Genomic DNA, 144,179 nt, shown 5'->3' on the forward strand with positions numbered 1-144,179 from the left:
ACTCCCAGACTGGATTAAATTCAAGAACCAAGGTACCACTGTACACACATTTCATATTGCAGTGTAAGGCTGATATTGTTGTGTGCGCATAATTGCCTGGGAGTGCCATTGAATTCCTTGGGATTTCTGAGTCAACATGCATAGGATCATGGTTGCTAATCAACAAATCCTTGGCCGCCCACCCCCCGAACCCTGGTGGATTTTCCACCAGGGCTTATTTGGAGATGAAAATCTGCTAGCCGTTCTTGGTGGGTGGCCAATTTCTGAATTCTCAGGGCTTCTCTGATGGTTGTCCTGGCCTGGAAGTGTATTGCAAATACACCCCTTATTCCCTGTTAGATATAAAGCTGCTACTTGTCAATGAGGGTTTGACAGTTAATGGAGCGCATGTTCTCTGCATTTATCCATGCCTGGAGAATGACTCACAAAATGCGAAGACAGCAAATGTGGAATCTTTTGTCTGCCCATCTCACTCTCTCAGCTTGGAAGACATTTTCCTGCTTTTTCACAAGTGATATAGGTTATCATGTCTTTGTACCAAGGCTCTCAGTCTAGGCCGGCAAGGCTTCCACGGGCAAGAGCATGGGCTAGATTGTGTTCACAGGCTGCTAGCTGACCATTCCTGCTTTAAATTCCTCTTTACCCCGTCAGATGTTTCTTCACTGGCCTGCAGATGGGAGCAGGTTAAACAGCATTTGGGGCTGAGGACTCCAGATGTTGGCCTGGGCCCCTCCAGATGATATTGGACTCCCATCAGTCCCAGCCAGCATGGCGAAAGGCCAGGGGTGATGGAAAATGTTGTAGCAACATCTGACCAGCCACAAGTTCCCCATTCCTGCCATAAGAAATCCCTCTTTCCCTGATGTTGACAAAACCTAATTGTATAACTGGCCTCATCTTGGTTTTCTGTTTCTTGGTTACATTAGAGCAGCAGTCTTCAGTTCTTCAAAAGACACAGAATCCGCCTTTAACTCAAACATGAATTTGAGACCTGTTCCATATAAAACCATATATAATTGTATGCTATGTTCGAAACTCAGACATTTAATCTAATAGCCAAATGGCACCTTAAACCAAGGTTGCAGTTGCCAAAATGGAATGCCGAGTTGCCGTTTTGGGAAATACTTATTTTTCAAAGGATTGACTGGCTGTGATTTATCAGTTAAACATCTGGCTAGTTCAGATGATGACCTTGAGCCAGGTTAAGAGCTTTGACATCTTAAATAAGAAAAGTCACTTGATCCAGGGACAGTCCACATACAATATATATTGGCCTATTCTGACTTCTTTTTCTCAATTGGTGACACAGACCATTCATAATGTAGGAATATTTTTCACAACGGTGAGCAAGGCAGTTGGTTGGGGTAAGTGACGACAAGCTACAACAATTCACTATAACACTGTTCACCGCTTCTACTCAGGCTGCACAGAAAAAGCATTTTGGTTCCTGAAATTCATTCCAGTTGTGCGGATAAAGTATAACTGATAGAATTCTGAAAAATGTGGTGTTAGTGGGTAAAAACAGTCCAGAACCAATGACCACCAGGCATGCACCTCCTGATGGTGGAGATGCCAGGTGCCATCCTGACACCCAAGCATCTTCACTTTGTCGCAAGTGGCCGATAGTCAGGTGCAAAAATACACCCAGAGCCTGGCTAATTTTGAACACTGTTTGTATGCTGGTAGTGTTGGTGTTCTGACTCACCTTAGATCAGGCTGCAACTTGGTAGAGTAGCTGAGGAAACCCAGCCAGATGGGTGGGGTATAATTAATTATTAGTAAAGTAAAGGGACCGCTGACCATTAGGTCCAGTCGTGACCGACTCTGGGGTTGCGGCGCTCATCTCGCTTTATTGGCCGAGGGAGCCGGCATACAGCTTCCGGGTCATGTGGCCAGCATGACTAAGCCACTTCTGGCAAACCAGAGCAGCGCACAGAAACGCTGTTTACCTTCCTGCTGGAGCGGTACCTATTTATCTACTTGCACTTTGACGTGCTTTCGAACTCCTAGGTTGACAGGAGCAGGGACCGAGCAACGGGAGCTCACCCCATTGCGGGGATTTGAACCGCTGACCTTCTGATCGGCAAGTCCTAGGCTCTGTGGTTTAACCCACAGCGCCACCCGCGTCCCAATAACCTGCATCATTATTGGTAGTGGGTCCCAAAGCCAGCAGCTAAAGATCAATGCGCTAGAGTATAATGGCATGCTAGGAAACAACTTTTGTCTGTTGTCTATATCTGTTGATATAGATATAGCAGAAAGCTCACATTCCTGGCTACGTTTATTGCCTTGCTGTTAAGAAGAATGCTTTAAATAGCCCAAATAGCCTTTAAGCCTAGTGGCCAACTCTTGCTAAATTATATTAAATAAATAAAGGTGTTTAGGTAAGAGACCTGGAAGATTCCCCAAGTAAATGGCTTTGGCGCTGAGTCTTAGAGGGTCCATTGGTTATCATCTCTTGCTTGTACATAAATGTCACCAGTGACCAAACATGCTCTCCCATCCAGAGCAAGTAATGCCTGGATGGTTATGTTGGTTTAATCATGAACATGTTTTAAATGAAAGACTCTGGTCTGATTTGATATACATTAGCTTCTTATTTTCCCATGTGTTATTTTCCTCTTGTGTTAATTCTGGTGGTAGAGAGATGCACTGTTTCATCACTGAGCAGTTAAAAAATCTTTTTAGTTTATCCGAAAGCTGGAACATGCTCACTTCATTGGGTGCCCTCTGCTTCTAGGTGAACGAGTAAGAATTTTTACTGTTTGCAGGAAATAAAAAATGGACTTTTTGGAGCAGAATGAGGAATGTGCTAGATAGAAAGATGGATCTATTGTCCTTCGTACTACATGTCTAGAACTTCTCCCTCTCTCTCCATTGCCATTCACTTCAAAGGAGGGACAATTCTCAACATGCAGCCTGAGAAAAAGGCTAAAATTTCTCACCATCTCTGATAACTGGCCGTGCTGGCTGGGGGCTGATGGGAGACAAAGAGTTATCTCTGTCTTAACAGGCCTGGAGCTGACATCTCAGTGCAGAAGGGAAGCCTCATACCTGTGTCTCTAAGGGCCATCTTAAGGTCTTGGTGATTCAAGGCTTGTAAGTAGCACTTTTCTAGCAAAATATGGCTTTTCTCCCCCTCCGAGGGAAAAGAAACTGTAGCAAGCGCTTCCGTGGGAGAATCAACAAACCTATTTCGAGGCTTGCACATAGAATCTCAGAATTGTAGATTCTGTGTTATAGTTAAACTATTCGGAACCCAACAGGGTCAGTGGAGCCGATGGTGTCTTTATAATATATGGTTTATTTACACATATCTACAACCTGAGCCTACGAGGGAGGAGCTCACAGCATTAACACCCGAGAAGGTCTTGCTTCTCCCAGAGTCACAGCCTTGGATTCAAGCAGAAATCAGGCATGGCTCTCTCTCTGGCTTCTGTCCGCTTCTAGGTCAAGCACACCAACTCTGGCCTTTGTCTTTCTAACTAACAGATAGAGCCACTTCTTCTGTTATCTTAATGACCCATACTTGGCCCATTACCCAGAAACACCCCTGGCTATTCCAGCAATTGAATCCCTGTTGGATCCAGGAATTAGAAGGAACTCAGGAATGCAGTCTATTCCCCAAATCACAAGACCTGGTGTGTGTGTCTGTCATAGAACTGTAGAGTTGGAAAGGGCCACAATGGACATCTAGGGTTGCCATTTTGAAGAGCAAAAAAAGAGGAAATGTCCTGGAAAAAGAGGACATATGGCAACCCTAATATTCCAACTTCCTGCGGTGTAGGAATCTTTTGCCCAATGTGGGGCTCAAACCCACGACCCTGAGTTTAAGAATCTCACGCTCTACTGCCTGAGCAGGGTCATTGCGATACCTGCTATTCAGGTTGCAACCTGGCACCACGGCAAGCGCAACTTGAACAGGTGAAGCTTATTCCATCACTGCATCTCCTTCCCAGGAAAAGCAGCAATTTTCACCAACCCAGATGCATTTTTCAGGAGCAGAAACATAACAATCACCTTCAGAATTTTATCTGGGCTGGCCCACTTCTAACTTTTCCTGACAGTAATCCGAAACTGGATTACAAAATCGAACCCACCTAAATTGATTAATGTAGAGAAGCAAGCCCTGACGTATGCTTATTTGCATGTGTGTCCCTGTTTTGATGCACATTCCCTCACCTGCCTCAGATCAGGGCAGGGCCGGCCCAAGACATTTTGGCACCTGAGGCCAACCACAAAATGGTGCCTCCTTCCCACCAGGGAAGAAAAGGTGAGTGAAGACTTGCATCAGGAACAAGGAGGGAGTAATGGTCTACATCAGGATCCCTACAGGATCTGCTGCCCCCTGAAGCGGTCACCTCACCTTGCCTCATGGGCTGATGTGTGGACGCTTTTCTTGCATGCATGTTCTTCTTTTCACTCCAGGCCTGCATGGAAGTTTTTTTGTTCTTGCCAAACCCTTACATAGCAAAGAATTCTGAATGGAGAATAAGGATGCTAACATGGCCGTTCATTACTTGCATCTCGGAAATTCGCCAGACGCATTTTGCACCTGGCTATTAGCTACTTGTGACCGAGTGAAGATGCTTGGGTGTCAGAATGGTGCCTGGTATCTCCACCATCTGGAGATGCATGCTTGCGGATCCTTGGATCTTGACTGTTTTCACACACTAGCAACAGATCCTGCAGAATTCTATCCGCTATATTTTATCTGCACAATCAGAACGAATTCCAGGAACCAAAACGTTGTACAGTAGTACCTTGGGATACATACACTTCAGGTTACATACGCTTCAGGTTACAGACTCCACTAGCCCAGAAATAGTGCTTCAGGTTAAGAACTTTGCTTCAGGATAAGAACAGAAATCGTGCTCTGGCGGTGCAGCGGCAGCAGGAGGCCCCATTAGCTAAAGTGGTGCTTCAGGTTAAGAACAGTTTCAGGTTAAGAACGGACCTCCGGAACGAATTAAGTACTTAACCCGAGGTACCACTGTATTGAAAAATGCAACTTTTGAGCCGTCTGGCCCAGAAACAGCAACTAGGCTTTCCTTTTTGGTGACTGTAACCTTGGTTTAAGAGGCCATTCAGTGCCTAGATTATATGTCTGAGTTTCTAAACACTGTCATAGCTGTCAACTTTCAGATTTGAAAATAAGGGATCAGCAGCCTCACCTGTCCCGGGGACAGTCTATGGGATATCTAACAATCTGGGACAGCAGCGGGAAATGGCGCTGGAATAAGCGAATTTCCCGCCAAAAAGGGGAAGGTTGACAGCTATGAACACTGTAACTAATATATTGTTCTCCCTTTTGGAGGTAAGACACATGGAGGTATACAATAAAACCTAAGGCCCAGTGCTACTCCCTCAAAGGGATATTTTGTCATCAAATTTCTGGTGTCCAGAAACTGTTAGTTTTTCAGATAGGAATTTTGTTCCACACTAGGGATGAGGGAGGAGGAAGCCAGAAAGCCTGTGCACACTTCAAATTCGGGGGAGAGGAGAAGATTTTAGTTATAGTTTGAAGCCAGCACTGGAATGGACATCTTGTCAACTTGTTTGATGTTGGTCAGTCGGTCCCAGGGAGTGATTATAGAAGATAGGGGATATCTTTTCCCAATGAGCTTCCACAAGCAGAGTCATACAAACCTTTTACAAATAGATTCCCTGCTGTGAGTGCATTAGAACAACAGTTCATATTACTATATGGTTTTAGAAGTTTGTTATCAGCATTTTGAATGACACGGTGCTTCTTTGCAGGCATAAAACCAGTGTGTTCCGCGTCTAAGAAACTGACCCGAATTCAGCAAAGCTGAGGGTGGATCCGAGTGATCTGACTGTGAAAGGGAAAGTGCAGAAAGAGCTAGGTGTCTTGTGTGTGGGTGTTTTAGAAAAGGGCACGACAGCCCAGGAGGAAATATTAAGAGCAGCATGCTGGTGAGATGGCAATGGAGGAGAATGGGGCAAAACTAGACTAGAGGAAACATTAGGTAAAGGTAAAGGGACCCCTGACCATTAGGTCCAGTCGTGACCGACTCTGGGGTTGCGGCGCTCATCTCGCTTTATTGGCCGAGGGAGCCGGCGTACAGCTTCCGGGTCATGTGGCCAGCATGACTAAACCACTTCTGGCGAACCAGAGCAGCGCACAGAAATGCCGTTTACCTTCCCGCCGGAGCGGTACCTATTTATCTACTTGCACTTTGACGTGCTTTTGAACTGCTAGGTTGGCAGGAGCGGGGACTGAGCAACGGGAGATCACCCCGTTGCGGGGGATTTGAACCGCTGACCTTCTGATTGGCAAGTCCTAGGCTCTGTGGTTTAACCCACGGTTAAACATTACTGATAGGCTAAAGCCTGTTATAAGGAAAGGGAGAATTGATGATGTGGATTAAACTTTTAAAATACATTCCTAAGAGGAGAAAGAATTTTAGGATAATTCTCTTTTTCTGAACACAGGAATGGAACATGAGCAGTGTTTGGGACTGTTGATGCCATGCTAAACAGCTGGAGCACACCTTGTTGGAGGAGACTAGCTTAAAGTTTTTGCGGTTGAAAGCCAACTTCTGTCGTGCTCGCAACCTGCAAAGCTCTGCTTTCACACCAGAGGCCTTGCTAAAGTTTGGGATATATGTAAAGGCTGCTCCACACAATATGCATTTCCTGCACAACAGATGTTGTGTGTCACTATAGATTTACAGATTGTGATTTAGCCTCATCTATGATGAACAGGTTTTTACAGAAGTCCTCTGTCCTATTGAAATTGGTGGAACTCAGCCATAGGTGCCAACTCCTAGGGGCCGAGGTCCCTTCACCCACCCCCCAAATATATTTGAGGAGGTTGGGCCACCCCAAAGTTGGTGGGCATTGCCATTCAATTTGTGTGCCTGCACCATGTCATGTGATCAATTATGTCAGGCGGGGCTTACCTGCCCCCTCCAATATTTTATTCAAGTTGGCACCCCTGAACTCAGCTGTGCTGGACTTTTCTCTTTTGATTGCTCCCATTGAGATGAATGGGAATCACCTAATGGGAAGAAGGACTGTGGCTGCATTCTTGCAAAACCTGCAGCCTATGAGGCATGCATGCATGTAGTGGACATTTGGTTTTTAAAAAACAGTAACCCCTGGCTTGCCATTTAAAGTCTCACAGAGAGCCAGTGTGGTGTAGTGGTTAAGAGCGGTGGACTTGTAATCTGGTGGACTCGTAATCTGGTGAACCGGGTTCGCTTCCCCGCTCCTCCACATGCAGCTGCTGGGTGACCTTGAGCTAGTCACACTTTTCTGAAGTCTCTCAGCCCCACTCACCTCACAGAGTGTTTGTTGTGGGGGAGGAAGGGAAAGGAGGTTGTTAGCCGCTTTGAGACTCCTTAGGCTAGTGATAAAGTGGGATATCAAATCCAAACTCTTCTTCTTCTTCACATGGCGTATGCGCCTTGGACATACCTACAGAAGCCATTCTGAAGCTAAAGAAACAACAGTATAGTAGCCTAGGTGTTTTGCAAAGCCATCTGTGCTCTTGCTTTTGCAACAAGCATTAGGCTGGATCTAGGCACTAAAAAAATATATCAGGAAAATTCATTTTAAACCTCAAAATGGGAAATCGCATTGCTGAAAGATGGGAACTCCATAGCGCCATCTGGTGTCACATTTAAGACGCTTTCTTTTACTAATGCTGATGAGTCCCTAGACAACCGTTTCAAAGGTAAAAGAAGAAAAAATCTGCTAAACAAGCTGCAGTCTAATAAAGTAGGTGCAAATGCAAGCAGACATATAGATACACATGATCCCCTCTGCTCCCCACCCCAGTGGTTGGAATCCAGCATAATTTCATTGACTTTGCTGGAGATACGGCTGATTTACTGTGAGATTGGAATCAGGTTCCATGAATGCAACTTATTTCAAAACATGACCAGAGGGGAAGAGGGTGAAAAATATCTAGAATTAAAAATAGTGTTGCACATCTTGACATTTTTCACATTGTTGGGTTCCAAATAGTTTTAACTATAACCGTGGTCAGACCTCAGGAATGCCTCCTCAGTGAAGGACTTCTGTTGCAGAGCTTTTTGGCAACCCTCCTGGCTTTTTAATCAGCATTTTCTCCAGTATCAATTTTATACGTTTGAGGGTTTCTTTCTGCAGTGAGTGCAGCTACTGTTCACCGGAATAACTGCGCAAAGGGCTAAGCATGTTTGGAAGTCAAAATATCGGCAAGGAGGCCCTAAAGCTCTCAGTATTAGGAACCAGGCCATTAGCATCCGGATCTGAAAACTGCGGCCAAGGTTGGGACTGTTGTTCCTTGTGTTTTTCTTTCCCCCTTATCAAGAAACTAGATTCCATTTTTGCAGGAAACAGGCTGCATTCTCGTTGCTCCATATTTTTAATGACCCCTAGAGAAACGTTGTCAGAACATATTTCTCCAACTGGCTAAGGCAAACGCTTTTACTGCCACCACACTCCGAAGTACAAAAACACTGCTTGCCATTTTACCAAGAAAAGAGAGCTCCACGCCCACCGCTCCACATTTTTAATATATACATTTTCTTCTCTCATGTGTAGAAAACCCACAAAGAATTTTCTCTTTCTCCCTCTTTCCTATTTTTCATTCCCGTTGAAACTATCGTTTACTGTATTTTCATGTGTGTCTTTTCATTTTAAAAAAGCCTATTTTTCTCTGGATAAAAAAAATAATATTTGGGTCTGAATGTGTGAAATGTTCTATGGAAGAGAGAAGTTAAGTATGGTGTAAATGCATTGTGTGTATGTATTCTAAAATTTAAATAGATTGTACATATTGGATTGTAAATGAACTGTAAACAAGCAATATATATTTTCTTGAACATATATAGTGGTATATATTTGTTAAATAAGCAAACTTGTATACTCTTAATTAACCTTTTAAATATTTTGTACAGATAAGTTTATTAAATATTTTATTGATATGTGCTTCATTTGCCTTTTTTGATTCAAACCCCATTACCTGAAGCAGCACAGTTGATTTTTCTTCCAACTAGAAATGCAGTTTGTTTTACTGATTGCTAAGTTTTCCCAATAGAATCCTCTTAATATTTATCCATGTTTACTGCACTTTTCATGTGTGTGTGGTGCTGGTTGGGCTTATCCTTCCAACAACTTTGTGAGATAGGTCACTATTTTCCCCCTTCAAATCATTTTACACATAAAGGACCCCCAAAGTATCACTCAGTTTAGCTGTGAATTCTTTGTACTTGTATCTGTCATGCTCAGGGCTTTTTTCCCCAGCCAGAATTTGCCAGAACTCAGTTCTGGCACCTCTCAGGTGGGAGCCATTGCCATTATAAGAGAACAAAGCAGCTCTTTTTCTAGAAAAATAGCACTGGTCATGATGGAACATCCAGGAGTTTAGACATGAAACTAGAGCAGGTGTAAAGTCTGAATATACTGTTCCCTAAGTGTGCTTGGAGGGAAGGACGAAGAATAAGATCCATTCTAACAAGAGAGCTAATCTATGGAATGGACGGTATATGATAGGATTATATAGTCCTCCCTTCTGTGAAATAAGTGGTGGCACTTTATGTTTGCTCCACTTCTCCAGTACCTTCCAGGTATTGCTGGACTACGACTCCCATAATCCCTGTCCATTGGCCATGTTGTCTGAGGCTGATGGGATTTGTAGTCCAAAAAAGCATCTGGAGGACCACAGCTTCCTCATCACTGACATACCGGAAGGAAAGTGGATTGAGCAATGCTGGTTTTAAAACCACTGAAGGTGCTTTGATTGATGGTCAAGGTGTATTCACAAACTACTTTTATCCTACTGTCTCCTGTGCTGAAACAGGTTTCTGAACCAATATAAAAGCCCAGGAGACCATTTACCAGAAGAGGATATGGCATGAACAAAGGGCACTTTTCAAATGAACTTCAGAAGATGCTAAGATAGCTCAGTTGGTTAGAGCATGGTGCTGATGATGCTAAGGTTGCAGGTTCAATCCCTGTGTGGGACAGATGATCCTCAGGGTCTCTTCCAACTCAACAATTCAATGATCCAGCAAATTATTTTTAGTTTCCTACCTAAGATTAAGTTGTCTAATGGGGATTTCCTTCATCCCACCCAAGTCAGGCTTGGCCTGAGCCTATTTATTTTTTGAGATTAGGCATGTTCAGGGTGTTATTACTCAGACTGTGACCATTTCAATTCTGAAAAACTTTGCAGATGGCTTTTTTAGAATGCACCAGTCAGAATGAAAAAAAAACAAAAGCACAAAAATCCAGGAACCTCCGCCAGTCTATAATTATGCAACATTTTTATTAGTTATTGATTTTAACTGTTAATATTTATTACATCTTCACAGTAACATGAAAGAGTATTTGCAAGCACTTTGGTACAAAATACAACATGGAGAAACCCATTCCTCGAATCATGAAACCAACAGACAAACTTAGATATTTATCATGCCTTATTATAAGGCTATTACCGACCACCAACCATTTATTATTATTATTATTATTATTATTATTATTATTATTATTAATTATATTATTATTATTTCCTTAAAGCAAATACACATGTACACACTTACACATGTGCTATTTGCTCCATATAGGTAAAGGTAAAGGTTAGGGACCCCTGGACGTTTAATTCCAGTCAAAGGTGACTGGGGTTGCGGTGCTCATCTCACTTTCAGGCCGAGGGAGCTGGCGTTTGTCCACAGACAGCCTTCCAGGTCATGTGGCTAGTATGACTAAACCGCTTCTGGCGCAACTGAACACTGTGACAGAAACCAGAGTGCACAGAAACACTGTTTACCTTCCTGCTACAGCAGTACCTATTTACTTGCACTGACATGCTTTCGAACTGCTAGGTTGCCAGGAGCTGGGACAGAGCAACAGGAGCTCACTCCGTCACAGGGATTCGAACCGTCGACCTTCTGATCGGCAAGCCCAGGAGGCTCAGTGGTTTAGACCACAGCGCCACGGCATCCCTTTACCTTTTGCTCCATATATTCTGTATTAGGGATGCAGATGGAGCTGTGATCTAAACCACGCTTGGGAAACTCCCTCTGGATGTAGAGATTTAGAAATTCCTCCATGAATTGGTCTGGTCCCTTTCCATACCAGCTTCCATCATCATATCACATGGCTTCTTGGTCACTTAGAGGCGATATCTCACCGGTTTCTCCGAAATCTCAGAATTTGCAGGAAAGTGAGTGGGCTAGGAGAGTTAATGTCTAAAGCCCCCACCGCACACTACGTGTTCTTTCAAAACCACTATTAAACAATTTCCATAATAACGAAAATTGTCTTCAAAATAAACTAATAAATTGGACCGGTGCTTATTTTTCTAAAAAAATGTTTGGGGTACTCTCATTTTGACTCAAGAAAATCACCATTTTATAGTTCAAATCAGGAAAAATAAAAACAGTAATTGGACAAAAGTACAAAGCTTCACAAAATGTTTAGGGCATGGGTAGGCAAACTAAGGCCCGGGGGCCGGATCCAGCCCAATCGCCTTCTCAATCCGGCCTGCGGACGGTCCGGGAATCAGCGTGTTTTTACATGAGTAGAATGTGTCCTTTTATTTAAAATGCATCTCTGGGTTATTTGTGGGGCATAGGAATTTGTTCATTCCTCCCCCCAAAATATAGTCCAGCCCCCCCACAAGGTCTGAGGGACAGTAGACCGGCCCCCTGCTGAAAAAGTTTGCTGACCCCTGGTTTAGGAGTATGTGTCCCCCTGCGTCCCCCCAGAAAAAAACCACTGAATAGGACACAGGGTGGATTGTTGATGAATGACAGCCCCAAGGGGTGAAAAGTGCACCAAAGATTTAGCATTTCTTGCGTATAATTTGCAAAACAGGCTTAAATCTATGAACAATCCAATGCGTGTAACTTGAATCATCTCAATAAGCCTACCCGCAGTAAGCACGCCATTATACTGTGCTTCATGTCAAGAAAACAGAAGTACTCCTATGATTAAATTTGTTGGAAATCTAGATGTAGAGGCTTATAGCTAAAATCCTGCAATTATTCCAAGTTAAGCTCACTGAGATGATGGGATTGTAGCAAAAATGCAGAACCACCACATACTTGAATAAGGCTTTCTTGGCCAATGTTGCAAAAGGACAAGATTTCCCTTGCTTTAATATACCGGAATCATAATCTACGTAGGCAGGATGTTTTAAACTAATTGTTGAAACATTTAAAGGGCTGGATTTCCCTCTTCTGTAGGTAGGCAACTCTGTTACTATGAACACACAAATATTTCTCTGCCGACTACATCTGACACACAGAAATATTGTAGGAATGCACGCAGCTGTGTAAATGTCAATTCCTACACTGAAGAACAACACGCTTAAATTCCAAAAAACCCTCCTTCAAATTAAAACAAAATATTAGTCAGTAGGTTTTCTTTTCGAACAACAGATTTTTGCTGAAATAGACCAGGGGTCAGCAATCTTTTTCGGTCGTGGGCCGGTCCACTGTCCCTCAGACATTGTGGGGGGCCGGACTATATTTTGAAAAAAAATATGAATGGATTCCTATGTCCCATAAATAACCCAGAGATGCATTTTAAATAAAAGGACACATTCTACTCATGTAAAAACACGCTGATTCCCAGACCGTCCGCGGGCCAGATAGAGAAGGCGATTGGGCAGCATCCGGCCCCCGGGCCTTAGGTTGCCTACTCCTGAACTAGACCAACAGCCTTCTTATCTGCACAAGCAACAATATTTACAGAGATGAATCAGAACATTTAAGACTTCAAGCATATCACCTGGTCCAACATTATGTCCCCGTGAAGAACGGGTGCAAGTTATCATCATAAATATATCAGCACCGGTACGAAGGGACAATGAACCCCCTTAATCCACTTCCTGACGCTTGCACATGAAATCAGACCATTTAGTTCAGTATTGTTGACACTTGACTAGTGCCGCATCACTGGGCCCTCTCACACCGTTGTGAAGTGGCACAACAATAGCTGGAAATGGGGCATAAGATGAATGGTCATGGGTCGAATCGCTGTGTGTGCCTACAGAGATTTCTCCTTTCTTCCACACAGGAGTTTGGGCTCGTGATGTCACTGCCCGCCATTTTGAGTGCCGCTGCTGGCAACCATTTCAAAATATTCGGTCTTAAGCAACAATGATTTTTCTCAAAATTCCTATTTATGATGTCCAAAATTATTTCCATTCTCAGATTTTTAACTAGAGCATCTTGGCTATTGCAAATACTAATACAAGGTTTTAAGGTGTTTGGTGTGTGTGTGTGTGTATTGTTATACTTGGGGAACTACATTTTTAGGGTCTATTTTTAGAGTCACAATGAATTCCAGAGATAAACCACTGACTACTGGAATGAGTATAGAGGAGGGCAACTAAGATGCCCAAGGGTCCAGATGTCAAGCCTTATGAGGAAGGGTTGAAGGAGCTGCGCATGTTTAGCTTGGAAAAGAGGAGACTGAGAGGAGATATTATAGCCATTTTCAACTATCTCCAGGGCTGTCACATGGAAGAGGGAACAAGCTTGTTTTCTCCTGCTCCAGAGGGGAGGACTCAAACCAATGGCTTTAAGATACAAAAAGTGGAGATTCCAACTAAACTTCAGAAAAAACTTTCTAACAGTAAGAGCTCTTTTGACAGTGGAATGGTCTCCCTTGGGAGGTGGTGGACTCTCCTTCCTTGGAAGTTTTTAAGCAGAGGTTGGATGGTCATCTGTCATGGATCCTATGGCTGCATTGCAGGGGTTTGAACTAGATGACCCTTGGGTCCCTTCCAGCTCTACAAATCTATGACTCTATTATTCTATGCAGTGCTTTTTTCTTAAAAAAAAAGAAGAAGCTTAGGGGTACTCTCATTTTGACTCAAGAAAATCACCATTTTATAGTTCAAATCGGGAAAAATAAATACAGGAAATAGACAAAAGTACAAAGATTCACAAAATGTTTAGGGATATGCGTACCCCTGCGTCCCTCCAGAAAAAAAGCACTGATTCTGTTATTCTTCCCCAAATGAATGAGCACTGATATACAATGTCAGGTTCCAACTGGTCAATGCCACTTTTTGAGACTGGGAAGAAGTGTTCTGGAAGGTATAGAAAACCACAGTCTGGTTTGAGAAGAAAGCTACTCAGCATTCTTAATTTTTCAGTTTGCTTGCCCCAGACAAGTAGGAACCTGTTAATGAAACTGACAGCAGACCTCCTTTATATTATTATTATTATTATTATTATTATTATTATTATTATTATTATTATTTGTTAACAATTCCCACCCTGCATTTGGAATACTAGCAGGTAAGGGGAGAAACAATAAACTAGGTTTAAAAAACCCTGATGGCTAGGTTTTTATTTGCAAGGCCATATTTTTGTATAGAGGAGCATTCAATCCATCATATGAGTCTGCTACTGCAATCCCAAGTATTATGGTCCAGAAACAGGTTTCTTTTCTCACATGCTGAAAGAAAAGAGGCCCTTAAGAATTGAGGGCAGTTTAGAAGGCTTATTCTCTCACCCAGTTAATTTTCTTTCTTGGGTCTCCTGAAAAGTGATTATTTTAAAAAGTGGAATTGTTTGGAATGGAATTAGGAGACTGAAAAAACAACAACAACCCAGTAATTTGTGGCTTATATGTACTCAGAACTGTTTCAGATATTCATGTATTATTTTTTTCTCTCCTTGCCTCTTTTAAAATTTTATACAAAAAACTTTTCAAGGAAGTATTTGCACCAAAAATAATCTCCCTGGCATTCTTTGAGAACAATTTTTTAAAACGTGAGATAAAAAGGAATTTAGTGCTTGGTGCTGTGACCAGCAAATGATTAGCTGTATCAGGGTTTTGCTACACCATACTGAAGTATTTTAACATTCTGATCTTAGGGCAGATTCACACATGAAGCTACACTCATTAACATCTCACCCTCAGTGATTTGCCCCTGAACACAGTATTGCATTGGAGGGGATATGAAAGCTCTGTTTGTGATGCTTGACCTGCCTTGACTTTCTTGGGGTTGGGGAAAACCAACAACACATAATTGCATATGCATGTCTGAAACTCAACCTCAACCACTCCTTTCACCTAGGGGATTGCTCCCAACTGGTAGCAGTGATTTATCTCATGCTAGTTTAGTGTTCAGAAGCCAAGGCCGGTAGCATACTCTTGTTTACGGCATTGTTTTGCATTTGACAAAATCCATTCGAGGCACTTAGAACCACTCCTTTGGGATTCAGAGGGTCAATGGGACTATCTTTCGGGCCACAAAGTTCCTTTGTGGCACATCCTTTAGAGGAAACCAGCTGCAACGTAGAAACGTAATGAGGAACAAACATTTTCAAGTATATTCACACACCCATAAAACAGTTAAAATACTTCCTGCCATGTTGCTACTTGCTTCACTCCCCTGTTTACAGCCTAGCCAGATCATCTCGCACCCAGTCTGCAACCATTTCAGCCATCTCCTCACTGGAACCAATGACGAAAGCATGTCGGAATCCTTTCTCGCACAATCGGATGTCTCCATCCGGGAAATCCCTTTTCATCTCTTCATAGTATTGCAGGGGACACCAGAGGTCTGTAGTTCCATAGTAAAAAGTCAGCTGAAAAACAAAACAGAGATAGGATAGGCGAAAAAACAAACAAACCCCCCACACAAACCAAGTAAATATATCAGAAGAAAAGACAGAGATCGATCTAAGTGTCAGATGGGAAATGGAAATTTGGCACCCTGGGATGGCTCTGTTGGTAGAGCACGAGATTCTCAATCTCAGGCTTGTGGGTTCAAGCCCAACGTTGGGCAAAAGATGCCTGTACTGTGGTACCTTGGTTCTCAAATGCCTTGGTACTCAAACAACTTGGAACCCAAACACTGCAAACCTGGAAGTAAGAGTTCCGGTTTGCGAACTTTTTTTAGAAGCCGAATATGCTCCAATTTGAGCGCCACACTTCCGTTTTGAGCGCCACACTTGCATTGTACGGTGGTACCTCGGGTTACATACGGTTCAGGTTACAGACTCTGCTAACCCAAAAACAGTACCTTGGGTTAAGAACTTTGCTTCAGGATGAGAACAGAAATCGTGCGGCAGCGCGGCAGCAGAGGGAGGCCCCATTAGCTAAAGTGGTGCTTCAGGTTAAGAACAGTTCCAGGTTAAGAACGCACCTCCAGAACGAATTAAGTATGTAACCACTGTATTGCAATTGCAGAGGTCCTCGTGGTCCCTTCCAACTCTACAATTCTATGATTCTATGACTCATTGAGGGACACGGGTGGCACTGTGGGTTAAACCACAGAGCCTAGGACTTGCCGATCAGAAGGTCGTGGTTCGAATCCCCGCGACGGGGTGAGCTCCCGTTGCTCAGTCCCTGCTCCTGCCCACCTAGCAGTTCGAAAGCACGTCAAAGTGCAAGTAGATAAATAGGTACCGCTTCGGCAGGAAGGTAAACGGCGTTTCTGTGTGCTGCTCTGGTTCGCCAGAAGCAGCTTAGTCATGCTGGCCACATGACCCGGAAGCTGTACGCCGGCTCCCTCGGCCAATAAAGCGAGATGAGCACCGCAACCCCAGAGTTGGCCACAACTGGACCTAATGGTCAGGGGTTCCTTTACCTTTACCTTTATGCCTCATTGGACTGCCTTAGCCTCAGTTTCTGTTTAATGAACAAACACAACAGTGACCTATACAAGAACTCTAGGGAAGATCAGAAAGCATCGTGCATACTAGGAATTCTATAGCATCGTGATGCTCACAATTTCTCAGATAAAGAAGATGAAATACGTAGAGCGCTTTTCAGCAAAGGCCCCAACCAGGAGGCAAACACACATTGCACAGGGCCAGCAGCCTGGAAGGGCAGGTGTGGGTGCAACTCTGCATTGTAGGACAGACAAGATTGCCTGTCTTTACCCGCCACCCTTCACTGCAGATGGAGATTTTGCTGAGTGCTTTGCACATGGATAAGGGTCCAGTCCGCATGCAAAATTATGCTCTCAGCAAGGGAAATCCACAAGAAGAAGCCTGTGGTTCTTTCATGCTGTGCTGGATCTCAAGGCTGCATGCCAAAGCACAACAAGGGGGAAATTAATAGGATTTGCATCAAGCAAACCTGCTTAGGACAGGATATTTCTATGCTTCCCCTTTGGCATGTTGGGCTCAACCATATATGATGGGTTGTTTGCTATCGCAATTAAAAATTAAAATGAATGAAATGATAAAATAAAACAGCAGGGTGTTGGGGAGCGGAGGTTTCCTTTTCCACCAGAGTCCTGAGGAAACTGGAAAATGTTTGTAGAGTGTTTTATAAATCAGTACAGTGGTGCCTCGGGCTACATACGCTTCAGATTACAGACTCCACTAACCCAGAAATAGTACCTTGGATTGAGAACTTTGCTTCAGGATGAGAACAGAAATCGTGCAGTGGCAGCCGCAGGAGGCCCCATTAGCTAAAGTGGTGCTTCAGGTTAAGAACAGTTTCAGTTTAAGAACGGACCTCGGAACGAATTAAGTACTTAACCTGAGGTACCACTGTATAAACAAGTGAACAGATTAACAGGACTTGACTAATGTCCAGCATGGTAAGAGGAAGGAGGAGACAAAGAGTAAGAAGAGTAGAATTTGGTAACTTAGCGTATGTGGGGAGAGGTGGAAAACAAAAGATACCAGAGAAGGAGAGGAAGGGAAGACCTTACATGTTCTGTTTGTATGTCCTTAGTTTGTCATGGTTTCTTTTTCATTTTACTCTCCCAGCCCCCTTTCCTTCTTCTTTTTGAATTGTATGTAAAAACGCAAATACAATTTTTTATATAAAAGAATAAACTTTCCTCAGCCCCTCCATTAGAGGTGATAAATCTAAGAAACATCTAACAGAATCAAAGGCTCTAATCCAGCGATGGCCAAACTTGGCCCTCCAGCACTTTTGGGACTACAATTCCCATCATCCCTGACCGCTGGCCCTGTTAGCTAGGGATGATGGGAGTTGTAGTCCCAAATCAGCTGGAGGGCCAAGTTTGGCCATGACTGCTCTAATCTTAACCATGGTTACTCAGATATAATAAGTTCTACTGAATTCAATAGGACTTATTCCCAGGTGAGAGAGGGCTAGGACTACAGCTGGGCAGAACAAACCTAAGTAGAGGAGGCAGACAGTTAAGCTGGTGGAAGCAGTGGCATAGCATGGGGGGTGGGGTGGGCGGTTACAGGGGCGGTTGCCCTGGGTGCAAAATTGTTAGGGGGAGCAAAATTTCACCACCCGGTGCTGCCTCAGTACAGCTGTTTGCTTCCGTTGCTGGGCTCCATTGAAAACGCATGGCCCCCGACACTGGCAACCCATGCTATGCCACTGGGTGGAAGTTACCCCTATTATAAGCTCTGTTCAGTTACTGCCACTGCTGCCTGAGCTAGCCTAACCCTAACAGAGGGAATGCAAACATTTAAAAGAGAGTTTGACTTAAACCACCCTTTTCTGCTGGTGTTAAGTTATGCCAAGTTGCCAGATCATGTGACTGAGCTAAAAGAGGTTTGGAATAGGCGCAAGTCTTTTCTTGCCCAATCCTGCACCTTTTTGGGGACTTATCGAGTAGCATAAATTTCATCAGCTAAAGTTCTCCTGGCTGAGCCTCATCTTAGCTAGGATGTGGGAGTGTGGTCCTGACTTATTTTATCTTTCTTTCTTTCTTTCTTTCTTTCTTTCTTTCTTTCTTTCTTAAGATTTATATACCACCCTTCATCATAAGATGCCAGTTGTGGTTCACAGAATAAAAAACAGGATTAAAAACAAGGAAACAAGGAAAACTAAACTAAACTGACTGAGCCCTGGCTTACCTGGGACCGATTTAGATCTGCCTATTCCAAATCCTGACGGATCTTGGGTTTAGATTGCTATGTAAATCTTGAAAGTATGTAAATGGCTCTACAAACCCAGCCATGTGGATACATAATTCACTATAAGAATAATAAGAATAGCCAGACATATTTTCAGTCTGTACAGCAGTTCATGCCTCAGTGCCATCGATAAAGATTAGCTAGCAGAAAATTGCTTTTAATTTAGACCTTGTTGTATTCCAGTTATTCCCATCTATTTTCATTTTGCCAGAGCGCAATTTCAATGCTCCCCCACTTTTTGGTGTTGGGTCACGTTATCAAATGCAATGTCCATAAAATATGGCATGAGGATTCAGATATACACAATGACGGCAGATGCTGTGAAAACACCATAGGAATCAGAGATTGCTATCAACAGGATGTTTAGATTAAAGAGTTTCTAAGAAAATAATGAAGATTTCCTGCAGTTCATTCTGACTGGCACTACAGTTATGACAGCTTGAGAAAGTGCAAGTTACTGACAAAACAATTCTGTCTGCCACAGATCCAAGGTGGAAAAAGAAAGCAACCGTAGCCTAAGAATTAAGTGTCCTCGATTCAGACATGAAGCCTCATGGCAACTAGATTAGTTGGCTCCTGTTACTGGGTAGTTTCCAACTCCTTGAAAGATTCCATCAATGGTGTCTCTGAAAATTTTTACACATCACCTGGGAAGGCAGGTGAACTAATGCCAGTGTACTGGAAGAAGCAAAGATCACCAGTGTTGAAGCAATGATTCTTCAACATCAACTTTGTTGGACTGGTCATGTTGGGCAGATGCCCGATTATCGTCTTCCAAAGCAACTACTCTACTCCGAACTTAAAAATGGAAAGCGTAATGCTGGTGGTCAACAAAAGAGGTTCAAAGACTCTCTCAAGGCAAATCTAAAAAATGTAGTATAAACACCGACAACTGGGAAACACTGGCCTGCGAGTGCTCCAGTTGGAGACCAGCCTTCACCAATGGTGTCATGGGCTTTGAAGACTTTTGAACTCAGGACGAAAGGGAGAAACGCGCTAAGAGGAAGGCACACTTGGAAAACCCTCGTTGTGCTCAACTCCCACCTGGAAACCTAAGACCCCACTGTGGAAGGGCGTGCGGAACAAGAATTGGCCTCTACATTCACTTACAAACTCACTTTTAAAACCGTGTTTATGGAAGACCATCTTACTCGGCTACGAGGGACTGCCGAAGAAGAAGAAGAAGAAGAAGAAGAAGAAGAAGAAGAAGAAGAAGAAGGAGAAGAAGGAGAAGCAGAAGAAGGTTTTCAAAATATGACATGTAGCTGGGGGTAGAAACTGTGGTATGGAAAGAAGGGGTTTTGGGGGTTTTTTTTGCATCCAACATTTTCAAGCTTGGGACATACTTTCTGCTTGGAACCTCAGATTCTGTTGGAATCTGGTTGGCTACTGCAAGAAGAGAATGCAGGACTGAGAATACTTATTACTTTGCTTTATTACTTGCCCTTCAGCCTAAGGTCCCTAGGTGGTCACACCCATTGTGCCAGTGTGGTGTAGTGGTTAAGAGCGGTAGTCTCGTAATCTGGGGAACCGGGTTCGTGTCTCCGCTCCTCCACATGCAGCTGCTGTGGGCTAGTCACACTTCTCTGAAGTCTCCTAGCCCCACTCACCTCACAGAGTGTTTGTTGTGGGGGAGGAAGGGAAAGGAGAATGTTAGCCGCTTTGAGACTCCTTCGGGTAGTGATAAAGTGGGATATCAAATCCAAATTCATTTAAACCACAACATTAAAAAAGAAATTACAAGAAACATAAAAACCAGAACTTTTTTTTTTGGTAACTCAACAATAGCCACTTTCTTCCATTTCCCAAGAGCTCGATTTCTGCCTACCCTTGTGTTCCAATGCTGCTTTTCAAATCTTGTGTATGTCACAGAAGGACTAATTTGAGCATGTGGTGCAGAAATTTCGGATACTGCCGCATGTGCCAGGGCACATGCTTAAATGCTATGCGCGACAAAACCCTCATGTGCAGGTTTCCTAACTGCCATTCTGAACTTCAGCAAAACGCAGTCCAAAAAGCATATGGGAGCTGCCAAAATAAAAGGTGTTCCTGGCTGCTGAGAGCATTTCAGGCCTATTCATGCGGCGTATTTGAAAGATTTTCCACAACTGGAGGCAAGTGATTTACTCTGGCTGTGGGCAGAGAGACCGCATCTGTGGTGTCTTCCGTACTGCTGCCTTCCAGATTGTGAACCTTTCAAGGGCAATAACTATTAAACTGCTATGGACAGCTTTGGACACTGGGTCAAGAAAACTGGGCAACACCAGGCCAGCTGTTTCAATAAAACCAGCTCAAGGTTGGTTTTGGCTGCTTTGGTTTGCAATTTTCTTCAAGCTGGTTTAAACAAAATGAGCCCGTGCTTTAAAAAAAACTGAGTGACGTTAATTTGAAGGAAATGAGAGAGAGAGAGAGAGAGAGAGAGAGAGAGAGAGAGAGAGAGAGGCTTCTTCAAAGGCATTTTGGCTGAGATCCTTAAAGGGCGGTATATAAATTTAAGAAATACACAAATAAACAGCTGATACGTTTTTGCATTGCAAAATGGATTTATGAAAGCCCTCGTGATTGAGAAGAACCCCTCAGCTGTTTAGAAAACTCAGGAAGCTGCCTTTTACTGAATCAGGCCATTGCTCCATATGTCTCAATATTTTCTATACCAGCAGCAATTATCTTGGGTTTCACAGCCAGGCTGAACGTGAACATAAAGGGCTTCTACACATACAGTGAGGGTTTACCTTCTCACTTCCAACAGGGAATGTCAGAAGCTACCTTATCTTGACTCAAGACCATTGGCCTTGGCCCAGTATACCTAAAGGAACGTCTCCACCCCCATAGTCCAGCCCAGACACTGAGAGCCAGCTCCGAGGGCCTTCTGGCAGTTCCCTCACTGCGAGAAGTGAGGCTACAGGGAACCAGGCAGAGTACCTTCTCGGTAGCCCTCCCATCAGATGTCAAGGAAATAAACAACTATCTGACTTCTAGAAGACATTTGAAGGCAACCCTGTTTAGGGAAGTTTTATGTTTTATTGTGTTTTTAATGTTCTGTTGGGAGCCGCCCAGAGTAGCTGGGGAAACCCAGCCAGATGGGTGGAGTATAAATAATAAATTATTATTATTATTAAATTATTATTGGCCTTTTGATATCAGTACCGCCCATTTGGGCTGCCAATAGCTCTCCAGAGTTCCAGACAGGGATCTTTTGCCATCTATGACCTGAAGACGGCAGAGATCGAACCCACAAGGGCCTGCATACTCAGCATGAGCTCTACTTTGGAGTTACACTGGAGACCACTGATCAGGTTCCTTCTAATTCTTTGTGGTGAGGTGGTGATGGGGGAAGGTGCTTTCTTCCAAAAAGGAAGAAACCCGAAGCCTATAGCTGTGTGCACGAAGCCAACTGCATTCCACTCTGAACCAGGACATTACACAACCATGATGCAATAATACTCAAAACACTGAATTTGCCCAAACCAGGTAAAAACTCACACCTGTAAATGCAGACATCTCTTGCAGGCTAGTTAGGGATCCTATGTGCACGGCTGGAGGGGCACCTAACACCGTGTATACACAACGATGTGTATTCATATACATTTGCCATCATCACGGACACATTTTTGTGTGTGAGAGCAACACAACTATGTACGTTTGAAGCACAGCAAGCTGGCTGAAGGTGCCCCTCTTTACCCTGGCTTTGAGGAGGATATTTTTTAGGACCCAGCTTATTTTTGTGCTTTTATGTTGTGAACCACCCTAAGCGGTATACAAATTAAACAAAGAAATAATAAAGTTGTTTTAATCAGTTTTAAATACAGTGATACCTTGGGTTAAGTACTTAATTCGTTCCGGAGGTCCGTTCTTAACCTGAAACTGTTCTTAACCTGAAGCACCACTTTAGCTAATGGGGCCAGAGCACGATTTCTGTTCTCATCCTGAAGCAAAGTTCTTAACCTGAAGCACTATTTCTGGGTTAGCGGAGTCTGTAACCTGAAGCGTATGTAACCTGAGACACCACTGTATAGTGTTTTAATGCTGTAACCTGGGACCTTAGAGTGAAGGGCAGGTAAAGGATGATGATGATGATGATGATGATGATGATGATAATAATAATAATGATCATTTGTCATGTTATTTTCTATGCCTTGTGGGATGTGCACTGCTGCCTACGGTGTGGACAGGACCCCCAGTTAATAAGGGCGTGAAATGTTCTCAAGCATGTGAAACAGCCAACACTGCCCCACATGATTTGTTTCGGGATCTCTGAGAGGCGGGATCAACACTTGGCCTTTAAATGGTCTACTTTTGCACCAGAAACAGGGCAGCGACTCTTCCTTTTCGTTCAGCATTTGAAGCCGAGGGTTTAAAACCTAGTGACCCACTTCTGCTAAAACGCCTCCAGCCCCCTTACCTGTCAGCGTTTGCTGCACCTGAGACGCTCAGCTCCGAAAAGGCCCATATTTTCTCTTACTCCCTCCTCGACTCTTACTAATTATGCTGCAAAACTGGGCTTGAAAAGGCAGGAATAATTTAGTGTCTCTTTTCTCTCACCTCCTTCAACACACAACATGCAAATGGGATCCAGAAATAACTTTTCTCTTCCCCAGCAGCTGGCACCGTCAGGTGTTAAGATTGGCTTTACACTTATGATCACACTGACTACTAAGCAGCATAAATTTCTCAAAGTGACAACTTGCCAACTCTATCACAACTTGGGCTCCAGTTCCTGTTCTCGTCGGCTTCCAACCCTTTATTAGTCAAGCCCTACTTTTAACGTCAGTACACTTCAGGTTCAAGTCTGTGCCAACTCACATTTCTCCCCTAATTTTCACATTCCCAGAAATTATTAGAAGGAAGAATTAGGGGGGAAAGTTGAGAGTGTGGGGTGGAGAGAAGAAGAAGAAGAAGAGGAGGAGGAGGAGGAGGAGGAGGAGGAGGGGGAGGTATTTAACTCCACGATTGCTTCTACTCTGTCCTGGTCTTGCCAGCTTTCTATAACTTTGCCTCAATTTTAAAAAATTAAAAATAAAATAAAAATTCCCTGAGTAGAGCACACCACTTTAAAAGTGCAATGACACAGAGGAACAAATAAAACACAGGTTTTCAAAGTAGGCCTCCAGGTGCAAAAGCATTGCTCAGGTTGACGTAGTCAAGGAAAACAGATGGAAATAGACAGAAGCACCTGCGAGGCACTTGCTGCCTGCCATAGCCTTTAATTCAGAAAGGAAAGTAAGCATATTTTACAACTATAATGAGCAAAAGGTGAATCGCGCCAAGGTCAAACTGGCTCGCACATCTTGCATAGAGATATTCTGAGGTGAATGTATCATTGAGAAAGTAGACAAGGGTCAGCAAACTTTTTCAGCAGGGGGCCGGTCCACTGTCCCTCAGACCTTGTGGGGGGCCGGATTATATTTTGAAGAGAAAAAAAAAATGAACGAATTCCTATGTTCCACAAATAACCCAGAGATGCATTTTAAATAAAAGGACACATTCTACTCATGTAAAAACACGCTGATTCCCGGACCGTCCATGGGCCGGATTAAGAAGGTGATTGGGCCGGATCCAGCCCCCGGGACTTAGTTTGCCTACCCATGAAGTAGAACAATTGTTAACCAGTTCGTATCAGGCGAATGTCAGTGTATATGCATAGCATATCAGCCCCAGGAAAAAGCAACATTCTGTTCTCTTGCAAATTCTGTTCGGGGCTGCTGATCTCAACATAGCACCAAAGAAATGTGCTATTCAAATAATTCTAATTTGATCCCGGAATGTCCCGCTTTTCCTTAAGGTAAAGGTAAAGGGACCCCTGACCATTAGGTCCAGTTGTGGCCAACTCTGGGGTTGTGGTGCTCATCTTGCTTTATTGCCCGAGGGAGCCGGCGTACAACTTCCGGGTCATGTGGCCAGCATGACTAAGCCGCTTCTGGCAAACCAGAGCAGCGCACGGAAACGCCGTTTACCTTCCCATCAGAGCGGTACCTATTTATCTACTTGCACTTTGACATGCTTTTGAACTGCTTGGTTGGCAGGAGCAGGGACTGAGCAACGGGAGCTCACCCCGTGGCGGGGATTCGAACCACCGACCTTCTGATTGGCAAGTCCTAGGCTCTGTGGTTTAACCCACAATGCCACCCACGTCCCTCAATGAGTCATAGAATCATAGAATTGTAGAGTTGGAAGGGACCACCAGGACCTCTGCAATTGCAATACAGTGGTTACATACTTAATTCGTTCTGGAGGTGCGTTCTTAACCTGGAACTGTTCTTAACCTGAAGCACCACTTTAGCTAATGGGGCCTCCTGCTGCCGCCGAACCGCCGAGCTAACCATGTCACGGGGATTCGAACCACCGACCTTCTGATCGGCAAGCCCTAGGCTCTGTGGTTTAACCCACAGAGCCACCCGCGCCCTGCTTTTCCTTAGGACATCCCTATTTTAATCTGAGAAATGTTGGGGGGGGGCATATGGAGTTATGCAACCCCTCAACCCAGGAGATACAACCCTTAGAAGTCATTTGAAGCCAGCCCTGTATAGGGACTTTTTTAATGTTTAATGTTTTATTATGTTTTTATATATGTTGAAGCCACCCAGAGTGGCTGGGGCAACCCAGTCAGATAGGTAGGGTATAAATAATGAAAATTAATAATGTTACTATTATGGAGTAGGATGGCCCCATTTTCATTGAAGAAATGCTAGAGGGTATATAGAAGACCTTTAGAAAGTAGTATAAAGTGTTGCTGATTAGGCTGGCTCTCTTAAGATTTTTTTTTTTTAATGGGTAGTATAGTGGCTTACTGTTTTAAATAGAGCACCTAAATATTTAGCTGAACTTTCTGGACTTTGTCAGATATTTCTGTTATTTTGTCGTTTTTACTTTGTGATATTTAAAAATATTTATTATAGGTTATGTGGAATAAGGCCAGAGACGCAAACTCTTTCTAACCAATAAATGCAGACAAACTATACATAACTGGCCTGAGATCAGAACAGAATCATTTGGGTTTTGAAAAGTGAGACAGTGAAGTATCTGCAAATGGGCAACTCATTAGAACTGCGAAGAGTAAAGAATTACCTTCTTTAAATGCTTTCTGATGGCAGTGTTATCTCTCTCTACAACAGTCTTCATCTCTTGATTTGCCAGGTATACGGCGTTTACTGCAAAAATAAGAGACCCACATGCAATTATGGCAGCATAAAAACAGCTTGTGCAGAAAACAAAAGATGCTGGCTAGATTTTCCAAGTCAAGTTGAGTCTAAAACATGTCTGTCCTCAAAGAAACTGTTCAAGACCTGAAGTCCCATAGCAGCTTGCCATATTGGCAATGCCACCGAATCTAGGGTTGCCATTTTTCAATAAGTAAAAAGTTGTTGAGCTTTTTTGGGGGGGAATTTTGCCCATTAAAAAAATAAATCCCACGCAGATGGTAATTTCACCCATGGAAACCCGGACGTGTCCAGGAAAAACTGAACATATGTGTATTTTTAAGAAAAAACTGTACAATTATATGATGCAGTAGAAAAAGATTTACAATGGAACCCATGGAGGGGTAGAGGGAAGTCTAAGGCTTCAGGGAATCCTATATGTTTATGATTATGATTATTGTTTGAATTCAAATGTAAATGATAAAACTGAATAAAATAATTATCTATCTATCTGTCTATCTATCTATCTATCTATCCATAGAAAAACCGGACATAGTGAATCCATCATTATTAACAACAGCAGCTCAGTTCAAAGACAGTGAGTGGACCTTCTGTACTCATTGCAGGGAACTGTGAATGATGTCGACAGTGCAATGTGCGCCATGGCACACAACCCTCCTTCTCCTTCGTGGACAGGGGTGTATGAAGGTGGCACAAATCAATTGGTCATAAAAGAGGCATCCAACCGAACACCGCAGGAGAGTGGAAGCACCCATGCTTTCCCACCATGCCTGCCTTTGGACGCTTCTCGGTAACACGTGACGTGTGGCTCTCTCAACCATCAACTGGCAAAGAAGAAAGAACCTCGTGCACAGTCAGAGTTCAACCGTGTGCGATTGGCCTTGCAACGGACACCGTGGTTATTGTTATTCATTTAATTATGTGAGGGCTGTGGTGCCAGTTTTGACCTATAAAACAGTTAACTGGTTCAACATGGCATAGGGCAGCGTTTTCAAAGGGGAGTTCCACACTGCATTGTTTCAAATTGATTTTAGCATCTTTCGTTTGTTTTAAAATAGTTGAATATGCTTTGTTAAGACTTGCTACCTACTCCAAGGCCCTACAGATGCATGAATAGAAAGTGAAATAAATATGTGAAATAAATCTATGGGTTTTATCCAGCACTGCAGCTCCATTCTTGGAGCAGATTCCCTTTCTTGCCATCCTTAAAATTGAGGGATCCTTTGGGATCTGGGGGGGCAGAGGGTAGGAGATCTGCTGCATGGATGGAAATCACTTGTGCAGTGTGAAATAAAATTATTTGCAGCTGCAACATATGCTTATATAGTTTATAGCCTAAATTGGTTATTTACTCAAATGAGAATGTTATCAATTCTGCTTTCCGAAGGGAATTAATTGATCAGAATTAAAGGGTTTGATCATCCTTCGCGATCGCAAGGTAACTAGCTTCCCACAAGTCCTTCTGTGCTTGCCATGTAATGGGTAAGGCTGCCTTGAAACATTGGTAATTGAAACGGATTTCCCCACTGATTAGCAAAGGGGACTCACAGACCGTCCTAGTGTCCCTGTTTTCCAGGGACAGTCCCAGATTGTTACAGAAGCCGTCCCGGTTTCTGATCTGATCTTGGAATGTCCCACTTTTCCTTACGATGTCCCTATTTTTATCGGAGAAATATTGGAGGGTATAGAGCAGGCATGTTCAAAGTCTGGCCCGGGGGCCTAATCCAGCCCCTATGGCAGTTTATTTCCTGTATTAAAATCCTTAAACAAGGTCAACAACTTCAATCCCTAAAAAAGGTCAACAACTTCAATCCTAAGAAAAGCTCAACAGCTTTGGGGGGAAATCACGAAAAAAGCTCAACAACTCCAATCTTAAAAAAATAAAAGCTCAACAACTTTGGTCGGCCCTCACACACGTTCATTTCATCAAATCCAGCCCTCTTTGAAAAAAGTTTGGGCACCCCTGGTATAGAGTTATGCAACCCCTGAGCCAAGGAGATGTAATTATATAGCCTTTAGAAGACATCTGAAGGCAGCCCTGTATAGGGAAGCTTTTATTATTTTTTAATATATGTTGGAGGCCATCTAGACTGGCTGGGGCAACTCAGACAGATGTGTTGGGAATAATAATAGTAATAATAATGGAATAGGACGTCCCTATTTTCATGAGAGAAATGTGGGAGGACATGAACTCTCACGGCATATGCCATATGCCTGGGAGTAGCAGCTAGCAGAGTTCCAAATCGAACGTCACTGGTATGGGCAAGAGCAACACACTGTCCCAACAGGCAGAGAAAAAGGAAACAGCAATCAGACAGATCCTTTTGAGTGACCCCAAAACATTACATTGAGCAAATTCCTGAAGCACTTGGAGGAAATGGAAGCAAATGACACTAAGGAGGGAGAGGTGAGAGCTCAAGAGGTCTCCATGCCAAAAGGGAAAGTTTTCTGTAGACAGACACAGTTGGAGAACCCAGATCGAAAGCTAAATGAACAAGGTGATTGGAGCTAAGGAGGAATTAGAGAACTGAGTGACTCTGCATAATCATAAGCAATGTATAAAACCCAGATCTGTTATCTCTTATTTACCAGAAGAGATGCTATTTTCTGTGACAGTTTCTTCCTTGGGTAGAATTTTTCCTTGATTTCTTTGACACCGAGGAAGAACTTAGATATTCTCCTGGATGTTCCTTCCCCAAACTATCAGGATTGTGATTGAGAAGGTGGTTCGGATTGCATTGTTTTGTTTTTTAATGTATTTTTATTAAAGATTTCTTAGTTTACAAAAGTATGTGCAACGTCTCTTTTTTCAAGTTACATTTTCGACAGATCAGTTTCATTTGTTGAGACATTAGTGTTACATTAGGACAGTGGTGTCCAAACTTTTTTCAAAGAGGGCCAGATTTTTTTAGGGTTGGAGTTGTTGATTAAACCGACTGGCAGGCCAAGTTAGGCCCCCGAAATGGACTTTGTACAAGCCTGCATTAGGAAGAAAAGGGGGAAAGAGGTGGAGGGGGGGCATGGTGGGTGGGAGTGGGTGACGGTGGCAATGCTTCTATTCTACTTGGTGTATGTATGGGGTTTTGTGTCAGCATCGCTTGTGCGGGTTCCCTTTACTATTCGCTTGTATTCCTTTGGTGGTGAGAAAGGTTGATTTGTCCCCATGCCAGTTTCAGTTTATTGGTTAGTTTTTCTAATAAGGCTGTTTCCCATAATATTTGATACCATTGGTCCATGCTTACTCCTGACAGGTCTCGCCAGTGTCTGGCTATGATGCTTCTGGCTGGTGAGAGTAGGTGGCTTATGAGCTCTTTATGATGTGAGTGGGCACTATTATCTTGGAAGATGTTAATTCAATATTGACACCTACATGATGCGAGTTGGAGTCAACAATACCTCTAGAGCCACAGGGCTCCCATTCTTGAATTAACCCGAAATGCCAGTGTGGCGATTACACAGGGTCCCTGGACATTTCACCCTACCTGGTACAATACTGAGTCCAGTTAGGGTTAAATTGGAACATTAACTTCTGTTTTTTTTATTGCAGTTTAACAAGCATGTGGTTTCATAAACGGTATCGGTCAATTACAATCATGGGTTGCCAATCCAGACCTATAACTTCCGCTACCTGCTCTCACTCACCAAACCACCTCTCAGATATTTACCGTACTTGTCTTCCTAGCCCCTAACTGTTCCTGACTCAGCTTATTTCACTACACTAACTCAACCTACCCACAGACTCTATCCCAATTCACTCCCACTCCAACCAACCACCCAACTCCCAACGAACTCCTCCCTTTGCCCCTCCCAGAGCTGGTTGTATAGTCCGTCTGACTCTACCCCCTGGGTTCTGATTGGGTAACTTGTTTAACTATTTCACCTCCAGCACTCTCATATGTTAACGTCACAGCCAGTAACAGGGAGTTGGCACTCAGGGACAGCCTCAGCTCCTCTCAAAAATATTCCAGAAAAGCCAGACTTTCATCTGGCACATGAAGTCATGCAATGTTAGTGCCAGGTGGGCCTTCCTGGGTTGACAGTATTTGTCTGCACCAAGCAGTAGGAAAAGTGTTTTAAATTTGTTAAAAAAAAACAAACAAACCAGGGCCAGGACTGTGGAGTTTTTCTTTCAAATAATGTCTACTTTGATTTTGGATTAGATTGCGATCCTCATATTTTTATCATACCGTCCATTATTTCTCCAATGAAAACAGGGACGTCCTAAGGGAAAGTGGGACATTCCAGGATCAAATCAGAAACCGGGACGGCTTCTGTAAATCCGGGAATGTCCCTGGAAAAACTTGGAGGGTCTGGTCCTACAGAAGTGTTGAGAAAATCAGGATTGTAATATAACAATTAATCAGTCTGTGGGTATCAATTAATCAGTCTGTGGCTTGGGCAATCCAACAGCTTGACAAAGCTATCTTGAACTGATAAGACTTGGGAAGATCATATATTTCTAGTCATTTATACGTGTCATATGGGAGGAGGCAATGAAAGACTAGGAGCTTGAAGGTTTTTATTTGCTCCTAGGTCAGGTCTAGTGCACTTAGCTATAGTGGGGGGGAAATCACACTATGATCCTGCTGGTGACCTCTCTTCTGACCTGGAAGATGAGATTGCTGGCTTTCACCCTCCTTTTCTCCCCAACACCCTGACAAACGGAGGTGATTAAGCATTGGTGTCAGTTAAGTCACATGCCTTTGCTAAACAGAGATGGCTAACTGTGCCAAAAGGCACTTGATTTATTCCTGATGCCGCAACGTTGATGGGACTCAGAATCAAGGACCAAGAGAAGAAAAGAGAGCTTTATATCACCAGTAGCTATTTAACCCAAAGTGTCACGGCCAAAGCTTAATATCCACATCAGCTAAATTAATAGTTCTTCCCCCACCCCACCCAAACAAAGCATAATGACTGAAATCAATCAAATCCCCCAGCCTTAGTCTTTAGGGCTATTTGACACCAATTCAATTAACCACCAATTGTCTGACAAACAAAGTTGCAAGTACAGCACTGAAGTTCAAAACCATTCATACACTTAGACTACACAACAAGGCAAGGAAACACAACATTTTCAAACCACATTAGATCAATTTGAGGCAGCAACGGTCTAGTAAATAAAGATTTAGCGGTCAAATTTTCAGTTGGAATAGCCTTTATGTATATATGGAGAGACATTGATGGACTGCCTTTAAAAAAAATAAAAATCATGTTCTTGGTCACAGACCAAACAAGAAATCTATTACATTCCCTCTAGGGCTGCATTCCCACCCTTCCAAACTTTAAAGTTCACCAATGGATAGTTTTCAATTTGCATAGATTAGAGTGACTTGCACAAAGGAGCAATCACCATTTCTCTTCCTCTGGGAGAAGTGGTAACTTTCATACCATCGACAGAGGGATTCATCTAGCAATTTAATCTACAATCTGAACCCGCTTCCATGGTCCATAGTTATATCAGCCACAGTACACATGTTTGTTCTCTGGAAGCCCTCAGGTTTCTGCTTGATTACAGCAACTTCCCAATGCCACCTGGTTGCTGGTCTGCAGCAGAGAAAATTGTTAGCGGAGAAGTTAACTGAAAACTCTCATTGGAAGTTGAACAGTCATAATGTGTTGCTTGCGGCTATGTGCACTGTTAAGTTAGAAATTTGTCAGTTAAGGGGGGGGGCAGGGATTCCAAACAAATGTGGTCTACACATGTCAAACCAATTTAGGAATACAGGAGGGTTCGGCATGACAGACTTAAATTTAGAAGTGGATGTGAGCCCTGCGCCAAGCAAAAAATGTATGATACCGCAACCGTTAGCTCTTGGTCCCCACAGCACAGCGGCGCAAGAGACAACGAAGAAACAAACAAACAAACAAAATCATATCTGATTCCTAAGCCAAGCATCTGCATTCCTCTGTGACATAAAACATGGATACGAAGTGATGTCACACTAATGGAACAATACAGAAGTTCCAAGTAAGATTGTTTTCCACTTGGTTAGCCAAAGCATCTGAGGGGCAGAGGGGAAACGACGAAGAAAGAAAAACACAAAGAAATTTCCAACAAAGATGCTCACAGCGATAGCTCCAGCCTGCCACCTTTTACAAAGTCGTTCTTGCAGATACAGACAACCTAGAAAGTTTGCGCTATAGACTACAGGCATGTGGAGAACCAAAGAGCTACTCAAAACCAGCAGCCTATCAATTTCCCTTTGTGCAAATTTGGTGTTTCGGAGACCGTTCTCTCTAGGCAACCTCTCTAGGAGGTTGTTTCTTTAGTGTTTTTCTTTTCTTTTTTGGAATCAGTTGTGTCCTTACCTTTATTGCTGGGTTGACTAAAGGTAAAGGGACCCCTGACCGTTAAGTCCAGTCGCGGCTGACTCTGGGGTTGCGGCACTCATCTTGCTTTATTGGCCAAGGGAGACGGCATACAGCTTCCGGGTCATGTGGCCAGCATGACTAAGCCGCTTCTGGCGAACCAGAGCAGCACACGGAAACGCCGTTTACCTTCCCACCAGAGCGGTACCTATTTACTTGTACTTTGACGTGCTTTTGAACTGCTAGGTTGGCAGGAGCAGGGACCGAGCAATGGGAGCTCACCCTGTCATGGGGATTCAAACCGCTGACCTTCTGATCGGCAAGCCCTAGGCTCTGTGGGACACCACCCGCGTCCCTGCTGGGTTGACTAGCACAGTCAAATGATGGTTAAAACGTTGCACTAAAAGTTGTTGAATGCAGACAGGTAGCTGTGGGTGGTAGGCTCAATGACAGGTCCCAAGCTCCAGCATTTCAAGATAACAAGGATCTCAGGTTGACCAGCTCAGAAAGGCTTCTCTCATGGAACCCCTTTCCCTATATTTTCCCATCATCAGTGGCACAGGATACAGCTCCTCTTCTATGCTGCCTTTGACTTTGCTCAGTCTTAGCCGTATATCTGGCACATATCTGCTGGCAGAACGGCTCCAGTGGAAGCACATTTTGCCCGCATATCTGCAACGATGCCAGTGTTTCTTGCATTCTACCAGTGCAGTAGGACTCCCACAGCCTCACTGTTGATGCAACATTGGTATAAGATTGCATCCTTAGACTTTCAAAAATTTGTTTTCTTAGGGGCAACGTACCACCATCTGCTAACATTTTTGCCTGGTAAGCTGCCCATCTTATTGTAAAATTCTTTCAGAGGAGCGTAACACTAGTTTTCTTTCCAGATTATTATTTGCTTCCAGGAAGGAATGCTTTGCCATTCCTCATACATCCCCCCCCCTCCCTGGTAAGCAGAAAACTAGCAAGTCAGGAAGGGTATAATTCTTCTATATGCTAGCTTTCTACAGGGTTTTGATGTGGGAAGGCATATAAGCATCTGATTCCCCCACCCTGCCGCCATTTATGTTCAGAAGTCACACAGTCCCGGGAAGAGCATTTTATGAATGCCACAATTCAACTGTTGAACAGCAATGGAAAAACTGAAGCATTCCCTTGATTCATCCTGGGCCTGTTTGAATTTTTTATTCTTTGCTAACATGAGATTTGTACTTGACAACTTTCCGCCTAAGGACTGATTCCCATTCCTATTTTCACACGGTCAAAGTCGGAACAAATTGGCATTTCTGACAAATGGTGCTGAATCTGAACCAGAGCTGTAAACAACCCCGCTTTCGAGACCACAGTTGAGTACAGTCAATCTTCGGTTCTTGAACGGCTCTGTTTTCGAACATTTTGGCCGTCGAACGCCGACAACCCAGAAGTAACTGCTCTGGTTTTCGAACGCTGAATGTGCTACACGGTTTCTGTTTTGTGTCTCCCCACTGTATTGAGGCTTCTGTTTTCAGTTTTCGGTTATCAAACGTTTCAGAAATCGAACAGTGTTCCGGAATGGATTACATTTGACAATTGAGGTTTGACTGTACACCCAGGTTCAGCAGAGGCTGGTTGTGGTGAGGGAGAGCCATGAAGCGTCTCTTCTGGCACTGGGCTAATAACTAACTACAGCTTACCTGGACTGGGCTGGGTGGGGGAACTAAGTAGCAGCGAGGTCGAGGCTGTGGCAATCTTGCAGATGTATCCATACAACCCCAAACCCACCACATCCCAGCCCCACCTCAGACCAAACCCACCCAGGTAAGTTGTGGTGATGCTGGTGTTGAGGGGAATGCCCCACAGCTCTGATTTACCACATCTGTCAGGGGCTGAACTGAGGAGGAATGGTGGGGACTACCCTCCCTTCCCCAGGACAAGAGGACAGTATAGATTTAGAACAGTGGTTTGCAGAAGGGCATAGTTTGGAGGCTGCAGAGTGCAGAAGCTGGGAAATATTGGAAGAGGAACAGCAAGAAGAAGCACCAGAGGAGAGACAGTTGACAGACTCAGTGTCCTTGGAAAGCATTCCTGACCCCCCCTCTCAGGACCAGATGGACATTGAGGGTAGTAGAACAGAGAGCTCAGAGGCAGGAAGCTCAGATTAGCTGACGTAGGAGTGATGTAGAATAAGAGAGACATAGGGGGTGGGACTTTACTTGGAGCAACGCCATATTTAGGGAAAGCTGCATTCCTTAGTCGCTCTCTGTGAATTATCAAATAAATTGCTTGGTTATAACTTTTATGGTTTCTCTGATTCTTGGCTGCTACTGCGGGAGGGATCTGATTCCCCAAAGCCTGACAACACCAGTGGTTACTGCCCTGATTCAACAGGGATACTAATATATATTTTTCCCAGAACCCAGCAAGTGATGACACAGACGAATATTCATATAAGTGGATCAACATTTGGTGGTAGAAGGAAACTGTATAAAGACGCTGCTATAACTGTGGTTGGATCAGCCTTCTATTATTCATTTAGCTCTGCAATTCAGGCCACAGCCTGACCCCCTCCTTTGGCAATCCTCACAGAATTCTAGCTCAATGGTTGTCATTAATTTGATTTGAACTGATTTTATAATGAACTGATTTTAGAATGTTGTATTATTTTACTGTTGTTGGCCACTCTGAGCCCAGCTTCGGCTGGGGAGGGCGGGATATAAATAAAATTTTATTATTTATTATTATTATTATTAATAATAATCCACGTCATCCCTATCTCTCGAAAGAGTCCCTGGAATTCTTGAATTCATCCTTGGACTGGTCCTTTAGTAGTTAGGAATCTGGCTGCGATAAAGGCATTTTACCCCCCCCCCAATGCAACTTCAGGTGTTATAACTTGGAGTGGTTGTGGTTAAATAGCATGTTTGATATAGGCTTTGGACGAGGTAGTATGGCCAATGTTTGCCTCCTGCTTCCTTTTTCTGTGCCCTGCCTCCTTGTGCGTCACAAACCCATTCAAACCACATGGCCCTACTGGCATTTTTTGTTGTTACCAGAGGGAACTCTGGAGGTTCCTCACTGTGAGAAGTGAGGTTACAGGGAACCAGGTAGAGGGCCTTCTTGGTGGTGGCGCCCTCCCTGTGGAACGCCCTGACTTTTAGAAGACGTCTGAAGGCAGCTCTGCATAGGGACATTTTTCATGACTGATGTCTTACTGTGTTTTAATTTGTTGGCCAAACTGGCTGGGGCAAGCCGGTCAGATGCATGGCAAATAAATAATAAATTGTTGTTGTTGTTCAGCCGAACAATGAAGCCCATATCTGACTTGGGCTGGTAGGAAGAGGAAGGGCTAAGTCACCACTGCCAGAGGAGGTGAGACTCAGAAGCCCTTCCATCTTGACCTCGCTTCTCTCTTGACATGAAATTTATGATATCTGGAAGGGAAGGGATAGGGCAAATCCCAAGGTAGAAAGGGTCATTCTTCAGACGAACTCCTCCTCCACAACAGGAAATTTTAGTTGCTGGAAATGAGGCCTTATTCAGATTCGGTTACACCAAATGACATCAGCAGTGGTGAATGGGACCTTGCTATAGCACTTCTCCATTGTGCCTGAGGCACTGAGGACTGCTGAATCCCATGCTTTGACACCTGGCACTAGGGGCCGGCCCTTATATTTAACTCATTGTACATGATGTTTCAATTGTCATTAACACAATTCGTTATTTATTTTATTTGGCAAGATTTATAACTTTTAATAGATGGGTGGGGTATAAATAAAACATTATTGTTATCATCATTAATCACTAAATAGTTTACTATAGAACAGTATATTCATCAACTATATATTTTGGAAAGCTTTTTTTTTTTTTTGCTCTTTCTGCTGTATGCATTTGTACACCTCTTAATAATAATAATAACAAACTTTTATTTGTATCCCACCCTCCCCGACAGAAACCGGGCTCAGGGTGGCTAACAACAAATATATAACACTGGTATAAAATCAAACAATAATTAAATTACCTCCTAAAAACAAGTCAGGATCAAAGATATTATACTCTATGGTGGTCCTAAGATGAAGGAACAAGTTTATGTCAATGTCTTGACACAATTTGATTCTGTTTTGAATCATGATATCAGACAAGACCTTTCAAAACTGCACTGATATATATTTTTTTAAGTCTTAGAATTCCCGAACACCAGGCACTTTCTGCTCGTTAATTTTTTAAAATAAAAAAAACCAGTAGCCATATGAAAATTATCAGATCTCTTTTATTAAATATTTATTGGTATTTTCAAAAAACACACAACAAACAAAAACAAAAAAAATAAACAAAATATTCGAAACTAAACAAAAAAAATAGAAAAAACACATACAGTTTCTGATACTTATTTTCCTCAACCTTGTTTCTCAGACCTCCTCACACCTCCCCTTCTTGTATTCCAATTTAAATTGTCAATTCAGCAAGTCCTTAACTTATTTCTTCACCTTAACTTAAACATTTATTCTAACATACTGTTATTTTACTTTACTTCTTTTTTCCATTTCCTCCATTTATTTTTAACAGCCTTATTCTCACTTAGTTTAAAAAAAAAAAAGAAAAAAAAACCAATTTCACCTTATTAAAATTACACATCAATACTTATACCTCATTAATTTATTCTTAAACCTTTTTCCTAAGGTCGACCAAAATTTCCCTTCCACGGTTTACCCAATTTCCTTACCACTAACAAAATATAAAACAAACAAAGCAATGCAAATTATCCTTATGTACCCTTTGGATTCCCAACCTCCACCCACCCTTCTCCCGGTTCCAGTCCCCAACCAATAACCATCAGTCTTTATATTATTTATTTAGCCTGGAGATCTCAGGTCCGAGGCCCTTATGTCTCTCTCAGTTCCTTTCTGCCGGTCTCTTTGATAGACCTTGATGTTAAGCCCCAGGTCTCGGAGGGGCTCCGGCCCAACAGAATCGGTGTTGCTTCTAGCCAGTCCTCCATACTTAAAAGCAAAAGCAAAGCCTATGGGGTATTCCAACTCTTGTTTCAAATTTCTTTCAAATCCAAATGTCCCCACAGCTCCAGCTTCCACCTTCAACAAATTTATAATCCTCAGGTCTTCAGATCTCCTCAAAAGAGGATCTCTCCATTTTCCAAATTCCCAATCAAACCAGGCTTTCCGCATCCAGTTTTTATTGTCCTTTTTTATCCTCATGTCAGGCCTCATATTGTAGCTCTCCTTTGACTCCTGCAAACCTCCATCTCCTCCTTCGTTTTCTTCAAAAAGAACATATTGCTCCATCGTGTCTACGCTTTCGGTTTCATTTATTTGTTCAGTTGAATAGGCTTCCTGTTTCAAATCCTTATCAGACTCCAAGCTGTTGTTTACTGTCCAGTGTAATAGCGCTACCTCTGTAGACAAAGCATCGTACTCATCTTGTAAGTTTCCCAAGAGAACCAGTGCTCTGTCCAATTCTGCTTGGAATTTAGACACTCCAGCCATTTTTGTAATGTAGTTGGACTTCCGGGTTGGTGCCACTGTTTAATGGCGGATTCCCTCCGAGCTCCGGAGGGAATCGGCTCCGTAGCGTCTGGGTCTGGCCGCTGCGGCGAAGCGGGGACCCTTAAAATCACAGGCGCGGATGCCTGTGAACACAGAGACTCGGCGGGCACCATTTGCGCCCCCCCAATCCGCGACGGAGCCTTTTTAAAGGCTTCGGAACGGAGGCAGGGTAAGGCGTGGTGCTGAGAGTACTCCCTCGTCTACGGAGTGAAGCCGCAAGCCATTGACAGAGAGCGCCAACTTCTTCTAAGAGTGATTGGATCCTAAAACATCAACCCGTGAGTAATACGGAGATTGGAACTTTAAAAAATTTCTTATCTTGGATTTGGAACGAGCGGGAAGGGGCTAAAAAGGAAGTCCACCCCCCCCTCTTTGTAAACAACTTAAAGCAAAGGACTGGGCAGCTAAGGTCGAGAGAATCTGTTTCTTGCTTTTTTTTAACTAAAGATCCTGACCTCACGGTTTGGACATTATAAGAGGATATTCTGGAGGATAAAAAGAATTTTGGGAGCTGAAACTACACCCCCCCCTAGACCCGGGAACGTCCGATGAGAAAGCCTGTTGCATGGAAGATTTTGACAGCTGTCAAGTGAGCTGCTAGTCAGCTAGTTGTCAGCTGGAAAAAGAGAACATTGTTTCTGCTGTTTTTGCTGGTTTATTCGGGATAATTTGTTGAAAATAAGGTTGATACAGAATAACTGGACTTTTGGTTTTTGAGCTGAAAGGAAGATCAAGGAATTAAATCCCCCTAGAGGGGTAACAAGGATACATGAAAATTATCAGATCTATAAATAAAATTAATCAATGTTGTAAGCAGCCTGTGGCGCTACAAAACTCAGAAATGTTAAATTAGCACATGCTTCTTTAAGGATCTGCAAGCTTTCGGTTAGTCATTCTATTATCTCTTAACGTTGATGCCAAGAAATTTGGGAGTAAAAAAATTGAAAACTGAAGCCTATGCATTAAAGGCCAGACAAATTTTGCTGCTCTGTAGATGTGCTGCCTTGGGATGTCTTACAGTTTTGCAGATATGCCGGCAGACAAAAATCTTAGAAGACATGCTACTTCACTATTTCCCCTAAATACTACTGCCCCTAGAGACTGTATGGGGTGCTTGGGTGCAGTTAGGCTGGTCCTGCCTAATGACCCATATCTGACAGAAGTATTTCCGCATATGGGTCTTTTTCAATATCTTCTCAATCTCACCTCTCTCTCTTTCCTTCCTTTCAGCACGTTGCATGACTCACTGCAACTGAGTTCTCCTTCAAACGGGAACCTCAGGAAGGATGTCAGAAACCCCCAAACTGTGCTTAATATTTCTTGGAAGTCATGAGCCGTTTTCATTATCAAAGCATTCAAGCTTCATGAGCAATATTTATGATGGAAATAAAACTGACAGCTTTTAATATTTTTTTATTTGAAGAAAAAAAAAACCCCAAACCCCATAATTATTGAAACCAAACCAAAACGGGGTTTTGTTTTGTTTTGTTTTTTTGACACAGGGCATCTGTAGGGAAATCAAAGCTCTTACCAGCAATAAAGTGACCTTGTTAAACTTTCCCCTCTTTCTCTATTTCGGAAACAGGGCAAATTATAAAGCAGAGTCACTTTGACAAATGAATAGGTACGTAAACATAATAAATCCTTTAAAAGCCATTCACTTCTCTTCACTAAGTTAATATGAGCATCGCACTCTTAAATAGGGAAAACCTTAGTTCACTTGCAAAAAAAAAAGGGAGGGAGTGAGGGGGGACAAAGCAGACATGGAGTTTCTTTCAAGCCACACTTAAGTGCCGTCTTGGGAAGGTGAGTTGTCCGACAACATTAAGCAAACATTTTAGTCAGGCATCACACAGGAAAATAAACAGTAGCAGAGGAAATGTGAAAATAGTAGAGGCTGCTATTCCTTGGCCTCCTTTCCTGGAAGGCAGGTGGTAAAATATAATGTGTTTCCACAGGTAAGGGAAACACTCTCCTGAAACTATATATTATGGAATATCATTCCTAACGTCAAATAGCATAGCTAACAACAACTGTGCAAGCACAGGAACATTCGAGCTATGCTGTCACTGGGTTTTCTAGCAAGGTAGAAAAAGACAGGAGCTGCAAAGGTGCTTTAATGAAGAAGGCATTCCAATTTGCAGAAGACTGTGGGCATATCCGCTTGTTCTGGGAGAATGACTTCGTATGCTTATACAACTTCTCTCTTTGCTCAAATGTACCTTGGAGCTCAGCCATATACCATGCCATTCAGAAAGCACGAAGAAGAAGAAGAAGAAGAAGAAGAAGAAGAAGAAGAAGAAGAAGAAGAAGAAGAAGAGTTTACATTTGATATCTTGTTTTATCACTACCCTAAGGAGTCTCAAAGTGGCTAACATTCTCCTTTCCCTTCCTCCCCCACAACAAACACTCTGTGAGGTGAGTGGGGCTGAGAGACTTCAAAGAAGTGTGACTAGCCCAAGGTCACCTAGCAGCTGCATGCGGAGGAGCGGAGACGTGAACCCAGTTCACCAGATTACGAGACTACTGCTCTTAACCACTACACCACACTGGCTCAAAGTGAAAGCGCACCATACAGGAGTGCCAGCTTGGCCCCGCGGCCATGGGTGCCCAGGGCCATGGGTGCCAGGCAGCGTGCATGGCCCTGGCACCGAAATTTGTGGGTGCCTAGCTCCAGGAAGTTGGCACCTATGGCACCATAGGATATCTGAGTGGAAGACATATGAAAAAGGTAGCACGGGAATGTTTCTACACCACCATGGAAAGGGCCATTTACAGCACGATTATGAAAGTTTGTACATATTTTCCACAGTGTAAACCCACAAAACTTTTGTAGCAGGTTGTACAAAGCTTATTAGATCCACGCTTCGACACTGTCAGAGCTCTCATTTTTGGAACTGAGATTAGTTGTTCCAATGAAATAAGCAAAACCGATGTCCAAGCGAATTTACTGAGGATCAGGGCATCACTCTCATACTGCGGCGTTCTCAACCGTGCCGTGAGGAGAACCTGAGGTTACAGGGTTAAACAGCTCAGAGTGTACACCCTGCCTACAAGTTGGAAAGGGGGAGATTATGTGTCATTTCCGAGAGTCTCCAGCCTTTGTTCTTTCTCTTTACTTTCGCTTTTGAGGAGAGAGGACGTGTTTTCACGATGCTGTTCGCTGTGATAGACAATGGATAGTCTGCTGTAAATAAAAACTGCTTCTAGCTGCTAAGATCCTGAGTGGATTTTATTTAAGCACACTGAAGAACACATTGGAGCTTGCAGCTTTCTTTGACCGCTGCGTTAAACTCTGCGTTTGCTCAGAGCCTTTGGAATGTGGCCTTTGAAGTCCGGAGGCCTAGCAGAACTGTGCAGCCGAAGCGGGCTGGACGCCAAGGCTTATCTGAGCAATAAACATTCTTCAGGCATCACTCTCATACTGCGGCGTTCTCGAATACACACTCTTTTCACAATTCCTATTTGTTAGCTCTTAGTGTTAACCAAACAATGGCTGTGCATTACTAATTCATGCATGAATCACTGTGATGCACAGTACTGTATAATGAATCATGCTTAACACACACAAGAGACACTCCTGGGTTTCCGCTTTTCTTTTTGTTGAGGTTCAGCTGAAATAAACAAGAGGTGTGTGTTGAAAAGACAACAATATGTGTCCAGGGGGAATTCTGAAAAATCGGCACAACTTTTTTGGCAATTTTCCCTCCCCCCCCCCCCAAGAAAAGCCCAACAACTTCTTTTGTGTCCAGATTTTTACTTCTTCAAATACGGCAACCCTAATTTAATGCTTAAGAATAAAATTTTAAATATCTACTACCATAATTACTTTGACCATTTCCTAATGGTGGCAGCAGCAGTGCCATGGAAGGATTTTTATTATTTTTAACCAGCTCCTGAAGCTTAAAATCTTATCTGAGCACTGGCGGTGTTTAAAAAGCTCCGAACTAGAAAGGATAACATCCCACCCACCATTGTTTCATTCTAACCAGAATTATCTGTATCTGAAGGACCTGCAGGACGAAAAGTACCAGCTCATATTACAAAACTGGCCTATTCAACGTGGGCTGAATGGATCCCCTCAGAACTAGATGAAGCAGTCATCTAATGGTCTTGTCACATCGGCAATATGTAAGTTAACCCACATTTATTATCAAAATGCTGTGTAATGTATATAAAGTAGGGACATATTAGGAATGTAGGAAGCTGCCTTAAATTGAACTAGACCAGGGGTCAGTAAACTTAAATATATATAAAAATTGAATACCACACATGACCAGCAGTGGAAAAATTTAACTGTCCCAAGTGGACAGTTTATGGTGCCTCAGACACATATTTCAATATTACAAATAAATCGGACCTTAGACTGTGTTAACAGCAAGTTCCATTCCTGATTCAACACTCATTGCTTAATATCAGTAATAGGCAACCGGTGGCCTGTGTGCAAAAACCTCCACTAACTCACATCTTGTAACAAATCAAAAGGGGGACTTCCGGGTTAGCACCAACGACGAATGGCGGAGTTCCTCCGATTGGAGGAACGGGCTCCGTGGAAATTGGGTCTTCCCGCCGCGGCGAAGGCGGGGGCCCCGCTAGAAATCCCAGGCAGAGAAGCCTGGGAACGTGGGGTTCGGCAGAGCACCAAGAGCGCCTCCCCTACTCACGAGGAAACCCCTTTTTGAGGCTCCGGAGTGAAGTGGGGTGAGCAGCGCGGTGCTGCGAACCGATCGCTATTTCCATGGAGGGAAGCCACGCAGCCATCGCCGGAGAGCGCTGACATTTTCCTGATGACATTCGGACTCTAAATCAAGTATCCATGAGTAAAAACAGAGAATTGGATCAAGAAATTTGCAAAACTTTTGAATTAGGCACAAGTGGGAAGGTTTAAACAGGAAGTCCGCCTTCCGCTTTTTGTATATAGATTGAAGCAAAGACCTTGCAACCTAATAGCCTGGAAAACTGTTTTAAAGTTGGAAATTTCCTGCATTTACAACCAATAAAACCCCCTTGGAAAGCAGGAGAAAAGGGGGGGGGGATTTGACTGTCTAATCCTGCAGGAGGAGAGTAAAGGAATCTAAGTTTCCATCGTCCCAAACCTGGGGACGGGGTGTCGGGACAGAAACTGCTTGTGATGTCCATTGATTGAAAGTGGAGTATTTTGACAGATAGTTAAAAAAAAAAAGAAGAGAAACAAATTAACTTCAACGCTACCTTCTGCATTTCTGTATTTTAAAGATGCAAAGTATTTGAAAATTGAAAGGACTTGAAATCGAAAGTAAGTTTCTTTGTTGGATACTTAAAAAAAAAAAGTGGATACAAATAGAAATTGTGTCCCCTAGAGGGAGCTTGTCAGTTTGCTGTTGCTGTTTATCTGGACTCTACAGCTGCAAGATTTGGATTGTGGGACTTGCTGTTTGACCTTGAACAGAAATGAGTTGGAAGGAATGTTTGGTGTCTGCCCTTGGCATGACAAATGCCCTGCTGCAGCAGCTGCATGAGAAAATGAATTTGATGCATGAAAAATTGGACTTGATGAGTGCTGTGGCCAGTGAATATGATTTAACAGGGAATAAGGATAAAGAAGTTATACAACGACCAATTCAAGAAACTGGCTTGACAAGACAAGTCCAAGGGCAGATGAAGAAGGAAGAGGTAGTAATTACTCCTCAAACAACACAAATGGAGGGATTCAAAGTCCTGCAAGAACAAAAGTTACTGCGTTGGAAGATCGAACTTGGAGAGTGCTGGGATGTGTTTGAAGTAAAGGAAGCTCTTAACTCTAGTGGGTCTATGAAACAGGTGAACAACTATCTTTTGGATAAATATTTTTTGGATTACAAAGATGACAGGGAGTGGGACTGGGGGGAAGGGGCCAGTCTGATAAAGGAAAATGGAAACTATTATTGGATGGAAACCTCCGGAGACCCACTCCCCAAGAAATCAACAACAGATAAAGAAGTGCGTAAGCATAAACAAGGACAAGAAATTGTGCAGAAGGGGCCTAGAAGAGACTTAAGGGCCTCGGACATAACACCAGATTGATGGACTGGATGTAATGGACTGAAAGGACTGACATGACCCGAAACCAGGAAGAAGGGACGTTGGATAAAAATTAGAGATATCAAGGGAAATTCTTTTGTTAATTTTGGAATCAGTGTAATATTAATGAAACACCAGGGAATATGCTGGAAAGGAATTGAATTGGCTTTAGTAGCAGGAAGAAGCAGGAAGAAGATGTTTTAAGGAGATATGAATGAATATGACGTAAACTTTGAAATTTTAAGATTTTTAAGATAAGATAAGGTTACAGAGATTAAGGAAAATTAAATAACAGATTAAATTAAAAGAGGGAAAGGTTATGTTGAATTAATAAATAAGATAGATTGTGAAGATTAATTATTTAAATTAAAATTGAGAAACAGGGGAAGAATTTGCTGGAATAATGAATTAAACTAGAATACAAAAAGGGAGGTGTGAGGAAGTTCAAGAAATAAGCAAATGAAAGGTTGTAATTTGAGATCTGTATTTTTCTTTTTTTCTTTTTGGTTTTTCTTTTTGTTTCATTTGTTTTTGTTTATGTATTGATGAAATTTTGAATAAATATCATTTAAAAAAACAAAAACAAAAGGGACCTTTTAGCTTCTGCTAATCTCTTAACTACAGGCTTCAGAGAGCCAGGACTTTCTTTCTGAAGACTCTGTCTTCAACCCTGGAAAAGCGTTGTGCTGGCTTTTAACCTCTCCCCAAGGCCAAAAGTGAAAGGAGGAGGAAAGGACATGAGAAAGCTTTGCTGCTCTGCCCAAAACTGGCCCTCTAATTGCCAACTATTAGGCTTTTATACCCATCAATATGATTTTCTTAATATACAGCAGGAAGAAGAAGACTGTTACTAAAAAAAACAAAACGGAGGAAAGAAACCATTTCAAATGCTGTTTCCCAAGATAAGATTCCTCCCCGCTCCCTGGTCTCTTCCACCATTTCCAAGTACCATAAAATAAACCGTCTCCATTACTCCCCTGGTCAATAAACAGGTTAAACAAACAAGGAAATTCCTCAAGAGAAGCCACAGATTCAAGATTGCAAAGACCAGCCACGTATAGGCTATTCAGAGGGAAGGGTTGTTTTTTTTTTTCATTTTTGCTTACTGTGCTTATCTGTATCTTCATTGTCATCCAGAAGTTAACCTCTGACCTACAAGCCTGCCTCTCAAAAAAAGAGAAAGACTCGCAATGTTTATCCATTATGTAATGTCTGTGCTTTTGTGGAAATTTTACTGAAACAAATGGAGGAAGTTTGCCCGTCAAGCTAGTGGACAATAAATCCTGTGCTGTATAGACACAGGCCTGTCTGCCCTCACCTTAAAAACCAATACATACATGTTTGCCGGAAAATATTTTTTCAGGTGGTACATTAATAAAATTGATAGAAATATGAACTGCTCTTTTAAAGCATGTTACAAAGTAACAATGGATTGCATTCAACCAAGCTGTCATACCTGACTCATTGCAATCGATGGACATGATCAAATAAGGTCCATTGATTACAGCAGGTCTACTGTGAGTAGGATGACTTGATTGGATAAAATCCAAACTACATTGCAAATGGTTTTCTTTTTGTAGAAGCCCACTTTCTAGAAGAGCTTGCATCTAGCAGCTTATACTGTTTCTACAACTGGAGAAAAATCTGAAGACTTCTGAATAGACCAAGTTGGGAAGTTCCATTATTTTCCAAGGGGAAATGCTTGGGGATTTCATCTGTGTTGCAATCTGTGTAAAAGTGTAAGGCTGGAGATGTCTACTGAAGAAGCTACTTTAAAGAGTCATGGCTTCACCCCAGAGAGTTCTGGGAGCTGCAGTTTGTTAAGGATGCTCAGAGTTCTTAAGTGTTATGTACTGAATTGAATAGGATCCAAAATGCAGCAGTCTGATTGGTCCTAGGAACAACAGGATTCAGAATGCAGCAGTCTGATTGGTCCTAGAACAATAGGATTCAGAATGCAGCAGTATGATTGGTCCTTCAGGTGGAAGTGAATCCACAACCTGATTGGCCTACAGGAGAATCCCGGAATTAGCCAATCACGTGGGGCCCATTCTGTAAATAATGTATATAAAGCAGACATTCTGGGGGAACTTCCATTCCTCCTCACCACTATGAGCTGAATAAAGAGTATGAAATCCACTCTCGACTCTGAGTATATTTCATTAGGAGACACCTATTTCCTTCACAAAACTACAATTCTCAGAGAGGTATAAGAATCAATCCCTCTTCAAAGGGAAAGAATCTTTTTAATGTGTTATCTGGATCAGCAACAGGGTTGTGTAGTGAGGAGCACAGGCTAATGCAATTTCAGTTGTTGAGTCTTCCTATGTACCTGGGAGCAAAATCTTGATTTTAGCAAAAGTCTCCCATTAACCAACAACACAACCAGAATCATGCCCCAGGTCCCGCTTTTTCTTAATGGTGCTTTGCTTTTTGGCCTGGGTGGAAATAGGGCTGGGTGCTTAGGTCTTGCTATAATTAAGTTTTCTAAATCTCATTTCCTTTTCAGAGGAGAGAAAACATATTGTTGTGAGTAAGCTCCGGACGTGGTAACGAGTCCCTGGCAGGTTAGTTTGTTCTGACAGATGCATAACTTTTAAGGAAACTTTTTACCATCTTTTCTGCCCTTCATCGTGGTTTTTATTGCAATTACAGCAATGAGGCAGATGTTCGTGCCAAAGGTAACACACATACATTTTTTAATGAGTTGACACAAACTTCCTGGAGAGGAGGAATAAATTCATTTGCTGAATATTTCTGAGCCATACCTAACAGGTTATTAAAGGGCAAGAGGATATGGCCCTAACAAAGTTTGTTCCCATTTTCTTTCCCCGTACAAATTCACAGAGGTAAAGTGGAGTTAGAATAGGCAAGATTGCCGACCAAGATACTGTCAGTTATTGCTAATCCGAAGCATATGCTACGGGCCACGCCACTTCCTAGATTACTTACCTATACAGGAAGGTCTAAGAGCTTGTTGCTATATAAAACTCTTTCCCTCTCAAAGTCTTAATGTTTGTGGGCATTTCCTTTGAACTCAGTCAACCACAATGATTCATTTCCAGCGAAGGCCACTCATTGAAATCAATGAGTACTTAATTTTATTTAAAGGCAGCTAGCAAAGTACAGCCAAATAAAACTAGTCACTCTCAATACTGGCTAATTACGTAAAGAGATTTCGAAAGCTGTCAGAGAGGGGACCAAATCCCAAAATGGTGTAACGCTATTGGAGCCAAAGGAGCTCTTTTGCTGCATTGCAACAGCGAAGTTTCCAGTGCTTCGCCCAAATACCACAGCGTTCTCTCTCCTTGTGCCTGAAATCATTCCCTTAGCCAGAACAAAGCAATTTCTGAGTCCCAGGTTGCTTAAAATAAGGTCTGTCTCTGGCCTGTGAGTCCCACCTCAGGTATGGATGGAGAACTGTTGGCCCAAAATTGTCACGGAAGAACGTTCACCTGGCCATATAGGCTTTACCTTGTCCTTCCTACAAAATTAATCATTAACGTCTCATAGACTTTTTGTATGAAATACACACACACACACACACACACACACACACACACACGGTTTTGCTGGGTGTTATACTAGATTGGACAAAGTGAATATTGTCTTTATATAGCGGACAGATGAAGAACTGGGAGTTGTTTATTTTCTCAATCTTATTTTGCTATCTTTCTCTTTTAACCTATTTTTGACACTTTAAAAAAAAGTTCTTTCTCCCCCCCTCCATTTCTTTCTCCCTTCCCTCCCTTTTTGTATTTTTACAGTGGTACCTGGTTCTCAAACTTAATCCATTCCGGAAGTCCGTTTCAAAACCAAAGCATTCCAAAACCAAGGTGCGCTTTCCCATAGAAAATAATGCAAAACGGATTAATCCATTCCAGACTTTTAAAAACAACCCCTAAAACAGCAATTGAACATGAATTTCACTATCTAACGAGACCATTGATCCATAAAATGAAAGCAGTAAACAATGTACTGCAGTCGCAGAATCAATCAATCAGTAGCTGAACTGGGTTCCACATAGTCACAAAAACAAAACAAAAAAGCCGCAAAAACAAAAATACAAAATAAATAGCAAAAACAGAGAGACCTCAGCATAACACTCAAGACAGAAGTGTGGCACTCAAGAAGGAAGCACAACACTCAAAACGGAGCATGTTTGGCTTCCGAAAAAAGTTTGCAAACTGGAACACTTACTTCCAGGTTTGCAGTGTTTGAGTTCCAAGTTGTGTGAGTACCAAGGTGTTTGAGAACCAAGGTACCACTGTATTGTATTTAGATAAAAGTCTTGGTTTGGTTAAAATAAAGGAAAATATATTAAGTTTTGTATTTTCCTCTTTAAACCATAATAAAATTTATTTTAAAAATAAATTAATCAAGGGGCGTTGAAAAAGACAATTCCTCTCAGCATGTCTCGATTTCACTTGAGCAGTAAGTCTGCATGCATTCTGCCAAATGTGGTCTTTCTGAATGCATGTTTTTCCCTCTGCCATCCCAATTGCTGACGTAACACTATCCGATGATGTTTGAGACACAACTGCCATATCTTTATTATAAAGCCAAGTTGGGTGTGCTTTTTCTGGTTTCTCTATTACTGACTGTTATGAAGTTTTCACTGCACTCCAATGCGGGGGCTGGAGTGGCCCATGTTTCCATCCACGGTGCCCTGCGACGAGTTGCGCCCGATCGTCACAGTCGCCTGGCGCATCACAAACTCCACATTGCAGCCCTGCAGGCGTGCCAGATTGGGGATCGGGGCCGACACCAGGCCCTGGGAGGCGAGGTGGGCGCCCCGGAGGCAGCGGCAAGGGTGCGGTGTGCTGCAGCACCAGCAAGTCCCTCGTGCCGGGCCTGTCCTCGCCTGCGGCTGCAGCCATTTCCCCAGCGCAGTGGACAGAGGCAGTGGTCAAGGCAGGCAGGCAGGGCCACTCACTACGCACTGCTAGCCTCTGGGGCGGGGAGATGGGTGGGCAGGCGGGCGGGGAGAGGTCTGTGCGGGTGGGCAGGAAGAGGCCCGGGCTGCCCAGTTGGTGCGCAGGCAGACGGGCGAGGAGGCCGCAAGCAGGAGACGGGGCACACGGGGTCCAGGGCACGCGGGATGCCTCTCCTCTGCAATCCCCTCCCGATCCTGGGCAGGCCGGATCCAGCCCGCGAACCATAGTTTGAGGACCCCTGATCTAGTCCAACCACCTGCAATGCAGGAATATGCAACTGTCTCATACGGGGATCGAACCTGCAACCTTAGCTTTATCACCATGCTCTACCCTATGGAGCTATCCAGGCAGATCTTGGCTGTAAAAGCAGAAAGCAGGACTACATGAGGTTTTGTCTAATCCAACAAGGCTCTTCTTAGGTAAACGCTGCAGATCATGGAAAGAACGGCACTCAGAAGGCTATTCTGAAAATCCACGAGTTTTCCCTAAAACAGCAATTTATTCCTTTTTTTGGAGACAAGGCATTTTCGTTTTTCTTCAATTCTGTACTGAGGAAAACAACCAGAACCACCGCTATACGCTCAAATCCTTAAAAACTTCTTATCACTAGGTTATTGTCCCCTTAACATCCATATCCTTCAAAACAGCATGCTAGACAGGAATATTTAGGGGAAAAGATGAAGTATTACTCGCTGTTTCTACTTACCAACAGAATCGAAATTGAGAAAATCTATAGTAGTCGCTAGTGTAGCGTCATCTAGGTGCAGTATGACAGATGCCAAACGTAACATGAAGTATTTTATTCTGTCTGGGAGAAACGATGTGAAGTAGGAAAGCATGTACAAGGGATAACGAAACCAGGTGAGCAGGGGTGTCATGATCTTGCCTTGTGGGGACGCAGCCATACGTTCCACTGTAGGAAACAGCAGCAGACTGCGGAGAATCTGAAAAGACATGAAAGGGAAAATGGTCAAACAACGTGCGACTCAGAGAAAAGGCAGAATTTGACTAGTTCTCACTCCCACTGCCCCAGATGAATATATTCCTGAATGGAAGCTTATGCTGCAATCCTATATACTCTTACCTGGGAGTAAGCACCATTGAGCTCAATGGGACTTACTTCTGAGTAGACATGCAGCTCACTGCGTTGTAAAGTAGCAAAAACATCAAACTCCCTCCCCAGAGTCACTAAGGTTTCTTCCAGTCTTGAGATAACAATGGGTCACAGTGCCTCTTTGAGTTCTTAGAAATAAACCCTTCCCAAACTCGATTCACTTTCCCCTGGGAAAATATGTACCCTCCGCAACCAGAAGTCAAGGTAAAGGTAAAGGGACCCCTGACCGTTACGTCCGGTCGCGAACGACTCTGGGGTTGCGGCGCTCATCTCGCTTTATTGGCCGAGGGAGCTGACGTTTTCCGGGTCATGTGGCCAGCATGACTAAGCCGTTTCTGGCAAACCAGAGCAGTGCATGGAAAACGCCGTTTACCTTCCCGCCAGAGCGGTACCTATTTATCTACTTGCACTTTGCCGTGCTTTCGAAATACTAGGTTGGCAGGAGCTGGGACCAAACAATGGGAGCTCACCCATCGTGAGGATTCGAACTGCCGACCTTCTGATCAGCAAGCCCTAGGCTCTGTGGTTTAGACCACAGCGCCACCCACATCCCAGAAGTCAAGGTACAAACATGAAAACATCTTTCTTGTCCATGGGGCCGTAAATGCAGATCACCCCTTCGAGGGTTTGAAAAAGGGCTTCCCCCCCTATTTTACTGAATTCTCTTTCCTTGATCTAAGCAAAATCCCCTTTCTTCAACCTAGTAACTCAAAATTCTGAAATACAGTCAGAAAAAAGAATCATCATAATGTATTTTTCATTTATTGTTATCAGTTTTTTCAATTTGTCCCACAGACTCTGGCCAAATAAGAGCTTCGGAATTCCTAGCTGGTGACAGTCAAAGCTTTGCCCCTGGTAAATCCAGCCAATAGTAGCCCTCCTTACACCTAAGTAAGCAGGGCATGCAAATATCGGAGTGAGGGATCGTTTGACCATGTCCATCGGAATGACTTGGGAAAACTGGCAGGCAGGGAGGCAACGCATGTTATCAGAGGTCGCTGGCACCAAGGACAGATTGCTCATCAAAGCTTCGGCAGCCACAATCATGCATGTGCACATGGTGTGTTTATGCGTGTCTATTCTCTTCTATAAGAGCAAACTGTTTTGAATATGAAATAGAAAACATATGTGGGTGTGCAGATCATTTCCCTCTCATCGAAGGGAATGCAAAGCCCTGCTTTTCTTGCGAGCTGACTGGCAGGTGGTTGAAAACGCTTGGAGACTGATATGAAATTCTTAACGTTTGCAGATTTCTGAATCTGCACGAATGTTTTGTTTTAGAGTGCCTGGGACCACCCAGCCAGATGGGTGGGGGTATAAATAATAACATTATTCTTATTCTTATTGTTATCTTGGACTCTTCGCTTGAGACCACCACCTTGGAGAAAAGAACATATTCAGCTTTTGCCCTTTGCTTCCTCTCCTGCCCATTCATCGAATGTTGGGTGGCATGTTCTTCATTGAAAATGTAGTTATAAATAATAATGTCAATTACAGTGGTACCTTGGGTTACATATGCTTCAGGTTACATATGCTTCAGGTTACAGACTCCGCTAACCCAGAAATATTACCTCGGGTTAAGAACTTTGCTTCAGGATGAGAATAGAAATCGTGCTCCGGCGGCGTGACGGCACAGGAGGCCCCATTAGCTAAAGTGGTGCTTCAGGTTAAGAACAGTTTCAGGTTAAGAATGGACCTCCGGAATGAATTAAGTACTTAACCCGAGGTACCACTGTATACTAAATTTTAAGGCTGCTTAAACTACTATTTTTTTTGGAGGAGAGCTTATACTTGGAGAGCGCAGGGTGGGGCTCCAGGGTAACAGAAATTCAGTAGGTATTCTGCTTTGTGGTTCATCTTTCAAGCATAAGGTCTTATAATTAGACAAAATGGAAAACAAAATGGGAAATGTGTGTGCCATATCACGCTTTAGGAGAGAAATATTTTTGAAAGGCTTTCTTCTTTCAGCACAAAGGAGGAGGTCAATTACATCTGAAGAACTCTGTACAACATCCAACACAACACACTGTGTTGATTCTGGATGAAGAAAAATGCATTCTGGAAAGAAAGAAAGAAAGAAAGAAAGAAAGAAAGAAAGAAAGAAAGAAAGAGAGAGATATTGAGCTCCCCCTTCTCCTCCCTTTAAGACATCCAACAACTGAAGCAGAAGAATACAGTGCTGTACTGATATTAGATTACATTGTGGTTTTATGCAATTGAATTTAGAAGCAGCTCTGTTTCCGAGGCAGATTTTGTCCTCTTCTTGGGCACATCATGGTCTACAGATGGGGGGAATGGCATGCTACACTTACAACTGGGGGGAAAACCAACAGACCTAATCAAAGAAACGAGGACCATCAAACATTGCAAGCAGCTTCAAGAGCCATATTTTCCACGTACAGTGGTACCTCGGGTTACATACGCTTCAGGTTACATATGCTTCAGGTTACAGACTCTGCTAACCCTTCAGGATGAGAACAGAAATCGTTTTCTAGCAGTGCAGTGGCAGCGGTAGGCCCCATTAGCTAAAGTAGTGCTTCAGGTTCAGAACAGTTTCAGGTTAAGAACGGACCTCTGGAACGAATTAAGTTCTTAACCCGAGGTACCACTGTATCTGGAACGTATCTGGATCTTTAGCCGACTCCTCCCAATCACAGAAACGTAAATAGAAAACTTATTCTTAATCAAAAGCTCACAATGCATCTTGAATGACTGAAGTTAAGAGACTCGTGGGCATCCTTTTAACCAAGCTCACTGAGAGCCAGTTTGCAGAGGATGGAGCTTTTGCATGTCTTCGTCGGGAGAGATTCCATATAAACGGAAGTGGCAAAGTGAGAATTGCCTTTTTATGTGACCTCATAGAAGAGGGCAATGAGGAGGAAAGGCTGATGGGCCTCTTAGGTGTGGGCAGAAAGCTAAGTGATTTAAAATAGATAGGCAAGGAAATGTGTAACCTCTTTTGCTCTTTAACGGTATATGATATATCGGTAAAACAACAGCTGATGGGAAACGGGAATTGAACATAAGGAATGGATTGTGAATTATAGATGTCATATCAAGAAGCAAAGGGGGGGAAAACCTGAGATATATCTAGGATGAAGAGTGAAAAGTCATTATTTTTTTTTAAAGCTGCACACGCAAGATGATAAGAAGATAGGAAAGGGAAATTAACATAGAAATAATAAACAATGATTTAGAACAGATAGGCAAGGGGTTGTATAAGGGTATACAATATTGTTTGGTAAATATACAAGTAAAGGTAAAGGGACCCCTGACCATTAGGTTCAGTCATGGCTGACTCTGGGGTTGTGGCGCTTATCTCGCTTTATTGGCCAAGGGAGCCGCCGTACAGCTTCCGGGTCATGTGGCCAGCATGACTAAGCCGCTTCTGGCAAACCAGAGCAGCGCACGGAAACGCCGTTTACCTTCCCGCCAGAGCGGTACCTGTTTAACTACTTGCACTTTGACGTGCTTTCGAACTGCTAGGTTGGTAGGAGCAGAGACCGAGCAACGGGAGCTCACCCCATCACGGGGATTCAAACCGCCGACCTTCTGATCGGCAAGTCCTAGGCTCTGTGGTTTAACCCATAGCGCCACCCGTGTCCCAAAATATACAAGTAGGAATGGATAAATCAACAGTTGATGGATAATGGGAGTTGAACATAAGGAATGGATCGTGAATCAGGGATAAATGTGCAATACTAAGCTGTAACGGGGGAAAACCAGGAACGCGTCTAGGACGAAGAGAGAAAAGTCAACTTGTATTAAATTTGAAGTAATATGATGTAGCTTGGCATTGATTCATTAAAAAAACTGGAAAAACCAATAAACATCAATAGGCAAAAGAGGTGCAGGCAGAAAGCAAGAGGATGGAAATGCTCAGCGGGGGAGAAAAATGGGGGGTTGAGGAGGGTCAGTTGGGGGGAGTGAAAAATGTCACTATTTTCATCTCAGTAATGTTGGAGGGTATGAAAGTATAATCCTGAATTGGCAAGGATATATACGCATGGCTAGGGTACAGGGTCCGTGGGGAGGAATGTAGGTGATTGAGGTCAGGTGGAAATGAAATGCAAAAAGAAAACTGCCAGGAAAGTGCTTTTGGATCACATTTAACTTTAAATAGGAATGATAAAATTTCTATGAAAATATTAATATTTAATGCGTTCCATTTAATTATGAATGCAGCCGGCAATCTACCAGCATACATAAATTCTTGAATATGACATAGCTCTTTCTTCCCCTCTTCCAAGGATGTTTCAAAGATGTGAAGAGGCAAGTAACACACCATTGCGTGTTGTCTCATGTGTGGCTTTGACGCTGGGCTTTGCTACGTGTGTTTTGACTATTCAGTGTACAAATGTTTCACTTAGTACAGTGGTACCTCGGGTTACATACGCTTCAGGTTACATGCACTTCAGGTTACAGACTCCGCTAACCCAGAAATAGTACCTCGGGTTAAGAACTTTGCTTCAGGCTGAGAACAGAAATCGTGCTCCGGCAGCGCAGCAGCAGCAGGAGGCCCCATTAGCTAAAGTGGTGCTTCAGGTTAAGAACAGTTTCAGGTTAAGAACGGACCTCCGGAACGAATTAAGTACTTAACCTGAGGTACCACTATACAAATGTTTCACTTAGTAATCAATATGTTTTGGACCAAATTTTACACCAATTTCCACAAATTACACCAAATTTTAACTTTCTGACTTTAACAAATGCAGCATAAATATTCTGACCTACAGTGATGCCCAAGTGTCTTTGAAGGCACTTCTGTTAATCATAGATGTTATATTTCCATCTCGTTGCAGATGACGTCAGAAGACCACAAGTCTATAAAACATCCTAAGCAGATATTTCAAAACTTGATATAGTATTTATTTAATCACGTTCAGAACCCCACACATTCCTTTAATATTTGCATATTTAGGTCAGCCAGTTAACTGCCACTTCTAAACTCCCCAAAGCTTTAAGAAGATTATTGATTATTCTTTCAAACCATTGGCATATTTTGGGGTGGAACTCAGACCTAGCTCTTCATTTTAACATAAGGAATCTATAGCACCACCTAGAGCACCACCTACGTTCCTATGAACCAGTGCAGGATCCCTCACGAGATTCTGAGCCCCCCAGAACTTTAAAAGTCATAGTCCAGGCTTTCTCCTGTTGCCCACACTCATTATTAACGTATTTCCACTGACTGAGAGGCTTCCTAGATGGACTATTTGATATGTATTTGTATACAGTGGTACCTCGGGTTAAGTACTTAATTCGTTCTGGAGGTCCGTACTTAACCTGAAACTGTTCTTAACCTGAAGCACCACTTTAGCTAATGGGGCCTCCCGCTGCTGCCGCACCACCAGAGCACGATTTCTGTTGTCATCCTGAAGCAAAGTTCTTTGCTATTTCTGGGTTAGCGGAGTCTGTAACCTGAAGCGTATGTAACCTGAGGTACCACTGTAATTTGGAACATTAAATGTGATTTGATTGGATTGTTAAAATGGGAAACTTAATAAAAATGATTTAAAAGAATAATAATAGATGCTTCTGCCTATCTCCTCTGTTTACCAATCAAAACGATCATTACAAGTAGGTCTCACCCGTGTCTATCATCTCTCTTCCATAAAAATGGCTTGGGCAGGGCAATAGATTCTACTGACATTTGTCCTTTTTAATCTGTTAGAAGCCATGGGGGAGAAAAAAAGCTAGAAGATTATAACTGAGGTGGGGTGGTGCATGAGAAAACTCAACTCACCCTAAGCCTAACAGAACTATGTGTTCTTCCTGCGGGTGTTCATCTTTTGGAGTCTGCAGGGAGAGATTTCTCTCACAGAACACGCTGTAGAAGAAGCAATCTAGCCAGCCTTGTTTCTGTAGGAACCTTTTAAACTTAAGGTAAGGTAAAGGTAAAGGAGACTCTGGAGAGTCCCATGGACTGCAAGAAGATCAAACCTATCCATTCTTAAGGAAATCAGTCCTAAGTGCTCATTGGAAGGACAGATCGTGAAGCTGAGACTCCAATATGGCCACCTCTCATGGCCACCTCATGAGAAGAGAAGACTCCCTGGAAAAGACCCTGATGTTGGGAAAGATGGAGGGCACAAGGAGAAGGGGACAACAGAGGATGAGATGGTTGGACAGTGTTGTCGAAGCTACCAGCATGAGTTTGACCAAACTGCGGGAGGCAGCGGAAGACAGGAGTGCCTGGCGTGCTCTGGTCCATGGGGTCACGAAGAGTCGGACACGACTAAACAACAACAAAGGTAAAGGACCCCTGTACAGTTAAGTCCAGCCAAAGGCGACTATGGGGTTTCGGCACTCATCTCGCTTTCAGGCCAAGGAAGCTGGCATTTGTCCACAAACACCTTTCCAGGTCATGTGGCCAGCATAACTAAACTGCTTATGGCGCAACAGCACACCGTGACAGAAGCCAGAGCGCACGGAAACGCCGTTTACCTTCCCACCACAGCGGTGCCTATTTATCTACTTGCACTGGTGTGCTTTCGAACTGCTAGGTTGGCAGAAGCTGGGACAGAGCAACGGGAGCTCACTCCGCTGCGGGGATTTGAACTGTGACCTTCTGATTGGCAAGCGCAAGAGGAAGTGAGGACAAAGAGTGTCCATGTTTTTTCTCTCTTCATACTGTGCTTTCTCACTTCTCAGAAAAATGGGACAAACAAGGGAGGCGTTTGTGGTGAGTTCTGGCACCCCTTTTTCTAGAAAAATAGCACTGGGGCAGGGGCAGATTTTCTGTCCACTAACCATATCTCACCGATGCCAATTAGAGGCATCGGGACTGAGCTTTAGACCTGCCAGATTACCGAGTTCACGGACAAAACTGAAATGCTCCGTCAGACACTAGAGCCAAATAGCTTGTTGGCTCACGGAATGTCAGCAACAGATTCAGTGGTGGTTGAGGTTCACTTCCACTCCTGAGGAGGAAATAACTTTGGAGCTTGCTCGCTTGCTTTTGCGGAATAACCTGCTTTGAATTATTGGGGCGGGTGTGCACGCACAAACAGTTAATGTAATCAACATCAACCAACAAGAATGTATGACTTGGATTCCATGCTATGTATGTAACTTGCAGTTCCCAATGAACTTCAGACTTTGATCAAATCAGCTGGCAGGAACAGGAAGCAATCCATTATTTTTATAACTGATGACCCCAGAAAGAAAAGCTTTATCCAAATGCAGCGCTTGTAGCTGCTGAGCACCAATCCATATAAAAGAAAAAGCCTCTGCATGTAAAACAAAAAGCATAATTTTAAACAGTGTCTCCCAGACTTGGGTCTCCAGCAGTTTTTGGACTAAAGTTCCTATCACTCCTGACCACTGGGTCCTGCTAGCTACGGATGATGGGAGTTGTAGTCCAAAAACAGCTGGATATCCAAGTTTGGGAAAGAGATTTAATAAAAGACAGCTTGCATGGGGGGGGGGAATAACAGTGTGGAAATTTCACAAGCGCTCATAATAGATCACTAGCGATTGCCAACTCTTTGAAGAAACCCATGGAAACCAAAAAAAGTTGTGTCTGTCAGATACAACACTTAATTTTGATATATTTCCATTCACTTCCATGTTCACCAGCTGTGCTGGCAGCAGGAAAGTCCTTATCTGTCAGGTAAAACCTGATGCAGTTTTAAAAGGTAATGTAATGATGTATTTAGTGCTAGTTTATGGGCCACTTTTGACTTAACGTATCACACAAATCACCTTTTTGTTTAAGGCACATAGAAACCATTAGGCGTCATCACTAGGATCAAGAGAAAACATTTTATTATGAGAGATGTAACATGAAGGTTTCTATATCATAAAAGAACTCCCACACTGATCCTTTATCAGGGCAAGATTACTGTACATCAAAAGCAAGCTTAAAACCTGACCTTGCCATTTATATAAGCTTGTAATTATATAGATTGGAATACAATAAACCAATCACACCAGTTAGAGAACAAACAAATGACTTCACAATGAATCCAGTCAGTCCCACAAATGCACTGCACATTACTACTACTACTACTACTACTACCACAACAACTACTACTACTATTAAAATTTGCATAGCTCCCTATACCCTTAAGTCTCAGGGCAGTTCACAACATAAAATCACAATATAAAACACAAAATACATAATAAAAACAAGAAGAATTCAACAATCCCCATTCCCCAACCCATTTTGAAAGGGCATTGAATGTCCAGCCCAAAGCCTGGTTAAAGAGGAACGTTTTTGCCTGGCGCCTAAAGGTGTATAATGAAGGCACCAGGCGAATCTCCCTGGGGAGAGCATTCCACAGATGAGGAGCCACTGCAGAAAAGGCCCATTCTTATGTTACGACCCTCTGGACCTCTCATGGGAGAGGCACATGAAGAAGGGCCTCAGAAGATGATCTCAGGGTCCAGGTAGGTTCATATGGAGAGAGGCAGTCATTGAGTTGTTGTGGTCCTTCTGTTCCACAGCCTAACCCTTCCCTCCCATGGTCACAGCTACACCAACTATTCCTCACTAACAGACGTTCAAGAGCAGGCTTGAGTAAGGGAAGTAACCTGAAGTTTCATCTCACCCCTTACTAATCCAGTAGTTCAGGTCAACAGGCCTATGGGCCAGTGACCACATCTGCCACCCAGAGTACAGAATGGAGAAGCAAGCCATATACTTACCCTTCCTGAGCAAGGGGTTATCTAATGGACATTAAAGGGCATGCAGCTTCTTACATATTAAAGGAACTAAGCACCATGCCATTATTTCTTGAGTCTATTCTATTGGGGTCTGGGTTTTTAATTTACTGTGTGCGTTTTTAGTGATAATTTTTTTTTTAAAAAATTGTAGGCTGTTTTGAGGGTTTCCCCTACCATCAAGCAGTATCTAAATTTTATGAAATAAATAAACATGCCATTATTTCACTGCATATGGAAGACGCATGCCAGGACCACGTGTTGCCAGGTGCATAGTACACAGCAGATTTTACAAAGCTCATAGCAAACTGTTTGAATAACTTTTCTTGTTTTTTACGAATACTACTTTAATATCAAATTAAACTACTGGCATATCTCAGTGCTTGCTCTCTCTCCTGTGGGCCTTTGAGGCTATAAATTCCTTGTACTCGCTTGTCTTCACTTTTACATGCGATACGAGAAACAAGCTGAATGGTGTCTCTGTGTAAATAAATAAATCAATACCACCCCATAAGCATAAATTGAAAAATTGCATTTGCATCTGGGTTCGTACGCTAGGCTATCAAGACATGTTTATAAACAATAAGTCAGCCCAACTTTGCTCTGCCAATGAGTGATGCAAATCTTAATGTGCTCAGAACATGTTCATCCAACTAAAGAAACCTTGTTTGTTTTTCGAAAGCAATCAGCGAAGATTTCCATGCAAAGAGAAACATTTACTACTGTTAAGGCAGGCCAAACCAGTTAACAGACTTAGTCATTCTCAATTATTCACCCCGTCGTTCCCCTTGTGTTTCTAGAAGGTGCAGCTATTTGATTTTCTTTCAGCCCATCTTTGTACAATATGTAAAACTTAGATTAGATCTCTTGGGATCCCCTTAGGACATACACACCTGTGTTTCAGCAGACCTCTGACAATACATTTGCTACCCTGCGCTAGCATCACTTGAAAGAAAGAAAAAAAAAATTGGCACAAAATCAGCTCTCTTGGAATCTGACAGAAAGCCTGAAAGGTTTCCATTCTTATTTCAGTATTAAGTTAAAACGACTATGATTTATTTCACAGAAGAAACAAATCTTCTGTTGGAAAGGCTTCCTTGCAAACCACAAATGTGCTTTGCAACTAAACCGAAGGAGATATGCTGCGTTTTGGCATTACAACCTAGCTTTACTTCGTGATACCGCAGAAACTCGAAATCAGGCAGTTTGTAAGTCGAACTTTTCAGGCTCATAATTCCTAAATGTATGTTGAACCCTGGCTTTATTCCCAGAAACTTTATATATATTTTTGTTTTTCAAACCAATATGGGTTTTGAGCTAATGTATATTTTATCTGCCTATGTGGCACACAAACTCACCATTTTTGTACATGTTCATATGTTAACTGCTGTAACCCTTTACTTTATGAAGGAAATGGAAAAAGTTGTTTGCACTTGTTCTGTCTCTGCAAGCTAAAACACTCCCCTTAAAATCCTATTTCACTGGATGCTGGAACTAGACACCCTCCCATTCACTCCAAACAGAGGAAAGATGCAAAAAGCTGCTCTCTGGGGTAGCTCATTCGGTAGAGCATGAGTTTCTCAAACTTGGGTTTCTGGCTGTTGTTGGACTACAATGCCCATCATCCCTGGGCACTGCTCCTGCTAGCTAGGGATGATGGACGTTGTAGTCCAACCACAGCTGGAAACCCAAGCTTCAGAGCCACTGGACTGGGGTGTGGCAGGAGGTTCATCTTGCCTACTGGCCTACTGGTGACCTATACAAGATTCCCTCTGATCCCTTGCGGGTTGTCAGCTGTCACCGAACCTTGGTGATGCAGCACAAGGCATAGGCACAGTGCAGAATAAGCCTGCCATTAAAAATAGGATTAGAAGTCTTGCTTTTAACGGCCCGTGTGGAAAAAGAACTGTGTTTTCCTAAAATCTCACAGCAAAGCAAAGTTTGCTTTCCCATCCCAGAGGGCCATGTCACTGCTCTGATTAACAGTCAGAAACAACATTTTGCATTTGGTCAATGTTTGTGGACACGGTCCACGAGCTACAGATAGGCACCCCTCAGAAGAATTTCCTAATTGCAGCCACTAAATTCCTTTTATTCCCCCTGCAGTGAAATTTCACCTTTCCATGAATGCAGTGCTTCAGCAAATGCCAAAGCAACTTTTCAAGGTTCCAACTCGAGCACCTGTAGCGAGATGCTTAATACTCCCCTTGCCTTACGCAAAAGGGAAAACCAAACATGTTCTCTTCACAATGCAATCAAGTGCGAAGGTGTATGTGCTTCTGCACGTAAGCGAGAGAAATGGAGTAACAGGTACTATTATCCACCGGCACCAATAGCAGAACTTGGTACCTAAGTTTAAGTTTGCATCAACATTTGAAATACGCACACGAAAAATTCCATTACAATAAATCTAAGTTTAGAATTAAATATTCAGCTTTATAGCAGAGGTCCTGCTTTTGGGGTTCCCATAGGCATCTGGTCTGGCCGATGAGAAAACAGGATGCACGAAGGAAACAAATCTAACCAGGGCAGAGAGGGTGGAATGGCTGCTGGGTGATACTGATGACCCTGTGACTTATAAGGTGGCTCTCTGTGCCTTGGCAGCTAGGAAGATTAGAACGAAAGAACTGGTGGTCAGTTGCAAAGGGGACTCAGAGATGTAATTTCCACATTTGAGAATTACTTTTTATTCTGTGAAATAAGAAAATTTGGTGGATTTGACCATGGTTTTATTGCATATGTAGTGATTGCTGTTTGGTTTTTTCTTCTTTGGATGATGCCATGGTCTTTGGCAAGAGCAATAAAATTTTATCTCATGGGAACAGGACGCTGGACTAGATGAATCTCTTGGGAAACTCTAAAATTGTACTGAGTCCATGAGCCGTGGGCCTGATCCAGCACGTTCCATTCTTATGTTCTGGATAATGGCTTATGGATATGATAAAATCCAAATCAAACCAGAAGGCCTTGCACTTCTTCTAAGAACCTTTCAAATGAGAAAGTAGGCGTTTTATGGCAATCAATCAATCAAAACCATTCAAAACATGTTGAGACGCTATATTGAGATGCTAGAGAATGCCCTGGGTTGAAATGATAAATGAGAAAGAAAAATGAAATCTTTGTGAGTATAAGGAAATATTTTAAAATATATTTCATGATCTCTCTGCAGCAAGGGGAAAAAAAGCTTAAATAGGTCTGCATAAACGTCCCCCTTCCCTATCAAGCCCAATTTCCTTCCAGTCTTTCTAACCTACATGCATATAAAGGCCTCAGGTAAAGAGTACATGCATCTTTCATCTGAGGACAACTATACTGAGGACAACATCACCATGAGGAATATTCAAAGTAAATTGGAATCATTCGTTTGCTTTGATTGCATTTTCTCATTTGCCTGAGTTGGCCCGTTGCCTCCTGCACTTGCAAAAACTGCTCTCTAACACCTTGCAAAGCTTCTTGAGCAAGGAACAGGCAAGCAAAAAAATTGTGTGGGATTTCTGCACCCACCTATAAACTAAGCAGATAGGACTGCGATGAGCAGGGAGAAGATATATGCATTAATGAGCTGTCATATTTCCTTCACCCTCCTCCTCTCTGTTGCAGATATATATATATATATATATATATATATATATATATATATATATATATAATGCAGCCAGCCTTTAGTGTCTTTCAATAAGCAAACAATAGACCAGTATGCATCTTACAAGTGCAAAGCTGAAATGATGACTGTCTTCACAAACTTCCCATTGTTCTTCTTTGGCAAGTCTGTCACTTAAGGGTCAAACAAGAGCAAACTCAACTACAGCTCAGGGAAAGGGGAGGTGGTAGCCAAACTCAGGTCAACTGCTCCTCTTGGGAAAACCAGCGTGCAACACACAGCATGCTGTCAACGAAAGAAGAAAACGCATTCCTCTGCTATATTGCACAGCACACACAATCAAAGCTTCCAACTGGCCACTTCTGGGCTATCTATTCTTTGTCTGGGGTAAGAGGTAGGAAAACAGAGAGTCATATTCTACCGTTGGTCTATCTAGCTCAAGATGGTCTACAGATAAGTAGCCCTTAAGATATTTCTTGACCCCAGCTCCCATCACCCAGACCATTAGTCATGGCAACTGGGATTGATGGCACTTGGTGTTCAACAACATTCAAGCCAAGTTTGCAGGTTCAATGCCTGTATGAAACAGTTGCATATTTCTGCATTGCAGTGGCTTGGAGTAGATAATCCTTCGACTGCCTTCCAGCTCGAAAGTTCTATAATTCTATGATTTGGAAGGTCAAAGGCTCCCTGCTCCTGGTCTACAGGGGGCAGCTCTCCAGCATTTTGGATAGGACTATTTCACTGCCCTGCTCAGAGATTGCCAGGGGTTGAATCTACGGCCTTTTGCTTGCAAATGGTGCATCCTACAATTAAGCCACCCCTCTTCCCATAAACCCAAACAATGGCATTTTACTATGAGGTGAATAATGGGGGCAAGGTCTGTTGTTTTCAAAATGTGTTCCTGGGAAAACCTTGGGAGTCCTGGAAGACTTATCAGACGTTTGGAGCAGCGAAACTATTCCATAGCTACACAGTTTTTCAGAGTATGCAAGGGTATAGCTGCACAGGTTTTTCAGAATATGCAAGGGTATACCACAGGGTGGGGAGGTAACAGGAAGGTTATGCTTCTGGGAGATCAGTAGTAATAGCATGGGAAGATAGTGGTAACCTCTGCCTGCTCTAAAGAGCAAAGCGAAGCCTGCAGTGTATATAAAAGAAGGCAGGAAATAATCGCCAATGGGGTCTGGCCAGAAGGAGGCGGAGAAGGAGCTGTGTATGTGATACAACAGTCGTGCATGGAAGCTTCAAACACATGGGAATGTACACTCCTTAACCCGTTTCCCTGAAGACAAAGCACTATGTGTGTGGCAACCATTTTTAACCATATCTGAAATCCAAGTGTCTGAGGTGGTTCAATGCACACATGAGGAGGTCAGCGGTGGGTGGGTGAGGGAACCTATAGAGATTTTTTAAAAAAACCCCAAAAACCCAAAAACCAGTGGTACCTCAAGTTACAAATGCCTCAGGTTACAAACTCCACTAACCTGGAAGATTTACCTCGAGTTGAGAACTTTGCCCCTGGATGAGAACGGAAATTGTGTGCCGGTGGCGCAGCGGTGGTAAGAGGCCCCATTAGCGAAAGCAACGCCTCTAGTTAAGAACAGTTTCAGGTTAAGAACGGACCTCTGGAATGAATTAACTTCGTAACTAGAGGTACCGCTGTAAATGAAAGTACCTGGGGCACGGTCAGTTTAATTTTAGTATCTCTTACATATTAAACCAAGTTATTTTGCAATTTTGTACGCCAGAGGTTTTCAACCTTTTTGAGTTTATGGCGCCCTTGATCAACTACATTCTTTCTGTGGCCCCCCTGTGGGGCTCAGGAGCCCAGTTAGGTCACCCCTTGCCTGCAGAGCTGGCACCCTTTTTCGAACACCCTCCCCTGTGGAGTGTTCCCTCAGCCTCCTCTCCTCGGGAGTCCTCTGGGCAGCCAATGCTACCGTTCCTGCTCTCTGAGCTGCCCCCCCGTCCCAAAGAGAGGTGCCTCCTCCCACTGCCCCCCATGGGCCTGGGAAGCAGCCCCGTGGCCAGCCCCAAAGGCACCATTAGCCTAGGGAGCTTGTAGCCAGGGCTGCTGCAACAAACAGCTGCGCAAGCCTTTGGGAGGCAGAGACACAAGAGGGCGTCATAGAAGGGAGGGAAGGAAAGAGGAACAGAGGCCAGAGCTGCCTGCAGCACCCCTGACCATCATTCAAGGCACCCCAGGGTGCCACAACACACTGGTTGAAAGCCACTGCCTTATGCCATGGGCAGACTGATCTGATGACCCTACTCAGTGCTATTTTTCTAAAAAAACAGAACAATAAATGTCTCTCTTGTTTGCTTATAATGGCAATGGCGCCCAACTGAGAGGTGCCGGGTTCTGGTGACTTCTGGGTGGGGGAAAAAGGCCCTGACCCTGCTTTCATACCAAAGTTGCCCACTTTTTGAGGGGATTTTACATTCTGAGCTGAGCCCCACCCCCCAAAGCGGACAACACCATTCTGTGGAGAAAAGGGCCGGCATTCACAACGGTATGATAATATCAACTGCGAACGGGTTTATATGTCTTAATCAAAAGCAGCAAAAGATTGGAAGAAGACAGAGTGGGGGGGGGGGAAAGGGAGGGATGGTAGTTTATGGGCTGGAAGATGGGCACAGAGAAGCTTGTGGTATCACAGTCACACACCTTAAAACTTTCAGTCGCTCCCATTATGGAAGTCCGAGAAAGAAAGAAAACCAACCGTCACTTTCCTGTTGGACCTTGAGCCTCTCCACCGCACCCAATGGAAAAGTTTCACAATACACTTTTGGAAGGAGAACCAATTCAAGGCAAGTTCTCTCTCTCACACACGCATGCACTCATCCCATACACCACTGCGTTCAGTATACGTGGTGCTGAGCATTAATAATGCCACACAACTTCCTGTAGATGGGAGTATTGGCCACCGATTAAGCCCTCAAATCAGTGCCATGTTCAATGGCAAGGAGAGAATGCCTTTGTGCATACAAAGAGTGCCTTCCCCACAAAATGAGCACCCTGTGCAGCCTTTTCCCATTCACAATTAGAACCAAATTATTTGTTTAATACACAGAGAAGCGGGAAGAGAACCATTTTACAACACTAGAAAGTGACACAGCAAAAGACTAAAAAGGACGGGTTTGTTTAGCCTGGGAAAGAGAAAACTGACGCATATATCCAAAAAGCTGCTTTCTGGGTGCTCTCTTGCTGACCTCAGAGCCATACCTAGGTGATCTTGTGCCCCTGGCAGAACCACCCAGATTGCGTCCCCTAGCCATGGACAAATTAGCTCTTCTTTCCACCTCTCCTCCAACCCTGCCCCCCCCCATTCAATTCACCCTCTATTTAAAACCATTTCTTATGAGGCAATAATAAATATTTATGGACATATTTTAAAGCTGATTTTTGCACACACACACCCCAATTGCCTGTGCCCCTGGCGGGCGGCCCACCTCACTACCCCCTAGCTATGCCCCTGGCTGACCTACATAGAAAAACTAAAAACTGATTATTTCAAATAGCAATTTAGGTGGGACACACTTTTGGAGTTGGCGAGTGAGGCAAAGATGCTTGCGAATAAAGCCTCTTTCATTATGTTTAAGAGGAATATGCAATTGTGCCCAAGAGGAACAGAAGCGTGGGCTCTCAAAAGGAAGATTCAGAGAAGAAGTTTCCTCTACTGTGCCACATTATTGTCTCACCTTTCTTTTCCCTCCAAAGACTTCCATGAAATTCAGCAATGTGAGTTATCAGCGGTCATTTTGAAACACCCTCACATGGTCCAAAGGGTGTGGGGGGGATGTAAGAAAAAGTGGTGAGAAACACACCACTGTTACCCAGAAGAAGCAGCAATGGTCAGCCTGCTGCCCAGCTGATGGCAAGAAGCTGAGGAACCGAGCATGGAAAGCTGGGAGCTTGGTGCCGATAACTCCAAGGTTGCAGGTTCAATCCCCATAAGGGACAACTGCATATTCCTGCATTGCGGGGGGTTGGACTAGATGATCCTCAGGGGCCTCTCCAACTCTATGATTCTATGATTTGCAACTAAGGCTCTCAATCACAATCTGTTGGTTTGCCCACCAATTTCTAGCAAGTGTAGGTAAAAGGTAAAAGAGCCCCTAGACAGTTAAGTCTGGTGCAATGGGACACCATGACGGAAGCCATAGCGCACGGAAACACCGTTTACCTTCCCGCCACAGTGGTACCTATTTATCTACTTGTACTGATGTGCTTTCGAAGTGCTAGCTTGGCAGGAGCTGGGACAGAGCAAGAGGAGCTCACCCCGTTGGGGGATTCAAACCACCAACCTTCTGATCGGCAAGCCCAAGAGGCTCAGTGGTTTAGACCACAGCGTCACCCACGTCCCAGCACGTGCAAGGCTTTGTGATGGATAAGAGTAGGAAACAGGGCTTTCAAAGCCCCCTCTGCTCCGGGGTCATTTCCCTAGCTTCAAGTGTTATGCTTGGAGTCTTTTCCTGCATCTAGAAGACCTTTTTGCTCCTTAACGCCGCTTGTTCAATGAGGCTGCCATTCAAAGGTTCCTCTGGAGAAATCAGTGGACCCTTGTCCTTCCAGGACTTTGCTTCTCTGAGGTTTTGCTGAGCTGAGCAGTTGCAGTTTTTCCTTCAGCTTTAGCTGGCAAGGATCTTGTATTAATCACACTTACTCAACAACCGATTTGGACAGTTCATTATTATCTGGCACGGAGTGATCCTCACATCTGCATCCTGATTAATAATGCAAGATCTGAATTGCTGACATGCTGATCTCAGCTGCTGTCAGATGCATGTGCTCTGGGGTTCATTTCAGGAGACCTACAAGTCAGCAATGTGAATGTTTTCCCCCGTAAGTTCTCAGGTGTTTGCAAAGCACACGAAAATGCAATGAATACGTAAGTGTGCCTTAAACAGACTGATGACCTAGAAAAGGCGCAATTATATATCCTTCATCATTGAAACCCGAGCCTTATATTTAACATGCCCTTATGTTAAGCCTGTACTAACATGAAGAAAACAGCAGAAAGCCACAAAAGCAAATAAATTAATGCATATAGAATTATAGATGGTTGCTAGATTATTGATTATTGCTATGTGGAGACAGAAAACAGGAGAGGGAGCCTAACAACAGCCGCTCAGAGTGGCTGGGAAAACCCAGCCAGATGGGCGGGGTATAAATAATAAAATCATCATCAGCAATCCCAGACTACATAGTCAAACGTCAAGTATAATGAGAGTTGCATGGGATCTCTGGGATGTTAAGGGAGGGTTAGTACCTCTGGGTCATGCTCCTTTTGGAGTAGTATGTCCTCCTTTGGTCCCCACTGCACCACACTGAGCTCTCACCTGCGGCTCCTAAAAGTTGTAAGCATGTGGCAGCGGCCACACCCTGGGGACAGCTTTGACTGGCTGGCTAAATCAGGTGATGGTAGCCGATGGGTCTCAAACCCTCAGTGAGTTAGGGACCTCCCCTGCATGCAAAGACAGGCTTGGGTGGATTGTGAGGATGAGACCAATGGCGGGTCCAACAGCCAAGAAGGCGGTTTCTGCATGTGCTATAGGGAGAGGTAAGGGGCAGATGGGGCTCGTCAACCTGGGAAGGTAGCCCATCTAGGAGAAGGAAAACTGTGATCCTAAACCTTCCCTGCCTTACGGGATATCTTCGGGAGAGGAAAAGGCTAAGGCGTGAGCCCTGAACAAATCTGAAGTGAAGTCCCTGAGGCGGTCGGATGGTGCCTTGTTTGCCTCCTTAAGGCAATTCCTGCAGCCAAGCCGGTGTCAAACACATTGCTCTGCTTTCCTTTGGACCACAACAGCAAGGCTGAGAGAGGGATCCTGTCATCTGGACAGCCCAGGACCTCCATACACACTGCCCAGGCTTGCACCCCTGGAAGTGCACTCCATTGTCTCTCGAGACAGATGGCTGCCTAAAATGTGGAGGCAGAAAACAATATAAGCCAGTGGGAGCCCAACAATATCCAGAAGGTCCACAAGTCCCATCAAGCATAGACAATCATCAGAGATAAGGGGAGTTGAAGCCCAATATGCCTAGTGTCAGACTAGGATGTGGGGGGGTTGATATCCCCACTAAGCCCACTGGGCCATGAAACTACTGGGTGCCCTTGGGCTAGTCAGTACCTCTCAGCTTAACTGACCGCACAGGGAAGTGGAGAACCATGTCCCCTTGAGGTTTTTGGAGAAAAAGGTGGGATATAAATGCAATAAACAAACAAATAAGCAATCGGAGGATACCCCATCGACTATCCTGATATAAATCGAATATCCAGATAAATGAATTCCCTCTTGCCTAAGTAATATTATAACCAATGTTGTAATAATCTCATCCATGTCACTAAAACACAACACAAAGTGGTTGTTAAACAGATTGCTTAATGAATTCTGCTTACTACTATTTATTTTACCAGTCATTTGGATTCTAATTCTTCATTTCCCCTTCAGTGTAATGTTGCGCTTGGACTACTGCAGCGGAATAACAGACTTTTACTTTTATGTTCTATTTTGGTATGTTTTGCTATTTTAATGTCATGTAACTTCCTAGAAGTGTTTTAAGTGGGTTTTAAAAAAAATCTCACTCTGTAGATTTTTTTTTTTAAAAAAAGCACCCAGATGAATCACAAGTAATATTTTATTGAAAAAAACTTGAGAGGGCCAATCCCCTTCACTGAGGTGCTTTAGCTATTTCTAAAGTGTTTGCCCTTTTTATTAGGCTTTACAGTTACTGCAAATTTTAAAATGCAGATATTTCCAAAAGCTGTAGTGATATACTTTTTACCATGCTTTTTTTTTTTTGCCTGACTGAGCTGAAATACAAAGAAGTGATAAAGGGTATTTGCTAGATTCCAGTGAAATCAATGAGACAGAGGCTCGCTCCCAACTCATTTGGTGAACCACAATCTAATTGTTTTTGATTTACAGGATGTAAAATAAGTAAAGCCTCTGATAAAATTCCTGTTTTAAGAGTTCTGCTTTAATTGGACCCTGTAGAATATCAAGACCAAACTTGATAGCCTTTAAAAATATGAGAACAGAATAAATATATTCTGTGAGAGTAGCTTGCAGAAGAATAAAGTAATAAACCCAGTCAATAACATCTGTCTCACAATGCTAAAAGTCATCTTCAGTTATCTATAAATAAATGCTAGCTCACAGGTGGTCAATCTGCTCCAACATCTGTGACTCTTCTGGTTGATTGAACTCCACTGCCCTGGGCTGTAAAGTTAAAAAGAACCTCAAAAGCTAGAAAATGTTTTCTATCAGTTTCAAGTGGGATTTAGCAACTTCAAACCTCCTTTCAGCATTCCTTTGTGTCTCAAGAACTAGCATATGTCCAAACCAAGAGTTGAATTTGTTATTGCAAATGGTGATAAAAACCTCACATAATCTTCTGCTTATTTGTCTATGGGTCAGGTCCACCCATTCAGCCCGTCAACTTCCACTTGTGCAACTGGATTCCCCCCTCCCTCTCTCCCTGCACCCCCAATTTGGCTGGGAGCATCCAGGAAAAACCCCAGAACAGCACATCCGTGTGGGGTGGAATCATTTCATCTGGCAAGCTGAAATGCTTCAGCTGATGGAAAATATAGAAAAACACAAGGTGCAGTTCCATCCAGTGACATAGCATGGGCTGCCAGCAGTCGGGGCAAGGCAAATATCCTCAGCACCACCCGCTGATAGGCTGGAACGAAGGGGCAATAGCTTGGCGGCCTACCTGAGTGGCAGCCATGGCATCCCGTAAGTGTAGAGTACAGTGGAGATTGGCCGGGGGTGGGTATCTTTCTAAAGCCCATGCAGAGGGCACCCTAGCAACCGGTCGCCACCAAAATCTGCTCCTTAATTCGCTCACACAAACACTGGGAGATTTTCTGTGTGAGACGGAAGGTGTACTACTTTTTATTGAATTATCACTACCTTTTCTTTTCCCTTTTGAAATTTTGAGCCAAGGCAACTAGCACTGTGGCCCTGCCCACACTATGTGGGGGAGCCAGTGTGGTGTAGTGGTTAAGAGCAGTAGACTCGTAATCTGGGGAACCGGGTTCGCGTCTCCGCTCCTCCACATGCAGCTGCTGGGTGACCTTGGGCTAGTCACACTTCTCTGAAGTCTCTCAGCCCCACTCACCTCACAGGGTGAGGAAGGGAAAGGAGAATGTTGGCTGCTTTGAGACTCCTTCGGGTAGTGAGAAAGCGGGATATCAAATCCAAACTCTTCTTCTATGCCACTGATTCCATCTGATGCTACTAACAGTGTTATCTTATTGAAATCTCGAGGGCAGGATACACAATAGTTACAGAATTCTTTTGTGCCTGAAGAAATTCTTCACTGAAGAATTTTATTTGCTTGCCAGATAGTTTAGTGACTTTTCTGCCATGGCTCTAAAATAATTCCCACTGTCATAACTAAGATTTCAGACTAAGTCAAATATACATTACTTAAGCCAAGCAAATTAAACAGAGGCTGCAATCTTTCACATAACTTAGTAGGAAATTTGATTGACTGAAATGGGATGTACTGTTGCAGGATAACAGGAAAAGGTGAATAAAATTAATTCATGCAACATACAAATATAGTTTAAAACCAGCAAGCATGTGCAACAGAATAAAAGACAAAATAAAAAACCCAATAAAGCTAAAACAGAATGAAATAATTCCAGATATCATGTATAATTAAAATGCACTCCTTTGTGGAATTGAAACATACCTCTACTAATAGAGCAGGGTCTCTCCAGAAGATCTGAAGACATGGGGAGGCTGGTTGAAGTTTATACCCTCCAAGGCTAGATACCATAGATTTTCACAGCAAAATATGTATAGGGCATTCACCTACTGAGGTCAAATGGTGAGGAGCTTTGTGTTTTACTGTTGACTTAGTCAAATAATCCAAATTTTAAAAAGTACATTGCTGATGCTAGATAGCTTTCTTGGGAAAGTTTCTAAATACAGTGGTACCTCGGGTTACATACGCTTCAGGTTACATATGCTTCAGGTTACAGACTCCGCTAACCCAGAAATAGTGCTTCAGGTTAAGAACTTTGCTTCAGGATGAGAACAGAATTCATGCTCCGGCGGCGGGGTGGCAGCAGGAGGCCCCATTAGCTAAAGTGGTGCTTCAGGTTAAGAACAGTTTCAGGTTAAGAACAGACCTCCAGAACGAATTAAGTACGTAACCAGAGGTACTACTGTATCCTCATTCAAAGCCAAGTCCTGGTGTAGCTGTAGATGAACCAAACCTGGATTAGACACACCAGCTTTAACACTGTGATTCGTGGGCAAATATTAGACAGGGGAAACTCAAGATGGATTTTCCCTCAATCTCCTAAGTGAATTATAGAGTCGAAGCAAAAAACCGACAACCTGCTTCAGTGAATTGGCGCCACTCGGGAACTGCCAGTGTATTTCTCAATAGATCTTCAAGCAGGCTTGAAGCCCAACAAGCTGACAAGAAGCCCTAGTCCATGTTCCACAACAATTGCATAGGAACCATGGTTAAACTTGCTTTCTACATAAAGAAGACAACAGTGGAGAGGAATAAGGCACACATAAAAGCAAACTTCGGCCTGTTGGAATCGGCATGAGCTTTTATTATTCTTAGAGACTTTTAAGATTTTGAGAATGTATGAAATATATGCTGTGGCAAATAAACTATTTTTAAATGGAAAAAAAACCCCCACACAGCTGAAACAGAGGCATGAAATATTAACAGCAGCATATGCATCCATCCATTTTTGCTACAAATGGCACCATCTGGGGAACTCTAAAAGAGAGAAATTGTTTGAGGCAAATGCTTGAACTACACTGTGGTTTGGGGATTTTATTATGTTTTTATCACAGATGTTCTTTCTGTAATGTGTTTTTAATGTTGTATACCACCTTGGGAATCTTTTGATAAAGGGTGGTTGTTTATTATTATTATTATTATTACTGTGCCTCATTTATATTTACCTTAAGCTCTCATGATTTTTTTTAAAAAAATTGGCAAGTGGAAGAGATAAAAAGGTACTCAAATGCCTTGGCTCCCAAACGCCGAAAACCTGGAAGCAAGTGTTCCAGTTTTCGAACGTTTTTTGGAAGTCGAACATTTGTGACTATTGTTTCTGGGGTGCCTGTACCAATCAGAAGTTGGCTTTTCCAGGAGGTTTGGGAAGGTACAGAGGGCAGCCCGTCAGTCCCTTCCCCCACCTCCCGGAAAAGCCCCCAAGAGACGAGCTCCCTTTAAAGAGCTGCGTCTAGCGTCTTGGGGGCTTTTCCCCGAGGAGGGAGAAGGGACTGACGGGCTGCCCTCTGTCCCTCCTCGGAGAAAAGCCCCCAAGAGCCGCACACACGCTCCACGCAGCTTTTTAAATGAAGCGCTGAGCAGAGCCTCCCTCCTGCATTCGCTCCAGAAGAAGAAGAGGAGGAGGAGTTTGGATTTGATATCCCGCTTTATCACTACCCAAAGGAGCCTCAAAGCGGCTAACGTTCTCCTTTCCCTTCCTCCCCCACAGCAAACACTCTGTGGGGTGAGTGGGGCTGAGAGACTTCAGAGAAGTGTGACTGGCCCAAGGTCACCCAGCAGCTGCATGTGGAGGAGCGGGGATGCGAACCCGGTTCACCAGATTACGAGTCAACCGCTCTTAACCACTACACAACACTGGTAACGCATACACATTTCCCCTTACTTTTTAGGAGCGAAAAATACGGTAACTTCCTACTGGATAGGCGTGCCAACTCCCAGGACCCCCCCCCCCTCAATATCTGCTGGCAGCGGGCCGGGGCCCCTCAATGTCGAGGAGGCTGAGCATGGGGCAGTTCAGCGGCTGGCTTCTCCTGAGTGCAAGAGAGGAAGCCACACCACTCTGCGCTCTGGGCTTGGCCTCCTCCCAACGATGTAACATCACGCATCACGTGCATGATGTCACATGTGCACAATGTACCCCCGGCACCCACAATCTTGGACGCAAGGCGGTGCCTCTGTTACGGGAATGCTTTCAAGTAATGTGTGGAAACATGCTGAAGACATACTTCAATCCTTGGCTCCAGGCAACCAGTAATTTATGTGATGAAATCACACCCATCCTTCCTTATCTGCATTAAAGTACCGCAAAGAGAAGCCGGGATTATCCTAACAGCAGCAGCAAGAGCTTTGATGTCATGATCCGCCCACATGACGATACCGACTTGTTGGATGTCCTATTTTCACAAGGCCTTAGAGGTGTAAACCGCCTCTTCCCATATGAACCTACCCGGTCCCTGAGATCATCTTTTTTTCGAGACCATCTTCTGAGGCCCTCCTTCGTGTGCCTCCTCCTCAAGAGGAACCGGAGGGTAGCAACACAAGAAGGGGCCTTCTCTGCAGTGGCTCCCCATCTGTGGAATTCTCTCCCCAGGGAAGTTCGCCTAGTGCCTTCATTTTACACCTTTAGATGCCAGGCAAAAACATTCCTTTTTAACCAGGCCTCTGGTTGACCTGATCAACATCCTATACCCTTTTAAAATGTGGCTCTTTGCAATATTTTGTTTATATTTTGTAATAATTATGTTAAATAAAATTATTAAAATAAAATAAAATGTGGCTCTTTTTTTGGGGGGGGTATTATTGGGTTACTGCTTTTGGTGTGATTTATATGTTGTGGTCTTGTTGTGAACCGCCCTGAGACTTCCGGGTATAGGGCGATGTACAAGTTGAACAAATAATAATAATGATGGCGATGATGACGATGATGATAAACCTACATCATCTGCCATACATCTGGATTTCCCCAGATACGTCCTCTTTTTCATGGTTAAAAGTTCTGTCTGGGCGGATTTTTAAGATACAGTAAAATATCATTTTTTTGGTTTTGTTTTGTTGACTGGCCTGGTGGCGGCGGCAAGGGAACGCAGGCAGGCAAGCAACGTTGGTGGCAGGGGCTGGAGATAACAGCAGCAGCAGCGGTGGCAGGATAAAGAGGATGGAGGCCTGAGAGAGAAGGAGCAGAACTGAAAATAGGTTGGCAGGAGGAAGGGGCAGGGGCCGCGGGCGGGGGTAGCTGCTTGGATCCCGGTCACGAGGAGGAGACTGTGGTGCGTGGAGGAATATCAGTGACTGATTGAGGGGACAGCAGGTGGGCGGGAGTGTGAATGGGTCCTTGCGTAGTGGGGGGGGGGGGAGATGCACGAGGGTTGGTCATGGATGCTTGGAACAATCGGCGCTGCAAGGGGCGTATGGGGAAGGACGTGCAGTATGCTGGGTGCTAAAAGCTAGGGTTTGTGCGGAAAGAGGGTCCCTGGGTTTGTCTAGGAGCGTGCTGGAGAGGGTGGGCCAGAGGCCCTGGAAAGCGGAGAGGGAGGAGGGAGGAGGAAGCGGGGCTGTGGGGCCTTTGTGTGGGGCAAGGACGATGCACAAGGAGTCGCCAGCAGCTGGGGGAAACGACTTCTACTAAGGGATAGGAAAGCTTCGGTACCAACAAAAGAAGAGTGGCAGTTGAAAATAATGGACTTTGCACAACTGGCAAAGCTGACGGGGAAAATCTGAAACCAGCATGATCAAGTATTCCAAAAAGACGAGTAAATTTATACAATATTTGAAAGATCAGTTGTAAGCAATTAACACTAGTAGGGTTATCTGAAGATTTGTAATGAGATTTTTTTTTACCTTTCTATATTTATTTAAATTTTGAGGTATTTTGTGATATCAGAATTGGAAAATATAGAAAATGCTGTGATATAAAGGTTAATTTTGAAAGCCAAGAGGTGGGAGGGAAGGAAGTCGATAGGCTCTAAAGAGGTTAAAGTGGATAATAATGATGTGATTATATATGTTTAAACGGAAAATTAATAAAAAATATTTTTTTAAAAAGGGCTAGGAAGGCTTTGATTTTAGGGAATGAGAGAGGACCAGGGGAATCTGGAGTCGCATTGCCAGGTGAGAAGGCGGAGCTTCTGCACCTTTAGCAGAAGGTGCATTTGTGGCAAGGGGAATTTCAGCTGGTATGGTTGGAGTCTGCAAGTTTGTCCTCTTTTTTGCTCTTCAAATTATGGCAACCCTGTGTAAACCTCGCTGCATGGAACCTCGCTGCATTTGCGCATCCCCATTCCGAAGTGTATAGACTGTGCAACTCTAATGTACAAATGCCCTCCATGTAGATATGGTAAGAAAGATGGGCAGATGTCAGGGGCGTTGAAAGGGGGCAGGGACAGCTGGCGTTATCACAGTGCCCAAATAATTCAGATAGAACACTTGCATGTCACTCAGAATAAAGACAGGATTCGTCTCTGTTACCCTAACTATGCAAAGGATTGTTTTCTTCCATATCACCCACCAAAAGGCAGTTTCGGCTTTCAGCAATGTTCTATAATTCCCCCAAATCATGCTTTTTCATAGCGCATTACTTCTGGGTTTCGCCGCTTGTGCATGCGCAGACGCTCAAAACGACACCAAGCGCATGCGCAGAAGCGCTGAACGTGACCCGGGCACGCACATACGCGCAGACACAGGTTACGTTTGCTTCTAGATGCGAATGGGGCTCCGGAACGGATCCCATTCGCATCTAGAGGTACCACTGTAGTGCAATGATTAGAGAAACCTAGAGAGTGATTAAAATAATGTTACATTCTCGTTCAGAAAATTAAAATGCAGCAGCTTAAAAAAACAACAAACAAACCAACCCACAGTGCATTTAAGACTAAACCAAAACTGGAATACTATAATAAAGGAATATAGTGAAAGCACTCACAAGCACACAAACAAATGATCCAGCTACTAAACTACACATATGAGCTTGAGCTCTACTGGGAATAAAATATTCCAGTAACAATAAGAAAAGAGACAGAAACACAAGTTTCTTATTATCACACTTCATATGTCATAAAACATAACAGCTAACTTATTTCTGGCAAAGGGACAGGGCTTGCGTAACAATTTGGCTTACACAAATATTTTCTATTGTTGAGCACATCTTAAATGTGGCGTGTCGTAAGTTAACTTCAAGCAAACTGGGCTCTCTCAAAGTGTCCTAAACATACCTTATAGTTTCAACACACTAGCAAATCATTACTCTGCCAGCAGCATCCATGGAGCCAGGTAAAAGAGAGAGAAAAGACAACTCAACCATTCAAATATAATTGAAACCAGGTAGTACTATGTGAGCAAAATATCCTGGCCAAAGAAGCATTCTTATTTTCTAGTTTACTCCACTGCTTAATATTGAATGTTAATTATTAACTTCCCCACCCCCTGAGGGTTACAAAAACAACTCTTTTGTGGAAACCTAAGCTTTCTAGTTGGACTGACCATCATGTATTATGTATAAAATATATGATATGGTCATGATACACTGTTTTGTAGATCTGGTCAGAGCTTGGATGGGTAAGCACTGGTAATGACATGTTCACTGCCCAGGGTTCCATGTAAGCTGCTTTGAGGGTTGCCTGTTTGTCTGTTTTACATTCAAATGGTGTTTACAGGTTATACTACTACTAATTATTATTTGTACCCTGCCCATAGGACTGGGTTGCACCAGCCACGCTGGGCGGCTCCCAAAGGAATATTAAAAACACGACAAAACATCAAACATTAAAAACTTCCCTAAACAGGGCTGCCTTCAAATGTTTTCTAAAAGTCAGATAGTTGTTTATTTCCTTGACATCTGACATCCACAGGGCAGGCGCCACTACCGAGAAGGCCCTCTGCCTGGTTCCTTGTAACCTCACTTCTCACAGTGAGGAAACCGCCAGAAGGCCGTCGGAGCTGGAATTCAGTGTCTGGGATGAAGGATGGGGGTGGAGACGCTCCTTCCAGTATACTGGGCTGAGGCCATTTAGGGCTTTAAAGGTCAGCACCTACACTGTGAATTGTGCTTGGAAACATACCGGGAGCCAATGAAGATACTTCAGGACTGATGTTATATGGTCCCAGCGGCCGCTCGCAGTCACCAGTCTAGATGCTGCATTCTTGATTAGTTGTAGTTTCCGGGTTACCTTAAAAGGTAGTCCCACGAAGAGTGCATTGCAGTAGTTCAAGTGGGAGATAACTAGGGCATGTACCATTCTGGTGAGACATTGCTCAGGCAGCTAGAGTCTCAGCTGGCATACCAAATGGAGCTGGTAGACAGCTGCCCTGGACCCAGAATTAACCTGCACTTTCACGGGCAGTTGTGTGTCCAAAATAACCCTGAGGTGTCACCTCATTCAGGGCCAGGGAAACTCCCCCACACACACCTGTCCCCAAGAAACAGCACTTTCGTCTTGTTGGGATTCAACCTCAATCCGTTATGAAATAAGGAAAATAAGTTCTGAAATAAGTAAAATAAATAAATAATAAGAGTTTTTTTTTTAATGCAACACAAATAAATAAAAAATAGGTCGGTCCTGTTTGCAAGCTCAGTTACCACAAAAGGGTTAATCCTAACCTTTGAGTGCAACCAGAAACTGTTCTTAACCTGAGGTACCACTTTAGCTAATGGGCCTTCTGGTGCTGCCGCGCCACCGCCGCGCGATTTCTGTTCTCATCCTGAGGTAAAGTTCTTAACTTGAGATAATACTTCCGGGTTAGCAGAGTCTGTAACCCAAAGTGTTTGTAACCCGAGGTGTTTGTAACCCAAGGTACCACTGTATATAAATGGAATAAATAACAATAGTAAAAATAATCATTTACAGATTGTGATGTCAACTTTTTCGCATTTATACCCTACGTAATCATTAGATCGGGATGTGGGTGGCGCTGTGGGTTAAACCACAGAGCCTAGGACTTGCCAATCAGAAGGTCGGCGGTTCTAATCCCCCTGATGGGGTGAGCTCCCGTTGCTCAGTCCCTGCTCCTGCCAACCTAGCAGTTTGAAAGCACGTCAAAGTGCAGGTAGATAAATAGGTACCGCTCTGGCGGGAAGGTAAACGGCGTTTCTGTGCGCTGCTCTGGTTCGCCAGAAGCGGCTTAGTCATGCTGGCCACATGACCTGGAAGCTGTACGCCGGCTCCCTCGGCCAATAAAGCGAGATGAGCGCCGCAACCCCAGGGGTCCCTTTACCTTTACCTTTAATCATTAGATCATCAAGCTTCTGCACTAAATATCAGCAAAAGCATTACCAAACCATCAAATAAACCAACAGGTTTCTCAGCCCATCTTGAGCAAACGAAAACAGTTGCTAGAAAATTACACAGTGTGTGGAGAAGGGTCAAGGGGAGGGGAGCGGATGGCAAGAGGTCAACATGTTCAGGCATCTCTGACATACCTCCACATCTTGTGCGCGCTTCATCATTTCAATGATCATGTGGGCACCGATGGAATGGCCAATGAGCACAAGCTTCACATCTTTTGGTACATTCTTTCGAATAAAGCTCAACTTGTGTTCTATTTGTCCACGAAGTCCAAAGCCATCATCTAGTTTATTAACATCCGTCTCTGCAAAGAACCCCAAAACATATTTCATTTCTTTTGCTTTGAAGAGGTTTAATCTCATTCATTCTAGCTTCTTACGACCATTCTTTGAAAAGACCGCCAAAACATTTCGCAACTTATTTTAAGATGACATTAGCGGTGATGAGTGATTGATTAAGGAATGCAAGGACCAAGTTCTCTTGAGAAAGGCCAACTTTATGCCATGGGATTCCATGTACAACAAGGGTGCCCTCCATCAAGAGCGGACTACAACTGCCATCAGCGTCAGCTAGTGCAGTCAATGGTCAGGGATAAGGGTCGCCATAGTCCAAAACTTGTGGAAGGCACCATGTTGGCTACCTCTGACATACAACATTACCTAAACCGTATTTTTTGCTCTATAAGACTCACTTTTTCCCTCCTAAAAAGTAAGGGGAAATGTTTGCGCGTCTTATGGAGTGAATGCAGGCTGCGCAGCTATCCCAGAAGCCTGAACAGCAAGAGGGATTGCTGCTTTCACTGCGCAGCGATCCCTCTTGCTGTTCTGGCTTCTGAGATTCAGAATTTTGTTTTCTTGTTTTTCTCCTCCAAAAACTAGGTGCGTCTTGTGGTCTGGTGCGTCTTATAGAGCGAAAAATATGGTACCTAAAATTATGGCAGCTCCATGCTGTGACTTCTCCTGTACATGGAATTACATTCCATGGAAGGGCATATATAGGGCTTTAAAAGCTGACTCACGAACTCTCTCCTTGTTCCAGAGGAAAACTCTCACCCCACTTTAGCAATGTTCACAAAGGAAATACCCAGTGTGTCATAATGGATGGAATTCCAGACTAATACACGTCCTATACACATTTACCTGGAAGCAAACCCCCTTGAATTCCAATGGACTTACTTCTGAGCAAGAGTGGCCGGGGAAACCCAGCCAGATGGGTGGGGTAGAAATAAATTATTATTATTATTATTATTATTATTATTATTATTCTACTATTAAGACCCAAGTTCAGATCTCCACTATGCCGTAAACCTCACAGAGTGTAATAAGGGCTAGCCACCAATTCTTATGGGGGGATTGGTGGTTGTGGGGTGGGGTGGGGGGCATGGAGGAAACTGTTGAATGGTCTCTTTAAATTTGAAGGTTCATTATTGTTCCACAAGATGTGAATTTCTTTAAAGGCCAGAGCAAATAACATGACCTAGTTTTACAGCTGTGAAGCAGAATAGCAGGTGCTATTAAATTGTGGTAATTAGGCTGTTGGGTATGTTATATAAAAGGGTGGCACTGTGGATTAAATCACAGAGCCTAGGACTTGCCAGAAGGTTGGCGGTTCGAATCCCCATGATGGGGTGAGCTCCCGTTGCTCGGTCCCTGATCCTGCCAACCTAGCAGTTCGAAAGCACATCAAAGTGCAAGTAGATAAATAGGTACCGCTTTGGCGGGAAGGTAAACAGCGTTTCCATGAGCTGCTCTGGTTCGCCAGAAGTGGCTTAGTCATGCTGGCCACATGACCCGGAAGCTGTGCGCCGGCTCCCATGGCCAATAAAGCGAGATGAGCGCCGCAACCCCAGAGTCGGTCACGACTGGACCTAATGGTCAGGCGTCCCTTTACCTTTACAGTATATAAAGAGCAGCATGTAGCTCTCTCAGTACCCTGGGGAATGGGTCATGCTTATTGATATATTGTAATTTAGTGTAAAAGGAGTTTTTGTTTTTGTTATTAAAACCTAGCAAAAGTTATTTTGTGTTTCTTGAATGTGTGGTCTCCCCAGCATGCTTTCTGCAGCGCAACAAATCTGCAAAATAGCCAACAGAAACTACATAACCTGCCCTGAGATGACTTGCTGCAACCAGCTGTACAGGTCTGCCTGTGATAAAATGTTTGGAACTTTAATACCATATTCAGCACATGAAGAAATATAATGGCAATGAGAGGAAGTCAATGATCATTATGATCATCCATCAGCACAAGTGTTTCTGTTTGGCCCATGGAATGATCTCCCTTTTCTTTCCCCCCATTGGTTGTTCAGGGGATTCTCCTGGTCATCCATAGTTGATGGGGGGGCACAAGAGGAGAAGGGAGAAGCCCTGTTGTGCTAGCACAACTATCTAACAGAATCAGGGCCCATGTTTGCTGTCACGAAGTCCCATCTCCTGCATCAAAGAAGCCACCCTCAACTATACCTCTGGATTTTTTAAAACAACAACAACAGTGGTATACAAAATTTACCGTATTTTTCGCTCTATAACACGCCCCCGACCATAACACGCACATAGCTTTTAGAGGAGGAAAACAAGAAAAAAAATATTCTAAACGAAACAGTGGATGTATGATTTTTGTGGTTCATGCTGTAGCCACAGACATGTGATCTGACGGTGAGTTTGGGGTAACCCAATGCAAAAATCCTGAGGATCCATGTGAATCCATGCTTTGTAACCACGCTTTTGCACCACTGCAGCCCCAGGCAACAATGGGTGCGTGATTTTTTTGGTGCAAGCTGTAGCCATGGACATGCTATGTAATCTGATGGTGAATTTGGGGTGACCCAGTGCAAAAATCCTGTAACCACGTTTTAAGTGGGGAGGGAAGGAAAAGCACTCAAGGGACAAGGAACACGCGTGGGGTGGATGGAGAAGGATGCTGTTAATAATGCTGAAGAGGGGTATAAGGGGAGAAGGCTCCTCTCCTCTCCCACTTTGCTCCTTTAAAGAAGCAGGCTCTCTGTCCTTCTCTCCTCCCCACTCAGCGGCTCTTCTCCCGCTTTGCTGTTTCAAAGCGAGCGTCGGAGGAGGGAAGGAAGGAAGGGGAACCATGGATCCTCTGCTCACGACTGCAGCAGATCCCCCCGCCATCGGTAGGCATTCACTCCATAACACGCACAGACATTTCCCCTTACTTTCTAGAAGGAAAAAAGTGAGTGTTATGGTGCAAAAAATACGGTAACTGTTGGGTATAAAATATGTGCTTCAATGTTGTCTTCTAATGACTGATTTTCAGCTTCTTGTTTAAACCTTCAGCAAAGGAAGTGAGGTTCCTACAGAAAGAGCCTCTGAGCAGGCCAATTAACGCAGTTATTAAAGCTGTTCATTGTCACACCACGGCGGTATTTATGTCTTGTTAAAGGAATACTGGCAAAGTGGAAAAGGGCATGGAGAAAAAGAAGTATAAGTGTCAGGGGTTCAGGAGCAGAGGGAACGGATGGCGAGGAATCGGAAGGAGAGGTTAGCGATGATAGCCGTCCGAGATCTCTAAGTCTGTCCAGCGAATCGGAGGATTCACAGAAAGGGGCTCCCGTGGGCAGAGCTGGGGGGTTACCAAGAGGGGCACCCCAGGAAGAAGGGACCAGAGGGGATTCAGAGAGCAGCAGCTGGAAATCCGGACCAGCTACTCCACCAGAGAGCAGCAGGGGGGAGGAGTTCCAGGCACCAGCGACAGGCAGCTCTCCGGCAGCAGCCACGCCTGCGTCAGAGAGCGAGGAAACGGTAGAGAGGAGGGTCGGAGACAGCGCGCGCGCGCCAAGTTCAAATGTACCAGAGGGAGGCGCAATGAGCAGCCCGGAAAGGGAGCCAGGTCCTAAAGCCCGCCGAAGGGAGGGGGAGGAATCCGAAGGGTCCGCATCCGAGGCATCCAGGAAGGAAGGAACCCCGGGGGGTGGTAGGACCCAGAGGCGAAAGGAGAGACGCAAAAGGTGGAGCAAGGCTAGGGTCTTGAACTGGTGTACAGGAGGCGGAGATTCAGATGGGACTACGCCGATCTAGGGAATAGACGTAGAGACGCACGCTAAGATGTGGAAATGGAAATTATACTTCAATAAAGACTTTATTCCGTTCTACCGGCTAGCGTTGGTCCTTTGTGAGCCGGGACCTAGAGGCAGTCTCTGACAGTAAGTCCCATCTCCCAGAAGTTTTCATCAGTTCTCTTTGACTCAAGCGGCGTGTGGGGAGCGAAGCAGGGAGGAAAGAGGACTGGTGCCTTTGGAGCTCACAAAAGTCAAGCGACATGTCTACTGAAGAGCAAATTGCTTCCCTGCGAGAAGCGGTAACGCAGCTCAGCGCAGAGATAATCGCCTCCAGGAAAAGAGAGGATGAAGCGGCTGCTGCATGCCGAGATCTCCAAGCCAGGTTAGAAGTGCTTGCTAAGCAGGCACAAACGGGTTCCAGATCCGAGGGAATCGGGTTGGGAAGGACTGGAGGCAGCATTGTATCTCACTTTGATGGGAATTTGCAGCAGTACCCCAATTTCCGAGCAGACGTGCAGTTTGCGCTGAAACTGCTGGAGAAAGAGTTTAGAGATGAGCAAGAAAAAGTGGGGTTTATCTTGTCTCATTTGCATGGAGACGCGAAAGCATGTCTGCGCAATCTGTGGAGAGATATGGACCCAGCGCTCCAGAGTTCAGCTGCATTCATTAAAGCGATGGATTCTTGCTTTCTATCGAAAATAGACATTGACATTGCCCGTAAGGACATATTTGAGCTGAGACAAGGGAAAGCCAGCGTGAGGCAGTATCACTCCCGCTTTTTTGCATTGGTCAATGCCTTGGGGTGGGACAAGGATTCCCCCCCCGTTAGAGATCTTTATTGGGAAGGATTGAACCCCCAAATCAAGGATGAGATAGCGCGGGGGGAGAGACCCAAAAGCACCCAGGAGGTGGTGGACAGATCGCTTGCAGTGGGGGTGAGGCTGGAGGACCGCCCTTGGGACAGAGGAGAAGGGCGTTGGGGACGCACACCAGCCAGAGTGCCCTCCCTCTTGCCCAGGGATGTCGCGCGTGCGCAATCAACGCCTCCGCAAGCAGGGGGGGAGGAGCCAATGGAGATCGGCGGTGCTAGAGCTCAATCAGCCACCAGAGCCTTAACACCGGGAGCAGTCAAAACAAAGCAGCCTAGAGGGAACAGGAAGTGTTACATCTGTGACAGTTCGAAGCACATGGCGAAAGAGTGTCCCCAGAGGCTCCACAAGCACACTGCAGCTTCAATAACAGTAATGGGAGCAACTCAGCAAAGTGAACCACGGCAGGGAAACGGAAGCACTGGGGGCCAGCCAGGCGAGTCAGTGAAGAAGTCCCCAGAGATTTTGAAGCCCACGGATCCCCTCCCGCCCAAACCAGTGGTGCAGCTCACCGCATCGCTCCAGCTGCCCAGTGGTCTCACTTTAGAAGTGCCGATTACGATTGACTCTGGCAGTAATGCGGACTTTATCGCACTGGAATTCCTTCAACAACACAACATAGCGCTACTGCCAGCCACACTGCCCCTGAACGTGGTCACAGTGGATGGCAGGGAACTGCTAGGGGGGCAGGTGGTGCAGCAGACACCACCTATGGTGATGCAAATTGGGAATCACCGAGAAGTCATCAGCTTCAACGTCACCCAATTGTCGGACACGCCCATAGTGTTGGGCATGAGTTGGCTGGATAGGCACAGCCCGGCATTAGCGTGGTACCAGCGGCAATTGACCTTCTGCTCTTCCTACTGCGCAGCGCACTGCATCCAGACCTGCCAGGAAGGAGAGGGGCGAGAGGATGCACCGCAGCTACACCTAGGCATGGTGCAAGCGGTGCCCAACAAGTACAAGGAGTTTTTGGAGGTCTTCTGCGAGAAGGAGGCGGACAAACTGCCCCCCCACAGACCCTATGACTGCAAGATTGATCTCCTGCCGGGGGCAACGCTGCCAACAGGGAAACTGTATTCCATGTCTGAGGACGAACTGCAGGAACTTAGGGAGTTCATAGACCACAATTTGAAGCGCGGGTTCATTCGGGAGTCGAAAGCTGTAGGGGGCAGCCCAGTATTCTTTGTGAAGAAGCGAGACACGCCCCAGAAGAGGCTTGTAGTTGACTTTCGAATTTTGAACTCGAAAACCAAGCCCTCGTCCTTCCCCATGCCCAAAATAGACGACCTGCTCGCGACGGTAAGGAAAGGACGCGTTTTCACCAAGTTGGATCTGCGAGGCGCGTACAACCTGATTCGTGTGCGGGAGGGCGACGAGTGGAAGACGGCCATGTTCACACCACTGGGCACCTACGAATACAGAGTTATGCCCTTCGGATTACAAAATGGCTCTCACTGTTTTCAAGCCTTTATGCATCACGTGTTGGCGGGACTCCTTTACAAGAAATGCGTATGCTTCCTGGACGACATCCTGATATTTTCTGAGTCGCGAGAAGCGCACGAGAGGGATGTCAGGGAAGTTCTGCGGAGACTAAAGGAGCACAGGCTGTACGCCAAGCTGGAGAAGTGCCAGTTCGACGTGACGGAGGTGGATTTCCTGGGCTATAAACTGTCGGACAAGGGGCTCGCCATGGACAGCGCCAAGGTTCGCTCAGTATTGGACTGGAAAAGCCCGCGCAATAGGAAGGAAGTCCAGCGGTTTGTCGGCTTTGCCAACTTTTATCGCAAGTTCATCAAGGGGTTCGCTATGCAAACGGCGGCCATCACCGACACGCTCAGCTCCAAGAAGAAGAAGTTTATCTGGACGGAGGAGGCGGAGCAGTCCTTTCAGAAACTCAAGCGTCTCTTCGCTTCCGAGGAGCAGCTGCTGCATGTAAATCCCAGCAGACCGATGAGGGTGGAGACGGACGCCTCAGACAGAGCCGTGGGAGCTGTACTGTTGCAACAAGACCAGCAGGGGGACTGGAGGCCGTGCGCCTTCTACTCAAGGAAGCTCAGCAAGTCGGAGCAGAATTACACCATCTGGGACAGGGAGTTGCTAGCCATCCATGCAGCGTTCAAAGCGTGGCGGCACTTCCTTATCGGAGCCAGGCACACAGTGCAGGTCCGCACGGACCACAAGAATCTAGAGTACTGGCGCACGGCGAGGTTCCTGAATCAGAGGCACATTAGATGGGCAGAGTTCTTCGCGGACTTCGACTTCAAGATAGAGTACATCCCGGGTGACAACAACATCATGGCGGATGCCTTGTCCAGAAAGCCGCAATACCTCGAGGAGGAGGCACCGTCGGCAGCCAAGCACATTTTCGCACCGGAAGCGTGGGCTTGCGCCTCGGCGACCGTGGATCTGGACGCCGTACGTCGAGCGTTGCGGGAGGACCCCTTCGCGCTAGCCAAGATGGAGGAGGTGCACAAGGGCACGGTGAGGGACGACGAGTTCCAGATCAGAGACGGTTTGCTCATCCGCAAGGGAGCACTCTACGTGCCGGGGAATGACCTCCGCGCGAGGGTGCTGCAGCAGCTACACGACGCCCCCACTGCCGGGCACTTTGGCAGAGAAAAGACTGTAGAACTAGTGACCAGAGACTTTTGGTGGCCCAAGATGCGGGGGGAAGTAGCGGATTACGTCTCGAGATGCGACACCTGCCAAAGGGCCAAGTCAGTGCACAAACCGCCGGCGGGATTGCTGGAACCGTTGCAGACGCCGTCTGAGCCGTGGGAACGGGTGGCCCTGGACTTTGTCACGGATCTGCCCGGTTCGAGGGGAAAGACGGCAGTGCTTGTGGTGGTGGACATGTTTACCAAGATGGCACACTTCATTCCGTGTGCGAAGGTGGCCACGGCAGAACAGACCGCCAAACTGTTCATAGACCACGTGTTTAAGGTCCACGGTCTGCCACGATCTATTCTATCCGACCGGGGGCGGCAGTTCATCTCGAACTTCTGGCAAAAGTTGATGGGCATCCTGAACGTCAAGATCAATCTAGCGTCGGCGAGACACCCGCAGACCAACGGACAAGCGGAGAGGGTCAACGCCATCATGCAGCAGTACCTGAGATGCTACGCCAATCAGCAGCCTAACACGTGGGTGGACTACCTGCCCCTCGCAGAGTTCGCTTACAACAATACGAAGCACGTGTCGACGGGGGTGACGCCGTTCTTCGCCAACAACGGGAGGCATCCCAGAACCTTCCCAGGTTTAGAGAGAGTGGGGGAGGGGGAGCCGCAGGCAGCGGAAGAATTAGCGTCAGAGTTGCAGGAAGTCCACGAACAGCTTAGGAGGCAGTTGGAACTGGCAAAGCACGCATACAAACTGCAGGCTGACAGACACAGGAGAGTAGGGGAAGACATACAGGTGGGAGACTGGGTTTGGTTAGCAGCGCAAGCAGTGCCGACCAGATCGTTGGCCAAGAAGAAGCTAGGGCATAAGCAGCTAGGGCCTTACCAAGTCCAGGCACAGGTCAATCCAGTGGCTTTCCGGTTAGCGCTTCCGGAGGGTTCCAGAATGCATCCGGTCTTCCATAGATCGGTGCTCACGCCCTACAAAGCACCGCATAGATTTCACGAGCCAGGCACAGCACTAGATCCGCCCAGAGAAGGACCCAGGGAAAGGGGGTCGCCAAGAGGGGAGCGCATCAACGAAGTCACAGAGATTTTAGACTCGAGATGGGGGGAAGAGGGAGTAGAATACCTTCTTGCCAGAGAGGATACCCCGGCCAGCGCCAACAGTTGGGTGCCGGGCTATGCCTTGGACGAGCCTCTTCTCAAGGAAGAGTTCCATGCCATTTTCCCACACAGGCCCATGCCAGCCGAGTATTTCGATGACTGGCTCTTCACACCCACACTTTCAGGCAGCACGTTCCAGGGGTTCGACTCGGACGAGGAGACGGCACCACTCATACGCTCTCCGGAAGGTTCACCCTCGGGTTCTGCCTCAGACCGCTCCTATTGGTGGGATAATCAACCAGAGGAGCAGTGGCGCAGGAAGTGGTTGGGGGGTCCCTGGCAGGCATCACCCTCAGAGGGGGACGGGGGAGAGATGGACATGGACGTGTTGGGGGAGGACGTGGGATTTGAACACGAAGGCAGGGAGATGGAAGCAGAGGAGATCGACGTCGACGAGCGCACGGAGGACGAGCCAGACCTGCCCGATGTGATGTACGACACGAGGGAAGAACTGTATCCGGCACTCACCCTTGCCACGACGGAGCACCCAGAACCCACACCGGAAGGAGGGGAGGGGGGAAGGGGGGGCTTCGAGGGGGGGATGGATGTCAGGGGTTCAGGAGCAGAGGGAACGGATGGCGAGGAATCGGAAGGAGAGGTTAGCGATGATAGCCGTCCGAGATCTCTAAGTCTGTCCAGCGAATCGGAGGATTCACAGAAAGGGGCTCCCGTGGGCAGAGCTGGGGGGTTACCAAGAGGGGCACCCCAGGAAGAAGGGACCAGAGGGGATTCAGAGAGCAGCAGCTGGAAATCCGGACCAGCTACTCCACCAGAGAGCAGCAGGGGGGAGGAGTTCCAGGCACCAGCGACAGGCAGCTCTCCGGCAGCAGCCACGCCTGCGTCAGAGAGCGAGGAAACGGTAGAGAGGAGGGTCGGAGACAGCGCGCGCGCGCCAAGTTCAAATGTACCAGAGGGAGGCGCAATGAGCAGCCCGGAAAGGGAGCCAGGTCCTAAAGCCCGCCGAAGGGAGGGGGAGGAATCCGAAGGGTCCGCATCCGAGGCATCCAGGAAGGAAGGAACCCCGGGGGGTGGTAGGACCCAGAGGCGAAAGGAGAGACGCAAAAGGTGGAGCAAGGCTAGGGTCTTGAACTGGTGTACAGGAGGCGGAGATTCAGATGGGACTACGCCGATCTAGGGAATAGACGTAGAGACGCACGCTAAGATGTGGAAATGGAAATTATACTTCAATAAAGACTTTATTCCGTTCTACCGGCTAGCGTTGGTCCTTTGTGAGCCGGGACCTAGAGGCAGTCTCTGACAATAAGAATGCACACACCCGGCGCAAAATGAGAAGCAACATTTTCATCTACAAGGCTTTAAACAGGTAATGGAAAATGATAAGGTTAGTTCTGGGTCTAAGGCTGAAACATTGTTTTCAAACTAATGTCTATTTTTTAGTCCAAGTTGCTTCATTTTTTAAAAAATGTATTCCATAGCCTTGTCATGCACACGAATTCGCTGACCACCTAATTCCCAAACTTGGCCTTCCAGCTGTTTTTGGACTACGACTCCCATCATCCCTAGCTAGTAGGATCAGTGGTCAGGGGTGATGGGAACTGTAGTCCCAAAACAGCTGGAGACCCAAGTTTGGGAATCCCTGATCATTTATCCCATTCAAAGTATACGTGCAGTATGGAACATGATACATAAGATCCATTGAGTCACGGAAGATAACAATTTCTGTACATGCTTTAATGATGGCAAGTCTCATCCATCCTCTTTTGCTTGATCAACCCAGCAATATCATTTAGCTGAATGATACATGGTTCAGCCATACAATCAGATATTTAGGTAAAAAAGGAGTTTTAAGCTGCAGCCCTGTGCAATAATTTTTGCTAGCTATTTCCCCCAAATTGCAGTTGTGTATACTGCTTTTATGGAGATTCGCCTTTTACACATTCTGCATCACAGAATTCAGAGAAGCATGAAGTTCAAAGGAGAGCTGTCTTTTGGATTGTGTCTTGGTTCAGGAACTGCACCTTTGATGAGTTCATATTTAGATGCAAACTGTCCCTAGTCGGGAGGCAAGCAGATTCTGGACTTGGCATTCCATCTGTTTTGGAACGGGCAGCACTCGCCTTGAAGAATCAGGCTATATTTAACTAACCATTGTTTCAATTATTGAATGTTGATTAATTTCTATCTATCATCATGGGGCAGTTGGTTGAGGACGAGGACAGAATTTTCAACCAACTTTTAAAAATCCCTACAGATATCTGCGGGCAAGGTATGAAAGCACTGTGTTTTAGATTAACCCTGAGACCTTATAAAAGCCTCCCCACCCTTGGGAAATGTTCCTGTGACTTCCAATATAAACACCCACTTCATTAGTGTTTATTGGGGTAATTACTTTTGGTAAAAGTATCCTCTACAAATAAACGAACATGTGCTCAGGATTCTCAAACAGGGTGCTAAGAGAATTGTTTACTGCTGAAGGCAGACCTTAAGTTTACCAACCTCTGTTATCGACAATAAACCTCAGTTTGCGATATTGGTGACAACTGTTCAGCACCAATAGCTAACTTATACAGGGAGATTCGAAATTGATAGTACTCCTTTGGATTTATATAGACAGCTTTCTTTGTGTGCTCAAAGGACTTGGATTAACTCAGCATTCCATACAATGATAGATAGTAGCTCATATTATTATATATTATCACTGTATTATAATTATTCGCCGAAGAATTGATGCTTTTGAATTATGGTGCTGGAGGAGACTCTTGAGAGTCCCATGGACTGCAAGAAGATCAAACCTATCCATTCTTAAGGAAATCAGCCCTGAGTGCTCACTGGAAGGACAGATCCTGAAGCTGAGGCTCCAGTACTTTGGCCACCTCATGAGAAGAGAAGACTCCCTGGAAAAGACCCTGATGTTGGGAAAGATGGAGGGCACAAGGAGAAGGGGACGACAGAGGATGAGATGGTTGGATAGTGTTCTCGAAGCTACCAGCATGAGTTTGACCAAACAGCGGGAGGCAGTGGAAGACAGGAGTGCCTGGCGTGCTCTGGTCCATGGGGTCACGAAGAGTCGGACACGACTAAACAACAACCTTATAATTATTTCATTTATTAATAGCTCCACATGAGGCATGCAGAAACAAATTACATTGTGACTATCTAGGTTACCCAATTAGCTCATGGCTGAAATTTGAACAGAGGAGGTCTGGATCTGAGTACATGCGCTACATACCAGCTCTGACAAATAAAATGATAAGGCTTGTGCAAGTACTTAGGCAAACAAACCAAGAGCTAAGGCAACATTACAATGTGACTGTTTACAATGGTTCCCTTGCGAAAGCAGCCTCAGGGTGAGATGATCAGCACAGAATGAGCAGGAGAGGAACCTGTGATTTAACCCTGTTACCAGCATTCGTCTCAAGTTTTCTCCATCAAATGCTCCATCTCACCCTTGGCATGCAACTGTGGGCAGGGGAGAAAGTGTTTCAAAGGAAAATGGGACTGCGAGGGAAAGTGTCAAGCACCCTCCCCCCTCCCTTTCAACTGCAAATCGCTGCTCCTCATAAAGTGCTCTGTGAAGGTGAAACAGCCATGAGGTCCAGCTACACAGCCATATTCTCACATTGGCTGACACTCAAAGGCTCCTCGTCGGGCAAGTCAGCTCATTCCTATTTTTATTACGATTACAAGCAAGATGGTGGGGGGTAGAAAGAGAAACAATTTTAAAATTGAGCTAATCATAAAAGTAAAGGTAAAGGGACCCCTGACCATTAGGTCCAGTCGTGACTAACTCTGGAGTTGCAGCGCTCATCTCATCTCACTTTACTTGCTGAGGGAGCCGGCGTACAGCTTCCGGGTCATGTGGCCAGCATGACTAAGCCGCTTCCGGCAAACCAGAGCAGCGCACGGAAACGCCATTTACCTTCCTGCCGGAGCGGTACCTATTTATCTACTTGCACTTTGACGTGCTTTCAAACTGCTAGGTTGGCAGGAGCAGGGACCGAGCAACGGGAGCTCACCCCGTCGCGGGGATTTGAACTGCCAATCTTCTGATCGGGAAGCCCTAGGCTCTGTGGTTTAGACCACAGCACCCATGCTACATAAGCAGTAACAAATGCTGAGAGGTTAAAAAGAAAGAGCTCAGCTCAAGTAAGTGCAGGTTCAACCACAAACGGCTTCCAAAGAAGATTAGACACCTCTCTTGTAATGTTGACCAAACTATTCTTACTTATGTCCTTTCTGTCGGCCTTCTGCCCTCAAAAAGCTCATACATCTTTTTCAAAAGGCTCCAAGCCAATAATATAACAATAATATATTGTCCAGACAGGGCTTTTTTTTTCCAGCCAGAACTCAACTCACCAGAACCAGGAGTGCCACCTTGGTCCTGAAACCATGAGAGCCCAGGGTTGTGGGTGCCATGCGGTGTGCGTAGCCCTGGCGCCAAAATTTGTGGGTGCCTGGCCCCTTCATAGGGAATTTTGTGGGTGCCTGGGCACCCAGGGCTCCAGGGATCCGGTACCTAGGACCAGAACTCAGTTCTGTTAGCTCTCAGTTGAGCACTATTGCCATTATAAGGGAACCTCTTTTTCTATAAAAATAGCACTGTGTCCAGATCAGATTAACTCTTACTAGTTTAGCGATGTTACTTCCATAGAGGGTGTCTTCACCATTACAGCACGGGAGGATGAACAATATGCTAAGGAAAAGCCTTCCTGAGTAACCACATCAAGGCAATAAATCTGTTGCCCTAGATTTTTTTAATTTTTTAAAATATGTTAATCGTGCCTCCTTTGTATCATTTATCTGCACAGAAAGCAGATAAGTGCAGGAATTACATACTAAGGACCTGGTCTAGCAAGTTGGGAGCGGCCACCAGAGTGAAATTAACAATAATTAAAAAACAAGCCACACAGCTAAGATGCAATTATATGTCATTTGTCAATCTTAGTGCCTCCACTTGAAAAGAATAATTCTCATTTGGTATCTCATTACATAGATACCTTGCCAGAGGAGTTATTTAAACCAGCTGGATGAGAGAGAAAAAAGAAAATAAATTATCTCCTAGCTTCAGCTCCTGAATCTGACTTTGGTATTCAAGGTTCAGTAGGAATTCAGTTTATTTATTATCCTATGTAATTCCTTTAGGAACCATCCAGTGTTCTTGTTCTTTCTCTCTCTCCCGGCTCCCCCTCAACCCCTGGCTAGACTAACATAAGCATGCCCCTGTTTTAGCAAAGAATTTGTATCTTGGGTATCCAACGATATTGTTTATTATTCAGATGTGTAATATATTATTTCATGAGCAATTATCTCCAACATATATACCTATCTACACCCACACCCACAGTGTGTGTGTGTGTGTGTGTGTGTGGTCATTCTCACCCTGTCCCTAAGAAAGCTTCTTGTCAGAATAGAGGAAATGCAATATGAAACAAGGCATAAAGTTGTATTCCAAGTTAACAGATAAATGCATAAGTGTGAGGATGGAGTTTTACCAACTATTTCAACTCCACGACACCAGCTGAAATGGTCACAAATATCATGATGCCCACAAATTACTTTAAGGGGGAACTTAAAGACCATTATTATTATTATTATTATTATTATTATTATTATTATTACTCCAGCTTTTCCCCTGATAGGGACTCAAGGTGGCTTATGGATAAAAACAGAAACAGCTGAAAACCTAGAAGGAAACAATAATTTAAAAACAATAAAGCATCGATACAATTAAAACTATACAGAGAGAGACTTTTAAAAACACACACACAATAACAATAAAAACAGCACGGCACTAGTCTTTTCATTAAAAGTTGCCCATTCCCACAAGTCTGTTGGAAAAACAAGGTCTTCACCTGCCAGAGGAGGGGCAACAAGGAGGGAGCCAGTCTAGTTTCTCTGGGGAGAGAATTCTATTATCTGAGAGCAGCCACTGAGGAGGCCTTGCAGCACCTCCTGCCATTGTCTGAAGCGAACGTGATCAACTTTGTGCTGCCATCTTGCTTTTTGATTCTTGCTTTTTACCCACTACAAAAGCAAATGGATAGCACAAACAGGTAACCAGATTACGGCCCTTAATTTTGGGAACCAAAGTTTATTAACTCAGGAATTAGCAAATTATATAGTCCAGGCTTGTCCAACTTCCAAGAGACCACGATCTACTCCCACTACAACAAAATTGACCAAAATTGTTGAGCTTTTTTAGAAAGTCAAAGTTGTAAAGTTGTTGAGCTTTTTTGGCAAACCATAGTTGTTTTTGGGGAGGGGTGGGAGGGGTCCTGCGATCTCCCGCAATCTGTCACAGACACCCCACAATCTACCAGTAGATTGCAATCTACCTGCTGGCCGTCCATCTGAGTTGCTTTTTTAAAAAAGTGTCTGGGAAAATAACTGGTGTCCCCCCCCCAAAAAAAAATACTAGTGTTTTATTTTGTGGTTGTCCATTTTGCTCAAGTTCAAACTCAGGATCTGGGGACTATCCTGTAGTGTGGTGAGCCAGTGTGGTGTAGTGGTTAAGAGCGGTGGACTCGTAATCTGGTGAACCAGGTTCGCATCCCCACTCCTCCACATGCAGCTGCTAGGTGACCTTGGGCCAGTCACACTTCTCTGAAGTCTCTCAGCCCCACTCACCTCAGAGAGTGTTTGTTGTGGGGGAGGAAGGGAAAGGAGAATGTTAGCCACTTTGAGACTCCTTCGGGTTGTGATAAAGCGGGATATCAAATCCAAACTCTTCTTCTTCTAGTGATAGATAAAGAGACACAAGTGTGGATGTGATGGTGGAGGGAACACCAGGAGAATTGCTTTTGGGGGAGAGACAAGATGGCTTGTGTGTATGAAATGAAATACGACAAGAGATAATCTAGAGTAAACTGTTTAAAAAGACTAATCGCCATAAGAATCTGCAATGAAGACAATCAAGCAGATCTGTCTTTGGATTTATGCATGGATGGATTTGCAAGTAGGGCACCTTAGTCAAGAAAGAAAAAAGGCAATTCTGAATTAGGCATATTTCTAGAAACTGTAAGAATATCACTTCACGCTCCTTAAGACGCAATGCAGGTCTCCGAGATGTGAAAAGAAACACATTATAGATTTGCAGTAGTGGCTGAACTTTAAAAGGCTCCTTTAATATGCATAACTGCATGCTATGCATAATCCTTTTAAAATGTCTAAATGTGTAACAGCTTTGGAGAAGGTGCAAGCAAGACAAAGCTAAGAAAGGAAAATGGTTTGGAGAAGTGGTGGACCTCTTTATCTGGGTAGCCCACAACATGCAAGTAAGTTAGCCACACATTTTCTAGACCAGAAGAATACTGGCGTGGTTGATCTTCCAAAAATGGTTCTTACAGTTACACTCAGATATACTAATGCAGAAGCATATCATAGCACCAGTGCTGATTCTTCTTTTTTCCTAAAAAAATGTTCAGGGGTACTCTCCTTTTGACTCAAGAAAACCACCATTTTATAGTTCAAATCAGGAGAAATACAGTAAATGGACAAAAGTACAAAGATTCACAAAATATTTAGGGGTGTCCGTACCCCTGCGTACCCCCCAAAAAGCACTGCATAGCACTCATTCTGAGACACAGTAACTTGTTGTTGTTTAGTCATTTAGCCGTGTCTGACTCTTCGTGACCCCATGGACCAGAGCACGCCAGGCACTCCTATCTTCCACTGCCTCCCGCAGTTTGGTAAAACTCATGCTGGTAGCTTTGAGAACACTGTCCAACCATCTCGTCCTCTGTCGTCCCCTTCTCCTTGTGCCCTCCATCTTTCCAAACATCAGGGTCTTTTCCAGGGAGTCTTCTCTTCTCCTGAGGTGGCCAAAGTATTGGAGTCTCAGCTTCAGGATCTGTCCTTCCAGTGAGCACTCAGGGCTGATTTCCTTCAGAATGGATAGGTTTGATCTTCTTGCAGTCCATGGGACTCTCAAAAGTCTCCTCCAGCAGTGCAGGGCAGGGCAGCCAAGATAGTAACCTGACATTACTTTAAGGTAGGTGTTTGAAATTTGCTAGGTGCATTTTGCTATCGGCCACTTGCAAACAAGTGAAGATGCCTGGGTGCAAGGATGGCAACTGACACCTCCAACATCTGGAGGTGTATGCCTGCGGGATCTTTGGGTCTGGACTGTTTTCACACACTAGAAACATACCCTGTAGAATTCTGTCTGTTATATATATATATATATATATATATATATATATATATACTTGGTACCTCGTCGAGCGTCCAGGATCCGTTCCAGCGCCCCGGATGTTCGACGGAAGAGACGCTCGACAGAGCATCGCTCTGCGCATGCATGTGGAGCGGTTTTGTGCTTCTGCGCATCCTACAAAGCACGATGTAGCGCTTCTTTGCATGCGCGAAGCGGCAAACCTGTAAGTAACCCATTCTGGCACTTCTGGGTTTGCCGCGGACGTCTGCCGAAATGGACGATCGAGGGGGTGGACGTTCGGAGAGGTATGACTGTATATATTTCATTTTATTGAGTTTTTCATCATACAGAAAAAGAAAGGAAAATACACCCTGCCGATATAAAAAGCACATGAAAATAAACTACTATTTACACAGACATAAATCCTTCCCACCCCACGACTTCCCACCACCACACCTCCACTTCCTTATATTTTAAATTCAATACTATCATTGCAATCCTTAAGTTTTAGATTTTGGTCTCTTTATAACATTCCTAATTAATGTTGTCCTTCTGTTCATTATATACTGATAAATCTTTATTACGGTCCAAAGACCTGTAACATAGAATAAAATACAGATTCATACAGACAACCCCTTCAGATTTACCCGGCCGATTTGCCAGTAGGGGGTTAATCAATAGATCCCTAGCTTGCTCATATTGTCCGCAATGAAGTAGGAGATGCCTCATACAAACGAGATCCTGAGAGCATACACAGAGCCTATTCTGCTTAAGAGGTGCCTCTCACTCTGCCATTTAGCACTTCTGATGGAAATACATTTACAGTGGTACCTCAGGTTAAGTACTTAATTCATTCCGGAGGTCCGTACTTAACCTGAAACTGTTCTTAACCTGAAGCACCACTTTAGTTAATGGGGCCTCCCGCTGCCGCCGCACTGCCGGAGCACGATTTCTGTTCTCATCCTGAAGCAAAGTTCTTAACCTGAAGCACTATTTCTGGGTTAGCGGAGTCTGTAACCTGAAGTGTATGTAACCTGAAGGTACCACTGTATTTTCTCTGGACAAAATAGGTGATATGTGAGTGCTTGTTTGTTTATTTTTTTCAAAAATATTTCAAACCGAGAATTTTCTATTCCACATTTATTGAGAAACAAGTCATACTCAGAGTTGCAATTGACTAAGACCTGAAGTGTATGTAACCTGAGGTACCACTGTAATCTGGCTTTGGTAAAAAGACGTCAATATGTTGGTACAGACAGGTCCGTTATAATTTATCTGCACAAGCAAAATGAATTTCAGGAACCAAAAAAGCCATATTGAAAAATATGACTTTTGAGACATCAAAAATGGCAACCCGGCATTCCGTTTTGGTGACTGTAACCCTAGTTTAAGGAGTCATTTGGCGCTCCTTAAATTATATATCTGAGTTTCTAACACTGCCTTAAGGGTTTGTTGTCCTAATGTGAACACGTATATGTTACTTTAAAGCAGGAGTGGTGGGGGTGTTTAAAAAAAACAGGGGGGGGGGGACAATTTCTTTCCTATAGCTACATCCTGTCCACAGCAAGTTTCCTTAAGCCCCATGGACTTCAGTGGGATTAAAGCAGTTTAACCATATTAAAACTGGAGCCTGTGCAAAGTCCTCAACCTACTTCCTCTCTTGGTGGCAAGCCTACGGTAAACATTATGCTAATGTATACGTGCGATTTACAGACCTCAATGGCAGTTCTGCATGCCTGACACTGAAATAATTTTACCACGTCGATTACAATAAATAAATCTTAAACAGATGCACACACAAACAAAAGCAAAAAAAATTAATAATAATGAAAAAATGAAGGCCTGTAGCATTTTGCAGGCTGTTTGCTTCCACACATTCTTCTTGGGACAAAAATGTTTGCCCACTTCCTTAAAAATAGACATCTGGTAATGAAGTCCAACAAGAAAGTGAAATAATGATGCGTTATGAGTATTTGCACTTTGAAGTGTCCCTTTAACCTTCCGAAGGGAGGGGCAAACTGCCCAGCAAACGCTGAAGCATCAAGATGGACAAAAACGACTGTGCTGAGATAGTTCCTGAGACACACAAGGGAAAACAACCAGTTCCTCTACACACACATTGATGTGGGATACCTCAATGTTGACGAATATCTTACAAATGCTCAAAGTGAATCATTGCTTCTTGCAGACGGTTCTATAAACAGGAAGCTCACCCTCTGAACTGAAATTACAGAAGTATTTTGCAAAATCTGTCCCCACCCCCCATATATTTGTGGCACACAGTATGTAAAAAAAAGGTAGACCCTTTTTAAAAAATAAAAAAAAATAAGATACACAAATTGCTAACGTATCAAGAATAGCACCATCAGAATCTGAAAAAGAAATTTGACGAATGAGTGTGCTGTGGGTAAGGTTCAGCAGTTTATTTTAAGCTGCATGGGCAGGGATTGCCATATTGTGCTTATAATATAACTCGAGAGTTATATTATAATAATTTTGCCTGCCTTTAGTTTCGCCCAATTCTCCAATCTCTTAATGTCATCCTGAATCTGAGTTTATCTTCTGAAGTATTAGCTACCCCTCCGAGTTTGGTGTCTTCTGCAAATTTAAGAAGCATCTTCTCAACCCCTTCATCCAAGTCATTTATGCCGATGTTGAACAACACCAGCCCTAGGACAGAACCCTGCAGCACTCCGATTGTCACTTTTTCCCAGCATGCTGACAAACCACTCTTCAAGCTCAGTCAACCAGCTACAAATCCACCTAACAATAACATCACCCAGCCCACATTTTACCAGCTTCTCCTTAAGTATTATCATGGGGGACTTCGTTCAAAGCCTTACTGAAATAAAGATATGTTCTGTACGCAGCATTCCCCTGATCTACCAAGTTCATATCAAAAGAAGAAAATGAGGTAGGTCTGGCAAGACTTGTTTTTGAGAAACCCATGCTAGCTCTTCATAATCACAGCACCCTAATTGTTCACAGACCAACTGTTAAATCATCTATCCTAGGGCCAGGGCTTTTTTTCAGCTGCAACTCATTGGAATTCAGTTCTGGCACCTCTCAGGTAGGCACCATTGCCATTATAAGAGAACAAGAGAGGTATTCATGGTGAGTTCCGGCTCCTCTTTTTCTAGAAAAATAACACTGCCTAGGACCTTTATTAGTATTGAAGTCAAGCTGAAACAGTCAGTAGTTGCCTGGGTCCTTCCCCACCCATCTGATTTCTGAAGATCAGACAACATTTGCCCACCTCTAGTCTGCAGGGACTTCACTTGTTCTCCAGGAATTCTCAAACACAGAGACTCTGAGATGATGCCTGCAAGTTCCTTTAGCACCCTTGGATGCAGTTCATCAGGACCAGGAGATCTGAATTCAAAGTAGCTAGGTGTTCCCTCACCGCCTCTTTTCCAATCCTGGGCTGTAACTCTCTCTCTGCATCATTTATTCTGTTATCACTGCTTTCCTTTTGGGTGAAGACAGAGGCAATTCCATCTTCTCTCTGTCACCCAAAAACATTTATGTATCTTCTCCACAGAAGACCTACTTCTTCCTTCTTCCTCCTGTTTCGAACATATCCAGCCCCTTTTTATTAACATTTTAAACTTTTCATTTGAACTTTAGCCTGTCTGACCTTCTCCCCGAAAGTGTTGATCACTTGTTTATAGTCTTCATTTATGATTTTCTCCTTCCATTTCCTCTGCATGCTCCTTTTAAATCCCAGCTCATTTGAAAGCTCCTTATACAGCCACGCGGGTTTATTTAGATGCCTCCCACTTTTCTTGCTTAGTGGAATTGTTTGTGACTGTGCCTTCAATATTTCACCTTTAGCAAACTTTCATTCATGATGACCTCCCTTCTTTTTAAGTATTTTTAATTAGTAGTTCATTAAGCTTTTTGAATTCCGTTTTCTCTAAATTCACCTGACTACACTCAGCTTTCCCTTTCCTCTGTGACCCTTAAAAAACACCCCATAATACACTGGTTGTAATGGACAAAACTACAGGATATAAATAAGAACTTGGTGTTTATAAGATTATAAAAAAGAAGCTGTTCAGAGGTAGTATCTGCACATTGAGTCAAGCAAACTAAACCTTAGGAAAACTTATGAGTCAAAGTGTCAATATTGGGCACTGAAAAGGAAAAAACAACATTTAAAGATTTTGCTAATGTTTACTCAGCATGTATAGATTGTTTGTTTTTAAGCAGGATAACAGAATGTTGGCAAGTTCCTTTCTCCCCTGCCATCCTAAATAATGTAATACAAGCACACGTGTACACACACAGAACTTTAGTGATGTGTATAAAAATACAACTAATATATCCTATAGCTCCATAACTAGCATTCTATGTGCAATAACACATGTTGCCGGTGAAGCTAGAAGATGCATTTGGGACAGAAACTGGTAACTGGCTGGAACGTGTTAGTGGCGGAAAATTATTATTATTTAATCAATCAATCAATCAACTTCAGAGTTTGAGGCTAAGTAAATACACATGCACTGCTTAAACTATTCCAAAGGGAATAATTAAAGAACTGGTTAAGGAAAGGGTGCCGAGAAGCTTTAAACCAACAGCCACTTAAAAAAATATCACATTCTGCTGCTGAATTTCCAGCAAATTACTGTCCTAATTATTCCAAAAAAAATGTTGAACAAAGAGGTTCCATTGCATCTTTAGATACATTTGAACACACCTTCGTTAGCTACAGAAGCGAAATTACACTTTGTAGGTTGGTTGTTCTCAATACAACAGGATACAATTATTCCTAAATTTCTTTTGTCCCCCTTCCCCAAAGCCCTTTACTGGTGGTCAAGTTCTGTGGTGTGCTGTGAACTGGAAGATTGTTCAGTTGTCCATGAGATCTCATCTAACAGTCAGGCCACCAGCCACAGAAGCTGCTTATCAGTTTTCCTGAGCCCTTTTATGCGCTCAGTAGATGTTATAATCAAGTTTCTAGAGCCCAATAATGGAAAGCATTAGGAGGAATTGGAACATATATCAATACATACAGTCTGTGTGATGCAAATAATCTCCCATGAGTTACTAAAATCTTGTACGCAAGAAAGCCACCATTAAAAACTGATCTCTGGCAGATTCTTCTTCTTTGGCGATCACTCGTAGCCAAGTAAGATTGTCTTCCATGAACACGGTCTTAACAGTGTGTCCATAGCTGATTGTGGAGGCCAATTCTGGATCCACACGTCCTTCCACAGTGGGAACATAGGTTTCCGGGCGGGAGTTGATCACCTTGAGGGTTTGCCAAGCGTGCTTTCCTCTCAGCACATTTCTCCCTTTCGTCCTGAGTTCGAGCATCTTCAGAGCCCATGACACTTTCTCCAATTGGAGCGCTTGCAGGCCAGTGTTTCCCAGTTGTTGGTGTTTATACTACACAACCAACAAGAAAACTGAAAAACTACAACACAACCTAGAACTAGTTCAAATAGTTATTTTTCCCTTCTGCTGCTGCAACATAACAACAACAACAACATTAATATTATCCTGCCCATTTGGTTGGGTTGCCCCAGCCACTGACATATCAAGGCTCTCCAGGTTGCCAAATGCCTTGCTCCAAGGCAAAGGACCCCAGAAGACACGTCGTCATTCTGGAATTGGCAGTGGGTGAGGTTGACTCCCATACCTGCCTGCTCCGCTGCCACTTTGCCAAAGTTGATGAACTACTCAGGCAGCATAGAGGACAGCCCTTCAGTCAACCACTGCCTATTTTGCTAGAGTGTTATTGACTGCCATTTTCCCCTTTGCAGGTATTATGTGGGTGGGCAGAGGAAGGAAGCTTATAGAAAATGCTTGTGTGCACCTATTCTTGTGCTTTTAAAGTCACCAGTCGAGCAAAGAGTGGAAATATATAAGGCTACACTCAAGTTCTCCTCCTCTGAGAGCACCTCAAAGCTTTTGTCCCTGAACAATCCACCAGTTCTACCACCAAAAAAAGGAAAGGTTATTTTAAGGCAATTATTTCTGCACTGAGGTATTTTTTGAGGACTGACACAACTGATAAACACACACAAACCCACCCAAAAGTGAAAGTCACATGAAAATTTTGCTTGAGGTCAGCGTACCATGCTTTTCTACACTGTGTGGGGGGTCATGGGCTTACCGGCAAACATTAATTCTCAAGATTTTCTAACAGTTTGAAGCCTAGGGGGTGTCTCCCCCCCCACCGCATCCCAGTGCCAAAGTGCTAATGTTTGCCTTAGAGCCTGACATTTGACCACAATGATTAGCAGCAATTTGACTAAAATATCATGAGGTATTGGGTTTCACTTGTCAGCCTTGAAGCCACAGGAGGAAGAGTTCAGGTGCAAAAAGCCAAGCGGTAAAGAAAAAAAAGCTAATGTCAAATATTAGCGCTTCGCTTCAGAAACTGGATCTCATAAGTGGTTTGAACAAGACACTAGTTCTGAGAATTTCACAGATTCTAGCAACAACAGTAAGTTAATACCTGTATTAGGACCAACTGTCTAAGTAGTGAGGAAATTCAGTCAATCTCATGTTTAGATATTATTCTGAACATCTGAAGTCAGCTCTGCATGGGGAAGTTTTTAATGTTTGATGTCTTATTGTGTTTAAATTTGTTGGCAGCCACCCAGAGTGGCTGGGGTAACCCAGTCAGACAGGTGTCATATAAATAAATTACTACTACTACTGCTGCTGCTACTACTACTACAGTACCGGTACATTTGAGGGTTTTTTCTAATGTTTTCCCCACCACTGCAGCTTTGCACTACCTTTGACAGAAAACAGTCTAGGAAACAGCAAGGATATATTCAAATTTTGTTTCAAAGCAATTTGATCAATATAGTGGTATCTCGGGTGAAGAACTTAACTCGTTCCAGAGGTCCGTTCTTAACCTGAAACTGTTCTTAACCTGAAGCACCACTTTAGCTAATGGGGCCTCCCGCTGCTGCCACCGCGGCACAATTTCTGTTCTCATCCTGAAGCAAAGTTCTTAACCCAAGGTACTATTTCTGGGTTAGCAGAGTCTGTAACCTGAAGTGTATGTAACCTGAAGCGTATGTAACCCGAGGTACCACTGTACTTCACTTTCTTGTAGAAGGTATCTACCAATTCAAACATTCAAGTTATACAGTGTAGCATTCATGTATGCTTTCAGAATATAAGCTAGACTTCAGCAGGCAAGGACGTTTCCAACCCACAGTCGGAAATGTTGAAACTTTAGTAACTCGACAATATTGTTCTTTGAATGTTCTGTCTTCTCTGAATGTACCGTGTATAAGACATCCCCATGTATAAGACGACCCCTATTCTTCCGAACCCAAAATTAAGAAATCGGGCTAGAACCCGAACCCATGCCAAAGCCTGAACCTGAACCCAGGCCACCCACGCCAGAGCCCAAACCCAAGCCCAGACTGCCCGAACCTGAACCCCTGTGCATTCACTATCCGTGTATAACACAACCCCCAATTTTTAACTACCGTATTTTTTGCTCTATAAGACTAACTTTTTCCCTCCTAAAAAGTAAGGGGAAATGTGTGTGCCTCTTATGGAGCGAATGCAGACTGCACAGCTATCCCAGAAGCCTGAACAGCAAGAGGGATTGCTGCTTTCACTGCACAGCGATCCCTCTTGCTGTTTTGGCTTCTGAGATTCAGAATTTTTTTTTCTTGTTTTCCTCCTCCAAAAACTAGGTGCATCTTGTGGTCTGGTGCGTCTTATAGAGCGAAAAATACGGTAATTTTTTAAGCAAAAAAATCTGCTTTATACATGGAAAAATACTATATACTGGCTGTAGATGATCATTGCATGTGTGTATCAATTGTAGCTGATCACTGTATTTATAAAAATCCCTCTCACGTTAACCCTCCCACCTCCTTTCATATTTTATGTTTTGCCTTCTACTGCCAAATGTATGGTTTGGCTGACCTGTGCCAGTAATTTGAGCCTATCTGTGCTATATGAAGTTTGACATGATGCTTTGCTTTGCTGCTGCTCTTTTAGCTGTGGCATGCAGCCGCTTGGATTACACAAGCTGACATGCATTGATTATACATGTCTAACATGCAAGCCTTGGGGCTTGAATTAGACTTTCGAGTTCATTGCAGCCAAGAGCCTACTACTTTCTCATGGGTCAGCGGCAAACACAAGTTGATTGAGCCCACAGCTAGGAAACTCTGTAGATAGCCATGCAAAAATGGATTTGCATGGTTATACCCGTTTTGGAAATCTACAGAACACACACAGATCTAGGAAGGAAAGAGAATTCTCCTACAAGCTGGTGCAGTTGCTGCTTGTGGGTTCCCGTAATCTTGTTGCTTTTTACATTTCTGTCATACCTTCAAGATGCAAAAAGGTCTCTGCACTTCCAAATAAGTATTCCCCCCGCCCCAAGCTGGTATACAGTGGTACTTCGGGTTAAGTACTTCATTCGTTCCAGAGGTCCGTTCTTAACCTGAAACTGTTCTTAACCTGAAGCACCACTTTAGCTAATGGGGCCTCCCGCTGCCACCGCGCCGCCGGAGCACGATTTCTGTTCTCATCCTGAAGCAAAGTTCTTAACCTGAGGTACTATTTCTGGGTTAGCGGAGTCTGTAACCTGAAGCGTATGTAACCTGAAGCGTATGTAACCCGAAGTAGCACTGTACCTCCTTTCCCCAGTTATTTCATGCACAACTGTGCATCTGCTTTTACATGAATCATTGGCAGCCGTCTGTCTTGAGAGACAATGGAGTGTTCCCTTGGGGGGGGGGGTGTGAAGCCTCTCGCCTTTGCTGATGGGGTCCAAAGGAAAGCAGAGCAATATGCTTGGCTGCAGGAGTTCCCGGAAGGATGTACAAGGCACCATCCAACCGTCTTAGGGGCGCCACTCTGGATTTGTGAAGGATTAACTCTTTATCTCCCGAAGATATCCCAAAAGGCAGTGGAGGTTTAGGATCAGAGTTTCCCTTCTCCTGGATGGGCTACTTTTCCAGGTTAGCGAGCCCCACCTGCTCCTTACCATCATATATCTACAGCTTGCTACAGAAACCGCCTTCTTGACTACTGGTCTATTCTGCTCAATTCACCAGAGCCTGTCTTCTCATGCAGGGGAAGTCCCAAACTCACTGAGGTTTGAGACCCATCAGCTCGCCTGGTTTAGCCGGCCAGTCAAAGCTGTTTCCCGGGGTGTGTCTGTTGTCTAGGGAAAGGTAAATGGACCCCTGACCGTTAGGTCCAGTCATGACCGACTCTGGGGTTGTGGTGCTCATCTCGCTTTATTGGCCGAGGGAGCCGGCGTACAGCTTCTGGGTCATGTGGCCAGCATGACTAAGCCGCTTCTGGCAAACCAGAGCAACACACGGAAACGCCGTTTACCTTCCCGCCAGAGCGGTACCTATTTATCTACTTGCACTTTGACGTGCTTTCGAACTGCTAGGTTGGCAGGAGCAGGAACCGAGCAATGGGAGCTCACCCCGTCAAGGGGATTCGAACCGCCGACCTTCTGATCAGCAAGTCCTAGGCTCTGTGGTTTAACCCACAGCGCCACCTGCGTCCCTTTCGTCACATACTACCAGCTTCTAGAAGCCACAAGTGAGAGCTGAGTGCAGGGTGGGGACCAAAGCTGTTCAAACCACCACAGAAGAAACATAACCAGAGATACTACCCCTCCCGTAACACCTCATACACCCTTTCAATATGAATAGTGTCATCTTTACCCCAGAAGGACATGGAAGAAAGGGGAACAATGCAGTCATCAACAACCTACTAAGTATATAATAAAAACCTGCTACAGTCAAACCTCGGTTGTCGAACGTAACCCGTTCCAGAAGCCCGTTCGGGTTCCGAAATGTTTGACAACCGAGGCACAGCTTCCGATTGGTTGCAAGAGCCTTCTGCACTCAAGTGGAAGCCGTGTAAGATGCTTGGCTTCCGGAAAACGTTTGAGAACCGGAGCATTTACTTCCGGGTTTTCAGCGTTCGGGAGCCGAAACTTTCCAAAATAGAGGCGTTCAAGAAACAAGGTTTGACTATACTATCAACCTATGGACAACTCAACACTTTTGTCCCAACACTGATTTTCTTTAAAAAATAAATAAATCACGTCCCAGAGTTCTCCAAGGTGAGCCAACTGCATAATATTTTAATGTTGCTTATAAGATACTTATTCTCATTTCGATACCTTCTTACCTTGGAATATATAGTCTATGTCCTTATATTCTCTAAGGAGGATAGACTTGGGCATATAAATAGGAACTGTTATAAGATTTACAGTACAGTGGTACCTCGGGTTAAGTACTTAATTTGTTCCGGAGGTCCGTTCTTAACCTGAAACTGTTCTTTACCTGAAGCACTACTTTAGCTAATGGGGCCGCCTGCTGCCGCTGCGCCGCCGGAGCACAATTTCTATTCTCATCCTGAAGCAAAGTTCTTAACCTGAGGTACTATTTCTGGGTTAGCGGAGTCTGTAACCTGAAGAGTATGTAACCCGAGGTACCACTGTATGCTTCAACTCTCACAGAGCACAGTAAAAAAAAAAAAAGATAGCTATCGTTTTGCACACACAAAGCGGTCACGGATGTCAATGGAGCAAGTACTAGCATTGCAAGATGGCAGCATGTTAGCAAATCAATTCCACAGTACCTTCTATCATTTTCATGCCTTGGGGGAGTTTACAGTGTCCAGCTTGCCCTACGACCCAGACCGGATACTGTTGATTCAGGCAAGAGTACAATTTTTTCAAGAATGCCCGGTAATAGCCTGGTAAACCTGGATTACCTGGAGGAAAAGCAGAGAGGAAGGTCTATTAAAACTAAAGGTCATAAACTGAAACGCAATGGTCGAAAGACTGCAAAAGCCACATCATTGCTAATGAACCATTTGGACTTGAAACCAACTCATGCATCGTCACCACGTGTTTTTCACAATGCTGACCCCTTTGTACTTAATACAGTGGTACCTCAGTTTAAGAACATTCCGATTTAAGAACGATTTGGATTACAAACTCCGCAAAACCAGAAATAGTGTCCCGGTTTGAGAACTTTACCTCAGTCTAAGAACGGAATCTGAATGGTGGAAGGGCACGGGCGGCAGGAGGCCTCGTTAGGGAAAGCGTGCCTCAGTTTAAGAACGGATTCGGTTTAAGAACAGACTTCCGGAACAGATTAAGTTCATAAACTGAGATACCACTGTATAGTGGTACCTCAGGTTAAGAACTTAATTCGTTCCGGAGGTCTGTTCTTAACCTGAAACTGTTCTTAACCTGAAGCACCACTTTAGCCTCTCACTGCTGCTGCGCCACCACTGCACAATTTCTGTTCTCATCCTGAAGCAAAGTTCTTAACCCGAGGTACTATTTCTGGGTTAGCGGAGTCTGTGACCTGAAGCGTATGTAACCTGAAGCGTATGTAACCCAAGGTACCACTGTACTTGAATTCAACTATTGAAGCAAGAAGCACCTCAGTTGTATGCTACCATTCACAGAGGGTAAGATTTTTCACTTTAAAGTTAAGCGACCCAATATAGATCATAGAGATTGTGATGTTACATCGTCAGTCAGATTTAGATCATAGAATTGTGGAGCTGGAAGAAACCCTGAGGATCATCTAATCCAAGCCACTGCAATGCAGGAATGTACAGATATCCCATACAGCAGGAACGTCCAACTTCCAAGAGACTGTGATCTACTCCCATTAAAAATAAACCGGCAGTGATCTACCCATTGGATTGGCCAGAGCTTTTGGGGGGGAGGATGAGTCAAAGTTGTTGGGCATGCCTGCCATACAGGGATCAAACCTGCAACCTTGGTATCATCAGCACCGTGCTCTAACCAACTGAGGCTGTTTTTAACCATTTGTCTACGTGATGAGTCTACTGAAAGCATTTACGCTGAAGAATATGCCTCCTAGATGAGAAAAAAATAAAGTAATTACTCAAAAACAATATATCCAACAAATAAAATTCTGGGCTTAACTATAGGGACATGTAACACTAAAATCCCCCTCCCCCCTTTTTTTTAAAAGAATGGTTTCCATTCATTTTTTCTGGTATTGAAGCATGTGATATTCTGGTTCATTTAGACAAGTTCAATTAGCTTTAATTAGCCTTTTCTTTAAACACACACACACACACACACACACACACACACGTGTTTCCAAAGACCTCTATTTAGCCAAACATACTTGGATTGAATAAAGATCTTGCAAGGTTGTGTCTACCAATATGCAACAAAACCTGTGGATTCGTGTAATATTGAGGCAATTTCTCATCCAGTGACAGGGAAAATCAAAATGTCCAAGAGTGAAACACACTTTTAAAAAAAATGTATCAAAAGTGCATCCTTGCTGTCCCTGGGTTTACTGCAAACTGGTGTGTTCTGCTAAAAAAATAATAATTCATGCATCTTCTGAAGATTATTATTTCAATCGTATTCCTAGCACCAGGGAAAATATAAAGGTTTACATTGCCAAAGCTTTCCACATCTTTTCACTCTTTACCATTAATTCTATAGGGAAGTATACTGAATATTTTCTCACTTCCACCATCAGTTAAACAGTGAAAGGAAGAAGTGTTCGCATAATCCTTGTTAAGTAGTATTTAGATAATCCTGATAAGCTTTGTGTTTAATGATGCATGCAATTTATGGCACCTGTGAGGTTTTTTTTTTAAGGGTGTGTGTGGGTGAAATACTGTTATCCTGGGGCAAATAGTCACCGCCTGAGATCTTCTTTGAATTTTGGATTATCTTTTTTACTTCTTGCTTTGGAAAACGCGTTTCTAATGTGACTAGTTCTGTATAAACATCACTTTGATATTGGAATTGTCAACTGGTGGCAATATCGGCTTTTTCAACTTGAATAAATCTTCAGAAAGTTGTTGAAATTCAAATGAAATTTCTTGTCCAGTTCTGCTAAAATTTGTTTTAGAAAGGAAACAGCTAAGACCATATAAAAACAGGCACAATTGGACAGCATCTGCTTAGTCAAATATATGTATTTTTGTGTGTGTTTGTGTATACAGTGATACCTCGGGTTAAGTACTTAATTCGTTTCGGAGGTCCGTTCTTAACCTGACTCTGTTCTTAACCTGAAGCACCACTTTAGCTAATGGGGCCTCCTGCTGCTGCCACGCCACCAGAGCACAATTTCTGTTCTCATCCTGAAGCAAAGTTCTTAACCTGAAGCACTATTTCTGGGTTAGCTGAGTCTGTAACCTGAAGCGTATGTAACCTGAAGCGTATGTAACCCAAGGTACCACTGTACACACACACACACACACACACACACACACACACAGAGTGTTCCCATCATCACCACTCATCTGTAGTGCCACTGTTTAGCCATCCCTGCTGTGGAATCATAAATTGGTAAAGTTGAAAGGGACCATGAGGGCCATCAAGTCCAACCCCGGGCAATGCAGGAATCTTTTGCCCAAGTTGGGATTCGAACTCACAACCCTGAGATTAAGAGTCTCAGGCTCTACTGACTGAGCTATTCCTTAGAATTGCTACTGACCCTGAAAACCACTCCAAACAGACAATGCCAGCAGAGACCAAAAATAATGCTGTCAGAAAACTGAACGAGCCCATAATATATTTCTCATTGAATTACCAGACTGTTTATTGAGGTTGGACCAAGGTTTTCCAGCGTTTCTGCCATGTATCTACAGCCAATATGTGAGCAAATCAACTTCAGAATTTGGCAGTGTGATATGCAAGCTAATCCCAAGCAAAGAAACTTCATTCTACAGTAGTTTGATCATCTGCGTAGGGATTTTTTTGGAAAGGGATCAAAGTAATGCAATCTTATTTGTCCTGTTCTACAGGACTAAAATCTAAGTCCACAGTTAAGAGCGCTGTGTGCAGAAGAAACTCTCAAATGTTTTGTTTCCTGTTAATATCCAACAAAAGAGTTTTCTTGGAATGGGCTAATTGCATCATCTCTCATTTAAGAAAAGACTTTTAGTCACTAACAAATTATGCCATTCACAGAGTCGTACAGTGTTCAAAGGGGCTGAAATACTCTAACACCACAATCACAGCACTTCTGATAATAGAATAGCACCAACATTATCCTTATATTTCAGATACAGGATGAGAGAACAGTGAGTTGTCCTAAGACCACCTAGCGAGTTCACAGCAGAGGCAAGGTTCAGCCCTGGCAGTTCCTTGTTCAATTTCGTCACCACCATTCCACCTCGAAGTTTTTAGTTCAATGGAAGGATATGCTCATTATGCCAGTTTTGAGAACATGGTTCTTCACTAGGTTAAATCAAGGCAGAACAGAAGCAGATCCCTTGACATGCAGCAGTGATCAGTAGTGATTTGCCACTTGGTGCCATAGGACAAGCTTCTTCCCTACTGCAAAGGGCAAAATGAGGTGCCTAGCGATGACTTAACGGGAAGAGGGAATGGGGAAGAGGGACCCGAAACAACATTTTTGTAAAATGAATCTAAAGCAAGAATGAACACTTTTTGGAATGCCAGTCTCCTATGGGTTTAACGTGAAACAGACTAGATTTCCCAGGATTCTGGCACAAGAGGCATTGTGATCTAAACCACTGAGCCTCTTGGTCTTGCTGATTGAAAGGCAGCAGTTTGAATCCCCGCAATGGGGTGAGCTCCCGTTGCTCTGTCCCCAGCTCCTGCCAACCTAGCAGTTCGAAAGCACACCAGTGCAAGTAGATAAATAGGTGCTGCGGCAGCGGGAAGGTAAATAGCGTTTCCGTGCGCTCTGGTTTCCATCATGGTGTTCCGTTGCACCAGATTTCTCCAAAGTCATGCTGGCCACATGACCTGGAAAGCTGTCTGTGGACAAACGCCGGCCCCCTCGGCACCTTTGACTGGACTTAACCGTCCAGGGATCCTTTACCTTTTCTTTTACTGAAAATCCAAATAACAATTGTCAGGAGCTATTGTGCTAAAACCAGCAGGGCAAAGTCCCACTTTTTAAAAGTGTTACCTATTTGACTCTAAAACACACCTACAACACTTTTGAGAGCAGAGCATTAGATTTTGAAAACAGAATACTTTGTTTTATGCCCATGCCAGAATGCTACCCACTAGCTCAAAGGACCATTGCCTTAGCCTAAATCCCCACCTTCCTGTGTGCCAATCAAATGTGGAAGAACACTGAAATGGCAACACTTCCAATTTGGGTACATAAAGATTTCTGGAAGAGAGCGGCAAGGTTCAAAGGACCGCTCTTAAGTATAATGAGTAATAAACTACAACAAAAATCACAGGTTGTTCAAGAACATATGATGCAATTTACGCTATCTCAAAATTAACCATAGATATATATTTTTTAATTCCGAGAACAGGCTCATCAAAACAATATAGAAAACACATCCATGCTTATCTTTAAAACAGCACCATCTTCTGGTACTTCTGTTTCCGTCCTACAGTCAGAAAGTACAATTGCTTTGTTTTCATAATTACGTTGTTTTTGGTTGGTAATAAATGCTGCTCGCAAAGCCTGAATGGGAAGATTTGTGAAACGTAAACACACCAAATTCTAGCGTTAAGAAAGCTTCTGCCACAATTTTTTAAAAAACAAAAGAAAACAGCAGCTGTTGGACCTTTTCCTCCCTACTGAAACTCCAGGGCCTTCTCACTGAAACAGTAACAACAACAACAATACAGTCGTACCTTGGAAGTAGAATGGAATCTGTTCCGGAAGTCCGTTCAACTGCCAAAACCAAAGTGCGGCTTCTGATTGGCTGCGGAAAGCTCCTGCAGCCAATCGGAAGCCCCGTCGGACGTTCGGCTTCCACAAATAGTTCACAAACCGAAACAGTCACTTCTGGGTTTGCGGCGTTCGGGAGCCAAAACTTTCGGGAACTAAGCTGTTTGACTTCCAAGGTACAACTGTATCTGAATAGAAAGAGAACAGATCTTTGCTGGCTCTCAAAAGCAAGTGTAGATTTCGGGTAGCCATTCGGGTGCCTTCCAGATGTTGCTAGACAAAGGCACTGTGGCTGGCTTTGTCTGAATCCGACTGCACTCTCCCTGAAGGAATAATAGAATTGTAGAGTTGAAAGGGACCCTGCGGGTTATCTAGTTCAACCTACTGCAATGCAGGAATATGCAGCTGTCCCATATGGGAATCGAACCTGCAACCTTGAGGAGCAGGTTCGCAGTTTGGAGGTTCTTTTGGGTCCAGCTCTGCCCCTGGAAGCAGGTGACAGGTTTGACTGCTATAGGCAAGGAAAGCCTTGCCACGGTAGCTCACGTGTTGATTATTTCAGGACTGGACGATTGCAATGCACTCTGTGTGGGGCTCCCCTCATGCTTGACCTGGAAGCTGCTGTTAGTGCAGAATGCTGCAGCACAATTGCTGACGGGAGTGAGGTCTTTGCCACATTTAACAGGTGCGCTCAGAGATCTGCATTAGCTGCCAAGTTACTACGGTGTTACTATTAGTATAAAGTAAAGGTAAAGGGACCCCTGACCATTAGGCCCAGTCATGATCGACTCTGGGGTTGCGACGCTCATCTCGCTTTATTGGCCGAGGGAGCCAGCGTACAGCTTCCGGGTCATATGGCCAGCATGACTAAGCTGCTTCTGGCGAACCAGAGCAGTGCACAGAAATGCCGTTTACCTTCTTGCCAGAGCAGTACCTATTTATCTACTTGCACTTTGATGTGCTTTCGAACTGCTAGGTTGGCAGGAGCAGGGACTGAGCAACAGGAGCTCACCCCATTGCGGGGATTTGAACCGCCGACCTTCTGATCGGCAAGTCCTAGGCTCTGTGGTTTAACCCACAGCGCCACCCGCGTCCCTTACTATTAGTATATAAGGTCCTTAAAAAAGCCGTTTACTACAAGTTCGCCTCACTCCACATGCTTTTCAACTAGCAGAATTGGCACAGCTACAGGTGCCATATAATACCTGCTCCACATTTGCGAGAACTTGATTGTTTAGTGTGGCAGCACTTTGAACTTTGGAACTGCCTGCCTATTGAGATTAAGCAGGCGTCTCGACCGTACGCTTTTGGGCGCCTGCAAAAAACCTTATTTAGGCAAGCCTACTCAGATGCTTAGGAAGCTGAGGTAATTATAATCTGTTTTCGCATTTTAACCTTTGTATGTTTTGAAGTACTGTTGTCAATTTGTCTTGATTTAAAAAATACTACTTCTTTTTTGCTAAACCACTTTGAGGTTTCTTACATAGAATCACAGAACTGTAGATTTGGAAGGGACCCCAAGAGTCATGTAGTGTAAACTCTTGTGGCGCAGGAATCAAGCGGTGTTTATCAGTGTTGTGAAATAAATCAATTGGGTTAAGAAGTAGAGTTTACCAGCAAAGCCTTATGTAACCTGCAACTGTCATTTAAAGACACAAGACCTTATTACAGGAAACATAAGCATTAAAGAAACAGAAACAAATGGAAGCATAGTGTTTATGATATCGTTTATAATACAATAAATGAATAAGATCTTGTTACTTTTATTTAAATATAAACGTATCTCTGACTGTATCAGTATCAAACGTTATTTCGGTCGCAGACCAGCATAAGATAAAACATACAGATAAACTGAACACATAAGACTTAAAACAGGTAAGGGATAAAAACTACTAATTAAAAGCTGATTATACTATACATAACTTAAAAAGATAAAAACATGGACAAATGGTTAAAAGTGAGTATAAGGGAGCCCTGTTTAGGGAAGTTTTTAATGTTTGGTGTTTTATCGTGTTTTTAATATTCTGTTGGGAGCTGCCCAGAGTGTCTGAGGAAACCTAGCCAGATGGGCAGGATATAAATAATAAATTATTATTATTATTATTATTATTATTATTATTATTAGGAACGTAAAGGAGCACAGGTCTTGCATTTTGGGCCTTCTGTTTAGGCCTAGTTTGTGGTGCAAGTCATCCTTCGACAAACAGATCTCTGACTGGTTTTGTGCCACATCTACAATACCACAAGCTTATCAATTAAGCTTTCTATTAAGGTTTTTCAATTAAGCTATCAATGAACGTCATTCCTTCCTCCCTTTTTAACTTGCTCAACACAACCATACTCAAATCTTCCTCCATCCAAGTCATGGCTTGGTTTAGTTTTTGGAATCCAGGAAGCACGCACAAAAAACAACAACCCCAAGTGTCAGAAAACTTACCTGGAATAACCAGAAGCAAGGCTTTGGGAGCACTTTTCCGTTTCCAGAGATCTTTCCAAGGGCCACACTTAATGACTTGCGTAGCCATTCCATAAACGTAGGTGAACTCTTCGTGCAGCGGAACTTCAGGTTCTGATTTCATGCTTGCGGCTGAAAACAACAAGAAAAAGCCTTGAAATGTATCTAGCTAGACAATAAGATGTCCTCCAACATGGGCTTTCTTGTAAGCAAAGGAAGAAGCGACTTGTAGCTCCTGTGTGGCCAGGCAACAACCACGGCAAGAGTTTCAACAAACGTTCATATATTTGAGAAGTTCAGAGCAGCTGCCAGATGTTCCCTCCCATGCAATTGCTGCAATTAGTGCAGAATGCTGCAGCACAGTTGCTAACAGGAGTGAGGCAATTGCTATACACATAGGTTTTTTTGCTTCAAGAGTATTACAACAGACCATGTTGTTCTTTTCTGTGAACCATCCTGAGACCTATCTCTTCCATCTCTGCAATCACTGATCGGACAAGGGAAATTACAGGGTGTCCAGATGCAACATTGGACACAATAACAAATCTTGGCAAGACAGAGGCATTGTGGGTGAGCAGCTCCCTTGTCTGAGAAACGGGTTAGTTTTCTACCCTGGATGGGATTGCACTCTCCCTGAAGGAGCAGGTTCAAGGGCTATTGAAGTCCGTGGCCTAGGAACAGGGGAACGTGGGCTGTCTAGAGTCCAAAGGATCAGGTGGAAAGGGTTTGAGGGCTACTTTTGGTGCCTGGGATTCCTCATTCCTGTTTTAAAGGAATAGATTTTCCTTGTGAAGTACTAACAATGTTAATACCTCAATGCACCAAGCCAGATTCTGAAAGCCAGAAGTCCCCAACAATTTAGAAGCATTTCAAGCATTCAGAAGAACAGTCATACCTCGGGTTAAAGGTTGAGCGTTTTCAGGTTGTGCCCCGCGGTGACCTGGAAGTACTGGAAAGGGTTACTTCCAGGTTTCGCTGCTCGCACATGCGCACACGCTCAAAATAACGTCACGTGCATGCACAGAAGCGGCGAATCGCGACCCGCGCACAGGCAGATTGCGTTCTGCTCAGGTTGCGAACGGGGCTCCGGAACGGATCCCGTTCGCAACCAGAAGTACCACTGTACAAATATTTTATTCGTGAGAAGCAGGAAACCACGATCTCCAGAAACACTAGCGGACCGCACTTGTAATATATAAGTGTCTCCACTCTTGTCGTTCAGCCCAGACATTGAGATCCAGCTCCAAGGGCCTTCTGGTGGTTCCCTCCCTGAGAGAAGTGAAGTTACAGGGAACCAGGCAGAGTGCCTTCTCAGTAGCAGCGCCCACCCTGTGGAACGCCCTCCCGTCAGATGTCGAGGTAATAAACAATTACATGACTTTCTGTGCTGCATGGAGAATAGAGCAAGCTTGTTTTCTCCTGCTCCAGAGAGTGGGATTCAGACCAATGGCTTCAAGTTACAAGAAAGGAGATTCCAACTGAACAGCAGGAAGAACTTTCTGATGTTAAGAGTTTCTTGACAGTGGAACAGACTTCCTCAGGAGGTGGCAGCCATCTATCACAGATGCTTTAGTAGATATTCCTGCATTGCAGGGGGTTGAACTAGATTACCCTACAATTCTATGATTCTATGTCACATTCCAGCCAGGTCAAAGCACTTGAGGAAGGCATGGAGCAGGGTCAGAGGGATCATAGCCTGATCTGGGGAAAGTCCTATAGGCTGGATAGAGAACTCTGGGGTACCACCACACAGCCCCTAGCCTTGAGGTCCCCCACCCCTGGCTTTTCTTTTTTTCCAATTTATTTATTTATTTATTTATTTATACTTTCCCAATTTCTACATTTCATTAATTTTATACATTTCATTAATTTTAATACAGTGGTACCTCTGGTTACGTACTTAATTCGTTCTGGAGGTCTGTTCTTAACCTGAAACTGTTCTTAACCTGAAGCACCACTTTAGTTAATGGGGCCTCCTGCTGCTGCTGTGCCGCTGGAGCCCGATTTCTGTTCTCATCCTGAAGCAAAGTTCTTAACCTGAAGCACTATTTCTGGGTTAGCGGAGTCTGTAACCTGAAGCCTATGTAACCCGAGGTACCACTGTATTTTGCTGGAAGCTGCCCAGAGTGGCTGGGGTAACCCAGCCAGATGGATAGGGTATTATTATTATTATTCTCAAAGCTACCAACATGAGTTTGACCAAACTACGGAAGGCAGTGGAAGACAGGAGTGCCTGGCGTGCTGTGGTCCAGGGGGTCACGAAGAGTCGGACACGACTAAACAACAACAACATTATTATTATTATTATTGCTCTTATTCTTGCTTTTCCCCACTGCGCAACGGAGAGAGAGAGAAAGCAAAGCGGCCAAGGGTCGGGGAGGAAACATTCAGCAGCCGAAGCGAGCCCAGCGGCCAGGAAACCAAACACGTACCTTGCCCGTGTCGGTCCCTCCGGGCGCTTTCCGTGAGCTGACAGAACCAGACAGGGCAGCTGCTGAGCAGGCCGGGCGGAAGCAGCGAAGCGGCCGGCCCAACTCCCTTACGGCGGTCGGAAGGAAGCTGCTCGTCGGCTCTTCCGCCAGGCTCGGAGAAAAGTGATAGGCGGGCTCCGGAGCCAATGCGGAGCCCACACGTCACGGACATCCCGCCCTCGCCGAGGTAAGCGGAACGCCCCGAGCTGGCTGCGCGCCGCTGGCGCTTCTTGGAGCCTTTGGCCACCGGTAGGTTTTGTCTCCCCTATGTTAGGGAGATCTGGGTTAGCTGGGCAGTTTCGCCATTCGCTTAAGCCCCTGTTTCCCGCGCTTGGGTCTCCAGCGGCCGTCGGACTACAACTCCCATCATCCCTAGGTAGGGATGATGGGAGTTGTAGTCCGACGGCCGCTGGAGACCCAAGCGTGGGAAACGCTGGCTTAAAACTGCTTAGAGGCGGAGGGTGGGAGGGAATCCCCTTGAGAGGTTATTAATTAAGATGGCAAAGGTGTAGAATGGGGTTCCCCGCCCCCCAGTCCCTGCTGTGTTGAGGGCTATCAGGATTTTGCTGTTTATTTTAACACCGCATTGAAATAAATTCCAATTAGGTCAATTTAGTTAAACCCCTGTTATAGAAAAAAAAAGGGAGAGGGTTAACATTTGCAGCCCAACTCTCCGTTAAGGGATTCAGTGTCCCCTAAATCTGTTAGTGGTCAGAGAAAAAGAAGCCTTTTTAAAAATTGCGTTTCCAAAAAAAATTTCCACATGCCTTTCAATATATAATAGCCCCCCCTTTTTACATCCGACTCCCTTTTCCATTGTGTTTATTTTTCTCTCCCTTTGCTGCACCCTATCTTCTATCTCTTAAACCTTAACAAAACCACTGTAACCTTTAATCTCTTTAATGCTCATAGTTCCAATCCTGCTCAAGTGTTCATCATTTAATAATATTTTTGTAAATATTCCGAAAAGGGTTACCGTTCTTCCACGAAATCTCCATCATTAGGTTCTCTTATTTTAGCTGTAAACTTTGCCAATTCTGCATAGTCCATCACCTTACTTATCCATTCTAGCAAGGAATATATTTTGTTTTCTTCTGTCGCTACAGAGTTCCCCTGTGGCCACTTGCAAGAAGGTGAGGACCATAACAAAGTGTGCAAGAACCTTTAAAGACTTTAGACGTCGTCCAACTCCTTAACCAAAGACCACCCAAAAACATCATACATGTGTCACAGAAAGAGGCGCTCTACAACAGAAATTTGAGTGTGGCTTCTCTCCTGTCTGTCAAGATACCTGATCATGTTTTACTGATTGCATTACCTGGGCAGTCTGGCCATTCTTTTGAGATTGTATATACTGTACCTTAGGGACGCGGGTGGCGCTGTGGGTAAAACCTCAGCGCCTAGGACTTGCCGATCGCATGGTCGGCGGTTCGAATCCCTGCGGCGGGATGCGCTCCCGTTGCTCGGTCCCAGCGCATGCCAACCTAGCAGTTCGAAAGCACCCCCGGGTGCAAGTAGATAAATAGGGACCGCTTTATAGCGGGAAGGTAAACGGCGTTCCGTGTGCTGCTCTGGTGCCAGTTCGCCAGATGCAGCTTGTCACGCTGGCCACGTGACCCGGAAGTGTCTGCGGACAGCGCTGGCTCCCGGCCTCTAGAGTGAGATGAGCGCACAACCCTAGAGTCTGTCAAGACTGGCCCGTACGGGCAGGGGTACCTTTACCTTTATACTGTACCTTAGTTCTTGAATCCAGGTTACTGGGGCCTACTCCACAAAATATGCTCTTAAAACAGGATTTGAAGGATTTTGAAGTGAAATAACAATTGGGAAGACAGCCCTGTTTAGGGAAGTTTTTAATGTTTGATGTTTTATCGTGTTTTTAATATTCTGTTGGGAGCTGCCCAGAGTGGCTTGCAAAACCCAGCCAGGTGGGCGGGGTATAAATAATAATATCTCCTCCTCCTCCTCCTCCTCCTCCTCCTCCTCCTCCTCCTCCTCCTCCAAGGTATTTCCTTTTGCAGAGGAAGTAGGAGAGCCAAGACAATGTTTGGGGATTGTGTCTGTGTGTGAAGTGTGTGTCTGCTATGTGTGCACCCTAAATTTTTTACAGCACCTCCAATTTAGGTGAAATTAACTCATGTGTGTCTTTCTATGTGTGCAACCTACCTGCTCCTAAAGTAGGATAATGTTGCACATCTGATGACATGGCCTCTCAATTAAAGTCAAGAGTCAACCTGTGAGCTCAACTGAATTGCCTGTAGCAGGGCATGAAAAACAATAGCTGTTATTAACGTTATTAAAATCCAATGTTAATTTGAAATCAAATTGCCAACCTGCTCATGTTACAGTATTACAAGGGTGTCAAATGCAATAATAAAATCCTGCTAAAGCCCAACCAATTTTCAAATTTAAACTTAAAATATATAACCCACGGCCCGTTCAGTCGTTCCACTCACAATAGCTCAAGGGCCTTCCGAGACATCATTTCTCTAACCGCCTCTAGCTTCTACACTGTACTTGTCAGCAGAACTGTCCATAATCTGTAAATTGCTATGTAAATAACATTTTGGTCTCTATGAAGTTATATTGTTTTCAAATGCAGCAGTTCAAATTTTCATTTCCCATACCGTGAATGTGTCCCGTGTCATGCAAACACCCAGCAGGCAAATCTAGCAACAGTGGAAACAACTGCAAACTTGTAACCCCAGATATTATAGCATCTTGGGTTTATTTTGTATAGCCAAAGAACCCACTTTTAAGTGTGTTCATTCAGCCCCACTGAATTCCTTCCTGAAACATTTTTGTAATGCTAACAACACTCTCTGTTCCTTCAAACCTCCACTCAAAACTCACCTTTCCAAGAAACCTTTGACTCAACTGCCTTAGGCCGAACTGTAGGCTATATTAAATGTGTGATTGCATTTAATATGTCTGTTTTGGTCCCATTAAACAGCAGCCACAGGGAAGTCAATGTCGGGACCACAATGCAACGTAATTACCATTAGCACATCCGCTCTCTGTGGCAGCTTTGCAATAAGACAAAAAGTGCCATGTTAAATGTAATCACACATGCATTATATAATGTATTTTGTCCTTCGTTCCTTATCCCCAAGGGACCCGGGTGGCGCCGTGCTCTAAACCACTGAGCCTCTTGGGCTTGCCAATCAGAAGGTTGGTGGTTTGATTTCGAGTGAGCTCCCTATACTTGGTCCCAGTTCTTGCCCACCTAGCAGAAAGCACGTCGGTGGAAGTAGAGAAATAGCTACTGCTGTGGAGGGAAGGTAAATGGCATTTCTGTGTGCTCTGACTTCTGTCACACTGTCCCGTTGCACCAGAAGTGGTTTAGTCATGCTGGCCACATGACCCGGAAAGCAGTCTGTGGACAAACGTCGGCTCCCTCAGCCTGAAAGCAAGATGAGCGCAGCACCCCGTGGTCACCTTTGACTGAACTTAACCGTCCATGGGTCCTTAACATTTTTACTTTTACCTTATCCCCACCTGAGAGCCAAACGTCTCCCTGGTAGCCACTCAAAGCCACCCAAGGAAGACAGCTGAAAGCAAGCAAGGTCAGGGCAGGCAGGGTTTAACTTTTTACTCCTTAACTGGCTAAAATGATTCCCCTGAAAGCTGCTGTTTGCATGGGGAGCAGGGGTGCCAACTTGAATAAAATATTAGGAGGACCCAGATAAACCCTGTCCCGCATAATCGATCATAAGACGCGGCACGTGCACACCATTTGAATGAAAATGCCTATCATTTTGGGAGGGAGGGCGCACCCCCCTCAAACATTTAATTGGTGGGGGAGCAGAGGTATGTTTATGTAACAACCCCCCCCCCCCCCGCCATACTAACCTTCCAGGCCCAAACGTCACCATAATAAGTAACTGACTTTTGCCACAGTTGGAACGCAACTGGACTGAAGTAAGAAAACTAACCCCTTCCTTTAGGAATAAATGATGCCCCCCCCCAACTCATAACAGAGGATTCTAACTGGGGATGTGCCCTGCTGGTGTTGTGGAGCTAAACTTCACCTTGTTCTTTTCAACCGCTGACAGGTTTGCCATTGCAGTTGTTTATAAGAGTTTTATCGCCTGCCTTTTCTTCCAGACACATTCAAGTCCCCAAACTGTCTTCCCGGTATTGTTCTCTAGCCTAGGCAGGGCTGTGGAGTTCTTTGTTCCCAAGCTTTAATGCAACATCTGTCAAACGCAGAGCACCTACAGGAATTTTCACATGAGACTAAAAGCATCTCTGAGGCTCACTTCTGCTACTTGTGTGCATATGTGAACACTGTTGATGTAGGACAGAAAGCAGAAGAGAGATATTTTTACACTGCGTATGCATTCTGGCCAGGACACGTTTTATGTTGGCATTGCACATATGGGAAACTGGAAAGGAAAAGGCCATTTCAGTACCGCGAGGAGGAGAAATGTGCTCCCAGGACCTCACCCCAATTCATCATGTACTTACCCCTGAGTAGCTGGGAATAACATTCCAGCCTTAGCTGTAATTCAAAGCGTGCTTCCTTGAAGTTGGCATCTGTCTGTCTTGAGAAACAATGGTGTTCACCTTGGGGTGTGGAGTCAAAACGCTGGAGAATCACAGCGCCTGCTGTGGCTGCAGAAACCATTAACTTGTAACTACTGCCTCCTGCATTGTTTTTGCTGCATTAGCAACACCAAGGTTCTCAGGAAAGCAGTAAGTTTGGGACCAGCTTGGCTGTAAGGCTGGTGTGCAAGATGCCATCCAACTGCCTTAGGGACTTCATTTGGGATTTGTGTAGGCCTTCCTCCTTAGCCTTTTCTTCTCCCAAAGATGTCCTGCAAGGCAGGAAGAAGAAGAAGAAGAGTTTGGATTTGATATCCCGCTTTATCACTACCCGAAGGAGTCTCAAAGCGGCTAACATTCTCCTTTCCCTTCCTCCCCCACAACAAACACTCTGTGAGGTGAGTGAGGCTGAGAGACTTCAGAGAAGTGTGACTGGCCCAAGGTCACCCAGCAGCTGCATGTGGAGGAGCGTGGAAGCAAACCTGGTTCACCAGATTACGAGTCCACCACTCTTAACCACTACACCACACTGGATTCCCCCCCAGGATTCACTCCCAAAGTCTTTCTCACAAATGAGTATGGCCACAAGGCAGCGGAGGTTTAGGATCAGAGTTTTGCTTCTCCTTCCTAGGTTGACGAGCCCCACCTGCCCTTCACTTCCATCCGCATCATCTGCGGAAACCGATTTCTTGACCATTGGATCCACTATTGGTCTCATCTGCTGAGTCCACCCGAGCCTGTCTTTGAACGCAAGGGAAGTCCCTAACTCACTGAGGATTTGAGACCCAAAGGCTGCCCTCACCTGGTTTAGCTGGCCATTTCCCAGGGTGCGGCCATTGTCACGTGTTGATAGCTTCTAAGAGCCACAGGTGACAACTGAGTGCAGGGTGTATAGGATGTTAGGGAAAGGGTACTACCTTTGGTGGGGGGCACGTCCTGCTGCTTCCTTGAAGCAAATCATATTGAAAGCAAAGCCACTTCCGCCCTGCAGAGGAGGTGGGATTACGGGCGTCACGGCCCCACCACATGCGCAGAGGCTGGAGCCCAGCCCCCGAGCAATCAGGGGAACCCCAGCCATGTCATCCCCTGGCCAGCCAATCGGCTGGCTCTGGGGGCGTGGCTTGCCCTATTTAACGCAGGCTCATGATCTCCCTCTTTTCCCGCCTATCAGCTGTTCCTGTTTCCCACCCTGCTGCCCTATAAGGTTTATGTTCTTTGACCTTGCTATGGACCTTGGTTGGTCGCCGTTGAGGGGCCTGGTAGGAATTTTTCCACTTGGCAAATTGGCACCAGCCACTTGGTTTTTGCCTACCTCGTAGCAAATCATCACAACTTTCTGGGTATTGGCGGTTAGGCGTTGGTATTGTTTTGTAGATGGAAGAGGGGAGGAAGCGCCATCACCTGCCCCACATATTGAAGGGTAGTCTGATAAAGGATTCCGGGGGGCGTGGCCCTGTCCTAAGCCTATGGAGGTGAGGGCCTAAGACACGCCCCCTATCGGTGACCCTGGGGGAGTTCCTAGTTGATGTGCATCAGCAGGACTCCCCCTACTGGTGGTTAACCCTTCCCGGACTTCAAGTGGAGGGGCTGAAGCCAGATATAGTCGGTTAGGACCAATGCCTAAGCCAATACCGCTCATCACCTGTAACCAATAAAGTTGTGGCCTTATTTAGCCCATTAACCTTAATAATTGTGTCATGTGTCTTTATTTCCACGGGGGGGCACGGGAACTCGCCACGCAAAGGGGTTTGCTTTTAATTAGATAGCTCGGTTGGTTAGAGCATGGTGTTGATCGCATGACCAAGATCCCAGGTTTGTTCCCGTATGGAACAACTGCATATTCCTGCATTGCAGGGAGTTGGACTAGATGATCCTCAGGGTCCCTTCCAGCTCTGTGACTCTATAATTTTATATTGCTTTGCCCAAATTGGATCTCTTCAGGTGTGAAGGACAACAGGGCTTTTATCAGAAGACAGGAGATCAACAGGGTTCACTTTTCTATGGCTGCAGCACTCTTGCATAGCTTGTTTTGCAGCTATCTATCCTCTCGTTCTGCCATTGAGCGCCACATCGCTTCTCAAGGTACAGTGACCATGTGGAACACAGCATTACACAAGAAATGAAACGAGACCAGCCTAATCTCCTTGATCAGCAACTCCTGCTGCATCAGCCCACTGGGATTTCTGCATGACTTCAGTGTCAGCAGGGCTCGATGTGAACATTTTCAATGCTCCGCTACCAATGAAGGCATGAGAAACATCAGTGTCCTAACAACCTGGCTTTGGGGTATTTTTTCTGGCAGCAAACCATCGGCACAGTGGCATACAGAACAGTTTCAGAAGTTTGCTGGTAGTATCTCAAAGCATCAAATCGACAGGAGATAGGTTATTCTGGCCAAAGATCTGGGGGCCAATAGGCTCTATGTGTTTGTAGTTTAGTAATGTAAATAATGCATTAATTGCTACAGCCTATACATTTAAGTCTATTTTTATAGTCCAGCTCAAAATACCGAATCCAAAAAAAGCAGAAGTGGCGTCCAAGTAAAATATAAAATTCCCTTTACATGTCAACAGTTGTGACAGAAAACTCCATCTGGGCACAGATGGCATTCTCTTTGTTAATCTTGCCCCATGGATGTGTGGAAAATAAATTTAAAAGCAACTTGGGCAGGGGGAGAATCGAACATATGCAGTAAGAAACATGCAGAATGAGCTCGAACTGAGTAAATACATAATAAAATAGCAGCAGAGAGAAGCATTTGGTGCTTCAAAGCATCCAGGGGCATAAAAAGTTATGTGGAGATTGCTGTTTAATTAACGCAGCTGCATGTGCTGGAACAACTCGTATATTAACTTTTCTGAATTTATACCAAAGAACTGCTGAATGAAACGAGACACTGCATGCTTTAGAAACAACACCATGCTTCCAGCAGATTTGGGCTTCGGCCCTTTGGGGCAAGGCTGATCTGTGTGAGCTGAGCTTGCTTTGCTTGATTTGAGGTGCACTTGGGAAAAAGGTTGGGTATTTTTGTCTTCTCGGTTTAGGGCAGGGGTCGGCAAGGTTTACCTCGCCTGGGCCGGTTCACTCCAGCAGACATCCCTCTGTGGGCTGGATTGCAAGTGCACGCAAGTGCGCACGGCCGCAATTTCCAGCGTATGCGTCTGGGCAGACACAATTTCCGGCATCTGTGTCTGCGCAGACGTGATTTCCGGCACCGCAAAAGCAAGTCCCTGCGCCGCACTGCGCTGGTTTAGCACAGCATGCAGGGACTTGCCGAACGGGTGGCTCAGTTCGGGGGAGGCTCATGGGCCAGTTAAACGACCCCCATGGGCCGCTTGTGGCCCATAGGCCTTAGGTTGCCTACCCCTGGTTTAGGGTGACTCAAGTCAGCTCTGCACATTGTGAATGGCCGCTCACCCTTCTCAGGTGGGCGGCAGTTGCTTCACACCACTCACTGTCCCCAGCAGCTGAAGCCCACGGATTGGCTGGCTGGTAAGGGAATTCCCCGGCTGGCAGAAGTACCAACAGGGATTCCCTGCCAGAAAGTCAAGATAAAATGAGCCACTCGGAGGACTCACTGGAGAGGCTGGGCACTGGCTGCAGTCTTGATGGAATCTCTTCCTAGAAGCCAAGCTTGGGGCAGATGGGCCATAGAGCTTCTAGCGGCAGCCTTAGGATGGCCACCTCAGTAGATCAGCATTTTGGGGGAGGGCCACATTCCTTGGCATGGCCCTGATGCAGTTTCACTCCTCCAGCAGTTTAGGAAAAGTGCCAAAGATATATTATTAGTACCTTGGTTCCCAAATGGCTTGGCTCCCAAGCAAATCGGCTCACCAACGCCACAAACCCGGAAGTAAGTGTTCCGGTTTGTGAACGTTTTTTGGAAGCTGAACATCCGACGTGGCTTCCACAGCTTCCGCTTGAGTGCAGGAAGCTCCTGTAGCCAATCAGAAGCTGCACCTTGGTTTTCGAACAGTTTTGGGAGTCGAACAGACTCCTGGAATGGATTAAGTTTGAGAACCAAGGTTCCACTGTACTAGACAATTGCTAGCTATTCAAGCCTGAACGGCCTTGAATAATATATTTGGAAACAAGCAAAATGGAAAGTTTATTTGATGGAAGGATACTGTCACTGTGTTGCATATTCTTATATGAAGAGTTCTGCAGGATTAATCCAAAGGCCTCCCTAGTTCAGCATAATGTTCTCTCACTGGCTAACCAGAAGCCTGTAGGAAGCCCATAAGCAGCAAGTGAGCAGAGAAACCAGGCATATGGTAGTTGCAATGGACTTCATTCATGCAGACATTTGAAAGTTATCTTGTAGGATTGAGGAAGACAAACATGCCAGCAATTATTACTAGTTTAGAATAGGGAGATGAGTGGGTCCGAGTCAACTTGCTTGCCTGGAGTGAACACAGAATATTATTAACTTCTCTGACTTTCCAGGAGAGGCTCATGGGAAGAAATTTGGCAGGTCATTGGGTTGCTGACAGCTGTACTGAAAAGAATTTCCTGCTTTAGATTTGGGAGATCTCCTGGAACTGCTTCCTTCAGTGAGCGGGCGCATTGTTCAGGAGATGTGAAAGCAATGCAAAGGATAGCTGTGTTTATAACTCTGTATAGCTGGTTGATGGTTTCAAGAGAAGGGAGTGGGGGAATTGTGGCATGAGAGACTTTTTAAAATTCAGGTTCGGGAATTAAGACACGTGGTATGCCCTATTTATTAAACATTTTACTTTAAAAAATCAGATGTTTATAGACTTATAAATATAGCATCTATCATACTTATATCTGAACAGCATTAGACGAATTGGTTATTGTGTGCCAGATTACTCAGTGCTTGCTGCTATTATGTTAACGCCATTTTGCATCTTCCCAGATGACACAGGTGGAGATCTGCTTTGGTCTGCTTTTCTGTATGTTCTCTCTTCTATGAGGAAGTTAGAAGTTTGAGATTACATAGAGGAATTCTTAGTGTAAGCCAACCATAACCATCTAGGATTTCCTGGCATCTAGCTAGAGAGAGAGAGAGAGAGAGAAACTATGTTGGTTTGGGGAAGAATACATCATTAAATATAATGGCTATAACAATAATATTCGGGGGAAAGTTTTGAGTATGTCTTAAACATAAGGTAGAAACAAACTTAAAACAGCATGTTCTGGTATGAAAGATGTTCAGTGAGTTCTCATGAACGTTTGTGATTATAAATGTATTTCATTAAGAGATCATTAGGACATTAAAAGCAATCCTTCCTAATCTATGCATGATCTAAATCTGGCAAGCAATGCAACCCAGACTTACTGCATAAATAAGGTAGCTTCCCTAGCCAAAAATGTGCTCAGATTTCACATGGTAGCATTTCAATTTTCAGCAATATCACAGATGAAATACAAACTTTGATTTTTAGAAAATATCCCTTTCTAGTCCCATTACATCTCCCAGAGTTTGATCTAGTGCAGTTGTTGTTTCTGGCTTTTATGCCTTTGAGATCAACTGCATGCATGTTACTTTGAGTTTGAGGAGGTCTTTATGCATAAAGTGCAAAAGATTTTTAGCAGGCTCTCCAGAAGAGATGTTAGGATGTGCGTTGGTTGATTTGCAACTGGGCAGGGGGGAAGAAATCCTCTTGGTAAAGCGCTCTTTTCTTAACAGTGTGTGGGCATGTTTAAGAGCAGTTCTAAAGCCAAGATGTGTAAGATATGTAAAAAGATTCAGGTGGTATCTGATTGGATCATGAAGCTATTGGGAAAGATATCTGATGTGAAAGATATTTGGGTTGCAATAATTATGAAACCCAGCTTTGCCTTTCCACACCATCTGAAACGGGTGTGGTTGTGCAAGCAGTACTGGACCATTGTTTGGACGCAGTGATGAGGTAGATGGATGGGGGCCAACAAACTGAAGGTGCATCCTGCTAAGGCCTGGGAGTTGAGGAAACAACCTGGGAGTTCTTCTTAATCAAACATTGCCTCGGCTGGTTCACTAGCTTCCCCTTCCTAGATTGGGATAGCATGACTGTGTTGATTATGTTCCAGTGAGCCCAAGACCTTTATGTGGGACGGCTCTTGAAGATGGTACAGAGGCTGTAGCTACTGCAGCTTCTGAACCAGACTACCAAATAGAATGGCAATGTGGGAATACCTAACACCTAACTTTTATAAGTTCCAGTGTCAACCTAAAGGTAAAGGTAAAGGACCCCTGGATGGTTAAGTCCAGTCAAAGGTGACTATGGGGTTGTGGTGCTCATCTCACCTGCAGGCTGAGGGAGCTGGCGTTTGTCCACAGACAGCTTTCCAGGTCATGTGGCCAGCAGGACTAAACCGCTTCTGGCGCAACGGGACACCGTGACAGAAGTCAGAGCACACGGAAACGCCGTTTACCTTCCCACTGCAGCGGTACCTATTTATCTACTTGCACTGCTTTTGAACTGATAGGTTGGCAGGAGCTGGGACAGAGCAACGGGAGCTCATGCTGTCACACGGATTTGAACCTCTGACCTTCTGATCTGAAAGCCCAAGAGGCTCAGTGGTTTAGACCACAGCGCCACTCGCTTCCCTATCAGTGTCAGCCTATTTGGCTCAGTTCAAAGATTTGACAACAGCAAGGAAAGTCCTAAAATGACTTAATGCCCAAATATTTTAAGGACTGTCTCCTACCTTATCTGCCTAATTTTCCATGAGGGACGCCAATTTGCAGTGCCGTCAATAAGTTCACCTTAATGTATGGTGATGTGGGATGGGGTCTTCCCCATGGCAGTGGAGCACTGTTCCTCTGGATATATGATTGCTAATGCCCCAGACCCCCCCTCCCCACTGATGACCTTTGGAATTAAAGAGGCATCTGTTCATGCGGGCAATAAAGGCAGTTCAGGATGCTGTATTTTCTTCCATCTAATTGGTGCTGAATTGTTCCATAGGTGGAACTTTGCCATCAATGTTTGGTTTTATGTCCTGTTTTATGTGTTGTTTTTTTTGCACCTCTCTGAGATTCTTTTGCATGAAGTGTAGTATGGGGGGGGGAATGACTTCATTAATAAATTAATTTAAAGAGTCTTAGTGAATTGCAATTCTGAGTATGACTTGTTTCTCAATAAATGTGGAATAGAAAATTCTCAGTTTGAAATGGTTTTGAAAAAAATAAATAAACAAGCACTCACATATCACCTATTTTGTCCAGAGAAAATACAGTGGTACCTCGGGTTACAAACGCTTCAGGTTACAGACGCTTCAGGTTACAGACTCCGCTAACCGAGAAATAGTACCTCTGGTTAAGAACTTTGCTTCAGGATGAGAACAGAAATCATGTGGTGGTGGTGTGGTGGCAGCAGGAGGCCCCATTAGCTAAAGTGGTACCTCAGGTTAAGAACAGTTTCAGGTTAAGAACGGACCTCCAGAACAAATTAACCCGAGTTACCACTGTACAAGAAACATGGACATTATATCAGGGCAAGCCTTAATGCAGCACAAGGGCACATCTTTTGTATGTGGAATGAAGGTCCAGCCATTAATCTCTGGGAATTGGGGAAGGGTTATACTTGGTGACAGAGCACTGAGAGCAGATGATCCCAGTTTCATTCCCTGGCCATTGCTGATCCGTGTGTAGACAATAAATACTAAGTTAAATGGACCAACAGCACAAGGAAGCTTCCTATATTCCGTAGGTGGGTAAAAGCAATCCTAGTTCAGCTGCATGAGGAGTTGTCATTTAAACGGAACAATATCTTAGCATTCTAGAAATGGGTGTTGGTGGGATGCCAGGAATGAGCAGTGTACCCAAGCTGCAGTGACTGCTATATAAAATAGCATTTGAGATTCAAGCGAGAAGGAGATTATGAAGAGCAGAAGCAGGGAACCTGTGCAAGGAAGGACCAGGAGAGCTGAAGCTTTGTTTCCCAGGAAGTGGAAGGAGGTCATGCAGCTAGAAGGTAAATTTATAGAGCTGTGGAGTAGGCAGAGGATGTGTGTATATGTGTGAGTGAGCACTTATTTATGTGAAGTAATGACCTTCTTTTTGCTTCCCATGGCAGCCATTTTGTTTTTTTTTAAATAAATTTTTATTGAGTTTCCAACATGAATTAAAACACATTACAACTAACAATACATAGACAAACAAACATATAAACACGTATAATTTCATAACCTCTTTTTCTTAAGCCTTATTTCAACGACTTCCCCATACCTCCCTTTTCTGCATCCCTGTTTTGAACTTTTTCAGCAACCCCTAATTTCAATTACTTATGATTCACTTTCTTTAATCCTTTTTCTCTTACCCAATCATTTATTGCTGCAATTCTGTTTTACGTTACCCATGACATTTTAGCACTCATTGATTTTACAACAGTTCTTAAGATAAACTTTAAATTTCTTCCAATCTTCTTCCACCGTCTCTTTTCCTTGGTCGTGGATTCTGCCAGTCATCTCAGCCAGTCCCATATATTCTATCACCTTCGTCTGCCCCATGGCAGCCATTTTGTGCTGGTACCCACTGTACCATAGAGCTAACTCCAGGGGGTTGTGGGTGCTTGGGCAATTATCAATATATCAAAAACCTCATTTTTTTTATGCCCTGCTCCCAAAAGCACTGGATGTGGGCAGAATGAAATCTTTGACCTCAGTGTTTAGAATCTGCTCTTCTTAAGTCATGGTTGAGGCTGGAAGAAATTTCGTTCTCTCAGAGATTGCAGAGAAACTACCGTATTTTTTGCTCTATAAGATGCACCAGACCACAAGACGCACCTAGTTTTTGGAGGAGGAAAACAAGAAAAAGAAAATATTCTGAATCTCAGAAGCCAGAACAGCAAGAGGGATCGCTGCACAGTGAAAGCAGCAATCCCTCTTGCTGTTCTGGCTTCTGGGATAGCTGTGCAGCCTGCATTCGCTCCATAAGACGCACACACAGTTCCCCTTACTTTTTAGGAGGGAAAAAGTGAGTCTTATAGAGCAAAAAATACGGTAAATAGGCTCTGAGGAGTCCAGTCAGAAAGGGAGCTTTTAGTACTGCTTACATCATGGAAGTATACTAAGGGAATACTGTATAGAATTTGTTAACTTGTATGAAAATCAATAAGAAATTGTAAAAGAAAGAAAAAAAGAAAAGGAGCTTTTCAAAGGGTGGGGGGATTTTTGACAATACTGTAGCTAAGGAGGGGTGACTAAAACCTTCCCTCCCCATGCACTGTGAAGCTGATGAAAATCACACAACCCACCTGGGCAGTATAATTTTAAAACCACAAGTGTGGTTAGCAATCGCTCTATTAAAGTGATGTCTGGTTTTTCCCTGGGCATAGGGAAATTAAATTTCCAGCCGGTTTCTTAGCACATTATTGTTCCCTTTCATCATCATAGTCATCGTTGTTATTTATAACCTGCCCTTCAATTTGAAGGTTCCCAGGGAAGGATATAAATGAGTGAATGAAATGCACAGAATAATATCGTAGGCAGCCATAAAAACTAAAAAAACCAACAACAGTAAACCTCTTAAAATGACAGTTTTGCAAAGGAAAAAAGATGATTTTAAAATCTGCCATGTCCATGCGTACACAACTGCTTCTGTCTAGTGCAGATAGAAAGATACTAACTTCTATAGTCCAACAAAACCTGACTCTCCGCGGTGATCATTGGGTGGTGTTTGTGTGGTTAGTTTCTGATGGAACTGATACACACTGTGCAGGTGCAGAAATGAGTAGAATAGTTAAAGAAGCCACAGATCCTTCCAACTCAGTCCAAGGGCATCTTGACCATCTATGTGTCTGGAACATCGCAAAGTAAGTCATAAACCTATTCGCCTTGAAATTATGACTTCTGGCACCATCTGCTCAGCTACAGTAGATACTTAAGAAGCCTTCCCCATCTCTGCCACAGAACCATCAGCACCAAGTCCAAACACTTCAGGAGTGGAGACAAATGGAAACTGTAAATCTGTGACAGGTAAGTGTGAAGGGCAACAGATAGGCAGGTTGTTATTTTGTAACAGGTGAATTGTACAATTTGTGCCTTAGAATACAGCATTCACTTATGTAGTCACCTGCAATATTGAGATAAAACTGTTGTAAGATTAGTGAGAAAAGCAATGACAAACCTAGACAGCATCTTAAAAAGCAGAGACATCACCTTGCCAACAAAGGTCCGTATAGTAAAAGCTATGGTTTTCCCAGTAGTGATGTATGGAAGTGAGAGCTGGACCATAAAGAAGGCTGATCGCCAAAGAATTGATGCTTTTTAATTATGGTGCTGGAGGAGACTCTTGAGAGTCCCATGGACTGCAAGAAGATCAAACCTATCCATTCTGAAGGAAATCAGCCCTGAGTGCTCACTGGAAGGACAGATCCTGAAGCTGAGGCTGCAATACTTTGGACACCTCATGAGAAGAGAAGACTCCCTGGAAAAGACCGTGATGTTGGGAAAGATGGAGGGCACAAGGAGAAGGGGACGACAGAGGATGAGATGGTTGGATAGTGTTCTCAAAGCTACCAGCATGAGTTTGACCAAACTGCGGGAGGCAGTGGAAGACAGAAGTGCCTGGCGTGCTCTGGTCCATGGGGTCACGAAGAGTCGGACACGACTAAACGACTAAACAACAACAAGATTAGTGAGATAACACGTGAGTGTTAGTGAGCTAACAGAGGTGCATGAGGTGAGGTGAAGTCAGATGCCTCAGGAGGCGGATCTGCCCCTGCCCCTACCGTTGTGCCACTGACAACCTGTCAAAGCCACCTACTCAGTGCCCTCGCCCTCGCCACTGCATTCATGCCACTGCATTGTGGCAGTGGTGCAGGTGCAGCTGCAGGAGAGGGTACAGTTGTGGTGATGGAGGTGGCGGCAATGCAGGTGTGGGGGCAGGGAGAGGAAGGGAGAGGAGGGCATCGGGGCTGGCTGCGGGGCAGTTTGCCTACAGTGGCAAAATGTCTCAGATCGGTCCTGGCCAAGCCTGTTGAACGTGCTGGAAGGAATGCTTGCTTGCATAAGCCTGTGCATTGAGGTGAACTTCTTTGGCTGCCTTTTGGGTGCCAGGCCACCTGAGATAAGGCAGGTGGCATCTCAAGAAAGGGGGAGCACCATGTACCATCAGGAACACCATGTTTACTAGACTAAGGTTACCAGATTTTTTCAATGAATCCAGGGACACTTTAAATAAATAAATACGACACGTTCGGGACATTGATGCTGCAGCGATGGTGGTGACAGAGGGGTGACCGCCACCTTGACCTCCACCGTCATGTTTCCCCTTCCTCCGAGGTCTCTATCCCCTTTCTCCATGAGCCTGGGCAGCCCCTGAGTTGTTGGTTCTTTGGTGGTGGGGGAAGCAGTGTGCAGTGGGTCAGGCATGGAAGGGTGAGAAGGAGGGCCAAGAGCGATGGTGGTGGTGGTGAGGCTTGGGATTGGGGCTGCTCCCTTCCCACTGGAGCAGCCCCAATCCCAGTCCTACTTGCATGCAAGCAGGAGGGGGCGGGGATCCCTCAGCTGGGAAGTGAGGCTTCACGCTGCCTTTTGGAGCAGCCCCATCCCAGCTCCTACTTGCGTGCAAGCAGGAGGGGGCAGGGATCTCTCAGGCAGCGCAATGCCTCCCTTCCCATCGGAGCAGCCCCAATCCCATTCCTACTTGTGTGCAAGCAGAAAGGGGCAGGGATCCCTCAGCTGGGAAGGGAGGCTTCCCTTTTGACTAACTGAGAGATCCCTGCCCCCTCCTGGTTGCACGCAAGCTCTGATAGGCAGCGTGAAGCCTCCCTTCACAGTTGAGAGATCCCCGCCCCGCTCCTACTTGCACGCAAGTAGGAGTTGGGAGGCTGCTCCGATAGGCAGCATGAAGCATCCCTTCACAGCTTACCGTACTTGCTGGGGTAAGGGAAGGTGGAGGCAGCCTGAAAGCTGCATCTTAGAGCCCCTGTACCACCATCATATGGGGACTTCCGGGCAGCTCCTGAAGCCAGCCAGAGCCAACTGCTCCAGACTGCTGAGACTGCTGCTGCTGTGTTTCCCGGGGACATTAGATGAAATCCAGGGACATTCCGGGGATGGAATTTGTCCAGGGACTTATTGGCAAATCCAGGGACTGTCCCTGGGAAACAGGGGCATCTGGTAACCCTATACTAGACATTATCAATCAAATATATCCCTTCCACAGAACCTAGTAAAATGGATTGGTAGTTGGGTTCCTATTAAGGGTATTTGGCAAGACAACATGACAGTGATGAGGGACTGAGGACTGGAGTGATTGTTCTGTGGTATTATTGCAGTGGGCAAAGTTTTGACTAAATGTGCTTATAATATTTATTATACAAGTTGGGTTAAGAAGCGAGGAATGAAGTGCAAAAAATGACAGACATTTAGTTGAAGTGAAGCTTAAAAGTATGTAAAATTGTTTCAGTGACCATTCAAAAAAGAAATGTTGAAGATAACATGAATATCATAGCATTGGTAAGTTCATTAACACCCACAGTGGGATAAACAAAAAGCAAGTTATCTCTATTCAGGCCACAGGTGATACAACTTCTTGTAATTCAGCAATTTCATGCTGGAGCCTCTCTCTGAAGTTCCTTTGTTCAAGAATGGCTACTTCAAGGTCAGAGCTGTCCATGTGAATGGACCAAAGGGCTCATGTAGATCCAACCCAAATGTCCTTAACTCTCCTGCTGAAATCCATGTGACAAACATACTAGGTTTGAGGTGCAGCCTACATTTTGGAACTATTTCCATTCCCCAGTGCTGAAGAGACATCAACTGAAGGTCCAGACCAACATGTCTCATGCTAGGAAAGGAAAGAAAGAAAGAAAAGTTGCGGGAGATCACTGAAATATCTGTTTCTCATCCGAAAAATTACAAAAACTCTCTATAAATATTGCACAAGACCTTTTATGTATGATATTGTCCTGCGTTGTATGCAACACTTTTGCAATTACATGTAATACGTGCCATCTTTTATTAAAAGTAGACCTCCAGTCCAAACATCCTGTGTTCTGCAAAATTGTATGTCATAAGACTTCCTTCCGTTTCCAAAGCTAGCTTGGGATTCCCATGTTTCTTTAATTTACTAACCTTTCTAAGCTTTTGGTTTTGCATATTGAATAGAACATTGGGTGCCTTTTAGTTTCGGGGAATCATGGTTGACTGGAGGTGTGTGCTTTGTCCAGTGCTTCTGAAAACACAGGGAGGAATCCGACTTTGCACTAAGTTCTCAGAAATTGGGACGTCTTCTGTAAATCTGGGACTGCCCCTGGAAAATAAGGACACTTGGTAGGTCAGCACAGCTCTTTTACCTCACTAGAGGTTGTCTGCCTAAGGACTGGGATTGCCTTACTTACCATCTTTCTTCTTTATATATATTTTTTTAAACATGATTTTTATTAGGTTTTCCATGTTTCATGACATTTTCATATCATAAATCCATAACTTAAAACATTGCTTGCATAAAGCATCGACCTCCTTCCCTCCCTCTAACTGACTTCCATACAACTTTACCAATTTCTTTACATTTCTTTTAGCATTTTTTTACCTTATACTGTATCTATCTTTTAGCATTCACCTTCTTATATGTAAATCAGCTCCTTATTTTCACATTACCAAACATTTCAACTAAAACCTACAAACGTTTTCAACTGTTTACAATTTTCTTTCATATAAAATATAAATTTGCTCCAGTCTTTTTGAAACAGTCCATCACGCCGATTCCGGATCTACCCCGTCAGCTTTGCCAACTCTACGTACTCGGCCATCTTTATCTGCCAATCTTCCAGTGTAGGAATTTCTTGCTGCTTCCATTTCTGGGCCCGGAGTAATCTTGCAGTCGTTGTGGCATACATAAACAAATTTACATCTTTCTTTTGAATTTCCTCATCAATTAGCCCCAACAGAAAAGCCTCTGTTTTTTTACTGAAATTGTACTTAAATACCTTTTTCAATTCATTATATATAATGTCCCAAAAGGCTTTGACCTTAGTACAAGTCCACCACTTGTACAGTGGTACCTTGGGTTACATATGCCTCAGGTTACATACGCTTCAGGTTACAGACTCCGCTAACCCAGAAATAGTGCTTCAGGTTAAGAACTCTGCTTCAGGATGAGAACAGAAATCATGCTCCAGCGACGTGGCAGCAGCAGGAGGCCCCATTAGCTAAAGTGGTGCTTCAGGTTAAGTACAGACCTCCGGAACGAATTAAGTACTTAACCTGAAGTACCACTGTACTGTCTTTCTTCTTTAAGCCTTTTTGGCTACTGTGACTCGCTTGAGTCTCACTCTGCGAGGCCTCATGCAGAGGTCTTTTTCCAGGCCTGCTATCCACCTTCTGACAGAAAGGCATGCAAAACTGTGTCACTGCACTGTGCTCTTTAACCCACAATGTAGCCACAGGGTGCTCCCAAACCTCTGCTCTTTTTCTGGTGGGGTTCCAGGAAATTCAGGTTGTGTAATTACAGTTCATTCGTCGGTCTTGTGCAACGAATGCAACGAATGCACTTCCTGCCAAAACAGGGGGAAGCGTGGGCTGACACTTGCTTTGACGCAAGATCATCTAAGCATCCGACCACACAAATCAAAGTGAATGAAAATTAAAGAACCAGCATTATCTGATATTGTTGGGAACAAATCAGAGCAATGGCTCAATAAACAGGCTGTCTTGATGTTGCAAGAAAGCTTGCTGATCCTGTGTACGGAAGGACACGAGTCGAGGTGAGGAGAGAATCCAAAGCTTTATTCCCTGCGCAGTGAAGCATCCCAGTGGGATCACTCCCAAAGACTGGAACCCAGGGGTCCTTTGTAAGTTTTACACACAAAGGAATACAGTTTTAGCCAATCACATTTCCAGGAGTCTTTCATTACCTCATTTTAGAAAGCAAGCAGACTGCTGGTGAGATATCACTAGATCAGGGGTCAGCAAACTTACTACGCCTTGGGCCAGTGTCTCCAGCACCGATCGTGTGGCGGGCCAGAGGGCAGGGGAGCACGTGCCCATACGCGTGCACACACACTATTTCTGGCGCACTTTCGGGTCGGAGGAGCACCAGAAATAGCTTGTGCGCTTGTGCATGGGCCTCCTCTGACCTGGATGTGCACTGGAAATAACGCTTGCGCATGCGCACAAGCTATTTCCGGTGCTCCTCCGACCTGGAAGTGGGCAGTCGCGCAGCGCAGTGCAGCGCTGGTAAGAGCGGGCAGTGGGGGTCGCGCAGGCCATATAAATGAGTCCCTTGGGCCTTATCCAGCCCGCGGGCCTTAGTTGGGGGACCCTGCACTAGATCTTGCTGGAACCTACTTTCATTGCCAGCGCCACTGCCATGCTACCTAGGTAAGGGATGCTTCAGTGGCTTGTAGAGTTGCCATATGTCCAGAATTTCCCAGACACAAAACAACTTTTGTGTCTGGATTTTCATTTTTTTAAAAAAAACATGACAACCCTCGATTGGCATGGCACGCCAGTGGCAGGGTGGAGAGTCGCTTCCAGTTTTGCCTCAAGTGATGAAACAGAACGGCCTCTGGAAACAAAATACAGTGGTACCTCGGGTTAAGTACTTAAAACAAAAACAAAAAAACAAAAAACAAAATGGGATCTTAAACGCATATCCCTTAAAAAAACCCCAATTTCTCTTACATTGTTAATTGACTTCCTCAGATCCCTCCCTTCTGAATTTCATTACATCTGCATGTAACAGCTCTCCAATAACATTCTTAACTAAAATTAATTCCAGCAATTAACTATCTTGCTCTCATTTCTTACTATTCTAAATCTAACTTACTTACAATCAAATCCTAATTTAATCCTAGGCCTATTTGGTACTTTCAGGTGACTTCTAATTATTTATATTACAATATTTATTCAAATAGTCCTTAAATTTCTTCCATCTTTTTGATATTCCTCTTCTTTCTGGTTGCGGATTCTTCCAGTCAGGTTGGCTAGCTCCAAAAAGTCCAACATCTTCATCTCAGAGAGAGAACATTTGCCTCCCCCCCCCACTTAAACTCCCTCCTCCCATGTCCAGTTAGCCACCTCCTTCCGCACACGCACCCCGCACGCACGCCTCCTTCCTCCAATGTCAATGTGTAGATCACTGCCAGTTTTTTATACTGCGTGGTAGATCACAGCCTACTGGAAGTTGGACATCCCTGCTATAGTAGACCTGGAACTCAGCTAGATTGGTAAAGTAAAAGCATTGTGTATGTGTTTTATATGCAATATAACACTGTGACACCAGATGGCACTGTGGTGTCCCATCTTTCCCAACTGGATTTCCATGTATAAGTTTACAACGCATTTAACTGAAACACTTCTTTGATGTGTCAAGTTCCAGTTCTGGATACTGCAGCTTTATATGCATTTTAGCATTCAACTTCATACGTGTGGACAGATCTTGAAAACCAGCATCCTGAACCACCCTGTGGTTCCTACTTAACGGAAGATAGAAGAAAGGGCTCTAGCTATGGAATGCCGCTTTTGAATATATCATGGTGTGTGTTTCTTTCCTCCCTTCCATTGTACTAACAAAATCAAATCCTGGCTTATCCCTGTTTATCTAAGGAAATCTAATGAGCCCTCAGCACATTAAAGATGACTGCAGAATAACAGCTGTTCAAAAGGAAGAATGGTTCAGCGTTACGATCTGTGTACAAGCTTTGCCGCATATGTGAAACAGTTATTGCGCACAATGGAATGGATTTAATTGTATTTAGCTATGCTGTAATTTGCAAAAGAATTGTTCGGACATGCTGCAAGATGTCAAACTCATATTTCTTAATACGCTGGGCAAGCTATCAAATACTGTTCCTTGCTTCAGTCTTTTTTTGATTAGTAGCCCTGCAGACAGCTTTGGAAAGGTATATGGAAACAATACGGAGATGAACAAAGAAGGAAATGGAGTGATAATTTGAGAGAAAAACAGAGGAACCATTCAACTGGAGTGGGGGAGTGGAAACCATAGCTTAGATGGGACACAGCATGTATTGTTTTATTTTTCAAAGGAACATATCAAGACATTATGCTGTGCTTTAGGGTGAACTGAAGGCTGCTCATTTCTTTTGGCTTTTGCACGCACCCGATTTTTAAATTCAGGATATCCTAACTAGAGTTTTATGACACCAGTAACAGGCACTGATAATCTGTGTAAAAAAAGGAAGTTCACAAGTGATTTTGACCATTCAAATTTCTACTTGGACACCTGCAAAAAAGCAAACAAAACAACAACAACAAACTTTGACATGCACATGTTGCCAGTCAACCCATCCTCCCTGAACACCTTACAGGGCAAAGAATAAAATGCAATATTAATATACAAAGTAAAAATTAAATGCATCACCACCACCACAATAAAATGCAACAGAAAACTTTCATTTTCATTTTTTAAAAATAATTTTTTATTGGAAATTTTATTTACAACCTAATATAAACCCCACCCCCCCAATACAGAAATCCACCTTCATTAAATGTGAACATAACATACAATGAGCATAGCATATAACAATACAAACAACCAAATAAAAAACTTCCTTTATCCCGTATCTGGCCTCCTTATTATAAGCTGCTTCCTTTATGAATAATTATTAAGATTTTTCTAATTATAACTTACATATCCACAAAGTCTCCTGCAGACATTAATCGAAACAAGTCCAGGTATGTATTTTAGGGCACTGTTGTGTGAAGTATTCTCTGCATTTCCCCCATGCTTTTTGAAACTCTTGTCTAGTGTGATCTCTAATTGCCTCTGTTAATCTCGCCAATTCAGTATACTCTAACAGTTTGTCTTGCCATTCCTTTTTTGTTGGCACAGTTTCTTTTTTCCAGTTTTTAGCAATTAGGATCCTTGCCGCTCCTAATTTTTAGTCAAAGAGAAGCACAATCAATTTAACATCTCTATAAAACAAAATACTGTATGCAATGATGCAATGAAAACCCAGTTTTCCTTTGTTTCATGTTGTCAGAGCTGCCCAAGGTCCCAGCTCACCAAGGACCAACGCTGCTTCGTTGTTAAGTACAAAAGTCTTTATTGAAGTTCAGTTTCACTTCCAGAGCCGCAGCACGCAGCTCTACGTCTCAACTGTCAGACCGCTGATGCTCCGTCTGAGTCTCCTCCCCCCAGACACCAGTTTAAGACTCTAGCCTTGCTCCACCTCTTCCTCAGTTCCTTCCGCCTCTGGTTCCGCCTGGCCGTTGGGGTCTCGCCCTTTCTAGACTCTTCTGACGCTGAGTCCCCTGAGCCTTCCCCCCCCTCCGGCGGGCTTTAGGAGCTGGTTCCCCATCCGGGTCTCCTGCTGTTCCCCGCGCCTGTACATTTGAACTTGGCGCGCGCGCCCAGCCGGTAACTTTTTTCCTGACCGTTTCACTGCTGCTGCTGTCACTGCTTCCCCCTCTGGGGGGGCTAGCTGCAACTGACCTCCCCTCCGTTGGAGGCGTGGTCAGCCCTGACTCACTCTCTCTCCCCGCTGGAGGAGACGCTGGCCCTGACACATGTGACTCTTCCCCCCCACTACGCTCTGGTGGGGAAACTGGTCCCGATCCCCCACTGCTGCTTTGGGGTTCCCCTCTGGCTCCTTGTTTCTGGTGCGTCCCCCCTGGCACCCCCTTGCCCTGACCATCGGCGCCCCCTTCTTGGAATCTTCTGATTCGCTGGAGAAGCTCATGGAATCTCTCGGGCCACTGTCATACTCCCCTACGCTGCCCTCGGATTCTTCCCCTTCGCTCTCCATTTCCTCTCTCCCCAGTGCTCCTGCTCCTGAGTCCATGACACATGTGCTAGCTGTTTAAACATTCAGCATGCTTTGCAGCAGAATGAGGAGGAGGTAGATAAGGAACTCCTAGGTTTTCCTCCTCCCATGACAGTAACAGCAGCAAGGAACGGACACACCCTGACATTATACCTCTGAGCGAGGAAGTTATCGATGTGTGGGTTTTCATATGATAACACTGCAACTTCAGTTCAGTTTTAGGAAATATGTTAATAATAATTGCACTATTGCAATATGCTAATAATAATTGCATTATTTACATCCCGTCCATCTGGCTTGGTTTCCCCAACAATCTGGGATGCTTACAGCATATCTAAAAAATATAATAATTGGCTCTCCCTGTTCCAGTAAAAACAAATGACAAGCATGCAAAAGCCTGAAGTTTGCCCGTGCCTGCTTTGCACAATTTATCTCAGTAATCATTACCACAGACTTTGAAGGTAAGTCGGCCACATAGATAGGGTTGGCCCAATTCATTTTGCTCTCTGAGGCAAAGGGCAAGATGATTGCCTGTCTCATTCTACCGACAGCACCAACCTGAGCTGGCAGCACAAGCAAACAGTGGCTTCCATTTCTTTCTTTTTTCTTTTTTTAAATAATATTTTTATTAAGTACAAATTAGAAAACATACATATCTACAACAAAAGAAAATACAAAAGAAAAAGAAAATACATATAACCAAGGAAAACAAATTAGAGAATATTTTGTCTCTTTTCATATTTACAGTTATTTATACCTCTATAAAATGCTATTCACAATAAAGGAGTGAAATGAAAGATAAGATATCAAAAAAGAAAAGAAAAAAAGAACAAAGAAAAAATAAAGAAGTAAAAGAAAAAGATCATAGGTGAAAATTTTTAAAAGTAGATAAGTACTCACAATACATAGCCGTTTCCCATCTATATTTATATTTATATTCAGTTGTATAGTTTCATCTTGTCCTTATCTACCTTAAATAAAGTGTGTGTTTTTTAAAAAAAGACTTTCACCGTTTGCCTCACGCGTTTTTAATAATCCGTTCATCAGATCCTCTGTTCTTCATTTTTTCCCTTTGAATTTCCTTAATGTCTCACTTTGTATTTTTTATATTATGCACAAGATTATTCTAAACACAACCAGATTTTTGCAGCTGAGCCCTGGTTTTGTAAATAATCATTTAAGAACCCCCATTGCTTCATAACGATAGTTTTGGATTTTCTCCTTATTATATCCGTCAGTTTTGCTAGTTCCAGGTACTCGCAAAGTTTCCCCAACCATTCTCTTTTTGTTGGGATGCTGTCCTCTTTCCAATAGCTAGCAATCAAAATTCTTGCCGCTGTTGTCGCGTATAGAAATAAGTTAGTTTTAGCTTTTGGGATATCATTATCTAGAATTCCTAATAGATACGCCTCTGCATTTTTTGTGTGTGATGTCCTTATCAATTTTTTTATTTCGTCGTGGATCATTTCACACTTCTGCTACCTCATCCCAAGCATAGTTACTCAGACCTAAGACTTGCTGAGTTCCAGAGGCGCCAGCTTCCTAAGGAGAACTGGGGTGCATGACGTCGTGTGTGCGACGTCAGGACGTTGGAGGAGCCAGGGCAAAGCCGAACATAGCAGCAGTGTGGCTCCTCCACCTGCCTCCGCCACTTCTTCCCCTCTGTGGCAGGAGGAGCCGGTCACAGAGCGCCTGGCTCCATGCGTGGCCACCTCAGCCACTTTGGGACATTGGGGGCCCCTGACCCCCTCCCCCTAAATACTGGAGGGGCCCAAAAGAGCTCAGGCCCCTAGGCGATGGTCCAAACTGCTGAGTTCAAAAGCAATTGCTCCTAACCACAGAGCCTAGGGCTTGCCGGTCAGAAGGTCGGCGGTTCGAATCCCCACGATGGGGTGAGATCCCGTTGTTTGGTCCCTGCTCCTGCCCACCTAGCAGTTTGAAAGCACGGCAAAGTGCAAGTAGATAAATAGGTACCGCTCCGGCAGGAAGGTAAACGGCGTTTCCGTGTACTGCTCTGGTTCGCCAGAAGCGGCTTAGTCATGCTGGCCACATGACCCAGAAGCTGTCTGCGGACAAACGCTGGCTCCCTCGGCCTATAGAGTGAGATGAGTGCCGCAACCCCAGAGTCGTCCGCAACTGGACCTAACGGTCAGGGGTACCTTTGCCTTTACCTTTTAAACTAGCTTGTAACCTCAGGAAGCAATCCTGAGCGTGCTTTCTAAAGAAGGCTGATTGCCGAAGAATTGATGCTTTTGAATTATGGTGTTGGAGGAGACTCTTGATAGTCCCATGGACTGCAAGAAGATCAAACCTCTCCATTCTTAAGGAAATCAGCCCTGAGTGCTCACTGGAAGGACAGATCGTGAAGCTGAGGCTCCAGTACTTTGGCCACCTTATGAGAAGAGAAGACTCCCTGGAAAAGACCCTGATGTTGGGAAAGATAGAGGGCACAAGGAGAAGGGGATGACAGAGGACGAGGTGGTTGGACAGTGTTCTCGAAGCTACCAGCATGAGTTTGACCAAACTGCGGGAGGCAGTGGAAGACAGGAGTGCCTGGCGTGCTCTGGTCCATGGGGTCATGAAGAGTCAGACACAACAGAAGAGCTAGATGGACCATTGTCTCGACTGAGTTTGAGGTGACTTTCCACATTCCCAAACTGTCAGTTGGAATTAAGCAAATGTGTAATGTGTAGTGACATTAGAGTTTACATAACTTGTTTTATACGTATCACACTTGTGCCACGCCATGGATGAATAACTGGTGTCATAAAACAAAACTGGCTTTTTGTCTCGCAAAGGCAGGTCTGCTGAAGAATGTCTGGCCCGGTTTCTTATGCTAGACTCCCAGAACAGGTGCAGAAAGTCATCTTTTGCCATCACCATGATGAATTGTCTGTGACTATGAAACTTTTCCTGAACAGCTTTCAGAATGTCTCAACTTTTAATATCATTGGACCCCTTTCTGTTGGAAACATAGGCACTCTATTCAGATACAAACTACAGTATAAACAGGAGAAATATTTTCCTTAGGGAAGGTTTTGTAAAAAGGAGCTCTTAATATTTTCCCCATCTAGGCTTGGCTCCCAGGTTTTATCTTGTCCTATACGGAATAGTGATGTGAAGAATTTGGGGGAAATACAAAAATAGGGGAGGGGAAAATAAGCCTCTCAGCTTCTTCCCAAGCCTTCATACCAAAGCATCCATCCTTTGCCTATCGAGACTCAACTGTTTTATTTTCTCAGAGTTTAATCAACATTTTGTGGCTGGTTTTTGAGCTGCTTTGGAACTGCTATTTTTACACTGTGTATTCTCTCTTTTCTTGAAATTGTATGTAGCCATTTTACTGCATTTTTAATTAACTTTTTTAAAAAAATAGACTCAAGATTTTCTGCTCTGAATATGGCCAGTGAACATTAAACCACAATATGAAGGTGGATTCCATTGTGATTTATGATGTGCTGTGTGTGTGTGTGTTGGGCACTCCTGCACAATGGTTTATCTTTAGGAAGTGTTTGTGTTAAGAATCAGAAAAGAAAGCAAAAAGTCACAATAGCTTAGTCCAGTTTTCCACACTTAGTGAAAGATCAGGGATGAAGGAATCTGCCAGTTTCAGTTTCTGTTTCTCATTTTCCCAATTTTAAATTCAGTTCCACATCAGTTTTCACTTTAAAAAAAATCACCACAAAGTCATCAGTTTTTTTAGTATACATTTCCCCCCAATGTACACATTTTTGCAAGCTCTTTCCCTATGTGCAATGTCCTTTTTGTGACTTGTTTTTACTAATATGTGCATTTTTGTGGACACTTTCCCCATATGTATGCATTATTTGGATGGAGAACTGCATCATAAAATTTGGAAAAGTGTGAATTTGAAAGGATAGTTGTGTTTTTGTCACAGATTGTAAATCACGGTAGTTTTGCATTAAAATGCTAACTGAAATGAATCTCCACCTCCATCCCTATGGAAGAGTCTACCAAGTGAAGACAGAGTGGCTTTCAGCATAGAAATGAGGCAATCTTTAAAATCAAAATAGAAGTTTTGTTCTGAAATGTCTATGTACGTAACTCCACTCAATGCATAGTTTCTTGGAAGAATTTTTTTTACCATCTGGGTGATGCAGAAGGCAAATTAACTCCTGTCAGAACAGTGATTATCTTCTTGTGCGTTCATAACTGGTATAACTGCAGAATGCTGTGAATCAGCTAATAAAATTGTTACGGTCCCCCTTGCTCTTCCACAGACATAACCTACTGTGCTAATACATGGCAAATACTGGAAGATATTAATGGATTCTCACAAATTCTGTAAAATTCCTCAGAGAAGTGTTATTCTCTTCTGCTGTTTTCTTTTCTCTGGCATTTTGTTAATGTAGAGGGGAGAAAAGTCTTTGTAATATTAGTGCTACTTATTTGTTTTCGATTCCCCTAGGTTGGTCAAAACTTTCTACCGCGATATATTCAACTGTTTTGTCATATTCTAGGTGTTTCCACACAACAGATTTACTATGAAATGTCTCTTGTTTGCTCACTACCTTTTTATGGGGCAACTCCATCTATGATGACAACAATGTCATCAAACCATTGTTCTCCCTTGGGCTCTTAAGTATCTTTTCAAATCTCAGTAAAGCTGGCTTCTTTCTTTGGAAAGAATGAGGGAGGTTGTGCATTTTTTACAGTGATAGACAACCTTGCCCCTCTCTTTGAGAGCTATGGGCTTGAGATGTGCAGTTTGATGCATCAGATGGGTGAATCCACCCCCACACATCTGCTTCAACACATTAGGCCTTATTTATTACCCCTCCTTATTTTCGGTAAATGTCATTTGTCAGCAAGTTTAATTTTTTTAACCAATATTTTAATTCGTGGTTAAAATATCTTTCACCTAGACCCCACCTCCCAAATAATACAGTGGTACCTCGGGTTACAAACTCTTCAGGTTACAGACGCTTCAGGTTACAAACTCCGCTAACCCAGAAATAGTACCTCAGGTTAAGAACTTTGCTTCAGGGTGAGAACAGAAATCGTGCTCTGGAGGTGCAGCAGCAGTGGGAGGCCCCATTAGCTAAAGTGGTGCCTCAGGTTAAGAACAGGTTCAGGTTAAGAACGGACCTCTGGAACGAATTAAGTTCTTAACCCAAGGTACCACTGTAATGAAAGGAGGGTAGCTGGTTGTAGCAGGAGGGGGAGACAGCCTGGCTTCCTCACTTGCCTGACTCATCTCTGCCTCCTCTCCAGCCTCTGCTTCTGCCTCTGGATCTGAACTGCCACAGACTCTCCCTGCTCACGAAACCCTGTTGCCTTTTTAGTTTT

General features: G+C 44.2%; 2 protein-coding genes across 3 annotated transcripts in view; one reads left to right on the forward strand and one right to left on the reverse strand.

The window, feature by feature from the left end:
• The window catches only part of GDF7 (growth differentiation factor 7), an 11,773-nt gene extending 10,735 nt beyond the window's left edge, over window positions 1-1,038 (forward strand). The window contains exon 2 of the mRNA XM_083606165.1: window positions 1-1,038. This exon is cut by the window's left edge and continues 2,394 nt beyond it. The gene's annotated coding sequence lies outside the window, so the exon portion shown is untranslated.
• A 9,225-nt stretch (window positions 1,039-10,263) lies between these two features.
• LDAH (lipid droplet associated hydrolase) lies at window positions 10,264-115,816 on the reverse strand. 2 transcript variants are annotated; one of them, XM_083607370.1, is made up of 7 exons: window positions 115,597-115,816; window positions 113,147-113,296; window positions 105,668-105,802; window positions 78,412-78,581; window positions 49,534-49,771; window positions 25,908-25,990; window positions 10,264-15,569 (listed from the first exon to the last, which is right to left on the reverse strand). In XM_083607370.1, exons 1-7 carry the CDS (start codon window positions 115,805-115,807, stop codon window positions 15,378-15,380), a joined length of 1,179 nt encoding a protein of 392 aa, XP_083463496.1. In that variant the 5' UTR covers window positions 115,808-115,816; the 3' UTR covers window positions 10,264-15,377. The 2 variants fall into 2 exon arrangements, with proteins under 2 accessions (XP_083463496.1, XP_083463497.1); XM_083607371.1 differs by lacking the exon at window positions 25,908-25,990 and having other exon boundaries at window positions 15,379-15,569.
• Between the last annotated feature and the right edge of the window lie 28,363 nt (window positions 115,817-144,179).

The sequence above is a fragment of the Podarcis filfolensis genome (assembly GCF_964270895.1).
Source record: "Podarcis filfolensis genome assembly, chromosome: 3".
NCBI classification, from domain to species: domain Eukaryota; kingdom Metazoa; phylum Chordata; class Lepidosauria; order Squamata; family Lacertidae; genus Podarcis; species Podarcis filfolensis.

Coding starts and splice junctions, on each gene's coding strand:
- LDAH (XM_083607370.1), bottom strand. CDS start 115,807: ATGTCCGTGACGTGTGGGCTCCGCATTGGCTCCGGAGCCCGCCTATCA. Junction 25,991..49,533: donor TCTCAATTTCGATTCTGTTG/GTAAGTAGAAAC, acceptor TTATTTTTGCAG/TAAACGCCGTATACCTGGCA. Junction 15,570..25,907: donor TCAGAAAGCATTTAAAGAAG/GTAATTCTTTAC, acceptor TTTGTTTTTCAG/CTGACTTTTTACTATGGAAC.